Consider the following 142,555-nt stretch of genomic DNA (forward strand, 5'->3'; position numbering starts at 1 on the left):
AAAGTCACATAGAAGAATAGGCAGCAGCAAAATTATAAACCAATTGATGTGGAAATGTCAACATCATCTTATAAACATACAACTAAAGTTCACAGCTGTTGCAAAAAAAAGAAGGCAGTATTGTCTGTTAGCAAAGGCAGTGAGCAGGGACTGCAGGTTTTATTCTTAACTCTCCCACGGATTTCAAGCTCGGCTGTGGGCAGATCACCAAATATCTCAGCTGATCATCTACAAAATAAGGATAGTAATATTTTCCTATCCCAGCAGGATGTTTTCAGGAAAGTACTTGGGAGGCACTCAAATAATGCAATGAAGGGGGCCATGAAAGTATCTGTACAGAACAAAGACAACACCTGCTCAACTAGCTTAATTGAAAAAAGATGACTGAGACTGTTATAAGGAATTTCTACCATTAAAGAACAGGACAAGCTACAATTGTCTTAACTTACAGTTCAAATTAAAAAAAAAAAATCAGCATCAGTAAACCATTTTTTATACAATTACTGTGGAAAAATTCTAAGTATAGGACTAGATATGAAAATCAGTGCAAATAAACTACATAAATGGCTGGAACTTTAAGTCAGAGAAGACATTTACATTTTCCCTTATAGGAGGTAACATGGGTAATTCATGACAAAACATTATTTTGCTACCTTGGGCAAACAAGTGCATGTATGACGGAGGTAACTGTACATCACAGTTTTTCCTCCAGAATTGCAACAGTCTTAGTTAACTAAGACACTTAAAAAACACACATACTTATTATGCCTTGTGACTCCATTTTATACACAGTCTTGAAGTTCTTCTCATATTCTTTATGGGAGATAATGATAAGTGGCTCCTCCAGTAGTTTGCTGTACACATTACTATGTACTTAGTATTTGAAAAATGCCATCTCAGCCTTGAGGATTTTTCCTGAACATTTTCTCTCACTTTAAGCTGGGAAAATAGTAGCTCTACAAATATAGAAAAAGATTTAAGTACAGAATGAAATATGAAGTTTATGATTAAGGAAGTCTGAGGATCTGGTGTTTATTCCCGAATTAGCAACAGATTTCCCACGACCTTAACTTCTTCATTTAGATACTCCATGATCTATTTCTATCTTTAAAAAAAGTTACAGTCTCCCTGGAGGATGCAGAAAAGTCCAGTTCACAGTTCTGAAACACATTAGCCCACATTTCTACAAACTGACTAATGACGCTCAGCATGCTTAAGTCTCCGGACCACCTCCTTTTCTCCCCGTTGGAGTCTAAGTGCTCAATTCTCATTGAAAGGCTTCAGATCCTAAGCTGCCTTGGATCTAGTGAAACATCAGACCAATTTTAGTTAACATAATTCCCAACAATACAGCATTACCTTTTGTAAGATCTTCTAGCTGCTTCTAGGAATTACATAGCATTGGTCTCCTAGTAGTAACTTTTGAATTCATTCACCAAACCAAGTTTGATAGAAGAGCTGAAGTGTCAAAGGTATAAGTGTCAGGCATTTTGTGACAACTGGTAGCAAGTAGAGCAGAGTGCCCAAGTGTTCTCACCAAGGGAAAGATCAAGTTATCTGATCTGCTCGGCTTGCCGGTGAGCAAACACAAACTGGGAGAAGGGCAGCACGTTCCTTCTCTTGCCCCAAAAGGTAAGGGATGTAGAAATGAGATTAAAGGGAACCCAGCAGAGAACTGCATGGAGAACTATGGGGAGATAGTGCAGGGACCAGGGGATGCTGGACGAGTATTAGCGACAGAGCACGTACAACTAAATCTCATCTTCCTGTTTATAATGGGAAGCTGAAGGAGCATATTTTTTTTGCTATCCCTACTTGTAAAATACTTGCACGCTGTAAACATTTGTAAGCCATTAGCTAGAACCAACAACACATGCTGTAACAACAAAAGCTACGTTTGTTACAGCCATGGGAATTCTTTCCACTGAAACTACAGAGAGGTGGGCGGGACAGGATCTCAGGGACCAGCTGAGGCATCACCAAGCAGCGGCAGGTTCACAAACATCCAGACAAAGCTGTAGCAGGTGACTGTCAAACCCTTCCTAAAATGGCACTCGGGCAACAGGGAGTCTGTGACCTCCCAGAGTACAGTGCTCGGAGTTAGGAAGCATCCCTCATATCTAGCAATCCTTTTTGCTGAAATCCAAACTACAACTTGTCCTACAATCGGCACACAGAGATTACACATCATCAACAGTTGGCTCCTCTCAACCATTTACATACTTGAATATTGTTTAAAAAAAATATTTGCCTGTCTCTTGTTTACTTGAACAAATTATTTCCTTCAAAGTTCTTCCCAGCTCACACCTTCCAAATTTCTTTACACCTCTATTACTGTCCTACAACAAATACCTCCCCCCACCTGTTTATTTTAACATGCAGGGCCCAAAACAGGAACAGTGGGGCCTAAAGGGAAGTAGTATTACAAATTACAGGAAAGCTATTTTCTTTTGATCTCTTTCAGATGCCATTAGCTCATTCAACTTGTAGTACACTATCAGCCCTATAATATTTGTCGTCTAATACCACTTACTCCCTGCTATGTACTTCTACATTTTGTGCTTCTAAAGTGTAACAGTCTGTATTTCTCTCTTAAATTTTACTTTGATAATTTTGACAATTTCCTCTAGTTTATCAAGGTCATTTTGAAACACTGTGCTATATAGTGAAGTGCTTAGAGTTGGAATAGAAACCAAATCTTATTCCTCCACCCCCCACCCCCAAATTACTTCTACCCAGAGTTCACATAACAAATGGCTCTGAATATTTATAAAGACTGCAGATTAAGCCAAAACCATTTGATTTCTGGAGAACTCCCATCAGCTGAATGGGCTTTTAATGTGACAAAAATCTAGTGAAAGAAAAAAAACCGTCAACACTTACATAAAAAAAGCAGGCAAACACCTATTTTTATTTTGTTTTCAGTAAAAACCCAAGACAGATGTAGTACTGAAATGACTTCATCTGACTAAAGCACGAAGTTAAACAACAGCAGAAGCGATGGAAACACTATGTACTGATCATAATATACCAGCAGGTGAAAAGATAAGCCATCTAACAAGATAAGAAATACCTTTACCTCATATTTCAGAGATAACTAATCCATACCCTGCATCAGTTTCCTACAGGCCCCATTTTTTTCTTATTGCTTTGTATGTCCCTATATCTTTGTGCACATTAAAAAGTGTTGGAGGGATGAAAAAGCAATGTTCCCTAAAACGTGTATGAGATGTACAATATCACCGCAACAAAGAGAGGCCAAGAAAGCACACCTCATGCACTTTATTCACATAAACCCTTGACACCCAAGACAGTATTTCTTCCTTTGTCTGTAATTTCTACAGTTACTAGGTTATTCTAGCTGGCCAATTTGCAGCTCTGACCAATATAAGCTTTTTAAGTTTCTTCATAGTTAACTGCGCTTGTGAGGTTTATCACTGTATTTCTGTATTTCTACTGAAAGAATCAAGAACATTTCAATTGCATCCATCTTCTCCCTCCACTTCTAAATCTTTAAGTAATACAAATTCATAGCAAATCAGTAAGGAAAAAAAATATCTGAGGAATCTCAAATTAGCCACCAGTCTGGTGATTAAGGCCCTCCTTCAGAAGCTAGAAAAATCTGAGCCTGATTTAATAATGCAAGATGAGCTTTTATTTGCTTTGGCTTTCACATGCTTCACCTAAGTATCCACAACAGCCATTGTCAGACATCAGCAAACTTAAGCCTTTAGCTTGACCCAGAATTGATTTTGTTCTGTTCTTAAAAAAAAAAAAAATCTTCTAAACCAGAACCTGTTTCAAAAGAATGCCATGGACTCCACTAAATTATGTACAAAAGCTGTCCCTGTTGAAATGCTATGAGAATGCTTATTCCACTGATCTTTTCAGGAAAAAAAATGAGATTAAAAAATACCTAGTTTGCAGATGCAAAGACTGAAACACAAATGGAAATCAAGCTGCTCGACACCCTCAACACTCAGTTCCAACGAAGTTTGACCTTAAAAATTAAGCATATCAAGTACCTACAGATGATGTTATGCGCCTCTAGAACTGGAGAATAATAGAGCAGCATACTTTAGGTCCTGCATTTTGAAACCAGGCAGTTATGTCCACTTGCATGTAACCTCTTCCATGGGCACAGTCTTCAACTAGTAAAGACAATGGGAGCATAGATGCTGAGCACAACAGATATCAGTAGCAGGGGGAAGAGCAAAAACAAACCACAAGAATCATTTCAACACCCCCGTTAATTTTCATATTTTAAGAAGGAACTTTTTTAATAACGCAAACCTTAAATTTTACCCAGTTACATACATTCATTTTCATGATACATACAATTATTGCATCAGACTTGTGGTCGTTTACATCTTCCAGTACAAGTGACATTAGGTACCACAATTTTGTATTAAATTCTAGTTACACTTTCAGTCAGTTACACAAATGTGAAACAAGAACAAGACTAAGACTATTCCCTTCAGAAAGCCTTCTTCACATTTGTCCAGATGCAAAGATTGCATAATGGAGACATTTGTGATGTTTATGACAATCTCACACCAATTTGTGTTGCTTTGGTAGATTCTAGTGGAATGTAATGGCAAAAAAAAAAAAAAAAATCAAAAAAACCCCACTGAACAAAAACCCAAACAATCTTAAGAGACAAAAAAAAAAATAATTTAAATTTGCAGGCTGATAATAACCGGCCACTTCCATTTTGGCAAGGCAAAGCCACTTCAAGTATTCAGAAAAGTGGAAAACAAAAAAATTTTTTTTTTTTCAGTAAAAAAGTCAAATAGATTATTTAACCTCTGTTACTAAGTGCCAATAGATTGATGGCTGTGATTACATCATCCTAGAAGGAGCAGAAATCATCCTGACATAAAGCCATCCTGAAAAAAAAAACCTCAGATCTAGAAAAACTGTGTGCCGATGCCTTTATCTATTTGCCACAATGTGTATTCTAAGTGCATGACTGAAAATAAGCATGGTAATGCCACTGAAACCAGTGCAAATGAGTTAGTGGGTTACTGGGTGGATTATTCTGCGACAGAGACAAGAGACTGAACACAGACAAGAGCATGGCTTAACAGGCAAGATTACAAAAGTAAAGAAAGATTGCAGGAGTAGCTCAGAGCTCAGTTCAGATTTGTTCTACACATATGCAAGCTACAACACATATTTTGTTCCACAGCACAAGGAAAATATAAGCAGAAGACAAAGAAACAGACAAGAATCACTCCACAACTTCTAAACAGTTAGACAACAAGGCAGAAATATGCTTTTGAGCTCAAATGCACCATCATCCCAGATATTTTCTTCTCCCTTATGCAGGAAAGAAAGAAAAGACAAATGACAAAAAAAGAGGAAGAAAAGCATACAGGATGACTGCTTGGCACTTCTGAAAAAATGTTTTGTTATCTAAAAAAAGATCAAATAACTTATAAATAGTAGCAGTGTTTTATGGCCAGTTACCTTCTCCAAGCCTTTATCAATGCAGAGATGATCACAATAACATCTATTTTGGTGCCAAGGGGCTCAATGACAAGGCAGCACCCCAAAGGGTAGTTTCAGTTTTACATATAAAAACAGTAGTTGGGATTGATTCTATTCTTCATAGTGATTTACTAGTTATGTGACAAAGATTCAAACAAAACCACCTTTTTTAGAGGAATACTAAGGGATAACAAAAAGCACGTGGACGTGGCTTCCTGTTAATTCTCCACTTTAGATCTGTTGACAAAGTTATTTACCCAAAAAGTATTACCCAGGTGAAAGTTAGTGGTATACAGCATGTGGTCATTAAGCCATAAAAGAATGTGATCTTGCATGAAAATTTGAACTGCTAAGCACTTTGATTATCCCATTCAACCTTTATTTCTCCCCCACCCCTTAAGTGGGAGACTTGAAGTGATCACGGTGCTACCTTCGGCCAAAGTTCACTCCCCTCAGCTTTTTCATGGAATATGATATAGTGTAGAACAGGACTTGGAAGAAAAGTAAAAGGAAGCGGTTCACTAAAAAGCAACACGAGAATGTTTACTCTAAAGGAGAGCTCAATTTTACCACACTGAAAACCACAAGTGCAATTGCTCCATTCATAGTTAAAACTACTCTCAAAGTTACCAGTATGATGCAACCAGCACGAACCATAGCTCAAAAACAAAGAAAAAGAGAGGATGTGCGAAGCAGGCAGTTGCTGTTACTAAGTTGAAACTGATTGTGTTCTGACATGATTAACTCCTGAAAATTTGGTAAGATATGCTGGTATCACATTTCAATAAAAACACTGTTTCAACTCTCAGTACAAAAAGATTAAGGATTTTGTTCTGGTCCTGCCTAATCCATTCACAAATTGCAGGGCACAGCCCTCGCCACACTTGCCTACCAGGAAAGGCAGTTCCATTTTCTTGTGCTGAAAAAAGTAGCAGGCTTAGTGGTTACAAAGTTCACGTTTTAAAGTGCACTGTCATTTTAAACACACTTTCCCTTCTTAAAAAAAGAAAATAAAACATTCAGATATCAACAGTTTATAAAAATAACAGCTGCAATATTTCTTTAAAATTGAAACTTAAAATCAAGTTAGCAAGATTCAAATCTTCAAAAAAAAAAAAAAAGATATGAACCAAAAATAAAAAACCTCTTTCGGCAGAGAATTGCCAAGCAAAACTTCTCATACTGTCCTAGAAGCCTCTCTCCCAACAGCACCTCACAGAAATCCATTCAGTTTCTTCCAGCTGACAACCTCAAGAAAACAGAGGTCTAAATAAATCAGTCCTTCCCACCAGTCACCTACATAGCTGCAGGTGTGGATGCTGGTGCAGCTTTTCCATCAACTCTTCCTCTGTAGGTTCTTCCAAAACATCTCTACAAAGAAAAAGCATGAGTTGTTAGGGGCAGCAAAGGGAACTTCTCAGCATTTGTTTTTGCAATGCACATACTGAGATGTAACGTGTGCTTGTTTCAAGAATGAAACAAGGAACTGAAGTTACAATGAAGTTGATGCTCCCTAAAGATGCATCTACTTGCAAGTGATCCATCCTTTACAGATGTGTCATGGAAACCAGCAGCTGTTTTCCCATAAGAAGCAGGGAAGCAATTTCCTGCACACAGTACAATACAACTGAAGGTCAGTAGATTTGTTTTCCTGAAAAAAACTCCCAAATGAGAACATGTTCCCAACGCTACTATTGAATATCCAATGTGCACCAGAAGTTCCACTTGTGCACGATCATCAAGTATCAACTCACCACCCACAATTTCATAATAAGCCAAGAACATGCATCCTTTTCCTCATCTTCTCTTTTCTTCTCTGTGTTGTTGTCCACCCCCCCGCCCCCAAGCATGCTATGGGTAGAAAGCATATAAAGTTTATGCTACCAAGTCAGCTTAAAGCAGGCCTAACTAAAGCACTTAACTGAATTTTTCCAAACTAACAGATGACACAGTTTGCTTCAGAGGGAGGAAATAGAAGGCAAGTCTTTCACCCTCTTGCAGCCAGCACACTTTCTTTAAAACAGATTAACATAAAAAAAACTAGATCGATTATCAAGCCCAGTGCAACTCACCTGAACATTAGTTCAACTGTCCTCTGGTACTCAATATCTGAAAGATGCTCACGATGACAGCGACGGTCCCACTTGTGAATGAAGTTCTGAAATGTAAAAGGAACAGGAAAAAAACCTAAAGGCTACTTCTGTTGACATCAGAAAAGTGATTACATCAAGTCAATATCTTTGTGGGTAAGGTTTGGGAGGGGGTGAGGTTTGTTTTTAACAGAGTGTCAGAGCAGTGATTTATTCAGGCATCAGCATATTTATTGGCTGCAGGTCACTACTTCATTCAAGCCTGTTGTTCAGGAATGAAATAAACTTTCCTCATCACACACTGAAAGAACAGTAGAGCAGAAGACAGCTCTGCTGCCTTCTACTCCTAGCAAGGACTGCCTCCCCGAGATAACTGTGTGAACTACCCACAAGAGTTCACCTGCTTTGAATTTTTTCCTCTTTAAAAACCCAATAATATATAAACATACTCCTAGTCCAGGCATCACAGCTTAAACTTGGCTTCTGGTTTTTTCATGTTCCCTTACCCTTTTTGAATTACTCCAACAAATCAATACCTAAGGAGCAGACAGACAGCTCAGGGAAAAAAAAAAAAAAAAGGGGGGGGAAGGGGGCGGGGGGGGGAGAAACACTGACATCCTGCTCTCCTGCTACAGAATGCTACACCCTGGCTCTTACAGCAAAATTTGGCCACAGCCCTGCGGAAGTAAGCAGGTAGAAGACTTCATAGGATTAGCCTCCAGCTAGAACAGAAAGTCTTTTCAGAAACGCTCATGGGCAAGACTGATGCTCACCATGAGACTCATACCTAAATTTCTGTCTAAAAGTTTGGCGTTCTGCCTAAAGTAGTAAATTTTAGTTCTCAATGCAGTCAACAACAACAACAAGAGCATCTCCAAAATAAGTTTTCATAGGTTTCAAGATAGGGGGAAGTGCCCTCTACAGATACTCAATTTCTTTCATTACTTATAGGAGAAGCCTAAGATGATTAAGCTGGTGTAGATGGCTGTGGTTAATGTTCCCTTCACCATCAAAAAATTCAAAAGGTATTGGGATTCACAGAGAAGTACACATACACAAGAAACCAGCAGAACTACAAGTTCTTCATGGCATTGCTTAGGTACTCACATTTCCACAGCTTCTTTAAAAAACTCTAGAGGATGATCTCTTCAAAATAAGTAATCAGTTCCTCTCTTCTAGTGCGGAACTGAGTAAGGGTAGTAAATCAAATTGGGGTGGGAAGAAACACAGGACAACCAAATAAAATAAAAATGTAAAATTGAAAGCACTAACTTCATTTGCTGACAAATCAAAATGCAAAAAGCCTGCAGCTTGAATAACTAATGCTGAAGTTAAATGCTAATGTACAAGAGACAAACAGTTTTATAATACTCAAAATATTTTTCATCTTTACAGAGAGTGAGCTGTAATGATAAATGTACACACCCAATGAAATGCAATCAGATTTGTAACAAAGTTGCAGATAAAATATACAATTGTCTAGGAAAAAGAAAATGCTTCCTCAATCTCGGGGGAAAGGCAGCAAGGAGAAAGATTAAGTAAGCACACACAAAAAAACAACATACTTTTCCCAAAAAGTTGTCTGGGTTCTTTTCTTTTCCCACACAAATTAGAACCTGCCTTCAGGATCTAATACCAAATAAACACACTTCCTTACCTCTAGAAGTAAAGCTACGAAGAGATTAACCCAGATGACAGAGGAGATCAACCACCAGGCTACAAAATAGATCTTTGCCCACCTGCAGATCAGATTAATACACAATAAGTAAATTAGGAAGTAAATAACCTCAGCCTGCAAGTGACGAAAGAGAGCCATGAGATCACATTTTTCCTTGAAATATAATACTACTACTTTCTTAATGTAAAAGGAGGTCTGGAACAAAAAAAATAAAAATAAAAAATTTTAGCCTTTCATTAAGTTAGCCAAACAGACTCACTCCCACCACTTAACATACCTAATTGAACTCTGAAGGGACAGTAAAGCAGCCCAGTAGAAGTTGTACTGGATCACAGCAAAAGATCCATCTAGGCTAGTATCCTCCGAGAGTGGTCAAAAGCAGAAGCACAGGAAAGAGTGCAAAAACATGGCAAAATACTTGTGATGCTACCCCCCTAAGTGCTTTCCCAATCTCCAACCATTTGCAGTTTAGAGATTTCTTGAGCTAGAGGTAACTTCCAATCATTGCAGATCCCAATGGATTTGTCTTCCACGACCTGTCCAGTCTTCACCAGACCATGTTAAACGCTTATCACACACAACAGCCTATAGAAGAGCATTCCACAACTTAACTACGTGCTAGGTTAACCAGCCAAGGATCACTGCAACAGCTCAACCCAGATGCGATCCAGTTCATTCAAACATTCCCAGGAAGTAATTAAATACAAATGAAAGACATGTCCAAGGTTTTAAGTCTACAAAAAATTGTTCGCCCACAGGGAAAATACAGAAGCAGCCCAAAATGAATTACAGCGATTCGCTAATATCTTACTTCTGTGAGACTGGTTCTACAGCAAAAGCCACCCACCCCAATACATGTTGCAAGCCTGTTTATAGTCCACTTAAGTCATTCACTCTTTTTTGGTACAAGATGACTACCAAGCCAGTTTCCAATCCCTTCTAAATGTGACCACAGATTTCGTGGCATCCACCAACTACTAGATCAACCATCAAGTTACACAAGTTAAAGAACAGCCATGAAGTATTACGTGTATTTCCTATATACCTAAATTGATCCAAAAGAAAGGTAAGCAGTACATCCCTCTTCCCAGATGGCAGGCACTGTGCTATATGTACAATCCCTACTCAGTTACCTTGTAAGATAGATTTATATGGGACTTTTTCATTATTATTATTGCTACTTACGGACTTGAATATCTTGAAAACGCTTCCAAAAAGACTTGCCAGTTGTTCACCACCATCACATCCCAGAGGGTCACCACTGCTGCCTAAAGACCATGAGTAAAACAGAAGTTGAGTGGCTATATCACACGCTTAAGCCCCAGAAAATGAGGGGAAGAGACAAGCAGAGAGAGAAAGAGGGACGAATTCCATCAATGATCAGACTCACAGCAAAATCATCAAAGTTGTTCGGCCAATATTCCAGCTGTTCGTAGGTCCCACACTGCAGCGTGCCATTACCATACGTTGTATTGGCAGCACTGTAACAGAATTACAGGCTGACGTGAGCATAGCTTTCTACTTACTATACCTTAAAAACAAGATTCTTCTGAGTGCCTCGTATAAAGTTAAGTATCTCATATGGGCAGAAAACAAAGGAAATAGTTTAAAAAGTATTTAAACTACAGCAAGGGAAAATTTCAAGCTACAGATAAGCATTCTTGCAATTTCAATACAGCAAGAAGAAACAGAAGGAGTTACAGATGAAAAAAGTCTATGTGATTTAACATTAAAAGAAGGGTGGCTCAAAGAATAAGGGGGGGGGGGGGGGGGGGAAACACACCAACCACAAACAATTCAGAGGTATTGAGCTGCAGATGCTTTTGAAAAACAGATTCTTTCTGAGTAGTGATGTTTAGAATGTTACCTGATATTTCCCAAGGGAACAACAGCACCTTTAAACAGCATTACACCAGTTAAAGCAAATGTATAGAAAACTACCTGGAAGGAATATAAGCAAGTATTAGTTTTGAATATTTCTGTCACTAAATAAGTAAACAATGCAATTAACACGGAATTCATACTAATACCGCAGTTAAAGGAATTCAGGCAAGAACGATGCCTGAAGCCATTAAAGTGAAAATACTTCTCAATGTCTGTATTATTTGTTTGCTCTTACTTTTTAATATTCTATTTAACTTTCAGTTGTTAAAATGCATTAAATCTTACTTACTTACTAAATTTTACTTTAAGATCCGTTTTACTTTTCTGTGTCTCAGAATGCCGATATTTAACTATTAACACTGCAGAATAGTGACTTAAAAAACAAAACCAAAAAACAATACCTGTATTTACAAGGAATAATCTACATATCTGGGGAGCTTCCTGCTAAGTTCATTGAAAATAAGCTTTTACTAAACCTAACTGAAGGACAAAACCAAGTCACTATTTTACATTACATCAGCAACTTTAAAAATGTTATATTAGTCTAAAAATAAAGCTTTCAATAACACAAAGGATTTTGGAACTTCTGTCTTTTACTTGTTAGAAATGCAAACCTCTTTTTAAAGAGATACCTTTCATAGTCTTCAGCAGTTGTCTAGGTGATTTTATGATTTTTATCCCTAAAAATAACTAGGTTCTAGAAATAACCTACAGCTTCACTCCTCTGCGTGAAGAGCCACTTGTCTTAGGATGGCTTGAAACAAGCTGAATCTTCAAATGAAAATGTCATTAGTCATATCTGTGTATTTTGCTACAAAACAGACCCAAAAGGGAAGTTTGGGAGGAGTAGAAGAGAGACTGCTCTGACCTATGAACCACAGCACTTTGAACACTACTAGAATAAGCTGAAGCTGATATTCCACAGCCTGCCAGAAGATGGGGCATCTGGCTTGGCAATGATTTTATTCTTTGAAAAAGATATGCCCAAAACATGCACTGCCTGATAAACTAGCTAATTAGTCACATTACATTATCAGCATGTGTTCCAGGCTAACATTAGGAAAGATGTTTTGCACCAGCTGGTAATGGAGTCGGACTTCACTACAGCAGAAGCTCGGTGACAGCTTCTACATAGCCTCAAGTAAAAGCAAATTAAACAAATGGAAGTAGCAAACACCATGGCAGACTTGCCTCACAATTGGTGCAAAACCACAATTCACACTCCCAGCACTAAGGACAATCAGCAGCAGACACTTAAACCACTTCAGGAGTGTTGTGTCTTACATATATGGGTAGGGACACCACAGTGAAACACTAACGCACAATTCCTAAAAATAAAATCAAGCATATTACTACAAGCTCCTGCCATCTTAGCTATGTCTTTCCAGAATGAAAAGAGCTTCCAGCAGAATGCTACAGCCCAGGTACAGCCATCCCAGCAGCAACACAGCTTTGGGGTCCTAGTGTAAAGCACGAAACCCCTCATCCCATAATTGCTCTCTCCCAGGGCTCTGACGTATGGGCTCTGTCAGATGGGCTCTGTCAGATGCAGCAGCAGCAATGTCAATCACTGCCTCCCTCACCTATCCACAACACAACCCTACCAGGCTCTGACAGGGGTGACAAGCAAACGTGTGCTCCTTTAGCGTGGTGTACGTACTTAACCACAAACCGGCAAAATTAGAAAAACTGCAGTCAGCCTTTAGACAGCTTATTACATTGAGTAACAAATTGAGTAATGAAAAGTTTTTCATTATACTAAAGCTGTTCCTATCATATGCAAGATTGGCATTTAGGCTCCTGAGATGTACGTTCACCTGCAAAGGCTAACTTCCCAGTTTGTGCACTCCCAAGGTATTTCCAAGTTTCAAGAGTAGCTTCCAGTGGCAAGTGTGACTTGTACAGCACAACAAAGTTGTTACCAACTTAGTTTTGCCCAAACCGGTATCTTTATTTCAAATTGCAACATAAACCTTTCCAGACTGCAACTTAAGGCCCCTCCCCTACAGATAAGAGCAGAGATTAGTAATGACAAAAACAGATATTCTGGCTAAATCGCATGCTAAGTATATAGACTAGAACAACTTTTTAGACAATACCTAATACACAGCAAATCCTTTATCTCTAACCATTACCTCAAATTAAGGTATCCTAAAAAAAAACAAAAAAAACCCAAAAAACCAAAAACAACCACCACCCCCACCACCCCCAAAAAAAACCCACCCCACCCAAACCCACAACCATCAACAAAAAAAGCCACCCAGGCACTCATTTGCTGTACCAGGAAGACATCGCTGCAAAGCCAGAAACTCAAGAGTTGGGCAATGGAGAATTTATGTACTGGATCGCATTGTGATCCATCCTTTAATCACATGTTTACAGACTACATGCTCTACACAGACACACCTAAAACAGGACAGGAGAAGCTTTTAAAAATCATGTCCAAACATGCCATCTCAAGACCTTCTCAACTGGAAACAATTTTAAAGTTGTTTTGCTATTTACTTTAACATAAGCAAGCCAGGGTAAGGAAAACTAGGCTACTTTTAGCATCAGATGAATTTTTGTTTGAAACTAGAGTATCCAGCCTGAGGCAAGCACTCTGAGGAAGTTTTAAGTAATCTTTTAAAGGCACTTGTAAAGGAATCCGATAAATGACACACTATCACTGTGTGCAGCCCATAACAAAACAGTAGTTTGTTGCAGCTTTGCAAGATATGCCCTGGAGAAGAACTGGCTGATTAAGGTGAAGTGTTATTGTTAATGGTGATTGTCATTCAAAGAATCCGGTTTACTTTGTTGAAGACATACCCTTATTACACTGCTAACGATAAGAAAGGAAATTACAATCTTGCATCATGACTTACCACAAGGATTCCTGCAAAGGCTCTCAAGTTTTTTACCAGATCCAGCAATGTAGTAACAACCAAAGCCATGAACTAAAACAAAGAAGAATTTTATATGTGTGGCATTCATCACACTTCCAATCTGTATCAAATTATTTTTACGAAAAGGATAAAGAAATACCAACCAGGAAAGTGAGCTATATCTAAATGCAGGTCATCTTTTATACAGTGATAGTTCAATGAGGTACTTAAGATGAATGAACAATGCTGTAGTCCTTTCCATACGCAGACATTATGATACATTTTAAATATACACAGGCACTGCGACTTAAAGGGCTATATACATAATAAGACCAGAACAGGAAAAACAGAAAAAAACCAAAAACAAACTAAAGAACACCACAAGTGCCCCACAACTCCAGACTGACTGCTTCATATTTGATCCACACCACTTCTAGTTTTCACTTTCCACTGACATTATGACCTCTGATTACACCAGGCAGATATTAATGGTTTATTAAACTAGGATACAAGTCCTGCACCTGACATTAATTTGGGCTTAGCTTTCAAGCAAGTCTGAATGCAGGATTATAACAAACAATCAAACAACTCAAAGTTATTTCAGATTCAAGTACAGGTATTCTGGTGGAAATACCCCTACTTGGAAACTGGAAAGAGGGATTTATTCCAAGTAATCCTTTGTATGACCAAAATGTCTGGCAGTATCTAGTGAAAGCAAGTCTATCACCTCCTGAGTACCAAGTTCTTCAAGGATATCATATCCACTCATCTCATTAAGACTGAAGCGCTGCACAAGTGCTTCTGGATGCATTTACCTACTTTAGAATACCTGCATCAATTGCAGTGACATCAAGAGAACTTCTCTGCCACCCCAACGGAGAAAACCATCTAAAGAGACAGTGAGTTTGTGAGGCGCTGTGCAATAGTCTGGATAGTCAGAGCTGAGTTATAATCCCACTCAGGTGTAAGAGAACTGCCATCCACTACATGTTATTCTAAAAGGCTTTAACAAATTTATAATTTGACCAACAAAGAAGTCAGAAGCGTGCAGGGATAAACACACACCTTCATATTAGGAATAATCCGCAGGAACCTGAACACAATTAACATGTTCACCAATCGCACCATATCCCACAGGGATAACAAGCCCGTGAACTCGGGTCTCCTAGGAAAGATGGAAGAAAATAACAAATCAGAGAGAAAGCCCACGACAGAGAGACACAGTTAAATCTACTGGGCTGCAGGTAACTAAGTTCCCCACAACTTTGGTTAAGATCCATGGCATATTAAAAAATCGGGGGGGGGGGGGGAAGAGTTTTATTTCCTCTTGTAATTACTCTTTACAACCTACAACTGACTAGAACACTGCATCCACTTTTGGAATCCCCAATACAAGAAAGGGACAAACTGCAGCAAGATCAGCAGAGTGCCAACAAGACGGTCAGGGACCTGCCTGATGCATCTGCCCTACAAACAGAAGTTGCAGGACGTGGGCTTGTTCACCCTGGAGAACCCTACTTCAGGAGAATCTGGCAACAGCCTTCTAATATTTACAAAGTAGTCCTCAAGAAGACAGAAGCAAGGCTGTTTGGTGGTGCATAGTAGGAGGGCAAGGGACAGTAGGTGTAAGCTGAAACAGTGGAGGCTCACACTAGATATAAGGAAGAACTGAAGAACTTGTCAACCACGACGACAGTAAGACAGAGGCACAGGTTACCAAGAGAGGTTGTGCAAGTCTCCTTCAGAGGTTTTCAAGTCCCAACTGGACAAAGCTTTGAGTAACTTGGTCCAGCCTTGCTTTGAGCAGGAAGCTGGACTAGAGACCTCCTGAGGTCCCTTCCAGCCTGAATTATCCTATATAAAAATCTATAAACTGTAAAAGGAAGTACAGTAATTTACTCAGCAGGAATCTCAGCTACAGTAAACTCTAATAACTGATGAAGGAAGTGATCCATTTAGCCTGGGCTCTTAAACATGCATACAGTGCTCTTTAAAGTGCATGTTTTTACTAAAATAACCAGGTAAGTGGCCTTCCTTCTGCTGGGGGGGAGGCACCAAAGTGGGTCCTTTCAGAAAACAAAGCAAAACAAAAATACTGCTATAGCAAGATACTTCAGGAACTTGAACAAAGACGTGCATTAATCCTTCAGGGTGTGCTTGGCTGAAGTTAGGCTTCAAAGAAAGCACTACGCTAACAGACTGTCTTGCCAACGTTCTTCCTTAGATGCGTATTCCACGGGTGATACGCATACACTTCAAATCTCAGCCTGAGTTTTAGCTGACTTTTACATCAGCATGCTGGATGCTTCTTGTCTGGAAAGGTGAGCAGGTGCTGGGGGACAAAAGATGTTAATGAAAAAACTCCTTGGTAACACAAATGCTAAATCATTATTTGAATCACCAATATGTTCAACCCTAATAGTAAAATAAATGATTCTTACTGTATAGAACGCATATTCTAGAACAATAGTCACATCTTAGTCCTGTCCTGAAGATGTTACATCTACAGACCAAGCAGTTACCAACAGCACATGCCATAAGCAGCATCAGGACTCAGAATGACTCATCTGGGTTACAATCTGTTTGCAGCAACTGACACAAAGATCTAACAGGTATTACTGCTGCTTCAAGATACTATTGTAATGCAAACAATCGTCTACATTCAAGAATCAAGGGGCAAAAATCAAACCCAAATATAATCAATTATAAGTTAGATCATTAGTTAATGCCATTAGATTGTTAGCAATTAATATCCTTATGGCAACCATCACTTTTGAGTGACAGGAGTGCAAGAAGTGTTAAAAAATAAAACCCATTTCTAGCTGTAACATCTATCAGGTCTCTTTACAGATACAGTGTAAATTAAGACAACTTCTTGATTGCAACATAACAAATACCCTGAAAAATTAGGGAGAGGCAATGTCTTAAGAATGAGCTTGTACAAAGAAACAAAGTATCAGAATGTGTTACAAATCACCCCTGAAAGTAAAATTCAGGAAATCCTCCAGAAGTCCTTTGCTTTCCTCTTTCGTCGTGATGGCAGTTTTCAGATTTTAAGAGATGAAACAACGATTTTTATCCTCTTGATAATGACAAAAAGATCCAGATAGTTATCCAAGAACTGCTTGAACTTAAAATCAAAATACAACTGCTTGCTATTCCAGTATGGATAAATAGTTTAAGTCCACGGGAATTCTTCTACTAAATTTTACAGCACAAAACAAAACTCAGACTTCAATCTACATACAGGGTTGAAGGGGCTTTGCCAGCTGTTCAGGAATTCATATAATTGGACTTATGGACAATCTGATAGTGAAACTTACTAGGTTAGTAGCTGGTTGTGTATGTTGTACCAAATTCCTTCCTGCACCTTTAGTAAGCGTAGGTCTGCTAAGATACTATTTTACATCAGATTACAAGTAATAAAAATGCATCCTTCTCAGAATAACTAAACAGAACTCTAAATTTTATGAAAAAAATAGTAATTTTATTTCACTTATCCATATTGCATGGCCTCTAGTGACTACAAGGGTGAGAAATTCTACTAGGTCTGGTAAACTATGGACTGGGCTGACAATCATAGTGTAATGACATAAGTGTGTAAGAACATGTGTGTATATTCCCCTGACCCAGCCCAAACACTGAGCAAAGTGCAAACAGTTCACAGAGATTACATACCAACCGGGATGAGGAAATCCGTACACAGCAAAAGTTGCAATCTCCAAAACCTTTAGTTAAGGAAGGAAAAAAAAAAGTCAAAACCTTACTTGGTAATTCTGAGTTTCAAAAATTACATAAGTTTCTTGACATGAAACATTTTCAAGAGCTTTAAGCCTCTAATTTAACTCCCTTTAAAGCTCTGAAATTGTCATATTTGACTAGTTATTCCCCAAATTAATTCAATGTACACACATAGTCCAATGGTGACACATATAAGGATATACAATGAATTACATTAACTGTGAATTTGGCCTCATCTGCCATATGGGTTTCACGCTTTTACCAAATAATGATAATAATCTTCTGCTATTTTTTTTTTTTAATTCAAAAAGCAAAGTGATTATTAGCTTTGTAACAGAATTCCTTATGTAATTACTCCAAGAGCTGAATGTTTCCAAATAACATTAAAAAGGCTACTTATAAGAAAGCTCACCTTTTCCATCAATTTAAAAAAGCTTACCTCCAAAAAGGAGACCCCAAGAGAACCATTTGCCACAAAAACGTTCAAGCCACTGAAAACCACAGCACTGGCTCATGCTATTTAACTCAGTATATTAGTGTTGAATAAAAAGCAATTCCACTAGCTCTTGCATTTCCTAATCATCCTAGTCAACAAATCCAGGAATACAGAAGTTAACAAAAAGCTTACCAGCAAAATTACAGTCAGAAGTCCATCAAATGTATTGCTTGGGTATGACAAATACCTTTTCAAGCCCATTGCTAAGATTTTCAGCAACATTTCCAGCACATAGTACAGGATGAAGACGAAGTTGATAGCCTTCACCCCGAAAAATAAAAATAATTCTTAGAATTATTGAAACCTCAGGGAACAGCAATAACTGTAGGAATACTGTTGCATCTTACCCCCAGGAAGAAGTCATCTCTTTCAGATGGCTGCTTATCTGCATCCATCACCAAAACCACCTTAAACAACAAGAAATATTTTATGAATCCACTGCTTTACCGCTGCATAAAACAGTTAAGCAGAAAAACAAAACACAGTCTTTTAACGCTTTGCACAGACCTTTTCAAGCAGCTCACAATATATTTTTTAACTGCAGGTATTCTCTCCTAAGACTTTGCATGACTAAAGCATGCCAAACACAGACATCTGCTACAAAAGTGGTTATCAGAACAGAGACTAAAGAACAACAACAGAACTGAAGTTGGGGTGGGGGGCGGGGGCGGCAGGGGGACAGGACCAAAAAAAAAAGCTTTTACTTACACAGATAGAAACTATGTTTGCAAGGGCTACAACATTCCCCAAGTAGCCAAAGTAGGGATGGCCAAAGGCAATCTGCATTTTCTGCATAAAATGGGATTGGTACTCTGGACTGGGAGGGTGCTGAAAAGAACACAAAGGATTTGCTGAGACACAAAGCATATGCATTTTAATAATGATGCAGAAAAAAACCCCACACTCCATCTCAGATTTAAGAAACAGACATTTCCAAAGCAAAACTTCAAGGCCGCATGCTAATTTTGACATTTCAGTAGGAAGGTGTTTCCAAGCTCTGGCTACTAGCAGCAAGAGATCATTTCTGATTAGCAAATGTGTTGACAATTAGGGCACAACACAAGCTAATGGCAAAGAAGGGAGATAATCCAACCTCTCTCCAATGCCCCAGGCAGGTAAACTAAACACCAAGCTACTAATTGTACACATTCCTTCCCCATTTCCTAGCATTTAATCTCCCTTAAAAGTTTCAGAAGTCTTAGTTACATGCAAACATAGAAAAGAACATTTCCTAATCCTTGAAAAGTTTTATTTTTTTCTTTCTTTCTCCAAGTGGAGAAGACTGCATTCTCCCCATCATCATCTGAACACTTAAAGCATCCACATTGCATTCTTCATTCAGGGACTGGAGAAAAGGCTTTGCTTGAGTGTATTTAAGTGTTACCCTGCAAAGACTAATATATAGCGGAGATACGTTGCTTTAATATAGGACTGTCAGGACAAGACAAATCCCTCGCATTTCATCAAAAACAATTTACTACAGAGGTACTCATTTCTGCACAGCACTTTTCAGGAAGTCTATGCTATAAGTCTAACTCCTATTCCTTGTTTCCTTCTAATGAATCTTCCTATTAAACAAAATACACACACGGAGCCCTCATCTATTTCGTCTGGCCAAGTCACTTAGAAATGCTGACAGAATAAACCACCATGCATTGTGTACATTTAACACTACCTGGCAATCCCAAACTAATGCTGTAAAAGCCCCCAAAGCAATGCCATTTGTGACTATAAGAAGCAATCCACGAACAACGTAAAAATCATTGACACTTCATCACATCCCACGTTCAACAAGTTGTGAAGTACGTTTATCAGCTTTACAGCAGAATACTATCACTTATTTTTGTGCAAGACCACACTCAACTTATGACACTTTATAAATGATTGTCAGATACGTACTTGCTTAATGGCATCTTTGTCTAGTTCTTCAAAGAGCTTCTGAAACTGGGCAGCTGACAGCTGGTCACAGGAGCACGTTCTGAGTGACTTCACATGAAAGAGAAACATTCAGATCAACACCTGCAATAGGTGCATCTTCAAACAGTGCCAACACCCTCAGACTATCTTAAAAGTCTAGGAACAGAGATGTAATACAACCTACACCAAGGTACTGGAGTGAGCTTGAATATTGCTTTAACACAAAACTGCCACATGACTGTGGGAGTCGCCTTGTCTTTTCTATTTTCCCTCTCTGGGATCACATGCTGCTTAAGATGGAGCATGCTCGTTTGATAGACTTCAATTTTTAGCCTCACCTAATATTGCCATTATTATGTTATGATCTAAGGAATGAAGAGACTATGTCAGTTATCACTGTTCTGCAGAAGTTACAATTTGTAAAATAATTCCATCCTTCCAGGTAGTAACATGATGAAACACTTACATAGCATGCTAAACACTAACTGCAACTGTAGCACACATAGCAACGAAAGAAATGGAAAAAAACCACCAGCAACAAGAAGAAAAACTAAAACTTGGTTTGCATACCTAACTAACAATGCAATGGACAGCTCAGCATAATTACAGAGCAGGGTGGTTTTTTTCAGGCAACTCTGCTTACACAACCCCTATCCCAGACAAAAACGGGAAGTAATACATGTATGCGTCTTCATTCCACTTCCAACCTTCACATTGGAGCCAGCCAACTGCTGATGCTATAGCCATCAGCTCTGAATTGTCACTTCCTTTTGGCAGAAGATCTTACAATATGAACTTCCAAATCCTGCTGCAATGTTGTTCTTAAAAAGCAACATTACTTTTAGATAATTTTTCTGAAACCACACCAATAATCTCCACATCTCCTATTAGAGCTGAATAATTTCTCTAATCTCTGAAAATCATGGCATGAATGGCAATGTTAATTAAGTCTTTAGTTAGGCAAAACCACTCTCCCTGTAGCATGATACAAGTATTAATATCTAGGGGGAGCAGCACAGCTAAAATAAAATAAAAAAAAAACAAAAACCAAAAAACATTAACGTTTTCAAATAGTAGAGGGAAGCTGCTATAGGCAACAGCTCTAGACCACAGTGAAAAATGCTTTACTTCCAGAGAGAAAGTAAAGTAAATGAAAAAGTAGCTCTGCAAAACAAGAGTTTTCGTTACTCTACGCGTCTCTACAGGTGAATGCACTCTTCATCACACCAACCAAAGAAATAGCAACTTTAAGGTGAAATCATTGCCTAGAGACTGTTCTTGTTCTGAAGACCAAAACATAAACACTGAGCTGGGCCTCTGTTCACACTCTTAAAGAAAGCAGCATAAAGAAAGCTGAGTTGAAAGCTACTACTCCTGGATCAATGAAGTGATTAAGGCAATTTCAGCCCTCTGTCCCATCAGCAGGTTTGATTGTCACCAACAAAGACGACAAAAATATAGTTCTTACTCTCACAATGACCTGCTTGCAGCAAGAATCCATTTCAACTTTCTGCAGCACTCGTAGTAAGGCCCCAACGCTGACATACGACCTATTTAAAAGAAAACAGGATGGGCCCTGAAACAGATAACTGTCTTGATGGCAAAAATAGCTGTTCCAAACGCATTCCTACCTCTTTCTTTTTTTGAAAAGCAGATAAAATTAGAAGTAGAAATAAAAAGGACACAGACCCCATAAGACTCCCAAACAGTGTATTATAAACATCCAGTTAAAGAAAAAGTAAAATAAAGGAGATGAGGATTTAAAGGACTGCCATTTTTCAAGAAGGGATCCTCAGTAAATATACTAAACAAAACAAGGCGATCAAAAATCTGCTCTTTTCTCCTAGATAATCTACTGTTTCAACATTCTTCACTTACTGTTGTGTATTAGCAGGAGTCTCTTTTGTGGAGGAAAGTACTTCAAATGCAGCCCGGATTCCCAGTCGCCTCCTGAAGAGAGAGGACTGAACCGATTTCTGGACAGTAAAAACACCACAGAGGAGACAATTTACTTACACTTGTTTAAAGGAAATCCAACTAGATGATACAAATAAGACCCGTAAATTATTTGCCCAGCCCTTCGACAGAACCTACGGCAAGCGTCAAAAAGGGCCTTATCTGTTCAACTAAACTAATTTTTCAGGAAGGCAAGATACTGTTTTCTTTCTCCCACCAAAGTCCCCATCGTTAGCCACTAACCTAGTTGTCCAGATACTGGGTCCAACTAGACAGAGACCCAGTTTAAAAGGGTCTCCACAGTTTAAAAGGAATACCACAAAGAGTCATAGGCTTAAATCAGTGAAGCCCATTCCTACCAAACGGACTCGGGGAAGATAAGGGCTACCCAGCTCCTCAAGCGGAACTATGTCCTATGGTCAGATAATATCCTGATCTTCTGGCAAACACCCCAGATTTGTGATTACAGATCAGAATAGGAGACTTCCCTAGGCCTCGCTCCCTTCAAGAACTCCATGTACGAGAAAGAAGGAAGCAAGCAAACAAGTCTCTGGAGTTCAAGTAAACATCCAGGTCATGGTTTATTTTTAATTCTGGATTGCACAAGCACATGCCTGTTCTGGAGACAATGGCAACAGCAAAGCTCGAGTATTCACAGAAATTCATACTACTGTGCAAAGAGAAGAGTTAGACAGGTTTGTCCAACTCCAGCTTCTTGCCAAAAAGAAGAAAGCCAGAGCCACAGTTTTTTGTGCTTCATTTTTTCATAATAATCACTTGCAAACTCAGCTGGGAGTTGAGCAAACTCACTCCTTTATTGGGAGTCAGACTATGGCATGCTATCACACGGGAAAGAGGAAAATGGAGAAAGAAGGGAAGAAACAGAGAAAAGGATTACAAAAATTCCTCTTTGTACATATTACCTTTTAACACCCCTCTCCCAGAAGAGGGTGGGGGCCATTCCTTCTGTGTAATATTGCCTAAGGATTACTATCCAACAAACTTTACCTTCTCTCTGGAGCTCTACTAGAGCAGCTATTATTTCACTTTTCACCCAAGCCCTCAACTCCACTCCTCCTTGGGAAGGCTGAATGAACTATGAGACTATGTAAGGGGAAGGAACTATAAGATTATATGCAAGGGGAGATCACACCCAAAGTCAAAATCACCGAGTTTCCCCTGCCACCAAACCTGAAGGAAACTATGGGCATGAGAAAAGACCAGCTGGAATGTACACAATCAGGAACCGTTGTTCATTCCAAGCTACAGAGGCCATCACCGTACTGGCACAAAGGGAAAAAAGCTTAACCTACAGCCCAGAGGTTTAGCTGTCAGACTCCAGTGCTTTTGCATAGCACTACCCTGACTCAGCTTTACCAAAAACATTGCTGTTGGGCTGTGAGATTTTATAAAATATGCAAGAGGAAAGTAAAAAAACCACAGGTGGGAGTGAAACTGTTGAAGAACTAACTCAAGACTCGAGAGAAAAATTTCATCATGAAAGTTACAAAGCTCAAAGAAAAAAAAAAATAAAATCTCAGTTTGATGGCACCTCAGCAAGATCAAGACTGAGCCTGTTCTGAGGAGCAAGAGACTGACAGTTCCCCTTTTGACTGATGACTATCTGACCAAAGATTCAGTTGTGTGCTATCAGTGTGATAATCATTAATACTAAGCCTAGCACTGTGTTATTTCTACTAATCTACTCTGTGTGTTAACTGCTAAGTAACTGTGCTGCACCTTGGATGTTCTGCATTCATTGCTGGTGATGAAGCCAGTTCTGGAGATCTCCAGCTGCACCCACGCAGTCTCTTCCTTCTACCACCTATCCACTCAGTTGCTTCTTTTTGGAATAGCAATAGGAAAGTCACAAATTTAACCTCTTGGATGAAGTACATCTTATTGGCAGTAACCAAGATGCTCTTTCATTTGACTTGTGTTGTCCCTGCTTTCCAAAACACTTTTGCTTCAGCTTATTACAATTCCTCCCAGATAGTGCAGCTGAACAATCTCATACAGAAAACAAAAGCACTTACATTCTTCCCTGCTAAGGGAATCCTGACTACACTCCCAGTTGGAGATTAAACAACCGGTATATGTAACGCAACAAAGCGCATTGCACAGCTTGTTAATAAAGGAGAAAGAACTTCTAGTGACGAGTTTCATCATCACCACAGATTACACACTCCTTTAACAACATGCAAAAGTACGCTTGCTTTGTCAGCTTTTACTTCTCTAATACAGGCACCCGAGACAAAAGAGGTCATTACACTACACATCTGATTCACATTCCACAAAATGGAGAGAATCACATACGATCAGGCATTTTCCAGAAGCACACTAAAGCATTACACAGATGACTGGCATTGCATGGAGAGTAAGCAACAGGTTCCTTCTGAGACTGAATACTACCAAGAATAACTACTATACCTACTGGCAACTGCTTCTGGTACAAGTCAATCACAAGGCTCAAGCCCATCTTTTAGAAGCACAGGACTGCCCTAATCATTCTAACATCACACACGCCCACCATGGTAAGGATGAAGCAAAAAATACCAAACATTGAGATGTTTTAGTCAGCGATTCTGATTTACTGAAGGCTTCTAATGCTGTGCTACTCAGAAATTAAGTGCTCGGATTTGCAACCATAGTTATTTAAATAGTACAGCAGGTTTTCTTCACAGAGACCAAGTTTAAGTTACTTGTTCATTTGTCCTTGTTCAGTTTTATAATAGTATGATTTCCCCCCCCCCCCCCCATAATAGTCAAAGTTGCAGATCCACAGCATACATGGAAGTATACAAGCAGGTAATTTTGTCATGGAACAGGATCAAGCTACAACAGCATGCAAGCGGAAAAATATCTACATCAAAGAACCTTTAGCATTTTAAAACCGTATCTACAACAAGGATGGGCATACTGCTTCAATACACAGTTGAAACTTTTAATACTCAGGGGCTTCACAATTTTACAATTATGGCAGAACATAGAAATTAGGAACGCTTTACTCACCAGAAGGTATCCTCGAAACTGGTTGTATATTATTGCTGTAAGTAAGTTCATCAGAAACAAGTTGCCTATTGGAGAAAACAAAAGGCAGTGAGAATTACTGAAATATATTTCTGTTTCTCAAAGAAGTTTCAATGTATATAGTAAGTCAGATGTAAAATTCTAAAAGGATTAGTTTTCTTGTCTGTGATTTCCAAAATGTTTTTAATGTTTGAATATACTGTAATGTATCCATTCCCCTGTGATGTGTTACTGAAAAAAACCTAACCATTCATAAGTGCCTTCCATGAAAATTATCTTGCAAGATACTACACAGTAACTGGAATAAACACAAAAAAGGAGAAATTTATCATTAACCTTTCCTAGAAAAATAAAACACTCTGTAGCTGGTATGCACAAGTGTCAAAGTTAAAGTGCATTTAAATTACGGAAGACAAGAGGTAACTTACCTAATACAGTGAAGAGTATGAAGAAGATTGAATATGCTCGATTCTTAGAATATGCAGGAATCATCACTGTGTCAGTTTTAACAGAAAAGGAAATAAGAATTTAATGCTTAAGATGAAAATTGGAGACCTCTATCAATTTCTGGCAATTGGTAACTGCTCTTACATAGCTCCACTTCAGAGATGCATATATAACTACACCAAAGGAAAGGTAAAAATCAAGTTACTGAAGACATGAAAAATCTTTACATAACCTTCCTCTGGCTAGACTAAGAACTATCCACTGAAAAAATGGTTATAGTCTGAAGATAATCTTACTCTCTTATATTTTTGAAAAGAGAGACAAGAGTTCTTTCTGAAAGATTGCTCACCATCAGGATTATTTGCAGTAGTTAGCAGGACCAGCAGTGATGTCAGTGAATCTGGCAAATTCCGGAAATACCCCACCCACTCCTTATCCTGCTGGCCATCCTAGTCAAAGATATGTTCATTGTTAGAGAAACACTGAAGAATCACTAAGAAGAAGAATCACACTGAAGAATCACTGTCGGGGGGTGGGGGGGGGTGGGGGAGGGGGGAGGAACAGTCGATAATCAATTTCTTACACACACAATGAAAACTACCCCATGAAAAAAGCACAAGACAAGCCTAAAAAACTGTAAAAAACATAAGGAAGAACAGCAAGTTAAGACAGACATAGGAGGCTTAATATAGAAGTTATACCTAGCTAACACCTCAGACCCAGGAAGAACAATAATGTCACAAACAGACAATATAAGAATTTGAAGCCACCCTTGATTGATATAAAAAGCATCACCTCTTAGCCTGCAAGAGATATTAGTGTATTGGAGCTAAAAGGACTCCCTAAACACGATTTTATTAAAAAAAAAAAAAAAGGAAGAAAAAAAAAAAATCACAGACTAATACTATCTTCAGTCTCAACTTGCATTATAAAAATTAGTATAGAATAGAAGCTACTTGCTTTGTTGCTACAGCATGCTGTACCTCAGCATAGATGGAAACCTAATCACCCCGAATTGTATACTCTAGGACTACACTCCAGGACCTGTCCAAAAGTATAATACAATTTGAGGACAACTTTAAAATAGATCTTGTATATACACTGAAAAACAGAAACAAAACAAGGATGGCAACTCCTGGCTGACCCCGCAGCCTCCTCAATAACGAAGAGCTGCCTCAATAACTACCATGTTACAGAAGATCCTTGCCTATAGATTATGAGCCTCCTCTCAAACGCCCACAGCTTTCCTGGCATACTCACTGAGCATGAAACATCTCTCACTTCCCCTTTGACTTCCAAATAGAAAACTTAATATCCTCTGAATTAGTTATTTGCACAAAAGTTACTACCACTACTTGGAACAGAAGTTTTCCCCTTTCTCCAGTTATCCCCTTATATACTCAGAGGCTTCTGTTTAATTACAGTCAGATCTACATAGAACACAGCCAGACAAGTTTTAGGTCTCTTTTCAATAACATACATGAAGATGTGCTTAAACTATGAGTGCAAGGATAGTCCTCACCTTATTTTAGAGGAAATAAATACACAAATAAGGGCACACAATATAAAGCAATATGCTATAACCAGCATTAGTGCACATTACGGAAGTTGTTGGGCAGGTGGAAAGCCTGCAACTGTGCTATTTTGAAAAGACGAAGATTCAAAATGCTACGTACAGTATCAGTGAAAACATCACATAGAGCTTAAACATCTCGGGGCGGGGGGGAGACATCAGTGCTGCAGCACCCAAAAAATATTTGCAAATACTTTGGCGACTAAGGTCATCCAAATTATTTTGTGACTCAGAGGAAATATCAGATGATCTGCTAAAGCTCTGATGGTATCAGATTGTTCAGCAAAAACACACTGGGAGGCTGATCTTGGATCATCCACATATTTATTTTTTTCCCCAATTTCAAGTAGAGACAGCTAAAAAAGATGCAGAGTACAAACAATACAACCATGAATCATGCAGTACAGAACACACAGCCCTTGAATCTGCTGCAAAGACTGGAAAAAAGGTACCTCTAGAGGACATACACAAGACAATGCAAAAATCTAGAGGCACGTATTTCATTACTAAACATATTTTTAGACCTTGCTTTCAGTATTTTGCCTTGTTAGATACAATTACTTTGCATGGGTATTAGACTAGCAAATCAAAAAAGGAAAGACAGACTGCTCTCTAATTTGTTATTTTTCATCTAAACCTATACAAAATTGACTGGTTCAGGTATACAAGTTATATTCCCATCTGCTGGGAAAGCTCATAACTGAAATTAGACGTGACACACAGAGACAATACAAAAATACACCATGCAACTAAACAAAGGGGACAAAAAGAGCTCTGCTTCTAAGTCCAGAAATTCTGTAACATGGGAATTCAAGGAATTTGCCAATCATAAGGAAGACTAGAGGCAGGCTGAAGCGCAAATTGCAGTAGGAATGAAGGTGCAAAACTGAGATTAAGGAGAAGTCTAAAATTACTGGGAGAAGTACGCAACAAATCTTTGTGCTCATAGGAACACATTTATGGAAGGCCTTAAAAAGTAAGGACTAAAAAAAAAATCTGAGTATGTTACATTAAGATACAGGAAGTTTAGGAGAGAGGGAACATACCAAGAGCACTGGAACACAAAAGGGATTTTAACCACAAAATTTCAAGTTTGCTTTTCGGAAGCAGGAAGAGAAAAAACAGAGAGATCAGAAACCAAAACAATGGAAAAATACAAGCAAAAACAGGCAAAAACCTACCAAGGCATGGCCAGGGATGCCAGTATTGGAAGATAAGAAAACACAGAAGAAACTAAACTTAGCAAAAAGCTAGATAAGGAAAAGAGAAAAGAAATGAGTGATAACATAAACAAAAAAGTGATGAGATTAAGAGCTTTGGACACAGAACAGCATAGAAGGTTTCACCAAAAGCAGAGAAAGTAACTCAAAGGATTAAATTGGAGAAATGTATAAGGAAGCCTCTTGTATAAACAGACTTTAAATTTCTCACCTGTGATAATGACATCAATACCAGTAACATGAAGGACCATAAATAAAGGTGTCGACCACATTTCAGAATGGAACCATCTAACTTCGCTCTGAGCAGCGGAGCTAGACTAATGACATAATATGCCACAGCTTACAGCAAGAGTAAAAGATTTCAGTTGTGGAGTAGGAAGGAGTGTTATCACTTAAGAAACAAAGAGCAGTCTGGAAAAAGAATCTTCACTAAAGGATGAAGAGATTTAACACTATTCTGAGGGGCCCTCTAACACACTACTTACATAAACAGCACTACGCATAGATACTACGCACACGTTAAATCTCTCTAAATGGACTTTAAACTCATCCCAGTAAGTTTGACAAGGTAACATGACCTTTTCGGGGAAACAAGTTTCACCAGTTTGATTATAAAACTAGACGTGCAGCAGCTAATGTGAGTAAAGTAAAAAAAAAAACCACCGAGATCTACCAAAACATAAATATAATTCGTTACCTTTGTTCGAGCAAACAGCAGCATGGCAAACATGGTAAAGAGAGACAGATGAACAGCTAGCAGCAGAAGAACACTGTCGGAAAGAAAATAGATCATAGGCATTAATATCAACTTTATCTTATTCTTAATATCCTTTGCTAAAAATGCAAAAGGATGCCACAAAGAAAACCAGGGGTATTTTTAAGAAGCTATGAGGAGGTAACAGAAGATGATGTAAGTTTTGGTTCAGAGTAAGAGCCACACTTGTTCAGGACTCCTCAGCATAAGCGTAGAGAGTTGTGAGGTCAATGAGATTCTAACACTTGTTTTTCTAAAGTTAGGACCATATTTATACCCTCCAATCAAAATACAGTATCTTGGCTTGCATATACCTTTGATTCTCCTGGGACTTGTTCGTTAAAAGAGTAACAGGCAAAGACAGCGAGTTCTGCAAGCTGTACACATACACGACCCATGTCACAGGAAGAGATCTCTTTCAAAAAGCATCATGCTGTCTGGTTACAATTTCACCAGTGGGGTTTCCAGTTCAACATTTCTAATGACAGTAAAATTTAATACATATATTGCTAAAACCATTTAGAAGTGAAAAAGCTGAAGTAAAGCACTCTGAAGATGTAAAGAAAGAGGTATCTTGTTGTGTGGTAGTCACGACTGCAAGACAAGTACATGTGTGTCTACCCGTACCTCTGAGGGGCTACCTTGGATAAACACAGCATAGACCTTCGCCCAGATGATGCCTCAGTTCTTCCCTTACAAAAGGGCTGTATGTAACATATACAGAATTAAAAAATCCCACTCAGCTAGTGTCAAAAACCTTATCTGTCACACAGAGAGTCACATCACATGCATTCCACAGAAATTTTACACACTAAAGGAATCAAAAAGTTAACACAACACTCCATCCATTACTACCTGATCTCACCAACCACTTAGCTAGACCATCAAGAAGGAAGCCACTCACATGTCATACTCAGAATACTAAGGGCAACTACACACTTGCTGTGAAAGGATGTTTTCTATGCTATTACCTACCTTGCCATTTCAGGCAATGTGCTGTTGATACTTTTTAATGTTTTCTTCATCATTGAAGAATTCTGAAGGAGAAAGAAAGGACGAAGAATTCTTCTTATTCTCACAGCCTGCAAAAAACAACAGATCAGATACTGAGTTCCCATAAGACTAGCGCCACAAATATTTTAAATACAAGTTTGTCAAAAACCACTGATACACGTCAGCAAAGTCAACAGTGTAACGTAAAAAGGCTGTGCTCTGAAGGTAAATCTGTCCCACTGAAGTCACAAACATGCAAAAGATACTATAATATGGGTGCCTCGTTAAAAGAATGAGAGATTGCTTTAAAAATGCACATGGACATTTCAATAGCCTCATGAGGCCACTAATTATAAACAATCTAACCTTACTGCTGGGTAGACATAACAAGCAGGTGAAGAGATGGCATTTTTGTATTTTCTGCCAAGGTCCACTTCAAGAAGGGAATTAATAGCGAGCTACTTCCAATAAAAACAGATACACATTTTGAAAATAAGTGCTTGATTTCAATTTTCAGCTTTTTTTTTTCTTTTTATAATTAAAGGGCCTGCTTATTACTCAGCAATTTCTGCCTCTGACAAGACTCAAACACGTGATTGCCTTTCTTTTCCTTAACATACACTAAAACAATTAAGCTGTTTGATTCTTGCATTCAAGACACTTGCCAGCCTTCAAGTTATTTCTGTGGCTTACCAGCTATTTCAAGTATTTCAGTATCCTGCATTTTAGAATCAGTCTTCTCAGGGCCACACATAACAGCAAAAAAAAAAAAAAAAAAAAAAAAAAAAAAATTCACTTTCTTCCTCACTATTCCCTTGTTCATGCATCCCAGCAGTTAAACTGCTCCTTCTGCCACTGCTTTGTATGGGCGGCTCCTGTTCAAACTACTTGTCCGCTATCACACCTAAAGATTTTACAATCACTGCTTTCCAAGACACATTCTGCATGTTGTAAGCACAATCTTCACCCTAGATAATTAACTTCTTTCAGACACATTATATTTATTCGGCTTGAATATGAAAAGGACATACGCATTTTTCTTAAGCTTATAAGCATCTAACTGTAACCAACATGTTCTTTCAACATTTTAAAATCATCTCTTTGATACTACATCACATCCTGGTCAACAGTGACCAGCGGTCAACTATGACCACTGAAGCATGAACACCTAAACAGTGGGTTACTACTAGCAGCAACTGCATCCAACCTAATGCTGACTAATACAGACACTAATTTGTAATAGGTTTGAAAGTTATCTGAAGGCAACAGATAATGGCTTTGACACAAGAACTTACACCAGAAGCAAAATTCAAGATCTCTGCCTCATTCCCTTCCCAGCATTTTTACCATATTAGTATTTTCTTAATGATGATTGTAAGTGAACAACAACTAATTTCATGCAGATTTATGTCACGGCAGAAAAACCCAATTGGGAGATTGCAGTATTACATAAAGGCGTTTCACAAAACTGACATTCCTCTTGGGACACAATTGTTTTGAACGCAACACAGTTTCATCTTCGAAAGCAGTTGTTAAACTAGACAATTACCTTCTACTTAAACTAGACAATTACCTTCTACTTAAACATCACTACATAGACTCTGACATTGAATCAAGTTAAGAACATAATTCTCCAACTGTATGACAAAATTAGTGCTATGCAACCAGAGTTTTCTCTATACTTTTTGAACGTTGACAGACTATAAACAACAAACTTTATTTAATTTTACCGACGAACTCGCATCTTACATTAAGAATCAAACAGAATCCCTTAAGAAGCTATATAACAAACACCTTCTGTGTTTCAGTGTATTATCCACCTATCGAAGAACAAAAATGAACCATCCTATCCTCCCCCCTTAATTCTCCAATATATCACATAGGCCCTGCTGACTATCCCTTTGCAGGTTCTTTTCCTCTGCCACTCTCCACAACTAAGTTACTGATTTTTTCTGCAGAAAGCAGTTCTTACCTCTGTGCAGAAAAAACTCAGCGATACAATCCAATCAGTAAGGGAAACAATTAATGTCAGTATATAAGCCACCAGCCATTTATTTTTCCAGAATTCTTCCCATCCAATTAAGTAACTCTGGGGAGGAAAAAAACCCAAACAACCAACTTATTTTACTAATAAATTCCCATACCCTAACAAGTCAGCATCAACTGTTTTCCAAGTATTTGTAGTTTTACATCAGTGTTCATAAAGAGCTCCCTGAAATCCAAACAAAAATACATCAATCAGATAATTTTTCTACAAGAACTAAATAAAGGTCAGTAGAAGCGAGAGGTGCACACAGGCTATGTGGGAGGAATCCTTTGAATGCAAGAAAAATGTCCATTTAATAACCATAAAAAGAGATTTTTCCAGAAACAAACATCCAAAGAAAAGTTCAGTTTCAAATCATTTTTATTTTGCTTTGTTTAAATGAACTGGCATATATTTGATTATTATATACCCCAATTTTTATAGCTTAATACAAGCAGCTAAGCTAAAATCATTGTATTTATAGCAAAATTTATTTCACTTATTCCACAAAATTTATTCCACTTATTCCATACAAACAGGAGTTTAGATTTCTTACGTTAAAAAAAAAGCAATAATTTATTTAATTCAGAAAATACGCACTTTCTAATTTCTCCTGAAAGTAAGGCTTTAATATAGCAAAGTAATCTCATCATGTGCATCCAAGATTTAAATAACAGTTCTAAGACATTTCTCCCAAAATACAAAATGGAGAAAAGCCACACTGTCTATACCTACTGACCTGCCCAACACACCTAGTATTTAATTCAATACCAGATGAACGTGATGCTCACCTTCACGGATACATCAACCATGAACACAAGAAAGCAAAGCAGCTCAATGCTTTCTGTTAGGCCACACGGAGGATTCCACGCAGTAAGGCGGTATCGTACATCTGACGTGATAGTGAGCGAAGAAGGCTTTTCAATGAAAACCAAAGCCAGGATTATAGTAATGGTTAAACTCAAAACCCTGTTTGGATAGAGATGAAATTTAAAAAAAAACAACAAACCACCAAACAAAACCACACAGGGAAAAAAAAAACCAAACCGCACACATACCCCACAGAACACAAAACAAAAAAACCCAAAACCCAAAAAACACCAAACCCACAAAATGAGTCAAAAGAATAACAAAATACTTACAGTAAAGCAATTTTCTCAGAAGTAAACCAAGCTTTATAATATCATATTTAACACAAATGGGTTAGATCACAACGCAGCGCTTGATTACCATGCTGTTGCCTGCATTAGAATAATGTAACTGCTGACCACCAAATAACCTGAGGTGGTGTTCTTTTGAAACTAACATCAGCAAATAATCTTGCTACTATTTAATATGTTTAGAAATAGACACTTGGAAAACTCTAACACACAGTGCTTTAAATCATGCCAATAGTCCATTCATGCAACAGTCCTATGGCTGTTCCAAACAGCCATCTACATGATCACACTTTCATATAGCTTTTTGCTTTCCACTTCTATCATGTTCACAGGTAGTCAATCCACTTGCTTCCTACAGTAAGTTCTTATAAGGATAAAAGCACAATTATCTAATTATTTAACAAAAAAGAGAGATTAAGAATAAAGACTTACTCCTAAATGAAAAAGCAAAAAGAAAACCAAGTTCTTACCACTGGCAAGTTCTTGAATAGTACCATCGATAAAGCCACAGGGATTTGGAGTCCACACGGTGATTTATAGATCGATACTGAAGGCAGAAAGCAAAGAGGATAATTCAAACACTATGTTCAGCCTGTCTCAAAGACAAAGATCAAGTTACCAAAATAAACCAAGTTCTAATCAACAAAGTTCAAGTCTTGAGACAATTCCAGTTTCACAATACGATAAAGAAATTATTGTACAAGTTATTAATTATTAAAGTGTCAGTCACTAACTACCACAGCTGTAGCCTACGTGCGTGCAATGGGAAAGATTTTAATGACGTTTTCCTGATCTAAAGGCCACGCAGTCACTCAGATAATCAAACTGTGCGGCAGTCATCTAAAGCAAGCATTATCATCATTACAAGTAACAGAATCTGTAATAATTCAGTGCCTATTCTATCTACGCACCAAAACAGTCCACCCATTTAGTTTACCTTTCCAGCATTCATTCCGTTCATGGATCATCTTTTGTGTTTCTCTTCCCAAAAGCCATAAGATGCAAACAATTTAATTCTGAATATAAGAGACCTCAACCTAGGTCTTTAAACAAAACACGCTTTAAGTTCAAGGAAGTACCCGTGATCCTTCAGAATGGGCCTGCTTTTGCTGAAATCTGCCCAGCCTCTCCTCAGCAGCTGCTCCTGGGCTGCTGTTACTCTGCCTCCACTGAGAAGTATCCACTTCCAGAAAGGTGTGCACACCTTAAATATATCTGATCCCCAGAAATGTCCCAACCAAAAGCTATCTGAATGCAGCAAGAGAGCTCAAGAACTACCGTCCAGCATTCCCACTGCCTGCAACTAATAACTGGGAGATAACAGGATCTGGGAATCTGCAGTAACAGCCAGTAAAGGAGAAACAAAGAGAGAACGAAAACGTCTAAAGACACCGAGTTCAGCTGAAGCAAAAGAGTTCCAGCTTCTTGCTTGAAGCTAGCCTGAAACTCTACCAGCTCTTAAGCTATGCAAGTAATCAGATTTAGAGGCAAATTACAGGGTTTGATCAGATAGTTTATCTTAGCAGTAAGGCTAGTCACTCTCAAAAAAAAACCAAAAAAAACCCAAAAAAACCCCACAACCCACCAAAACCAAAAAACCACCCCACAAACCAGCATCTCTTTTGACAACCTTGAGGAGAAGACACTATCTATTTCATTTTGTGGAAAAACATGTTTCTCCTAGGTGGAAGTTCACTGAAACTTGCATACCACAGGAATTTGGAATTCCAGTTTTGCTTTGTAAATCAAGATGATGTTATGTGGAAGTATAAAAGCTAGCAGAATGTGTGACAAATATTCAGCATGGGAAGCATAATAACTAACAAACAAGTTATATTTACCTGTATTGCGTCTTCAATAAACACTATGGCTTGATTTATATAAAGGTCATTATCAGCTCCAGTAGCTATGAAGTTAAAAAGAAATAAGAATCACTTGCTGTATTTTGGCTAAAGAATACAGCTTGCTTATTAGTTAACAGAAGGTCTGCAACCGTGGTTCTCATGACAAAGGGCACTGTATACACACAAAAAGTAAAGAGAGAGCTCCTGCCACATTTGCTCTGTCAGCAGCACTGTGCATTAAGTTAAATAAATAATAATCTCAAACACATCATGCATCTTCCTGTATTTTGTGAAATGGTTCTCTGATGTTTAGCTTAAGTAGGTATTTAACTACTAGTGTAATCTAGCTATCACAAGACTGGAATATTTCTATACAGAGACAAGTCTTAAGTAACACACATCGTAATGGTGTTCAATCAAATTATTCTTTGACAAAGTGTACAGTCAAGTGAAGCTGGAAAAATAAGACACTAGTATTCTAGGCATTTTTACTTCTGTTTAATAAAGGTACTGAGGTTGAGACTGATCTCGTTCTCTCCAAAACCAACAGAAATCTCCAGTCAGATGAGAACAAAATTAAGTCATTTTTTAATTTATCCTGAGAGTTATTATTACCATATCAAACAGATCAGAGTTCAAGACACAGAAAGGGGTGAAAGTACACAATGTGAAATAAAATATCACCAAATTAGTTACTATGCAACATTTAAAAACCCATTACGAAGAAGTGCATATGAAGATATATACATAAAGAATAAAGGGCAATCACTTGCGTTTACTTGAATTAGGACCTTTGAGTAACTAACCTGGCAATTAAGCCAACAAAAGCGACAAAAGCAGTCAAGGCCAAAACGAGGAAGGGGAAAAAAGAAAAAGAGAGAGAGAGAAAGCCGGAGGGGGCTAGAGATACAAAAAATACATGCTAGTTTAACCTTCCCACAGAGGGGAAGAGGCCCGAGGAGCTCTTCATACCATCTCCTGCCAGGAGACGGCAATCACAGCAAGGGATACAATGAGAAAGAGTCAGTCCCAGTGCTAGCACACCATTCTCTCACCACCAAGCAACGCCAGAAACACCACTGATCCGAGACCCAGACAATTTTATGTTCCACATGATTCAGCAGCATCAATTTTCTACAAAGACTGCAAACAGTTTTTAAATGTCACCATTTATCTGAGCATAAGCAACAACACAGTTCTGTACTGATTCTGATATGAACCACGGTGTAAGAAAGACTGAACATAAACAGGAGACAAGCTAGGCTCATGCAATAAAGATCTTACCTTTTTCAAGACATGACACACCAGTGAGATGAAAATATAGTTGTTTAAAGGAACAGTATTAGTTAAAAGGATAGCAAGGATAGCAAGGACAGCAAAACTTTTAGGTTCTTGGAGCACACATCACAAGCCTAGCGTTAATCCCAACTATTTTGAAAGGGCAGAATATAAGAAACTGCTCTTAATATAAAACTAAAACAGGGAAAATACCAAGAAATGTTTACTTTAGCAATTTCAGGATTGTTTGTTTTAAAAAAACACTTTTTCCATGCATGCTACTGAGGATACCCAATTTATTCTGCAACACTTAGTCACAGCAAGTGACACTTAGTCACAAGCGATGATTAAATTCCTGCTCATTTTGGCGTACAGGACGTATGTCAGACCGCACTGCGCTTTTGACGCTGAACGAACAAGCGACAAAAAGAAAAGGTTCACTGAAGTGATGTGATACCCTGAAAATAGAGAACCTGAGGTCTCCAAAGGAGCCTTTCCTGGGGGAATTGAGAAATCAGACCTCCAACATGTACTGAGCTCGAGAAAAAAAACTTGTCAGCACCTTAAAAAAAAATAATTAAAAAACAACAACAACAAAAACTCAAGTCTCAGGCTGAAGCAGCACAAGGTTTGCACGTCAGGTCTGTGACAGCGGCTCAGGGTGTTCAGCCAGCCAGCGCGGCCGCAGCTGGTCCCGCAGAGCCGTCCCAGGCGGAGCTACTGGGAGCAGCCGCCGCCGAAAGGCCGGCGAGGCGGCAAACCCCCGCCGAGCACCGACCTCTCGGCAGCCCGAGGGGTTTCCTCCTCCCGTCCCCGGCCCGCCCGACCCGCTCCCCACGCCCGGGAGAAGGCAAGCTTTGAGGGAAAGGCGACAGCGCCGCCGCTCGCCTCGCCGCCTCAGCCACCAGCTCCCTCAGCGCCGCCCGCCAAGCCCGCGGCGCCGGGCCCGGGGCACGCCACCGCCCGCCCCGCAGCACTGACCGTCCTCAGCGGCGGAGCGGGCACCGCCACCGGCCCGCCAGAGCCCCCGTCCCGTTCGCCAGCTCTGCGGGGGCAACAACGGCTCCGTCTCAGCGCCGCCTCCCCCCTCCATCAGGAGCGACGGCCGCGCTCCCTCCGTGCCGCCGCCGGGATGGGACGGGGCCGGGGGGCGGGGCGGGAGGGCTGCGCCCGCCCTGGGCGGCCCCGCCCGCTGCACGTGACCGGCTGCCGGGGGAGGGCGGGAGCGAGGCTCCTCCCGCCGCTTCCCGCCCCGTCCCCCCGGCCGGGTTTGCTGCCGGGAACCGGCCTCGGTCGCAGCGCCGCCGCCTGACAGACTTCTTCCTCTGGCAGCGAGCAGGGCGCCGTCTCCCGCCCCGGCAACGCCCGCCGCCTCAGGAACTAGTATTTGTAAGCAGTCGGGGGTTGATGACCGACGCGACAGTAAGTCTCTAGTAAAAAGTGTTGTTCTTCACCTGGGCTTAGAGAACAGCGCCCAGACGTCGTTTACGCTTTTTAAAAAAATATCCCTCGTGAGGATTTGCGGCTTTTTTACCTCACGGAAGCTGTAAACTCGGTATCCTCGGCTGAGCGTGCCTCTAAGCTAGTCACTGCCTCAGGAGAAGCTGCGGAACACCACTGCGGCCCTGCGGGGCTTGGGTTTAGGGTTTACGGAGAAAATAATAGAGAAGTTATAAATTATTGCTTCCCGCTTGTATTCACATTCTTAAATAATCGTTTACAGCCTTAGCGGAACATATTTAATTTGTATTTAGTCACCTAGGCATCCCAGAAGCAACTTCAAACTGGGCTTATGCTACTTTGACTGTTAAAAGATGCTTCACTTTTGCTACTCTCCCCCTTTCCTCGTGGTCCCCTTCATACACACTTTCACTGTTCAATTTCATAAAGCTGCAATTTCAAAGGGTGTCAGGATAATCTGACAACTATACACTATTTTCTGCCACATACTGGGAGCTATGGCAGCATAACAATAAGCAGGGAAGTGTATCAATCCACCTCCTTGGAATTCCAGGTTGAGGAGTATAAGTAGGTCTGTCCTAGACTGTTTAATTAGCAATGGGGTAGTTTTTGCCTTGAGCTGCATGACTGATGGGTCAAAAAAAAAAAAAAAAAATCACTGTTTCACACCAACTTCTAAATAAGTCAAGGTCAGATCCAGCCTTTTTGCTGAACTTAAGATATAAAGGAAAACTCCATGACATTACCTTTACCATAATAGTCATCACTAGTAAAAGTGAATGTCAGCAGCTACACGTTACAGTTATTTCCCATTCTCAATAGACTGCCAAGCACTGGTAAAATCGGAATTATTGTTGATAACAGTTGAACTAGAGGCATCAGATGGAACCGGTACAGTGAAAATTTCAGGACAGTAAAAGGAAAGTAGGGGTGGGCTGGTACAATCTGTATTCAGCACTAGCAGGTAAGAAATAAAATGCAGTTTGCACACATGTAAATGCCATTGCTAAGAAACAAGAGTATCCTTTCGCCACGTGTCTGAAATACTCAGGGTAGTTTCCTCTTCTGTGATTGTCAGGAAAGAGAATCAATAACTTCAGCAAGAAAAAAAAGAAATAAGAAGCCTTCAAATATACAACGGATTCCTGAACTTCTGTTCAAAATTCATCCACTCCCTCTGGCTGGAACAGGAAGTGGAAGTGCCCAACTGATGGTGAAGGAAGGCGAATTTCAGCTGGGGTTTTCCATCAGACAAACAGAAACATCCTTAGTACCAGTAACATCTGCTAAGGTAAGTTAGCTATGTATTTAAACGAATACCGTATAATAAACCCACCAAGAACAATGCAGCATCTTTAACTCCAAGTGAATCAACTCCGTCTTTCTGGATTGTGGAAAACAAATGCGGACAACATGCCCTTTAGCAGACATTTTCCATTAGCACAATGTACAACCATTTCAACAAAAGTCTCGCTTGGTCTAAGCTCCCCTGCTGTCACGGTTATAGCATTTTTTGCCCAGAACCTCAGAAATGCATTTCTAGTTTCCCCTATTAAAAGCACACCTTAAATCAAATTTAAAAAAAGCAATGGAAATGGCCAAACATTAAATGAATTACCAGAGAAGGGACTCAAGTGAAGGAACAAGCCTATCCTTGTACCTTTATTATTGTGCCACAGCACTGGACACATTTAAAAGATCAGTGAAGTCGTGAAGTTAAAATAACTTTTTGCAAACAGTAGGTGGAAGGTGGATAATGCACTAATTGAGCTCAAAGGAAGCTGACTTTATACTTCGTTCTGCAATATTCACTCCACTTCCAGATGTTTTACAGCCAGCGAGCTTGATTCCAACAGTAAATGTATTATGCGGGCAAGTCCAACCACTCACTTATGGCATGGTCAGTGATAACAGATCACAGCTCCTGGACAGGCAGCACGAGAGCATGTAGGAATAACAACAGTGGCATGGATACCAAACTTGCATCCTCTCTATTCAAGATACCATGCCCCAGAAGACATTTCTTATTTCAGGTACCCCAAGTTACCCTTACGCATCAAAAATGCCAGAAGGGAAAAGACACCATGCCAACTTTATTCAAAATCCTTAAAATACAGCTGAGGATCTTGGAGAGCAGTAACAATTAAACAATCCCTGAACATCCTGACGAGGCAGGTATTACTCTGAGAAAATTAAGTCAGAGATTTTAAAGTTAATTGTCACAAGCTACACAGCAAGTAGATGCAAAGCAAGAAGCTGAACTCTAATTTGGATCCTCCTAACAAGGAGACTACCCATCTGCTTCAAGTTAGACATGTTTCCAATACCTTGCTGAATTAGATCTTATCTGGCCATTCAAAACACTGGACCCGTCTACATAGCCAATGCTAGATAAATAAAAAACACGTAAAATAAGAACAGAGTCAATTAGCGTTATAAAATTGTAAGTTTATTGCAAAGTAAAATGAGTTTTTCCCCTCAACAGCACATGCCAGAACTGTTAAAATTTTATACTTTCAGCTGAATGTGACTCAAAAATCATATTCAAATTATTAGAACCAAACTTAATATTTGTATGTGTATTCACTTTCACAAAAGACTACCCTGCATTTGTTTGATTGATGGGCTTATCCAAATATTTTCAATTAAAGGCAATTAAGTGGTAGAAGAAAATCCTTAGTAAATGATTCCTTAGCCAACCTATGGTTTAAGTATATTGAGAACAAAACAGGGAGTCAATTAAAAAAAAAAAAAAAAAAGAGGACTTGGTTACAAATACCATTTACAATGGTCATCTCAACAATTGTTTGGGTCATCTCTGCTCATCATCACAGTATACTCCAGTTTTGAACATTCTGCTTAGCAAATTAATTACCACAGTTAAACAAGACAGCAAATCAGTCCACGTCTTCAACTAGAGAAATTCCTTCCTTTTTTTCTAGCTTGGATACCTGCAAGTTAAAAGGAAACTGATTCAATAGTAAAAATAAGTTTGTTTATCAGGAACTGACAGCGGGATATGCTCTAGGGGACAACTGAGCTGAACAAGATGTTAGTTGCAGTCAAAAGAGAAGCTCAAACTTTCTTCCCACCCACACCCTTAACCTCCCCCCAGCTGTATGCTCCCATCAGGCCCTAGTTTTTTGTCAGTTTGGTTACTTCATTTGGCTGACCAAGGAGCGAGACAAGCACCAAAGCCATCTCAGAAGCCAGGAGAGACAGGGAGGCAGGCAAGGCTGCCCCTTTCAGTGACAGCTGTCAGATCAGATCAGGCCATAACCTGGAACCCTGCCCTTAACAGAGAGCCTAGAATAATTAAAACAAACACAGGAAATGCTTTTCATGCACACACACACACAATTTTATAAAACTGACCTTCACTGTTCTTAAAACTTAAGAAAAGGAATTACCTTATATTAAGCTAAGCTGTTAAGACTAACAATATAAATAGTTTCAGAAAGGATTCTACAAATCATGGAGGATAGACCAAGAGCATGAACTAAACACAATGTTCTGCAAGTTATCTCTAACTCTGGAAAACTCCATCTTATGTTCCCCAAATCTATGGGGATATATAGGGAGGGTCATACTATAAATTCCATGTTTTTATGTTCTTCCTTCAACATCTGCTACTGGTCGTGAAAGAGACGCACAAAGATACTCAGGTTGATAAATCTTTTGGTTTGACCAAACACAGCTCATCTTGTGGTATGACCAGTAAGCACTGGAAAAAGCAGAAGACAGACTGCAGATACCAAATCCTTGAGGGTAGGTGTGCCAGCTTTCTTCTGAGCCATGTCACAGTTCCTTCAAAGTATGCCAGCTATTAAAATACCAATTAACATTTTGGCACCTAGAAATTGTTAAAGTGTGTGCTCTGACCACACATCCTTTACCTCAGGCGTAACTCAAAGGCAGAAGCTACAGACAGTGCTTCTGCAGTTTCTAGGGTTGCTCTAAACCACTAGAAATTTCATCACCCATGTGGAACCTTTCAGCTAAGTAGAGCTGAACGACATTAAGACTCCAAGGGCAAATCTGGCAATTCCCAGCAAACGCTATGATCTCAACCTCCTCTTTTCTCTGTTCCTTCTGCAGCAAATACAGAGGGAATTCTGCACTTAAAAGTAACTAAATTGCCTTGACTACACTACAAACATCCAAAGTAGAAAAGTACTTTCCACAAATCCAACAGATTTCTCTATCATTAGCACTCAAAACCGTTTCCCGTCACAAACGAGCTCAAGCTGTAACATGACTCTTCTACAGGAAAACCTGGCATTACCTAACTAAAGGTGTTTTCTGGCAAGACTATATCATTTAGAGTTTATGCCATATTTTCACAGTCCTGTTACTATGCCAGAAAAGCCTTCAGTGCAGATTAAGTCCCGGGAGCATAATTATGAGTGAGTGAGACATTGTCCTAGAGAGTGATTCTCTTCAGAATTACAATTGTGCTGAATATGCACAAAAAGTGGAAACTGTTACAGTGTTCCCTTTCTTGTATAGGGCAGATTTGACTCACATTATTGCAAGTCATTATTTTCCAGTCTTGCAAAAAGCTATCCATAACAACGAGTTATCAGTTCAGGTTACTGAACTTTATCAGTTCAGGTTACTGTTGCCTACATAGCAGATTCTTCCCCAAACTTGACTCCCAGTTTTCAGGAATAAGTTGCAATGGCTAATACCCTTGTATAGCACAACTGCTATTACATACAAATCTAGTTAGAGTGTTACAATATCCTAGATCATTAAAAGATCTTAATCACATTTACTGTAAGCATGAAATAATTACATTTTGGTCCAGACCCTACAAAAATATTTTACCCAATTCCCACTGAGACCAAAAGAACTTTTCTCCTGGACTCCAGTGGGAAAAAGTCAGAAACAATGGGAAAAAAAACCCCACCATACAAAAAAGTGCTGCATGTGGTAGCTTTTATCCTAGGTTTCAAGGTAATAAAACACTATTACAGCATGTCTGGCATTTTGCAGACGAGGGAATTAATATTTTATTACATATATAAACATATTCTTAAAAGCAACTGAGCTGCAAAATCTCTGGCAGAAAAAATTTCAAGGTGCTAAAAATTCTTCAGCCCAGCACTTTTGCCATAAAAAATGCATTAAAATAACGTCGAAGGTGTGACTAAAAACCGCAAAAAGTTAAGCACGGTTCCGATAGTTGCTTGAGCCCCTCCACACTTCACAGTGCTCAAACTAAGCACTGGACCATTACTGTTGCTGTATTTGAGCAAACACGTATTTGTGAGTCAACTGACTGGAGGTTCAAAAAAGGTATTGTTGTAGAAACAGGTGTGAGAAGCATTCACAATGAGTTGCTGCCTCTTATGGGCTTTTCCCACACAGATGCAGGTCAAGTCTTAATTCCACAATTAAACAGATCCCTTCAGACAGGTCCTGAACTGAAACCGAAACACATAAGCTGGTTCTCCATATTAGCACAAGACTTCATGAGTATGGGTACACCAGCTAGTTTCTGGCCTCAGTACCTATATTCTTTTTTTTTTTTTCCTTCTTCTTGCTTTCCTAGCAATATGACAAGCTGTACTTAATGGAAAGAAAAAAAAAAAAAAAAATTCAGCCTACACTGAAACCAGAGAATTCTTAGCCTTGCAGTTATCTGAAAAGAACAATCACAGTTATTTCTGTATTAAGCTATTATCCTAAATGCTAGCTGTCTTTTGCTGGATATTCACTGGAACTGGGTTTGTCCCATTGCAAGGGCTTTAAATATAAAACCATAGAAGAACTAGAGGGTATTTACCTGTTTATCTATACACCTAAATTGCCAGGACCATGTGGTGTTATAAAGGAAAGGCCTCAGGTCAAATCGGTTGTCATCTGGACTGTAGTTTTCAGCATGGTAGGAAGGAGTGAGGGTGGTCATTTTATGTCTGTTAATGGAATACATCCTGAAGAAATGCTTAACCTTTGATGCCACCTGGTGTACAAACAATAAAGCTTTTAATCAGATGAAGATTCTTAGTATTTAAAAATTCAGCTGAGAATGCGTTCTAGCTTTACACATCCATTTTCTGTGATTATCGTTTACGTAAATTATCTACCACTACTAGTATGAATCACTGTGGATAACTCTACCTACAAGAGGCATTTAAGACCATTTTCACACACCACCTCTGTCTCTGCATCTAACATTTACCAGTAAGGAAGTGCCTTGTAAGAAATCTAACAGTAAGCACTACCCTCTGCAACTCAGGTGATAATCTTTTTTGCACAAGAAAGGAAGAACTGTGTAACAGCAAAGCAGATGCCTCTTCAGTGTAAATAGTCCTTCAAAGCAAGAACCATCTTCTGTCTCAGAATACGTAACCAAAGGCTTCAAGAGTAGTTAGCCAGTATATTTCAGAGAAGAATTTTCCCCTGAAGGTAGTTCTGAAGTAATTGTTTTCAAATTACCCAATTACTGTTGTAACTATTTGCAACACAGACAACAAGCTCCATTCATTTAAGAGATACATACCAGATTTTTTAGCATATTCTGCTACAGGTGTAGAATAATCTCTAAACGCAGTATAATTAAACTATTCCTTTCAGTTAAAAGGAACTCTACTTGACCTTTCTCCAAACATACTCTATTTTGGCAAAGATGTTATATGATTTGTTCAGGGTTTTGGGTTTTTTTATATTACCTCTCTTGGAGTACAAATTTCCTTCCACATATTAATCAGCTTACAGAACATACTGTATGGTCCAGCCTTTGCGATTTTTCTTAATTTGCCATAGATTGAGAGCTCTGCATATGTCATCCCCATATCTGCCTGAAATCACACACACAGAAAGTCACTGAAAATCTCAACTATGCAAATTATAATTAATAGTTTTATGGAGTAATTACGATAACCCAGTTTAATCAAAGAAACACCAAAATGAAATTGCCAGTGATCAAAAAGACAAAGAGATAGTAATACTATGAGCATAAGAAAAAAAAAACCTGGAATCTCTCTGAAGTGGGAGATTTTATATTCTTCCATGAATATATTTGATTTGGCCGGTGAAAACATTTCTTTCCTGAGAAAGATTTGTTCATTTTCCCTTCTAGGTAGCTAAAATGTAGTATATATCAGTAAAGTCCAATTAAGAAAACCACTAATTCTAATTCAGTAACCCTTTGCTTTATCATAAGGAGTTTTACAATATCCTACAGTTAAATATCCAACAGCCCCTAGAGGTAGTTGTTAGGCTTACCAGTCCTCTCTCATCCAAGTGGATAGCAAAGAGAAGGCCAGGGGGAGAAGAGGAAGGGCTTTGCCACCAGGCATTTTAATAGCAGTAAGGCCCTGAGTGACTCTCTTTTGATATTAAGAAGCTTTAAAACAAACTGAATTTCAGAACACCCATCCTTCTAAGTGCCCAAAATATAAAATCATTCCAAAAAAGTTAATTTGTTGTTTTGGAAACTATTGTCAACATAGACAAGGCTGGTGTGGGATCCCAATGCCTTGTCAGTGGCTTTAAGATTGTTTACAACATGCTTGTCAATAAGCATGGATACATACAAAAGCAAACAATAGTTATGGGACAAAAAACAAATTTGGGGATAAGGCTTACAACAGCATTTTAAAGTCACTGCCCATTACCTCATCAGTTTGAGCCACTTCTCCATCCACCAGGGGCTCTAACTCTGCAGTGGGTGGAGCTGACATGATACTGCAAGAAAAAGGTAAGAAGAAAAACATGAATTCTACCCAGTCTCATGAGTACTAGTTAACAAACAGTTGGGTTTGTTAAAAATCAAATGCTTTACTCAAAACTTTTTCAGGGCATAAGCTGCTAAGTGACTAGGTAACTCTAAAGAAGTGGTACTTGCAAGCTGTTCCAGGTTTAAAAAGCAATGCTTTATACCAAAAACATAAAGCATCTGGTTCAAACAGTTCCTTCAGTGGAATTAAGACCACAAATGCTTGCATACAGTAAGTCCTAAGACTGGCGGCATTTTCAGCACCCAGCAACTTACGTTGTGTAAGCACATGCAAGCATTTAAAAACAGAGGGATGTGCAGAATACTTTTCTTTATTAGCATTTGCAGTATTAACTGCAGCTTAGCTCTGTTAGTAGAGAAAAACCAAACCATGAGTCCACGATACACTGCATACAAATACAGTTACCAAATATCACTGCTTCACTACTCACCTTCTGAGGGCTGTGAGCTGAAAATTTTCAATGCAATATTGTATGAAGTTCTTCAAATCAGTCTTGCTGATTCCACCAATGGGATTGATGTCAGCACTTGAGCAATCGTACTTCGTCAAGTAACCTCGGAGACTGGGCAAGAGAGGAAGTTTTATATAGTAATAGTAAAGAATAATGTAACTTTAGTTTATAGTTTTATAATATAATAGTTTATACTCTATAGAATATATATGTCATATAAAGACAGGGCGAAACAGACTGCGTATCGTTAACGTATTTATACGTAAGGGGCAAAGAGGTGTTCAGCTGCAAAAGGGTTGTCCTAAAGCCATGAAATTGCCAGGAGGAAGATGATATTTTAAACACTTACGAAGCACTGCAAAACCGCCCATGCTACGGTAATCTATTTGATGCAAAACAATTAAAATACTGTCCTGACCAATTAAAAAAAAATATAAACCCCAAAACACCCATAGAATCGGCACACACTACTCTCCCAGCTTTTCAGGTTATCAATCTCACAGTCTTATGGCAATTGCTTTAATCTTCAAATAGTCAACCCTAATAACAGTACTCCAGATTTTTAAAATCTATTTTTTGACTCAAGGTTCACAACTTAATTCCTAATACAGTAATTAAAAATACAACAAATAACAGATTGGAAAGTTAACCTGGTAACTGCACAGGCAAGCTCTACTGAAAACAGCTAAGGAAGGAACAGCGTTTTATGGGAAAACTATGACAATACTTAGGCTAAACTTCTGAAAAATACAGTTTTCCATTCAGGCCAATTCAACTATTTTCATTAATTTCACTGCTATCAGTGTATTCCTAGCTTATTACCTCTTCTGAGTAATAATCTACACTGGGCTTTGGTAGAGCTGCAAGAAAATGCAGTGACCTGTTCCCAGTTCACCTGGGTTTAGATTTCTAACTTTCACCAACCTTTCATCCACATTGGCTGATCCTAGCACCAGAAGTCCCCCTGGCATCCCACGAGTCCAAAGTGTCAGCTGAGCAAACAGATAGGCAAGGACCATTCTTATTCTAGCCTGCAAAGCAAAACGAAAAATAAAGCAAATTTACAAAGCAGAATGATTTCTCCCTAATCATTTTTATTAATCAGTTCCCTAAACAAACCCACAGAGAACAACATGAGATAGGGGTAAATGTTAATGTAAGAAGGACGGTCTTGTGGAGAAGATGCCAAACACACATAGAAAAGCCAGGTTCAGTACCCGCTACTGCCATAGACTTACATGACTGGGCAACTTTATTCTACTCTGAATTGTAGAATGGGGAGTAATTGCCATTTTCTACCTCCTACAAGCACAAATAAGGATCCATGAAGGATGAATTACGCAGATAAACCATCTGTCTAACACACCCTTTTATAGAGTATTAGACTAAAGGGATTTACTTACATAAAATTTGTAAAACGTTCTCTTTGCTTTTGTCCCCATTCCTAAACTCTACTTTTTCTAAGGATAGTAATAATACCAAATAGACCTGAGATTCAACCTCCAGCTCTAGCCAGACTTATGTGTGATGTTAAGCAAATCACCACACTCCTCTGTGACTAAAGCCTATCCCATTGCCAAAAAGCTGATGAAGGATTCAATGTTTGCTTACAGAGGAGACAGCTGGAATTCTCCAGTAATAGCAGGGGAAGAAAGATCAAATCCTTGGCAAACAAAAACTATCAAACACCATAATCAACATTTAGCCAGAATTAAAAGAGAGTTGCTGGTTAGGCTGGAAGCTTTTAAGAATAGGCCAAAAAGAAAGCTATCAAGACAACGAAAGGTACAACTGGAGCCAGGGACTAGAAGTCACTAGGCAGCTATGTTTTCTGTGATTCCATAGGATACGTATACCAGCACTACCCAGGCACAGCACCAATCTGTTCCGACACAATGAAAATGTGTAACTGGAAATGTGCATTTGAGCTGTATTTTATAAGCCTATTGAAGATTTAATGCATTCTGATGTAAAAAAAAATATATATCTTTTCTACCTTCTAAAACTGAGGACATCTAGGAATTGGAATAAGTAAGCTTGACATCTCACAGAGAGCCTCTGAAAGGCTGCTAGCATTCACCAGAGGAAAGTCTAGTATACATCGGCAATATTTTTGAGCCTTGAGCTGCCACAATCCTATTTGGACTCAGACCTGTCTATTAGAATACTTTGCTGCTCATTTTCCTGACCTGGCAACTTTCTGTTGGCATGGTTTTCTAAACACCAATGCTATTGATGACATACAGGCATGTAGTATTTCCTCCTGACCAGGTTTTAAAGGTCACAAGCAGTAATTCTCTTCGTCTTCTCCTGAGTTATGTGGGATTGTAGATTGCTGCTGCAGACAAGCATTTACTGGAAGCCCAGGAATCTTCAGGGACACACCACAACAAGTTCAGGTTTTCACAGCAACACAAATGAAGGGGCCCCTTGCTACTTAACCATTTTGTACTCTTTCGGGGAAAAAAAAAAAAAAAAAAAAAAAGTCTGACCCAATTCAGCCCACATGAAACACACCTGCACATTCTGGAGTGCCAGGTTTTCTCTGTTGCTCCCTCCATAGACAGAAAAACGGGGAGTTCGACCTGTCACCATGCTGAAAATTCCCACAATAGCTTTCACAGCCGCATCTATGTTCAGATTGATGTGATAGCTGAGAAGAATTCAAGCAGAAGTAACTCAACTTGCACAATCTGACTATATAAAAATAGCATTAAAAAAAGGCAAAAACCCTACCCATAAAATCACGTTTTAAGGCTACTACCATCTCAGATCTGGTACGAAGAATAACACTTTACAGAGTCTGTTTCCAAACTTCCATGTCCTTCACCAAATGCTGGTAAGTTTGCCTCACATTTACACACTTAAATAATGTCTCTAATGCTCCTACTTAACACACCTACTATCCCTCTCCCATTTTTTCCTATTTTAGCATTTGAAAGATTTAAATGAAAGTCTTTGCTAGAATATGATTTTTTTCCAGCACTTCTCAATTTGTACCTGCCTATTTGCTCAGCCAGAAGTTTAGCCCTGTTGCAAGTATCCTGGGAGGAGTTCTCACTAGCCATATAGCAAGTGGTAAATATACGCCTGCAAAATTCTCGAGGATCCTCAGGGACATACGTCTCATCATTCACGATCTTGCGCACATCAGCCAGCACATCTGCATCTAAGGACAAAGCAAAAGAAACAGAACAAGACTGGAAGTTGTTGCGCTCCTGCTATTCAGGATATGCAAGTATCTTGTATGTTTCTTGTATTCAAATTAAGCTTTACACTGCCCCTCACAAATAAGATCGCTCCATCATCTAACTCCCCAAACATATTTTCATATCTCAAATGTAAGAATTACTGATTTTGCTCCTAGTTTTGAACACGGAAATATTAAATCCTTTTGTTCTGCGCCTTCAAGAAACTTCATAGAAAATATAATCCAACATGTACAAAGGCTTAGCTAAATGCATATGATCTACTTAAAGCCAGTTCAAGAGTTTGAACCATGCCTAACCATGTTTCATAGTGCTGAACTGAATAGGAGAAAATTCTCACGATAAACTGAAATCCCAAAACTACATCAGCCAACATTCTGAATAACACGGTAGACAGAAACTAGCCTGAGATTCACATCCAGTTCTTAAATCCAAAATGAAAACTATTAAGCCAATTCAAAAGAACCTGAAATCTGGGCGTACATTTTTGCTGGAATTTCTGAAGAGATACAAAAGGATTCCATTAGAACAACTGGGCAAGTATCTACCATTAATGACCTCTTGCATCTATTGCACCCAGCTAATATTAACTTGTCCGTAACCATTAGTAAGCATGGCTAGCCAGATGTGCATATCTACTTACTTCCATTCTTGACTGCCAGGCAAACCTGGTGACACATAGAGTATACTATGCAAGCTGTAGCAGAGCTGTCAATTCCACCACTAAGAGGTAGGAGAAATCCTGCCTTGAAAATAGAGTGAGGAAGACGTTCCAAATAGCAAAATTAGAAAAATATATATTGTACCATTCAGAAACATACTCTTGTAAAAGAATTATACATGCATTGTTCAAGTCTGCTTATATTCTACTGGGGAAAAGCAAACACACAAACCAGACCTAGCAAACCCTCAAAGTCTCGTCGACTGGATAATCAAACAAGTAGTCAGTGTAAGCCCTCTGTCTAGAAAAACTTCCAGTATGTCTTTACCCTCTAGTAAGACAAAAGAGCTAATAAAAAAGATTAATAGTGAAATATATATGAAAAAATTAAACTGTATTACTAGTTCATGTCACTCTGCTTATTTTAAACATCTCCATTATGCCATTAAAATATTTTCCTTACTGAAAAAAGAGTATTTCAAAGAAAAAGAAATCCCCTTTATTAGGTAAGCTTGACTGTTGCTTTCAAAGAAAGCATGATTCCTAAGGAAAAGGTCTGAAGAGCATACTGAAGTCACACTTTGCACATGGGTTTTAAGTCTGAACGAGCTACCAGTGAAAAACTCAAACCTTGCACCTTGGACTAACATCACTTTGCATTAACAGCAGCACAGGATAGCAATGTGTACTGTCCCTATAGCACAGAAGATGTGTATGCCAAGGCAAAGAACAAAGCCAGTTGTTCTTACCTGTTTACTGCGCCTTAAATAGTCCCAAAGCCAACATGCAGGACCAAGGCTGAAATGACAGAATATGCTCATTCCAAGAGGGTTATGGAATAATACTTAAGCAAGTCCACATATTTACTGTGCTCTTCCAATGAGATACTTTCTTAAATATAAATAAAATCTTATGTTTATCTCTCTCTCTTTTTTTTTTTTTTTAATTAAAATAATTTTCAAGCAACAGATTCAGTATGTGCTTACCTGATCTCCTCTTCAGGACTATGATGTCTCCACTGGATTGGCATACATGTAGGTACAGCTACATCATCAGAACATGACAGAGCAAAATTCACTTTTACCCTGGGATAAGGATTCACTTTACTTGCCTAAGCAATAGGACAGAAGAATTGGAAAGACATTAATTTTAACGAAGCAGATACCTATATACAGAATACTGTGACAATCAAGAGATGCAAATACTTTTTAAATTCAATAACTACTCAAACTTGGCAGAGTTTACAAACATAACCTCTGTAAAGAATTCTTACCGCTAAGTTACGAGATGAAATCTCTGCTCTGTAACTTCGAACATCTTCCAGGTCCAGAGTGGCAACCAGCACCTCCTATAGAAAGGCTTTCAACATTAGATTGATTCTACACGAACAGATAAAAAACGTTTGACAGGCCTGGACTACAAAAATGGTGGGGAAGAAGAATACATGCAACTTTTTTCGATACAGATTTTTATGCTCACTTCACAAGTCATTTCTGACTTGGTAGAATTACTTACGTTACAAAGCGAGCACAACTGACTCGCTTCACTGAATACACTAGGACGCTCATAAACCACAACAAATTTATAGCGCTTGTCAGATGGCTGAACAATAGGTTCACCATCAGTTGTGGCAAAGGACAAGAGGAAGAGGCAAGAAGCATACTGGGGAAGGAGATGAATTTGGCACATAATGTGAGAAAACCTACAGCTTTGATGACAAAACTACTGAGAAAGGGCTTTTTGAAGTAAAGCTCAACCTATGAAACCTTTTGTCTACCAAACCGGGTCATAACGAGAACACTGCAATCTTTGTCCTTCTTTTCTTAGATAAGGGAATATAAATTAACAGGGTCTCTCCTAAACACGGTGATTGCATACACAAACATTTTCATGAAGTTCCTCCACTGTGACAGCTCTTCCTCATATGCAAAAGCAGGAGAGCTACTGTAGATCAGGTCTGGGCAATTTAACTAGGAAAAACCTTGGGTCTAGTTGAATAGCATAGTAAAAATAGATCTTTTTAGTCTAGAGACATGGGCCTAGTATCTGCAATGTCTGGAACATGTTGAGCATAAATGAAGCCGTACTAATTTCAGCTGTAACTAGCAGCTATAGGTTGAATATATTACCACATCATCGAGTGAAAACTGGGATCCTTGTGCAACTGTTTCTCCATTCATTGAAATCATGGCACAGCCATCATAATATAGACGATCACCATCACAGCCTTTCTGGTTAGCTAAAATATATATTCCACCATTCTGGGAGGAAAACAAACATGCAGACAAAAAAATGCTTTTCAGAATATAGCACCTGACAGAATGTTAGCAGACAAAATGTTATTTCTCTGTTCCTGTCCTTCTTATAATCTTCCTCTGTCTTTACATTGTGAATGATTTATGGCTGGGACTCTCTCTTGTCATTTGAAAAAGTACTTTGCATGTGCTATACACGACAGAAACGAGTAATTACATAAGTAAACGTAGTAAATGAGCTCTATCCCTTTCACACCATTGGAAGACAGGAGTCTTCTGTTATTAGCAAGTCATTCCCTTAGCCCAAATAGAGAGGGCTGCACTTCTAAATTGAAATTCTAAGTTCAAACAGAGATTGAGAAAAGCCAGAAGATGATGACAGAAGCTGTGTTTGGATATCTAAGGACAAAGCAGATACTGTTAAATTTAACCAAAGTGTGTTAAATTACAATGACAAAGCAGTTGGACAAATTAAACATTTTTCACAGTGTAATGTACATTCATTACTTTGTATTTGTTCCCATCACTGTTAGACAGGATTACAGGCTAATAACTAAATGTCTTCTCTTCTTTAAAATAAGCAGAGCTTTCAAAGTAGAAAAATATATTTTAAATATGAAGATGACAGGGGAAAATATAAAATCTGAGTTTAAACACTGATTTCTATTTCCCCTTCCCGATATCGTTACCGATATTTCTCCAACTCAATGTTGCTATGTGAACGAAAATTGGGAAAGAAACTGTAATTTTAAGGAAATGAAAGAGACTTTTGGATGGTCTTATATGCTCCAGGAAAATAACCCCCTCTGTTGACCGAATTACAAGCTGGCAATGAGCTGACAATTCAGTACATAATGCATATGGAGGGAGATTGCTTAGCCACAGATAACTACAGGGAACAACCACATCCACTGGTTGTTTGCCCTTTATGCAGCCTGTACATTCAACTATACCCTTTCAAGCTGTTGTTCTCTGTATGCAGTGGATTCAACGTTTCATACTTCCAATTACTGAAAGTCAGTTATTCTGAATAACTATTTCTTATCCATTATACAAGTGCAATATTTTTTTTCTTCAACGTTTAATGGAATTAAGATTGAGGACATCAAATACGTTTTTGGAGCATAAATCTCCAGAGCTGGGAGTTATCAAACTGTTTTAAGGTATTCTGGCTCTTCTTTATAGATGTGCATGAAAGACAGATTATATAGTTGGCATGCCAGTGCAGAACTACATGCTCCCATGCAAAGTTTCTTCTGGGAGCTCCCCCCGCACACACACAGGTAGGTCTGTATCTCCCCTGTTCCCATGCAAATACCAAATGGCCTCTCTTCCTAGTCTGCCGCTCCACAGACCACACAGAGCTGACCTGCAATCAAACAGCCTCTGGCATTTGGGGTCACAGAGCTGGAAACAAGTTACAGTGCTTCACATTAGAGCATGATATATAGCAGGGTGTCCCAGAGAAGTACAGTCCCCCAGCGAGGCAGCTCTTCCCCTATAGCTGATTCAATCAGGGAAGGTAATTACAGGTAAGAAAACAAGAAACTAACACAAGGACTGTTAAGGCCCCCACGCTCTTGCTATGTCTTGTCACAGGAGAGGAGACTGTTCTGAAAAAAAAAACCCACAAAAACAAAAGAGGTGCATAACTAAAAAATTAATATTTTTTTTTTAAGCGTATACCTTTGCTGTGGCAAAATTCACCAAATCCACCCGGGTGTGAGCCTTCCGCAGCACATGGTGACTCCCTGAAGAGTTAGTGAAAATTTCCACACCATCAAGTCCCATTTCAACATGAGGGCTGTCAAAGCAAAAGGCAGAAAAAAATTCAGCTCGCAATACTATGCTGTCAATACTGCAGGTATCATCTCAAACCACTGACAAATAAAAACATCTGTGTCATTGCCAGTTTTCTGCATGTCTTAGCTCAAACAAGGATAGGACTCTCAAAAACATCTGTTTTTCTTGCATTGCCTGACTCTTCTGTCAAAGACCAGTAGCGGTTGCAGAGGGAAGAAGGGCTTTTGCTCATTCTGTTCTACACGAAATGCCTTCTACTTTACTCTATAGAAGCCTGCGTCTCAAAGAGAGAATAAGACAATCTTGGTCTGAAAGTGCAACACTGAGATACTCTTGCAATGTCAGTTGTCCCATTTTCCTTCTCTCTTACTAAATCCAAAAGCATAAGCAAACAGAACTACAAGAAGGTGACTTTCACTGCTTTTTTCATTTTCCAATGTCCAAAGAAATACTTAAAAAAAAATCACATCTTTGCCTGTAACATACCACACCTTCTGCAGTTACAAGGAAATAAATGTCTGTAACCGGGAGATTTGGAAAAACACCAGGAACTTTTTGTTTATCTTGTGTTAACTGCATGCAACCATATCTCCACCCCCACCTCACGTCAGACCTTTGTGAATGGGATCTTCTCTGCGGTTGGGAAGAACTTTAAATTGTAACAGGAACTAAAATAAACGGGAACATTACTTAAGGGCACTAGGAGTTGCTTTCCCTTAGTGACCTTTTGTTGTTTCCTTCTGCATTGTCTTTATGCATTGTCTAATGCCGGTTAAAAAATAAAGCAGAAGGATTAAACTAACAGCTAAATAGAGAAAAATAAGTGATGCGTCTCAAAGTGATGTTGCCGAGAAGCCTATGCTCTAGCTTGTCAAATGTAAGAGAGCTCAATTTCTCTGTTAAGTGGAATGCTTTAGAGGAGTTGGTCAAAGCCGAAGATTAAAAGAATAAAGTAAGTACATTAAAAAGACCTACTAGTACTCTTAAATTTTTGAGACCAGGCATACTAAGTGGGAATAGTATGGAATGACAATTACTAGACAAAATCAATGCTACAAATCGGTACAAAATAACTGTCACTTTGACCCTAGATCAAGTTACAGAGATGGATCCAGAGAGGACATTTCAATGTCAGGTTGAATAAAAAGCTGAACAATATCTGAAGTGGGAGCACTATAGTTATCTGTCATGTGATTCCACAGGTCACCTTTTTCATTCCACTTCTTTTCTGTATTTCTCTCCTACTTTCTGTTTCAAATTAATTTAGCTTAACCACCTAAAACTTTCTTTGCCATCCTGCATCTAGCCTAGTGAAATCCTTCCCATGATGTATTTATGGCTCCTAATTATATTTTAGCTTATTGTCACTTTCTGAAAGATATACTGCATAGAAGAATAATAAGCAGATTTTTTCAAACATTTAGTTCAGGCAGATCCAGGGTATGTCTTAATTTACTTTTAATTTCTTCTTCTCCTTTACCTGTTTGGTGCCCAGAGTTCTTCACATATTTCTGCCCCTAGGCAGGTATCTTTGGTTGCTAGCACTGCATCCCCAAAAGGAACAGTTTCCTGAGAAAAACCAAGAACATCCCTACACACATGTAATGGAAGAATCTATTCAATTCAAAAAGTTAACTACAAATCTAAAAAAAAAAAAAAAATAGAACATTGAATACTCACTTATGTGAAATGAGTGACACAGTATCAATCACATTACACCTTCCTTCATTTTATACCAAGTTTAAGTAAAAAAAAAAAGCTCTGAACTGCAAATGTCTGGATTGTCCTGAAATTTTGTGTTGAAATTTCAGTAGTATTCAGATCCAGTGCTTTGCTTCAGGACAGAACAACTGCTTTTGAATTAAACAATCTACAAACCAGAGACTGTCTTTTGCTAGGAATCATGCTCATGCTTTAGCAGGAAATAACCTAAGTTTTAGACCTTTCTGAATCAAGAAGGTTACTTTTTTTTTTTTTTACCTCAAAACACATACTCATTTCTAGTCTCAAGCACAGTTAAACTCAGTACCAGAACTGTGCAAAAGAAGACAATCTTCAAGGTCCTGTATATATAAATAACTGAGGCAAATTTAAGATTTACTTGTTTTGCTGCCAAATGCCAACATAAACAAGGTTAAATTATGCTCTCATTTAATGTAACTGAGAACTATCACTGAAACCTATGACTTTGCAACATGGCTGACAGCAGAATTTGGTGTACTACAGTTTTATGCCACGAATTCTATTCATTTACATTGCTGAGTCTGGAAGATGCTAAAGGTAAAAGGAAAAGAAAAAAATCCTTTACAAACTTACCTGTCCGGTCACTTCCTGAATTATCCTGGGTAGAAAATATTCCTCCACATGCCTAAAGCAGGTTTAGAGGTTGTGAATACATCGTTACATAAATCACAGCATAAAAACTAATTATAATCTCCACATTCTGTCACCTTCTAACACTCATTAAAGAAATTGCACTTCAGTTGTACAGGGCTATGTATGTTTAAAAAAAAAAAAAAAAGACCTTCATACTTTCTGTGAAATTAATCAGAAATGTTAAGATTATAAGCTAGCAACATCCCACTTTGCTTCAGAAATGCATGGTAAACAATGCTCCATCCTAGCTATAAACTGGACCTAATGAAGAACACACCATGCAAGTCAAATACCAAATAAAAGTTTCTCTTTTTGCAGTGTCACTACTTCAGAACTCATCTGGAATTCACTGGGGTTAAGAGGACCGATGCTCAGGGGCTCTCTCAGTACTTCACTGAGACCATCAAGTTAGAACCATCCTCTGACTACAGGATGAGCGCACTGCACCAGAGATGAGCATTGAGTGTGTTTTGCAGTATCGTAAGGTATGTAGCTTTCATCCTCTGCAGTCGTTAAGCTTCTGACAGAACTCATCCATCCCACATTGTTTTCCAGTTTAATATTGAACAGGATGCAGCAATCGAGGAGATAAACACAGGCTCTTCCAGTCCTGAACTGCATATAGTTAGAAAGTAGACACAAGGAAAATGACACTACTACACTGGCTGCAGGATCATTCAGCCACACTTTTTTTTCCAGCTCAGCAATTCAGAGTTTGATTGTACTTACTAAGCTTTCTAACTGAGCTTCAGTTACGTAGCTTAGCCGACTGTGTCTTGCTGCTCACCCTGTAGCAGCATTGATGGATTGGACTGCTATAGAGATTTCAATCCTTCTGCTGTGGCTGCAAGCAGCAAGCTGTGTTTTTAAACACAATTTTAATGGTAGCCAGCCTACCTTACTTTGCTCCATGGGGTAAACCATCTAAGTTCCCTGTAGTTTCCTGCATTTGCCAATGATATTTTCGGTCTGATCAGAAGAATTTTTCTTAAAACATAAAACAAAACAGAAAGGGCGAGTTAAGACCTAATGTCCAGCCAAACAAGACTAAATAAGAACACTGATTAATGCCAACTCTTTTTCTCTATTACGATGTACATTAAACAACTACTACATACAATAATTTTTAAAGTTTCTGTTTGCAGACTTAAGGGGTTTTTTTCTGGAGTCTTTCAGAAAGCAGTGGAAATTTAGCTTTAGAAATTCAGAAAGGAAAAAGAGATCATGGAAAACAGTAGTTGTCTCTCTAAAGTTTAGTAGATAGGAAGACAACTCTATCGCTCTACATAGCACTGAAGAACCTTTCTTGAAGGCCAAACAGGTCTCTGACAGGATACACTAATGTATTGCCTCACAAAACGCATAAAGAACTACGTACTTATTTAGAAAGATCACTCGACAATTGTAGCGAACGTTTCTGTGCAGAACAGGCCTGTGAAAATAAGCAGCAGTTACCAGTAGCTAAGCTCACTAGATCAAATAAAAAAAGCTACAGAATCTACGTCACTACACAAAAACTATTTTTAAGACAACACTTCTGCACTGTATCACTAAAGGGAATTAAACAAAACAATCTATCAAGTTTTAGCTTCTAATTTTTTAATCCCAATAGTTGTTTGCACAAATCGGAGTTACTGACCATTCTGTCAGTCTCAGATATATCAGCTGCTGCCAGATGACTGGCATGCCTGAGAAACACAAGCAGACCAGAAGAATCCCCCTGGCTGGGCTAACTTATTTAATCAAACCCAAACCCTGGTGATACTACCAGGCTAGTTCAAAATAAAGCTAGCTTTACATGCTTATACCAATACTGAAACAAGCAGATGTACTTATGTTAATTTTACAGTTATCATTTATCACTGTCAGCATGTGACTTACAACGGTTTCAGTGATTTTGACATACATATATGTTGCTTATAAGGATGTCTGCCAGTCAAAGCAAGTCACATTGGCCCTGACATTCCTCAAAGAGAGTCAATTTATAAAGCCCCTAGTGTTACATATAATACAAAGCCTTACCCAAAAGCTTACCCACGGCAATAGGGCACAGCCATTAAGGTTCCCAATCAATAACTGTAATTATCCTATTTCTCTCTTGAAGAGCTCAACCACCAGAAATCTTTGATAGGATTATCTTTCAGAAAGTGTTTTGCCTGTTGCAGTCCTAGTCATGGTAATTAAAAGGGAAAGTAGTGCAGTTCCTAAGATCTGTTTAAAAGTTTGGTGCAGAGCCCTTGCTGTCCAGAAATACAACAGAGGCAGTGTTCCTAACGACCTACCCCTGTTATCTTATTTACACAAAAAACCTTACATTCCCACATCACAGATAATGTCTTGAGTAGCTGGAGACTCCAAAAGCTTCGCCAGAACTTGAAACGAATGCAAGAGTGTGTCAGACTCATAATAGTGATCCGAGCAGCCATAACCACTGCGTATAAAAACAGAAGAAATAAAAAATTCAGCCAACATCAGCACCAGAGCCAAGGGACCAGAACCACTTCAGACAGGGAACACCTCATCCACACAGGCAATTTACACAGAACACGCAGAAGCAGTGCTGTCAACATCATCCCTACTGACAGCACTTAAAACTCCGTGGCATTGCTGGGATAGTCCTTTCAAGCACAGCAGCCTGGGCCTAGGCAGAATTCAAAGCGCTACAGTTTCTGTGAAGGAAGACTCGCCAAAATAGGTCAAAAATTATTGGTACCAGTCACGTTTCCAAGATGACAGAGCAAATCTTGTGCTTGCAACTACAATTTCTTTTCTTTGTGCTGAGAGCCGCATGCTTTAAGCGATGCTTTGGCCATCGGAGTGCTACAGGGCTGATACCTGGGAACGCTCCAAACCCAGAACCAACACAGCGCTCTTACCAGATTTCCAGCTCTGGACCAACCCGGTACCGGGCTCCTCGCCTCTTTGCGATGTCAATACCTGGAAAAGGGTTGGATCAAACACCGGCCCGACGCCCAGGCCCGGCCCGGCCCGCCCTGCACAGACACCCCCGGCCGCGGGGCCCCGCACCACCGCCCGCGGCTCCGGGAAGCGGACTCGACAAAGCAGGCACGGCCTCCGCTGCCGCCCCACTCACTTCTGAAAATCCTCTCCAGGTTGCCCTCAAAATCCAGAGCCCACTGGTTGAGGGCGCAGGTAGCCACGCTCACCGCCCTGCCCATGGCCGCCCTGCCACCTCCCCCGCCGCTTCCGGGGCGGCGCCGGGCCGTGCCTCCCGCCGCCCGCCAGTGGCTGGCCGCGCAGCCGCCGGGGGTGAGGGCCTCCCCCTGCTCGGTGGGGCCGAGTAACTCCCGCCCCGCGAGCGCAGCCAATGCCGGCTCCGTTGAGAACTGCCGCCGAGGCTCCTCCGGTGGGGTTTTCTGCTGCATCCCCTTACCCGGTTCCTGTAAATTTGTATCCCTAGAGCCCGGAATAACGGGAATGCAGTCTTAGCCCTTTTTTTAGCCCTTCAGCTTCGAAAAGGTGAGCCTCAAAACAAGTTCAGAATTGAGTATCGGCGGTGACGGGCGCAGGATCCCGTTTTGCGCGTTATTCACCTTTCAGCATCATCACAGCAGCTTTCCGGGTGCACACCCCGAAGTGCCGGGCGCTTCGGAGTCCAGCCTCCCGTCCCTCACGTATTTGGCTGCCGAGAGCCCCCTTATGTATGGCATTCGACGCTTATTCCCTACTAAATGGTCTCTTTGGACGTCAGTTCCCTTTCTTTCAAAACCTTTGCTCTTTTTAGCCATCTTTCCTGCGCAGTGCCTGAATCGAGCCTTCCGCGGCACCACTGCCCGCAGCGTGCCTGCTGTACTGGATGTTCTCAGAGGAACGACCGTGAACTACATCTTCCCATTGCAGTGACGATCACTGTCTGCAAAACAACCGTGACTGTTACTTCACAGCCTCACGCTGACCTGCCTTAACTACCGGTGCTGGCGGTCGTCCCGCGGGGACGCGACAACACGCGAGGCCTCTGCTCCCGCCCCGCTCGCACCGGGGAGGCTGCGGACGCTCCGCGCCCGCCGCCGCCACGCCCACTCCGCCTCCTCAGCCCATGGGTTGAGCGCGCTCCACCAATGCGGTGGCGCGGAGGGGGGCGGAGCGCGGCGGGGATTGGTCAGAGCGGCCGGGCGGGGGCGGGGCGGAGAGGCGTCGCTCTGAGGAGAGCGGGGTTGCCGCCGGTACCGGCTGAGGCGCGTCGTGGGGTCGTGTCTCCGCGAGTGGAGCACCGCTGTGGGAAGAGCGGCACTGGGCCGGCGGTATTGGTGAGCTGCCCCTGGTAAGATGCCCCTGCGCTGGCTCCGGGTAGCGGGCGGTGTCCGCCGGACTGGCGAGCCCGCCCGTGGGCGGGGGGCTCGGGCTCGTGGGTGCGTACCTCGTTGAGAGCCATGTTGGGCCTGGCGAGGAGCGGGGTGGCGGAGGGGCGAAGCGGGGCTGGAAGGGAGGGTTTGCGGCGCCATCGGCTCGGTAAGTGCCCCCTGACGCCGGAGGTCGCTTTTAATTTGCGGGCCCCCCGCTCCCGATGATGCTCCCCGAGGTACCCGTGTCTCGCATGAGGGGCCTGGCGTGCGGGAAGGTGCTGCCCTCCCTGCCTACCTGAGTCTGCTGATCCCCTCCTGGGCAGCTCGCTGCTCTGTTCCTCTTCTGTGCAAAACACGGGGCTCTGTGGAATATTGCATGTTAGCTAGGGATTTTCCTTTAAAATATGGATTCATGAACAAGGGTCTGCCTTTTTTTGTAGCATGAAATCTAAAAGTGTTTTTTTGACACACTTCTACTTGATTGAGATTCTCTTCAGTAAGTCCAGAGCATGCTGGTGAAAAGCATCAAACACATGTATTATTATCGCTTGAAAGGACTTTATGTGAACTTTACTCTGTGAACTGTACGTTAGATCTGTGGCTTAGGCACCAAATGGGGAGAGCTTCCAAGTGAATTGTGTGGTTGGCATGATTATTCCTTTAACACAGTGTGAGCAGTAATGCAGTAATTCATCGTTAAGCCCTAGAGTTTGGACTCAGAGGAAGAGTGCATCTCTGGAGTTCTCTGTGCAGGTGGTATTTGAATTGCGAATTTTGCTTTGGGCTCTTGTTAAGAAGCTGACTAAGGGTTTAGGAAAGCAAGATTTGGGGCGCGTTTAGTAGGGTAACAGAAAGCTTGCGTTTATAGAAATAGTATGAGACATTTAATTAATATTAATCAAATATTAATGATGTAGTTACTAATAGGAGTATGATTTCAATGAGAGTCTTGATCCAGAAATGTTAGCATGTGTTAAGTGACGTGGGAATAGCTCTGAACATGAGAGGTTGTTACTGCCAGCATAGCTGTCTGTCGGACTGGGGTGTATCTGTTTAGGGGAATAGTCCTAAGTAGGGACTTGTTGTTTAAATTGTTCTGTAGAAGGGCAAAACTTGGTGGCAATTGTTGGCTTTTAAACAGGGGGGAAGCATGGATGCCATATGCAACCTATTGAATGCCAGCCTTTCTCATCTAGCTGGTTCCCAGTTTTAGTAATTGGATGATTATCCAGTTTCTGCACTGTCTGGTAGGATTAATGATAAACTGGGTGTGTGTGTGGGTCTTGCACAAAACCCCAGGTGCTGCCAGCTGCAGGCAGGCTTTTTACGAGCGCTCAGCAGACTGAGCAGAGTTTTCCAATCTAGGATGCTGAGCACTGCAAAGTAGCTGGGTTGTTTGGCTACTTAAGAGCCTAAAACAAAACTAAACACCGTGAAAATTCTCAACCTAGGATTTCTTTTCTGGGTCTTCTAGAAAAGAGGCATGCTTTCCCAGTAGGACTGACAAATCATGTGGAATCCTTGGGAATATTAAAAATTTAACTGAGCAAGGCTCTGACCAACCTGTTCTAAGTTGTCCTTGCTCTCAGCAGGGGCAAGTGGGGTTGGACTAAATGACGTCAAAGGTTTCATCTGACCTAAGTATTTCCAATTCTGATGATTCCTGAATAAGAGCCTTTTTATCTTGGCAAAATTCTTACTAGTATTGTAACTGTTCTTTGTAAGAATTTGCACTACTGTTGTAAAGGGAAACCAATGCAAATAACTGGAGTAAGCTCCCATGCTCTAATCTCGATACAGTGAATCTCCTGTCCTGCCTCTTTGTCCTTGTAAGTGATCAATAACCTCCTCTTGAGGTTGCTTCATTACTTGCTTTAGAAACCTTTCATGAAAGTATTGATACGTGGAAAGATGTAGACTTCTGGCTCAAATCTGAGCTCAAATTTGGCTCAAAGCTAAGCTAGAAGTCTGACCGTATTTTAAAATGTGTCTGCTGAAAGATAGGGTGGTAGTCAGCACTTATGAGAATTGAAATAGTAAATAACATAAGCTTCCTGCCCCTGTGTATCTTCTTGCATTCTTTGCTTAGGATTTCTGCCTAACCAGGTTGGCAAAGGGGAGTGATTAGACTTCTTTTCAGATTACTTCTGAAAATAAACACTTTTATTGAAATGTATTGTGTGGAGGAGATTTCTACAGAGTAACATACTACGTCCTTTGAATCTGAGGGTGGCATGCTATCCCTGCGGCTGGGCCTATCTTGTTTGAGATGTCCTTACTTTGGCACCTAGGCACCTTCCTTTTTCTTAATGTGTTGGGGAGCAGTGAGAGCATGCTGCTCCCTAAGGGGCCAGGAGCTGGGAGCTCAGGGGGGATAGCACGCCTGCAGGCAGGGGCTTGCCTGTCAGTCCCATAGTACCTCTGTGAAGTGAGCAGGGCGGACGCAGAGATTACGGCCAGATTCAACCGAGAGTCCAGATAATCAGGCAGGTTCATGGTGATCAAGCAGGTCAAGCCGGGAAGTCAATCCATAGGTCAGGGTCAGGTCCCCTGATTGCCAGGCAGGCCTGTGGTGATAGGGCCGGGCCAAGGCCAGGCAGGGGGCCATCAGCCCGGGTGTGGGGGTCAGGGTCAGGCCTGGTGAGGGGAAGCAGAGTCAGACACAGACCCAGGATGACCAGGCGGGGCCATGGGGATGAGGCTGGGCTAGGACGTCAGCCTGCGGGTCAGGCCTGGGTCAGCAGGACTCGTGGCCAGGCAGGGCGCTGGTGGAGCTGGAGACCAGCGCTCCTACGGCATCACTGGGGCAGGGATTGACGGGCTGAAGTGGGTGTCCTGGCCCATGGGCAAGGTCGGGGGAGGCCCTAGGCCAGGCCGGGCAGGGACAGTACAGCCTGTTAGTGTCCTCAGGGCCCCGACAGTGTGTTGTATTATCATTTCTGTTTCAGTGGAAATAACTGCTTGTGCTGGTTTGAGTTAAAACATCAAAGCCTGAAAAGGAACAAAACTAACAACTGTTAGCAAATTCCCCCCTGAATAGCAAACTACCACACACCGTGTGTTTTAGAGTCTATATCTTCCCATGAGACAAAATTCTGGAAAAATACCTTTGGTGGGGGGAGGGAGGGATTACCAAATGTTCAGATTATGGGATGATAATCTTTAACAAAAGAAGTATTTGGGCAAAGCAAAAGAAAGCTATAATGCATGTTTCACAGAGAGAATTAGGTGTTGCCTAGTAAGTCGTTCTCTGTTCACACTGATTTCTGATTTAGATGGGATTATAAACTGTCGTCTTGTTTTCTTTGATGTAGCTAACGTATATGGAGCAAGGGGTATGGGGAAAAGTACATAATTTGCCAAGGTCCAGTACAGGTAATGTTACAACAGTAGCAATTTCTCTACTTAAGAAAGGCAATTAGTTACAGGCCTTTCTTTTCAGAGGCTTATGAGAATGTGGCAAAACAGTTTTTTCCCTTTGCGTCTCACATGTAAGTAATAAGCCATATATTATACAATATATCTTAAAAGAACTTTCCAGTTAGCAAGAAGTTTAATGGATTACTTTGACATCAGTGTTTTGCTGAATATAAGATCATAAGGAATTGGGAAGGAATTTTTCCTTCATACCCTCCTCCCTCAAATTTCTTGTAATCAGAAGGCTATATAACAGTTTTTAGTAACCTTTATTTGTGTTTCTTTTCTTTGGAGCCGTAAGAATTACTGAGAACCAGCTGAGTAATACCATGAATATTTTCTTTCATACAGGACATCATGGCAGCCCATCAGGAGAAAAAACCTTCTGAAGAAAGAAAACACAAAAGCACCCAAAATGGTACTCGAACATCTCAAGTCCAGTGGGGAAGAGCATGGTGAGAGAAGCTGATGACCCTAATTAGTCACTGTATTTCAAATTGGTTCATACTTACTCTTACAGATGCTACATTCCTTTTAAACTTCACTCTATTAATAACAGATTGTTGCATTGCCCTTCTCTTGAAAGCTCATGGATAATGAGCTGTAGTAACAGATGTTGAAGTAGAGTTCTTCAAGATTTTTAAGATGGAGAGCTTGCCAGATGGTTTGGGTTAAAACACAGTCCTCCCTGGAAAACAGGAAAGCAAATCATAAAAATCAGGACAATTTTTAGTTCCTTCAAGGGCTGAACAAAATATTTCCTGAGATTTGGGAAACAGGCATCCATCTGTGTTATTGCCAGCTGACATCTCCTGCTGTAGTGAGATTTATGAGTCGTATCCCTGATCTCAGAGAGTTGTGCAAGTATTAGTAGAGTATTGTATTGGAGCTGGAAACAGCCGTGGGTATTTATATGGCTTGCTACTACAGACAGCGTGTGGTAGAGCGAGTTCAGCTAATGGCTGTGCAAGGTCTGTCTTTTCTGTGTTTCCAAGCTTTGCATAATATTCTTGTGATTCTGTTACCACTTCCAACTGAATACTCTACCAGTTATACCCATGATTGCCATCAAAAACATGAAGGCTGTAATAATAATCTGCTTTTTGGAGGGGAGATATTATCTATTCTGTTGCTCTGATCACCTAGCATGGTTTTGTAACCGTTTGTGGTAAAGTATGTAACATGCTAAGTTTTTTATAGCTATTTGATCCAAATAAATGTATGTGCCCTGAAAACATTTTCAGTTTTCATCCAGTTAGTCTAGAAGGTCCACTGAAAAAATTGCCTGACTTAATCAAAGCACTGTTCTATCTGAAAGCTGGAAAAAAAAACCTGCTCTGTTTTGGATTACAGGGAGGTGGACTGGTTTTCCTTGGCAAGCATCCTTTTCCTGCTCATGTTTGCACCACTTATTGTCTATTACTTTATAATGTCCTGTGACCAGTACCAGTGCTCTCTGATTGATCCGCTCATTGACTTGCTCACGGGGAATAAACATCTGTTTGACATCTGGAACAAGACTCCTACACTGACCTATAGGGCTGCTGGCATCTATACCCTTTGGGTCACTTTCCAGGTATATTATTGAGTTATGATCTAGATGTAGTGGCTGGTTTTTCAAACAGCTGTTTGATTAATCCTTTTACATGAAGGACAACGGAATGTCGCACTGGCATTTACTCTTTGGTGTTTCTCACTTTCCATGGCTTTTTGGAATCCAAATGAAAAATAAATATGTAGGGAATATACACAAATATTCCTTGTGTGACATATTCCTTGACGTGGTTTTTGAGAAAAAAGCAACTATATAACAACAATACCTTATACCTAAGGTTATACCTTATACCTAAGTTACCTAAGCAACTACGTAACAATACCAACAAGGCATTTTTAGCAAGGCCTGTTGTGACAGGACAAGGAGCAATGGTTTTAAACTAAGGGAGGGCAGATTTAGACTGGATTTAAGAAAGAAATTTTTTACAATGAGGGTGGTGAGGCACTGGCACAGGTTGCCCAGAGAGGTGGAAGATGCCTCATCCCTGGAAACATTCAAGGTCAGGTTGGATGGGGCTCTGAGCAACCTGATCGAGTTGAAGATGTCCCTGGTCTCGCAAGGAGGTTGGATGAGATGACCTGTAAAGGTCCCTTCCAATCCAAAGCATTCTATGATTCTATGAATACCCATTTGTTTTAAATTAATACTCAATAAATATATCATAAACTAACATTGCAGAAGGGGTGATATTTTCTATAGACAGACAGCAAAAGAACATTGACGTATGAAATATAACTTACATTTGTAAAATATCTTCAAACTTACCAAACTACACCATATTTTTCCAAATTGGAAAACAACTTACATATAACTTCAAAATAAAAGATAAGGACCTGAATCTAGTTACCAACTGTCCTGCCTCCCCACCAAAAAAGGATGACAACCATACATGAAGTACATCTTTACAACTGTTTAATAGGTTGGACATATTACTAGTCTAAAAACCCAACAGCTAACTCTTGCTATATTTGCTTATCCAATACCTAATTGAAACTGCTGTGTGCTATATTTGCTATGTGTATGAAAGAGATAGTGGTTTTGGGGGTTTTGTCTTGTCTGGTTTTGCTGTTAATACACCCTCTCTCTTCTAGGTGTTTTTGTATGTGTTCGTTCCTGACTTCTGCCATAAACTTCTTCCTGGATATGTAGGAGGTGTACAAGAAGGTGCTGTCACCCCTGCTGGTAAGTTCTTCCTTAGAATATATGCACACCATACAACCTTTTAAAATTATAGTATTTCTGTGCTCAGAATCTTTAATAACCCATATGTATCTGGAGGAAATGTGGACATAAATGCTTTCACTTTCCTGATAAGTTTACTTCAAAGAAAAAGAAAAGCACTCTACATCATCTTTTAGAATAAATGATAGAATTTCTACCTCTTAGTGTCAGTGAAACTATTGATATGGCAGGCACCACACCAGCAATGGAAAAATACAGATTGATGATTTTGGCACTTAAAACCAGCCGTGGACTATTGCTAGTATTTGTCAATGCAGTTGCACCTGCTGAAGCTAAGTTAACCCATGAGACTTGAACAAAATGCGTGAAGTGAACTAAGTGTGACAAAGGTTAATTTGTTACCTTAGTCAGTTTTAGGAGAGACTCCAAATTCACTGTTTTGTGAAGCAAGAGTGAAGAGAAAAACTCAGCCTAACAAAGCCTGATGGTTACAGCAGAGTCTAATGCAACTTTCAGAAAAGTGCCACAAGATATTTAATTGGGAGGGTGAGGAGAGTGAGGTCACTTCATGAGCACTTGATTGAGCTTCTATACATTGTATGCATATCCATATTAATAAAAAGCTGTACTAATGCAATGTCAGTAACATTCAATTTTTTCTTCATATTTTAGGTGTAGTGAATAAATATGAAATCAATGGACTTCAGGCTTGGATCATTACTCATGTGCTTTGGTTTGCAAATGCCTATTACTTCCACTGGTTCTCACCCACCATCATTTTTGACAACTGGATTCCTCTCCTGTGGTGTGCCAACATCCTGGGATACGCAGTTTCCACGTTTGCAATGATTAAAAGCTACTTTTTCCCTACCAATGCCAAAGACTGGTATGTGGTTTTTAATAATGAGAGAATACTAGATAATCGGACATATAAATTGAATGCTGCACAGAAGAAAAATGACAGAATATATTTCACTGGCACAGGTAGATAGGCCAATGTATGACTGTGGTTCTTTGCTTCATTAGCACCATCCTCTGTTTCATGTTACACGTCATGTGTCTGGCAGCCTCAGTGTTACAGATACTTCTCTGTCACAAATAGGATGGCTGTAAGGTTATAGTTAGACTGTTCAAAAGCGTTACCAAGAATGAACTAGGATACCTCTGAAGCTAAAATTTACTTCTACTAATGTAATGCTTTGGTTGGATCAATTTGTGTTATCTTGCACAACATTATATGGTTTCATGATTTTTATTACTGTTACATCAAGTGAATCTGAAATGTGTAGTCAAAATAGTAATTACCTGTATTTTGTGTATAACTGTGTACATTTCTAATTTTTTTATGCTTTCTAGCAAATTCACTGGCAACTTCTTTTATGACTACATGATGGGGATTGAATTTAACCCTCGAATAGGAAAGTGGTTTGATTTCAAGCTATTCTTCAATGGGCGCCCTGGTATTGTAGCCTGGACTCTAATTAATCTTTCCTATGCTGCTAAACAACAGGAGCTGTATGGTCAAGTAACCAACTCCATGATCCTTGTCAATGTCCTTCAGGTAAATTCGGAGGAGGAAAATAAGAAAGCAATTTGGAAATAAACTAGTATTAAATTAGAAAAAACTCCTTGCATTGAAATGAACTTAGACAATTTTTCCTGGCCTGAACAACCTAATTCAGTGATGATGCACTGGGTCTTGCTTCTTTGGACACTTGTATTCCTTTCTTTGGACACTTGTATTCATTCAGAGTGCCACTGTGAATACTCTGCTGTGTTCATTCAGAGTGCCACCAGTGGCACAGTCATGTCTGCACCAGCAGATTTCAGTGTAAACTTAAATTAAGAGATACTTTTCTGAGCCCATGTTCTGGAAACAGGCATAGCCTGATCTTAAATCCAAAGAGAACAATGACAAATTCCATGGCTTTAGTTGGAGCAAGAATGGGCAGGTTTTTTTCTGAGGGCAGCACTGCACCTAACTCTTTGTGTGTGTGCGAGACATGCAGAACTACAGATGTCTCCACACCTAAAAACAGGTGCTGTGCTTTCTACTGAAGAGGCTCCAAAGTAATAAGTACAGATAATAGTTTGGATTTATTTATTGATATGTGTAAATGGGAGCCTGCTCGATAGAAGCTGTATTTCCCCCTTTCTATAAGCATAAGACTCTTTAAGCTGAAAAGAGGTAGGGGTGGTCAAACGCGAGTACGCTTCCTAAGTGTATGTCCTTACAGTAGCACACTTGCCTAAGTTATCTTGGTTGATACTGCTTTGCATTACTTATTATTGCTTTATCTATATAGATGCAGTATATTGGTGTGACATGTTCCTCTTAATACCCTAATTTTGAGGTGTTAAAATAAAAACACAAGTCAGTTTTGAGATCTTATCACAAGACAGCACAGAAAGATGAGGCTGATGCTGTTAAACAGGATAACTGGTGACAGTGCTCTGTTATTAATGTGAAACTATTCTGTTTCAGGGTATTTATGTTTTGGACTTCTTCTGGAATGAAGCCTGGTATTTGAAAACCATTGATATCTGCCATGATCATTTTGGATGGTATTTGGGCTGGGGAGACTGTGTTTGGTTGCCTTACCTCTATACTTTGCAGGTAAAAATGTGGTACAATATGTGTTTAGGCTAAAAGGAAAGAAACTTTCCAGAAACATTCTGCCCAGCAGTTTGATTTGTATCCCAAATTGTTTCTAGACAGTTTGAATACTGAGTAACCATTACAATATCCTTTGTAACAATTCACTTGTAGGAAGGCTTACTGTCCGTGCATGGAATTGACATCTTTTCCTCTCCTCCTGTACTTTTGTGTCCTTCTCTGTCACTGTCTATTGTGTCTGTGTATTTTTGTGCATCCTTTCAGTGCCTTTTGGTACTCCTACATGTTGAGGGTTTTCAGTGGGTGGTGGTTTGGTTGTTTTTGTTGTTGTTGTGTTTCTTCCTTCTGTCCTGGTTTGTCTGCATCCTTGCAACTTCTCTCTTCTTGTTCCACCTAAGAAATGCCATTTTGGAGAGAGAGAGAAAGAAAATGCAGGATGCGGAGTTTTCTGAAAACTTTCCGTAGTTTTACTGGTAGGGTGGATTTTCCTATTCTGTCTACTCATCTGTTCTGGGTCACTGTAGGTCAAGGAATTAGGCTGGCATCCTGAGCATATATTTCAAGTAAATCACTGATTGTCTCTCTTTTTTCTGCTCCCCAGGGTTTGTATTTGGTTTACCACCCTGTCCAGCTGTGCACAGCTAATGCTGTAGGGATCTTGATGTTGGGCTTGATCGGCTATTACGTCTTCAGAATGACCAACCACCAGAAGGACCTCTTCCGTCGTACAAATGGCAACTGCAAGATATGGGGGAAGAAACCAGAGTACATTGAGTGCTCCTACATGTCTGTGGATGGGACCAAGTACTACAGCAAACTGATGACCTCAGGGTTCTGGGGGTGGGCACGCCATTTTAACTACACAGGAGATTTGATGGGCTCCCTGGCCTATTGCCTCACTTGTGGGTTTGAACACATCTTGCCTTACTTCTACATTGTTTATATGACTATTCTGCTAACCCACCGCTGCATTAGGGATGAACACCGTTGTTTCAGCAAGTATGGGAAGGACTGGAAGCGCTACACTGCTGCAGTACCTTACCGGCTGATACCAGGAATATTTTAAGGCTAACACAGAATCCAGGGGAAAGAGAAAAGAAACTTTTTTTGGAGGTGAAGAGAGTTTATCCACATAGTTAAACTAACAAAAACACTTTGTGAAGGACACTCATATGGTTCTGAAGGAGAAAAGGTGGCTGGACAATAATCCTTGCTGTACTGAAGAAACATTCAGGCAGACTGTATTTAAAGTAAATGAAATGAGGCACTGAAATGGCCTGGGTTTTTTAGAAAACTCTCTTACCTGGAACTTCCCCCCCCCCCATTTAACTTGGAATTGAAGGAAAGTTGCATGTATTAAGACTCCTGAAATCTTCCAAAGATGGGAGGAAGCCTTACCCTTCAGAATAGCAGGGTTCTGGAACCCCTTTCCACTGACTTAGGAGAGGAGGAAAATAATTGTGTCATCTCTTTATGAAAGAAAGTGTATGACGTGGTTGCTTGTGACAGTCATAACCTACAGTCAGTAACTCCCCAAAGGAGGTTTTATTGTTTTCTGCTTTTGAAGAGGTTAACTGGGGAAATACTGAATTGGGGAACCTGAAACTAAACTGGTGTGTGGGAAGATTTTTATAATCTAATACAAGTATTTGTGAAAGGTGGTATAAATTGGTATAGCTCACAAGTTACATCGGTTGACAGCACCTGAGAATATGGTGCATGACCAACTGGGTATTAATTTGATACTGAAACTAAACTTGCTTTGTGAAGATACCGAGCATACGTTGATTTCTTTAGTGTGGATAGAAAACTTTGTTCTGAATCATTTGTATAAAATCTTATTTGTAAAAATTTAAGAAATAAATGTTTGGTTCCAAGACAAGTAAAAAATACTGCTAATTTTCTGTCCAGCTATTTCTTTTCTTGTTACATAGTTATCTTTCAAAGTTACTGGATTCAAAAGTTGCTCTTCAAAGAGTGTAATTCCAAGAGCTGGTTCAAGAATGCATAAAAGAGAAACAAATAAAAAGAAAGACGGATCATAGTGTTAACCATGCATCTTGTAACAAGCTTGGTAGTTATGTTCAAGCTAAAAGACTCAGTATTTTTTAATTTTTACACCTAAATATCCAGTTCGTTTTTGCAGTAAGTAGATAACTGTGTAAATTGGTTTCTTGTAGGGCCTGCCAAATGCACTGATCTTCATGGCAGATTTGAATGGGGTGTGTTGGTGAGTATGTGTTTTGGCTTTGTTGCTGTACTTCCTAAAAGGATGGTTTTGGCAGGAGAAAAAGGCTCTCTCCAAACCTAGAAAACAAATGTATCTTGTAGTTTGGCTTTGTTTCAAAGCTGGATGTACAAGCACATCTACAGATGCCTTCTTAGAGAGAGTTCTTTGAAACCTAATTGTTGCACCAGCACTATCTGGAGATCTTGTAACTCTTTTATCACCATTTTGCAGATAACAATTTCAGTACATTACAGTGTTGTTAATAACAGTGTTTTCATGGGGCTGGAAGTAGCCATATCTGACAATTTCCACTCTCAAATCCCAAAGTATTCCCATGGAATAAAAAGCTCTCTGGTGGCACATCTGGTAACCAAATGGCTGGTTACAAACTTCATAATGTCTTTATATTGCCAGATACTGCTTAAAATCTGTATATTTAAGCACACTGAATTGATGATGCAATTGGCAGTACTAAACTTCATAGAAGTATTCATAATTTGTTATACTGAAGGTCACAGTTCAGTCTTTCTGTCTGCGTGACACAGTTCTGCACTGATCTTGATCATGTAGGTAGGTGTCCTAAGGCTTGTGAGTTGCTTTAAGGATTGTTAGCATTTTGGATAATGAATACAGTGGAATAAGAGTTCGTATAAATCCTGGACATCAAAGGTCATTGTAGCTCACCTTCCTACAGCTCCTGATTTCATTTGAACTTCCAGTTTGGAGGGGGCAACACCATTTTCTTGTCCGTTCTGTGTAGTCTGAATCCCTTCTGTGTAGCACCCAGTACAAAATGCTGCAGCTATGTGTTTGGAAACAACTGTTCATAGGGAGTGGGCTGTCTCAACTACACTTTTAAACTTGTTTGTATCTGTAACCTTGTTTAGATGAAGAAGCCAATTCAAAATGGTGCCTTGGGAGGAGGCATGATGGCCATAATGATGGCACGCTCACTGTCAATAGATGTATTGCTGTGGTAGAACATTTGAACTTTGCACTCCTATGAATGAAGACGACTTTTAATACAAATACTGGAAGGTGGAGGGGGGGGGGGAGAATCGATGCTGATTGCCTTTACTGAAAATATATAGTCCAAAACCTTAACAGTTCACCAAGGGGCAATGCTTATAAAATGGTTGATTTGAGAGAACTCAGTTCAGAGAAAGGCAAAACTGAGGTGAGGGCTTTTAGGACTGTTGGACTCCCATCAGTTGCTGGCAGTGCATTGCTTTAGGCTGCCCTTGACTTTGCGGGAGTAATTGGCTAGTTTCTTTTCTCAGCTTCCCTAAGGCTCCATACTTGCATCCTTTTCTTATGTAGCCTTGGAAATTGCACTGACAGCTTGCTGTTAATGCCAAGGCTATTTAAATATTGCAAGATAATCTGGACTCTAAATCACAGTAGCCTTGCATGGCACAGTATGCTCCCTTCTTTTCACTGATAAATCCTGGATGATTAGTGGAAGAAATTGCCCATTTAAGACCAATAAAAATATCAGCACTTTAAAAATAAAATTGGGGAAATTTGAAGCGAAAGGGCAGTATTGTGAGTAACAAGAGCATTATGCATTCAAATGCTTCTTTTAGCCAATTTCTGTTACCTCTAATATTACTCAAAGGATTTTCTGTACTGTCTGACATTGGAGCATGGAAGGACTTTTATCTGTTTCTTTGATGCAGACTGCTACTCCTGCTGAGAACACTTTACCCTGCAGATAGCCTAGCTGCCGCAAGTGAGAACTCCTCGTCGGCCAGATTGTTAAACTCATGGTAGGAAGCAATTAGTCACAAGGTTTTCCAAGCAAGAGGCCATCACTGGGCTAAACTCGCATCCTATTTGTCACAAGGATGACAGATTCTGCTTCTTCAGGCTTGCCTGCTGTCCATACAGATCTTCATTTTTGTTCCCTCTGTGTGGTGTACAGACTAAGTATAGACTGTATGTATACAGGGGTCTGCATCTGGTTGGAAAAGAAAGTGCTAATTCCGTTCAGGTTTGTATTTCTTATAAATAAATGATTTTTGGGGAAGCATGAAAAATATTTTTATCTATTCTGTAAGCTTCATCCTAACATAAGCAATGTGTAAGCAGTACTCTAAGCAGTGTCCAACTAATGTCACCCTTTAAAACTGAATAATTTAAAAGGCTATCAACTTGCTCATCTTCAGATAGGGTGATGCCTGGGTCACATTTTGTGTTGCATGCATGGCAGTGCTGTTTAAATTTATTTCTTCCAGAACGCAAGAAAAGAAGATCAATATATATTTTGCTTTGAAGGTTTTGTGGGTGTGGGTACTAGATTAACTTTTGCCCTGATATTTCACATTTATTGATACTATACTGTTAATATTGCCTATCAAGTTTCAAGAGTGTATGTCTCTGTAGTATGTTGGGAATTTCAAATATAGAAATGCCAATATTTGTAAAATGGTACTTATTTAACTTGGGTTATAACTAATGGGAAAATATGGCAAAAGCTTCTGGTAATTAATTGGAGCAGTAATGAAGTCGTTTGGTTGGATTATTGTAGGAAGAAAAGTAACAAATGCCTGTTTGAGCAGGGCACAACAGGCTGAGCAAGTTCCAGATTGCCATAGATCTACCTAAGGAAAAAAAAACAAAAAACGCAGTCTTCTAGTGTATAACCGTTACAGATAGTCTGTATTCAACCTACAGATGGAGGGGAGTGGGCAGAGGGGAACTTGCAGTATCTATAGGGAGGGAGGATGCCTTCCCACATTTAAAACCCCTGTCACTAGATGGCATGGCGATACGATAGCATTTCTGAGATCAGGGCTCCACCTTTCAGCATAAGGACAGTTAACCATTTACACCTCTTGATGCAAAGCTACAGTTCAGTTTTATTCCCACCCAGCCTGCAAGAATGCTGACACAATTCAATGGTGGGCCATAACATACATAATGCATGTAGGCTTTAAACATGTTCATAAATATGTAAACTTCCTTTTTAAAATCTGTACCTCTGAGCAACTCAGTGGCTAGTCCAAAGAGCTGTGCTTAGGATCTAATGAAATGTGATTGCTCAGTTCCAGTTTTATTTGGACAATATGAATGACAACAGAAGTACATGATGTTGCCTCATGGTGGCAGCCACAAAATATTTTGTGCTCTAAATTATCAGTCTAAGCTCTGATCATGTGCTAACCTTGACCTAGAGCTGCACTGCGTTCTCTGATTATTTTAAATAATGCACGATCTTCATTGAAGGTTAAAAGTGATGTGCAGTTGAAAATAAAACTGCAATAGCATATTTTTCTGCTTCAGTTCACAAAAGAAAAAAAAGCCTAAACGCGTGTGTCAAATCAAAAGGGAAAAAAAGCTCTCTTTTCATTTTTAGATTACAGATATGGATCTACTTGATGGCAACAGGACAGGTAATGAAAGTACTATTTTTTTAATTATGCTATTCAAACCTTTTTTTTAATATTTTCCCTTAATTATGCAACAAATTTGCAATTCAAGGTAATTTTAAACATATACTTCATGATCTTAACATAGTATAGATCAAAAACAAAACAAATCTAATAAGTATATGTTGCAACAGCTACGTCTCTATAAAGTCTTGTAGAAGGATCAGAGAATGATTACAAGAATAAACCATTGCAAAGCTCTTCTGAGTAGAGGAAGTGGAAACTGTAAAGAGATTAGTTTAGAAGGGAAAAATAGAAAGGGGAAAAAATCCACCATGCTTTTGCAAATATCAAAACTAACAAATGAAATATCTTTTGTGTGATTACAGCATGGAGCTTGTAGCTACTGGAAACTAAGAATTTTATTTTTTAATTGTAAGTATTTATCTGGACAGTCCAGATAAATATGGTTTATAATCCAGATTATGAACTAATAACAAAAGAGTTGCAAGATACTAAGCTTAGTCAAGTTAAACGTTTTGACAAAGAGTTTAAACAAATTTTTTTGTCAGTTCAAAAGAGTTGTGGAAGAGTTGATTAATTCATAGTTGGCTACTGAATTCAATTTCTGAAGCCTTTTTTGTTTAAGCAGGATATTGAACTAAGTAGACAGTATTCAGTTTGGTAATTCCTAGATTAAAAAAAAATAAATACAACGTTGTGCAAAACTTAAGTCAAGCTACAATTATAAATCTTATATGTATTAATGGAAAAATTAATTGGCTGAGGCCAATTCTATGAGGTTCGACAAGGCCAAGTGCAAGGTCCTGCACTTGGGCCACAGCAACCCCATGCAACGCTACAGGCTTGGGAAAGAGTGGCTGGAAAGCTGCCCGGCAGAAAAGGACCTGGGGGTGTTGGTTGACAGCCAGCTCAGTATGAGCCAGCAGTGTGCCCAGGTGGCCAAGAAAGCCAATGGCATCCTGGCTTGTATCAGAAATTTGTGGCCAGCAGGACTAGGGCAGTGATCGTCCCCCTGTACTCACCACTGGTGAGGCCGCACCTCGAATACTGTGTTCAGTTTTGGGCCCCTCGCTCCAAGAGAGACATTGAGGGGCTGGAGCGTGGCCAGAGAAGGGCAACGAAGCTGGGGAAGGGTCTGGAGCACAAGGCTGATGGGGAGCGGCTGAGGGAACTGGGGTTGTTTAGCCTGGAGAAAAGGAGGCTGAGGGGAGACCTTGTCGCTCTCTACAGCTACCTGAAAGGAGGGTGTAGCGAGGTGGGGGTCGGTCTCTTCTCCCAGGTAACAAGTGATAGGACGAGAGGAAATGGCCTCAAGTTGCGCCAGGGGAGGTTTAGATTGGATATGAGGAAAAATTTCTTCACTGAAAGGGTTATCAAGCACTGGAACAGGCTGCCCAGGGAAGGGGTTGAGTCACCATCCCTGGAAGTATTTAAAAGACGTTTGGATGAGGTGCTTAGGGACATGGTGTAGTGGTGGACTTGGTAGTGTTAGGTTTACGGTTGGACGTGATGATCTTAAAGGTCTTTTCCAACCTATACGATTCTGTGATTCTGTGAAAATTGAACAGTCATTTTAATCCCTGCCCTGCCTTTCTTTTTAATGTCTTACAGATATATGTCTCTTGAAATATGAAAGGCTTTAATTAGCAGCTGAACAAAATTTGTCAATTGTGACTACAGAAATGTTTAGTGCCCCCCCTTTTTTCTTTTTTTTTTTTAATTGGGAGTCAGGAGTGCTTGAAGAAATGTTTAAGGCCGGCGCAGGGGCTAGGGAGAAGAGAGTGGTTCTGGTTTTTCTGCTTCTGTTACAGTAGAGTGAGATAACTCTCAGTTGGTTGTCCTGAAAGCAGTTTTCCTTACGCTAGCACTCTTAAACTTGCCTTTTGCATTATCAGCCATCAACTATCGAGTCTCTGTGGCGCAATCAGTTAGCGCGTTCGGCTGTTAACTGTAAAGGTTTGTGGTTAAGCCCACCCAGGGGACGGGTTCTCCCCTTTCCTCTGCCCATGGCAGGGGGGTTGGAACTAGATGATCTTTAAGGTCCCTTCCAACCCAAACCATTCTATGATTCTATAAATTCAAAGAGACTGACTACATGAAATGAATTTGTGCTACTGTGATTACAATTAATGTAAAACTCTAGGATATAGTTTTGACATTGATACGAACTAAAATTTATGACTGCTGAATTTAATCTTACGCCGTATGGTAACATTATTAATTTCTCTAGTATGAAAATGGCTTCAATTCTTTGACTATTGAAATACTGAAAGAATCGAATCAAAATCAGACGAGTCATGGAAGAATAAATTAAGCTTTGTACTTAGATTAGCTTTTTTTTCTGTTAATAATCTCCCTTAGGAAGGTGATGTTTTAAGGACTATAAGTCCAAAATATTTACAGCCTGGTTATGTGTATGAACTTGTATAATAAGTACATTTATTAAGCTTGAGTCTGTCCTTCTTTGACCTACAGGCAAACTTAGTATGCCAGGAAGCAGGACAGAAACAATCCAAGAAGACAATGAAATATTTTTGCACGCTACGTAAGTACTGGAATAGAGAACTGATTCATATGACATGGTGATGATTTTCTTGGTGTGATACGCTTCACACTTCAGCAGCACTTGCCCCAATTCAGTAGTGCCTACAACCATGTATCCATGTTCATCTCTCTTCATTGAAAAAGGAATCTCACTATCAATTTCAGTGTACTTAGAATCAGGCGCTTAAAGAGGTGACCCAAGTACATATTAAGCAGTTTGTTAATTCAAGTCAGAGGTTATCACTTTATTATGCATGTAAAATTAACCGCTCTTCTGAGAAGAAACCTCTCTGCTGACAGAAAAAATGTGCTGGTGGAGGGGAACACAGTTAGCTGTTCACTGTCTACAGTGGGTGGTGCTACAAGAATGATCACTTGTGAGGAAAAATGGGATAGCGTTGCAGAATTTTACTCGTGCTGAAAAATGAATATATCCAGCAAATGGCTATCATAAACTCCCAAAATATCTGGAAATGTGCCCATTCTTTTTTCTTAAGGTGGAAATAAGTAGCCATCTCCATGTCTGGAAATAAGTAACCATCTCCGTGTATGTTTTACTGTAATGTTTGGCTTTCCAGCCGGCATGTTGTAGTTACTATTGAGGATCGGGTAGTGATGGGTTTTCCCTATAATGCTGCAGGTCAAATATCAAAGAGCCCTTCCTCTTTGTAAGTCCAATATAAGCAAGGCTTTGAAGCAGTCATTGAGTGTACCAGGCAGTCCTGAGCCCAGGTGTGGGAGGCAGCCGTGGTGACTAAGGAGAAGTGGTTCGCAACTGTGGTGTAATTAGGTGGAGATGGAGAGAAAGAGAAACGAAATGGATGCTCTAGCATTGAGGACAATTATCAGATGTTAAAATGTCACTTCCTTCTGACACATTAAATTTCCTAATGTTTTCTTTATAAAATTACGTTATTGGAGTGATGCCTCCTCTTGTGATTTCCTGAAGTATACTTACGTTTGCTTATGAAAGAGTTTTTGAAGCATTTCTCTGTAGGTTAGCCTGAAGGTTTTGTAGGTTTTAGTGTGTAAAATCCCAGCTGACAAAAAAGACACATTGGGGGTAGGAAGACACCAAAATAGAGAAGGTAAACTTGAGTAACTCTTGCACGGTTGTAGCTGACAGTTTCGTACTACCACAAACTTACTGGTGAAAATCTCAGCTCCTGCCTGTGAAGAGGGATGTTTATTCTCTGCCCTTTTTTCCTCCAGCCAAAACAAGTATCAGCTTTTGAATATATAACACATGCTTGCTGCTACCTCCTCTGGAAGAGAAGAAAGCAACAAAATGAATATGTGGAATGTACCTAAAAAGAAGGTGGCTCATGGCAGTTCAGAAAAATCAACCGTGAGCATGGGATAAATTAATTTTGATGATGTTAACGTGCAAAATATTGCAGCTGAAATACACAGTTTAATAAAAATTACCAGGAGCAGTACATCGACGTTCTGCAATTCCTGGTTAAAGCTCTACCTTCCAGGTTGTATCATACATGTCATGAAGATGATACTTGGCTTGCTGTTTTATTGCACTGATTTCGCTTATATTTTAGGATAAGACCAGTAAATACTACTTCCCCCCCTCCGCCCCCCCCCTCCCAGACAGAGTTGCTTCTGTTTAGCATAGCTCTCTTCTTTTAGTTGTTTACCTGTGTCAGTGCTTCTAGCAGAGCTGGGTAGCCTAAGAGTTTGGCACTTCAAAACATATATGTATTTCTAGCCCTTAAAGTTAAATTGATGTGACAGAATAAATTACGTCCTCAGTTATACTACGCAGTTCCTTATTTTGGATTAGCAAAGTTTCTCTGACCAACAACAACGAACTACGTGTCTTCTACGGGTTTAATATAATCTGTTGTGTAACTTCAGTGGAATTGCACGAGGCTGAACTGACTGATTGCTCCTATACTGGTTTTACGCTTTTTATAGCTAGTGAGGTAAATGAAGTGGTTCACTGTGGTGATGTGATGAAGTGCTACAGTTTGAACATAAGCCACAGCTATAGGAAATGCAGACTATGCACACACTCTAAACATTTGTCCTTTTTTTGTTTGTTTGTTTTAAGATCAAGTATGGGCCAGCTACAGGGAAGTGAGACTGCTCTGAAGTAAAACTTTTGCATTCTCAGATTGCTGGCATGAGGACAGAACAGTTGGTTTGTGTGTGAAAATAAAAAAAATAAAAAATAAAAAAATCAAGTACCTAAAAGATCATGTTTCTAATGCAACTTACAGTCTTGAGAATCTAAAAGTGAAGAGGAAGAAAGAAGTGTATTGCAACATCTGTTCCAGTTGTGTCGTTTGGCATCAGCCTGATGGTTCTGGGATGATCTGAGTCTCTTTAGGCAACGTTGTCTCTATTTGTTATCTGAGGAGAACATAGGACAGAAATTGCTTTGTCCCACTGAGTTCTCTTGCTTTCTAGCTGAAGACACTCGGGACTTTTCTAACCATAAAAATATCAGTTCTCCTAAATGATGTTTTTAATTAGTTAAAACTCAGCGCTATGACTGTCTGATATGTGCTTAGCTTTGTTCATGAAACGCCGGGAAAGCTGTAGGCACAAGTCAGTAGTCAACACAAGTCTGTTTTCTTGAGTGCTATTACTATTGTGTGTCTTCCTTGTTGAGAGCCACTGTTCCTGGGGTTTTTTAACTGCCTTATTGACAACAGCTTAGTCAAAATTAATTTTTTTTTATGGTGTTCTTGTTTACATTAGATGAAAAGAGAGTTGCATACCAAACATTTTGAGAATAAAATAATAGTATTTCAACTGCATACATGAGCATCTCCAAACTGTACATTTCTTGGAGGTATGGCATTCTGGTTTTTGTCCAAGTTTAGAAATCTTCCCTGAAAAGAAATCTGGCTCGGAATCATATGCACAGGCAATCCGTACGTTCCCACGCAGCTGGTAGTTCAGTTTGAGTGTCAATGCAGAACCCGTGGCCAATGTTCATGGACTGCTTTTTCCTCTGAGAACTTGCAACCTGGAGTACAACAGTTGTTTCATACCTCAGTGCCTCTATACCACCTCTGGCTGTGAGTGGCTATGCACAAATAATAAGAAAAGGAATCGGAATCATTCTGAGGATACATACAATCCATTTCATTCAAATATCGCAGACACAGTTGATGGCTTTATTTTAGGGGTGTAGATGGAGGTAGAATTACAATGATCCTTCTGTTGGCAGGACATGCGGCTCCCTGAAAACTCCTTGTACAGCAGAATTGGAGAAAGATTTTTTTTTTCCTTTTTTTAGGAGAGATACAATAAGGAAATAGCTTCTAGAAATAAACTGAATTCTATCTGTACCCTCTAATTTTTTCTTCAGAAAAGACACACTTATGTGCAAAATCTTATTACTTATAGTGCTTCGTAAAACAGCATCAAAAGCAATACGGGAAAATGTAAAATACGTAATATGATGTTTTGCCATAATAAAAAACCATTATACTATTCAAATTGCAATTTTGATATAACTTGATCTGATGTAATGGCATTTTTTTATACTTGCTTCTCTGTCATTGATCCAGTGAAGTGAATGCAAAAATGCTATCTGAAAGCTGCTAAACACCGAAGTATCTCTTTACCGTTAATCTAATCAAAATGACACCAATCACGGGCATAGTCACTTGAAAAAGGCCGTTTGGGAGGAGAATGATTGTTTCGGGACTTCTGAAGACAATGCACTTAATCCAAGTCTTTTAGTCTCTTCAGGATTGTGAAGGAGTAGAAGTTTTTCTTACTCATGCAAACACTTAAGTACTTTGAGCAAATGTACTCAAGTATAAATCAATGAGATGTGTTAACAGTGCAGCATTAATAGCAAAATACAGAAAAAACTTACAAAACTGTTCAGTTCTGCCTCAATTTACTGTCCACGAATAGTTCAGCAAAGCCCTTATCTAAGCTTCGTTTGTCACTGTATGCTGTGAGATAGTAGTGGCTGACTAATAAAAAAAAAATAAATAAATTGGTAACCACTCTATGGCCCACAACCCACAAATGCAATAAAGACCGTATGTAGTTTGAAATGGAAATTTGCTCATCTGTTCTTTGAGGACCAAATCTTGCCTTCCCCTAGGAGCTTTGCTCTAGGTTTCAGCAATAGCAAATATGGCTTCTTTTGTGAAGCCAGCTGTAGATGTAGTAGAAGGAAAGCCTTAATTTTTCCTACTTTTGGAACGGTTGGGGTTTTTTTTTTTAATATAAAAAAAAAAAGATGCTAGAGGTGAGATCTACAGGTAACAAAGATGAAAAGAGACCAAGTTGAAAATTGCCTGCATACTACTGTAATTACTGGTACCAACTGTCATACTGTCATACAATATCATATAACCAAGTGATTGAAGTTTTGTGAATAGTCTTAGGTAATGCAGAAAGTGTCTATCAAACTAACTTCTTTTAACAAATCCTAACTTCTCGCACGCCAAACTCTCAAACTGGAAAACGCGAACTCTTTATCTTCCTCAGTTTTATTTTTGCGTTTCTGCATTTTTTGGGGTCTGTTACATACCCAAGCAGCAAAATGCCTATCAACTCTTTTTGTGGTGTCTTAGAATTAACATGAGAGTGTTTCTTCCTAAGCTTCCCCAATATGATTTCTGTATTCAAATCATATAAAACATTTTGTGATATTGAACCAAATGAAAGCTTTCAATATTTTGTCAACTGGAGTTGCTTTAATATCTATTTATGTCGCAGTTCTGCGTACGGAAGGAAAATCTGTATTGACCTGTCAACTGGAACTTGATTTTGCATTCATTCTGCGGCCTGTTGACTGCTCGCCAAACTTACAGACTCTCAGTAACCACATTTGTTCTTCCACAATAATGCTGTGAAAGCAAGTGGTAGTTTATTTGGAATAAAGCAATTTTTCCTAATGTACCGTGAGCAGCCTCCAGCAGCCACATTCAGAATTATTTTTTTTCTGGACTCATTCCAAGTATTCTTGTGAAGGAAACCTTTTGTATTTGTTTGCATCAGGTTTCTATTATTCATCCACTTTTTGGTTACCATGGAGGACAGCAGATGCCCACAGTATTTGTAACTGCTTCCTTAAGGTACTGGCTTTCAGTGAAAAAATTGCAACACTTACAGTTTCAGCTGATTTAAACAACAACAAATAACAATTGTTATTTCTTTGGTGATTTGAACATGTTCCATGGCAGATAATTTTTGAAATCCTTTTTTTCCACACCCTAAAATTTACAATAATTTAGAAATAAAAAGACTTAAAAATCATCTAGCCAACTTTTCTGTGGTAGTGGAAAAAACACTTATTTTTGTTCCTTCAGTCAACTTGAGGGCCTAAATGATGCGGTTTGGGATATTCCAGCACGAAATGCGCAGCATGAATAGGAGGTGCTCAGCTTGCACCTTTGCAGTGTCGTGGAAGGAGACTCAGGACAGTGCAGGCATGAGTGCACGGCCCATGACAGCGAGCACAGCACAGGCTGGAGAAATAACCTTGCAATACTCGATAAAAGGAGCTTGATGGGGAATAGCTTACCGTGTTCATTTAGTGTGCTCATGAACATCAGGATTCCTGGAACATGGTTTTCTGAGTTCTTTTCAGCAGTTATTGCGGACCCCAATGTAGCTGTCTGTTTCCTTCCAGACAATAAATGAAGATGGGAGGGGGATTGGAACTGGGGAAAAAAAAAAAAAGAGGGTAGAAGGACAAAGCCTGAGAGACAGGAAGCTCAGACAGTAAAAGGACCAGGACAAGCAAATAAAAACCAAGTTTATAAGAGGAGTGCTCTGAGCAATGTTTATTTAAAACGATTGGAAATCTCAGCTGAAGTTTATATCAAGTACAAGGTGCTATCAGCAGTCATAAAAAACCAAAGCAGCACAACTGTAAAGCACTTTGGTAGCCCCTCTATCTGTAAGGTTCCAGCTCTCATCACTTTACAGCATTCTGGCGACTTTGTGAATCCCTGCTAGCGTTACTGTTCTCAGCGTGAGGTCTGATGAGCCTAAGGGCTGCAGGATGGTGAAGAGTTTATTTTTATTTCCTGCAACCAATCAACCAAAAAAAAGCATTTGAGGTTTTTTGCTGAAATTTTCCATCTTCTCATTCAGACTTGCATGCCTTGGAGGAACTTTGGTAGCTGGCAAACTTACTAACAGGATATGAACTTCTTGAAGAACTTGATGAAGAACCATCCCTTCTCCCAGGCAGCAGTCCTGAGCTGAAAATACACGTGATGTGCCAGGCCAGGCTTCCTCTGCCCAGATCAGAAATCCCTGTGCACAGCCCCCCAAACCTATTCAGGTCTCCATCGGTGGACACTGCATTGAGCAGGAAATTTTCCATGCATCGAGGAGGGAGAGGAGCAAGGAAGGAGCAAGGGCATCTTCCAGCTGACACCAGCTCACCATGTTAACCGACAAGCACTTCCAATTCTCTCAAGGTAGCCGGTAACAGCTTATTTTGGCCATTTGCTGTGTACCGGGTTTTTTGTTTGACTGAAATGGTAGATACTGTTCTAATGATAAATTAGAGAGCCTTGCTATGACTGTACAAAAGAGACAATACTTTTTTTCCTCCTTAAAAATAGTTGCAGGAAACTACATGCAAAGACATGCCAAATTAATGTTATTAAGGTTGCAACGTCAAACCCTTGAGCGTTAGAGGATGGATTTACGATTGCCTTAGTAACTTTTATTCTGCCCCGGCTGTACACACTTTATGACACAGCCTGCTCGCTCCTCCTCTCCCACCCTGCTTTCACCACTGCATGGTGAAATATATGAGGCATTGCTTTTTTTTTTTGACGTGTGCTCAGCATTAGGATAATTCTTTGCTAGCCTTCATATTGTCACGTTTGCTTATAACATTATCAGGCGTCAAAATGTTTACAAGTTTTACAAGGCCTGGAAACTCCTTCTCATGTTTTAATATCAACTCGTCAGCCTTTGAGCTCTGCGCTGGTTCCAAGGGTCCTCTCGGCTTCTCCTGTTGCACAAGGCGGCGTGGGTGGGACAGATTATAACCCTGGTAAATACTTTGTAGGCCAGGCGTGGGGCTCCCATCACTTTCAGCTGAACCGGTTTGCTGCCACCGAGGCGCAGCCCCAAAGGTTACGCCAGCAGAAACGGGGTTAGTGCTCGCCTGCGGCTCGGGAGGGGGGGTCCCTACGCGGATCGCGAAGCACGCACTGAATGAGGTTTTCTATGTAACCGCCTACGGACAGGGGAGGGAGCAGTTCGAGATGGGACTGAAGGAAACTGGAAGCTGCTGTTGCGGGCTGAAGAGGCTCGGTAGCAGGCGGGAGAGGGTAGGGAGGGCTTTCCTCGGCTCTCCCCCGCAGCACGCTGCCGGCCCTTGCGGCCGCGGCACCCCGGGGCCCTGCGGCCGCTCCTGGTAACGCTGCGGGGCCGCGCAGCGGCCGCCCGGGCCCTGTGTGCCCGGCCCCGGCCCCGCCCCGGGGCGGTGCTGCTGCTCCCCGGCGCCGGTAACCAGGAAGCGGGAGCAGGAAGCTGCGGCGGGCGCCGAGTTTCGGGCAGGGAGGATGGCAGGCGGCGGCGGCCTGGCGGTGAGGGGAGGCTCGGCGGCGGCTGCCGGGGAGGGAGGGGCGTTGAGGGGCCGCTGAGGGGGCAGCTCTGCCGTCGGTCCGCGGGGACGGGCCCGGGAGCGCCCTGCCTGACCGGTGGGGCCCCGTGAGACGGTGGTGCGGAGGTCGGCCGGCCGGCGGCCTCGGGCTCCCGGGGCAGGCTGGCGGCGGCTGGGAAGGCGGTTAGAGCTGGGGAGGGAGGGGGGCTGCGGGAAGGGCTCCGGGTGCGCACCCCTCGCTGCCGGCCGATCCCCTCCGGCCGCCTCGGGGCGCCTGGGGGTGAGCTCGGCACTGGGCTGAAGCAGGCGGCCGGGGCGGGCTCCGCGGCGCGGAGGCGCTGGTGTCTCCCAGCGAGCGGCCCGCGGCCACCGAGCTGCCGGGAGCGGGTCCCCCCGCAGCGGCGGCTGGCTCCGGGTGCCGGCAGCCACGTTTGACCGAGGAAGGAGGCCTGTGTCCTGTCTGCCGGGTTCCCCCGCTAGTGCCTCGCAGCTGGTCGCTGGGCATGGCCGTGCGGCCCTCAAGTGCGCTTGCCTTTCAAAACCTCCTCGAGGACGTAGGCTGTCATTTCTAGTGTAGCAGCATTGCTGTGGGTGAGGGTGTTGCGGTGGGAGGCAGCTTTGCGAGGTGTTCAGTGCCTTTGTAATTTGGTCTGATGGGCCTTAACCGTATCCCTTCCGTCCTCCCGTGTCCCTGTGCCGCATAAAAGGATTAGTCTCTTGTCGGGTGGTTTTAACTGTGCTGTAAGTTACCTTCCTTGTTTGTATTAACACAACCTGACAAGTATAGTGTGTGCATCTGGTAAAGAGGGAGGTGTGGTGTACAGCATATAAATAACGTTTGTTGATAGATATTTTGTTATCAGCAGTGTAAAAACCATTGCCATGGGCCTCATCGACCTCATATGCACAGCTGTCATAGCGCCCACGGGGATGAAGATCTACCAGTGCTTCCAGGACCATATCCGATTGTTGAAGATCCCAGCACCTGTGATATCGTCAAGGCTACGCAGTAAGTGTATGTCCTGTGTGTTTGCAAAATGCTGAAGTAGATGGGAGTGTCCTCAAATGTGAGCCAGGCTGGATATTTTTACAAAGGAAAACATTATAGTTCCGTTTTCTCCCCATAGTGAAAGAAGAAAAAAATCATGTAAAGGTACTATTGTAAATGTTTTTACCATCACAATGGTATCTCAACCAGGTTTGCTCTGTTAGGTAGAAAATTATACTCATCAAGGCTCAGCCCAAGTCTTTTTGCAAGACTTCCATTGAATGCAATGTGGAATTTGCTGCAGTAGGACCTGCTCGATGATGCTTACTGGGATTTACTTTTTCTTTAGTATGTGGCTGTCTCTAAACTGGAGGATACTTATTAAATCAATTATAAGTAAATCAATGTGTTTTTTTCTCATTTAAGGTATGGATTAGTAGAGCGATGCAAAGAACTGGTAGAAGCAGGATATGATGTTCGACAACCAGACAAAGAAAATGTGACTCTTCTTCACTGGGCGGCGATAAACAACAGACAGGAGCTGGTTAAGTAAGCTCTAGAGTCCTTGTGAAACACAAGTATCCTGCCACTGTTACTTATAATCAGTTTGTTGCTGTTATACTTCAAAACAAAGGGAACATGCTGCTTGAGAAGAAAAGCATAAAATTCAAATTTTAACCCAATTACCTTTGTGAAAATGTCACTGAAATGTGAAGTTACCATGGTTTCTTTATATGTGAAATCATGTAATACATGAAGTCATTAGATTTTCCTGGGTTTGGTTTGGTTTGTTTAACAGAGATTAAAGCTGATTTTATGGGTGCCTTGCTAGTTGTTACATTTTTCCTTAAATATTTTCTCAAAACAGCATCCTTTACTGCAAAAATACTCTTGTCCATTTGCCTCTCTAGTAAATTTTTTTAAATTATGAGCTATTTACTACTAGAGCTGTCTTATCCCTAGTATAATGTTTTAATATTTGATTATGTCTATTCTTAATCGTATTGTGTTGCCGTTATACAGATACTATATTTCCAAAGGTGCAATAGTGGATCAGCTAGGTGGAGATTTGAATTCAACTCCCCTTCACTGGGCCATTAGGTATGCTGCTTGCAACTACTAATTGTAAATCTGGTAGTGTTAACAGTTATGTTTTGTGTAGCACAGCAGTGGTCATCTTAAATCAAATTCTGTGGTATGTTTATTTTTCGAAGGTATAAGGAATTTCACTGCATGTCCGTAATAACGCTGAAATTTGTTCTCTGATTCCTGGTGACTTTGCAGGCCACAAAGTTGTGTTATATGTGTATCTGTGTTTTAGTCATTTGGACTCACATTTTGAAGCTTCCTGGGGTTGAAACAGTACTGTTCAGACTTTGCCTTACTGGGCAAAGAAGACTTGGCTGTGTTAGGTCGCTGAAGTTAGCTTTTGATGCTTATTAGGGCACAGCTTAAGTCTGAAAAAGTTGTGGTCACAGTTCCCTCAGACTTCAGCCTGTCTAGCTAGTATGCTTTCAGTCGTTTTAGCTTCTGCACTAGATTCCCTTGGCGTGCTCTCGTAAGACTTGGTGCTGCCAGTCCTGAACTTTAAAGCACAAGCATGTAGCAGTAGGACCAGTGTAAGACATTTTGTTGCTCAGAGGCACATAGAGAGCTGTTTGATCTTCTTCCCCCAGTGGCGTTAGCTTTTCTTCTTGGGTTTCTTATAGCTGCCACAACAAACGTGCAGTGTCTCTTCCTGGGCAACAGTAGCTATTGGTGCTTGCGTATGTTTAATGCCTCTTTGGTCTGCTCTTTCTACATCTACATCTCTTCAACCTGATGCAGTTTAAAATCATACAACTTTGGCTTCTAAGACGGGACTTGAGTAAGATGATCGAAAGAACAAAGCACTGCTTGTCTGGGAAAAATATAACCTTAAATAATTACTCTGGCATAACTTCTCTGAGTGCAGATTCTCACATTGGAAGATCGATGCTTTTTTTTCTAGGCTATCCTAGTCTTCTGCCAAACAAAGTTAGATACTTCTTCTGAGAGACTGCTCACAGGAGAAACTGCTGTAGAATAATCATTGTAATCTAAATGGACAGTTTGCCTTAGGCTAACTTACTACGGTATATATTTAATATAATTTTCTGAGATAAACTTTTAATTTTTAAAAAGTAATTTCCTGAATAAAACCACAAGAATCTGAAAGGAAACTTTTTTGCGGGGTGTCTATGAGAATTATTAAGGCAATGCTTTCATTAAAATTACCATCTTTTTTGTCATCTCTATGGTTTCATTTTGCGTATCACTACAGACAAGGACACCTACCCATGGTCATGTTATTGTTGAAATGCGGAGCGGATCCCAGTCTTATTGATGGGGAAGGATTCAGTAGCATTCACTTAGCAGTGCTGTTTCAACACATGCCCATTGTAGCTTACCTCATATCAAAAGGCCAGGTATGTTGTTGATGTCCCAAGTATTGTTTTCTACTTATGAGTAGCTGCCTGCGTGTACGATACATTTCAGGATTAACTGTTTTGTTTTCTAGATGATAAGCAGGTATTTGACAACTATTTCCCTGTGCCATAAGTTCAGAGAAACTTAGATATTTATATTTTTATATATATATATATATATATATACATATATATATATATGGGGTTTTTTAATACTCTCCCCTGCTCTTGTTATCCCCACACATAAACATTCACATACAACTCAGAGTGTTTAAGGAGAGTTGTTAAGGCTATGCAGATTTGTCATGCTGTATAAATAACAACTGGCTTTCAAACCTGAGAACAAAAAGCAGTATATGAAGTATATATATCATGAAGTATGTACTATTTTGTTATGAATTTGTAACTAATAATCTGTGCAATTGTCCATCAATTGAAGCATGCAGAATAGATCATCAGACTTGTTCTGAATTTTTTATTAGAAACTCCTATATTTTCTGTAATTTTACGTTGTATCCACTCTAGTTGATGTCTGCTTAGCTTACATCTGAAGTAAGCAGAATTAATGACAAGTGTAACAATTTGCTAATAAAAATGAGAGTTCTTATATGATCTAGACTGTTTCCTTGAAACACTGAGCATTAAGATTTAAAGATTTGGTAAGTTTATTTTCTTTCTCTCTTTAGTAAAGTAACTAACTTTGGGAATGTAGGTATAGATGGTATATATCACAAACTTAAAGTTTTTAGGCCACCTATCTTCTACTAAAAAATCCAAGTGATTAAATATTTTTAAGTAAATCTGCTATAATGTAATGATGGGCGGAGGCGGGGAAGAAGGAAACCTTTATTGTGAAGAAGAAGGAAGAAAATTAGGTAAAGCAGCTTAGAAGTTTAAATAATTATGTCTTGAGATACATAAATCAGTCCTTTATTGTTGTTTTAATAAACCGGTTTTACGTACTTGGACATTCTGTTATGTACCTCTGTTTACACAAGGAAGATGGTTAACATTGCTTTACAAGGTACATTTTATTTATAGTATTTTTGCACAAAAGAGGACAAGAAATATACTTAACATGGTTCTATTAAAAATATCCTTAGTGGAGACTCAGCATATTATGAAAGGAATGACATGCAAGACTCGGGGGGGGGGGGGGAGGTGTTTAAATGACCGTTGGCTTCTTGGCTGGTATAATTTGGTTTCTTTCACTACTGCAGTGAAGCTAAGCCAGTTGCATAGCTCTGAATCTGACCATAAAACTCTGTTTCCTGAAATCACTGGTAATCACTTGCTTTTTCTTTTTCTGGTAATCTTTTTCTTATGCTTAGAACATAGACACAACAGATTTCAATGGACAAACACCTTTAATGTTATCAGCACAAAAAGTGACTGGGTAAGTAGCGAATAACTTTGGAAGAATCTATTTTATTGTACCCAAGAAGCGGCGAGGTGAATGTTTTCTTATGAAATTTTTTGTTAAACTGGCATTCTTTTCCCTTCTAGTTGTACTAAAATATGCAATATTTCAGAGATCAGAAGTTATGAAGTAGCTAATTGGGTATAGCGAAGAAAGTAAAAAGAATTTCTGAAACAAGTTTAGGTTTGTGGCTGGACCATCTGCAGTGTTACTGTGCTTTCCCAGAAATGAAAATAAGTGGAGGTGGATGCAGTAAAATGCATTTAGAATAAATAAAATGCGGAGATGTAAGCTTATACACACTGTTGTAGAAAGGTATAGTCTGTGTATATACCTCACATTTGTTAAAATAAGATAACATAGTCTGGAGAAGAACTCTCAGGGCAGATCCTGAATTATAAACTTGGATCTACCGTTGATGAACTTTTTCTGTCTCAGAACAAGTTCTGTCTCAGAACTTGTTCTGAGACAAGGCATTGTGTATCTGCTGTTATTTCACAGATAGGAACAGTGATTTTTATTAGGCGTTCAAAAGTTTCATCTCCAGTGTAGATTATCTTCTGTTTGTTAACGTCTTACTTTATTTTCATCTAGACCAGAACCCACGAGGTTTCTCTTAAAGTTTAACCCCTCTCTCAATGCTGTAGACAATGTTCAAAAGAATAGTGCACTGCATTGGGCAATAACATCAGGAAATACTAGTGCAGTGGATCTGTTGCTGGAAGCTGGTGCTAGCCTGGACATAAAAAATGTCAAGGTACAATTTCTTTCATGATGTTTCATTCCATGTGGCATGAATGTGTAAAATGAATGTAAAGAAAAATCTGAGTCCTCTCTGCTTCATATATCCTTTGCAACAGGGGTTGACTAAGAGCAAGCGTTCTTAGTCTTTCCCAAAAAGAATTAGCACCTTTCTTGTGGTGTGGCTCAAAGTATGAATGCAGAGATTCTTTGCAACGTTCATTTAATGAACAGCCAAGCTTTTCGGTCACTGAATATAGTTGTGTCCTTTGCAGATTCTGCCCCCCTCCCTTTTTTCTTTTTTTCTTTTAAGTTGGCTCTTTTCTACTTCAAAACATGGTCATGAGGAGTAATGACTTTGGCCAGATTTTTAAAAATAGTGTCTTGGTGTCCAGTGAGACTCTTTAAAAAGATGTGTGTGTCATCCTGTGAAAACCAGCGTTTGACAATGCCTGTTTGTACGTTCAAAAGGGCTAGTCACATATGAAAGTCTTTGTCCTAATATTTGTAAAAACTGATAGCGAGAAGTATAGGTGTTGAACGTATCGATTCCTATGACTATATAGATAGGTTTGTACGGTGTAGTTAGTCAGGGTTCGTGTGTTAAGCTGTGCAGCTTTTCCATCTGCAGCTTTTTTTATTCGTATGTGTGACTTAAGGTATTGCTGTTTGCTTTTAAAAAGTTAACATAAACAAGAAACCTTCCCTTTCAGGAAGCATGTAATATTCTAGCAGGCAGTTTAGCGTTTCAGGTTATTGGAGACAGTTCAACAGATAACTCAACTGGATGCAATCTAGTTGCAAGTATCAGTTTTTAGAACTACATAGCACTGGATTAAGCATGTTAAAACTCTGAATTTAACTTACCCTTGCCTTAAAAAAAAAAAAAAAGGTGGGGGGAACTGGGAAGTAACTGCCCAATTATTCTTGTTTTATGTTTATTTCTTGCTTCAGTTAAAAAGGAAAGCATTTATGTGTTAAGTGCATAAATAACTAAGCATTTCTATTGTTAAAGGGAGAGACACCGCTTGACCTTGCTTATCAAAGTCTGAATCGCTTCATGGCTTATATGGTAAAAGAAGAAGAAAGAATGAGAAGCAGAAGAAATAACAGGTTACTGAAAATATTAGAGAAATATGAGGTAACTTTCCGAGTAATAACTAATGGAAATAAAGCTACAGCATTCCATGTTTAGAGTAATATGCAACTTAATTCTTTTCTAACAAGAGGATCTTCTAAGGTTTCTGAAATGGGGTGCGCAAAAATAAAATTCTTTAAAAGTGCATAGCAGTGGTTTGGGTGGGGTTTTTTGTGTCATTCCTCCCTGCCTTGATATATTGATGTGTCACCTCGCCTTATCTACCTTGAGTCTTTCAGCAATTGTTATTACATTAACTGAATACTTGTGAAGTAAGTCCTGCTTGAATACTTTGTCATATTTTAACAATAATCATTTTAATAGCTCTTCCTGCTGTTGGCAACTTCCTTGACGTTGATGTGGGCCGTAGGATACGTAATGAACTTAAGTTCTGATTCTTGGCTTTTGAAAGGAGGTCTGCTTCTCTTCCTGCTATTTGGGATGGCTCTGTTTGTGAGGTTTGTGGCTTTTTCTCTCTATATGTGTTAATTCTTATAGACGCCGTATAAGGTATCTAATGCAGTATTCTTTTCAGAGTTTAGTTTCACTTAGCATGAAAGATATCTCCTGAGAAATGGTTGCAGCGTATGTGAAGGATTTAAATATATGTACTTTTTAGAATGAGCATAGAAATTGAATGACTTCAGGTGTGCAAAATAATAGTTTTTCATCACTGAAAGATTTGAAAAAACCCCACTAAAGTGTTTAAGCAGTCGTAGCTAATTTTATTGATAAAAAGAGTGTTATTGAAGGTCTGCATCTGGTAGACACTGAGATACCCTTTCACAATGCTCAGAAATGTGCTTTATCTCAACTTTTCCTTCTGTATTTGTGACACGGAATGAGTTTTAATTAACCCTTCCCTCCCCTTCTGCTCCCCATACCTCCCAGTGTTATCCGAAGCTGTTTTGCAGGTTTCCTGCTTTCTTCAGCAGTTCCTGCAACAGTCGGTATTCATTGATATGGCAATGCTATCAGTGTGCAAATAGACAGAGACCGCACTTTTCCGCCAGTGCTACAGCACTTCTGATATATAATATTAGGCTGGAACAGAGCACTCTTCAGTTCTATTTTTGCATTGTGAGCCCCCTACACCTCTGGCTACAGAATGCTTTTGAGTGACAATTCTTGATTGCTTTGAGAGACTTGAAGTATACTTCGTGTGTGAAGTTTTTAAAATAACAAAACAGATTGATTATGCTCTATGGAGTTACGTTTTAAATATATTTTGAAAAAGTGATTTTTTTCTTTTAATATTCTTTCAGGCAGTTTGTGGGGCTCAAGAATCTAAGGTATCTTCCCACAGCATTTCTCTTAAGTTCAGTTTTTTGGATGTCCATGACCTGGTTTTTCTGGTTCCTGCCTGATATCCTTTATACTCAAGAAATGCAACAGAACCCTCCTTGCAGTTCCTAATAAATCTAAGCCTGGTCATGCAAATAATAATGAGCAATCCCAGATAATTCCACGTGACTGTTAATGTCTGGTAAGATTAGTTTACTTCCATTGGGCAGGGGTGAAATAACCTTGAGTTTAAATTTGTTATATATGGACAAAAAAATCTGTATATTCTTTTATCTTTAGCAGATATTTGTGTACAATTCTGAACCATTTATTACGTTACTGGAATATCAAAATGAAAACGCCTTTGTTATAAACTGTCTCTGTTAGCATCTCCATGTGACTCTTTAATCTTCCTCATTGAGACTGTCATACAATAATGTATTTTGGCGTGTGGTTTAACCAGATAACACATGCATTAATAATAATTTTCAAAGCATCTCTTCTTTCTAAAATGACAAGGATTTGACAGTTAGTGGTATTCATGCTTCTGCTTTTAAAAACAACACCCTTCCCCCAAAAAAACAAGGAACGAATTTCTTCATGTTCCTCCAAAATAGATCTTCCAGTCTCCTACCTATCTTTATTCACAGGTTATGCTGCATCCTTAGTGTACAGTGGATTAATTTCTACCTTTCATTTACTTTCTTTGAAGAGCTTTGCACTGATGAGTACAAAAAATGTTTTAGTAGTTTGCACTTGCTTTTCAGAGCCCTGCTCTTTTATTACACAGGGGGCATCTATTTATTTATTGATTAAGTTTTGTGGAAAGGCCTTTAGGGAGATACTTAGAACTGTAAATAATTTTGTACTAAATCAGCTATAATATATTGCTACACAACTTTAATTAATTTTTAATTACTTAATCCTTTAAGTGGCATTTTCTTTTGTACTGTTCCCAATTAAGATGGCCTTAATAGAATTATCAGGATTAACTTCGATGAACTGATCAAGTATATTCCCGCTGGGGATACATGCATATGCTTGTCTAAATGAAAATCACGTTATTCAGTGTTCCATTTTGAAGTTTTAAGGTTTTCTTGGTGTAATCTAAATTAAAAGGAAAAAAATTCCAACAATAGGGGTTTGAGTCAGATGCTTTGCTGTAGATAGTAGGCATAGCAATATTCTTGAAGGTCTAACCATAGTTTGGCGAGATGGGCAAGTGGATTGTTTTCTGTTTCACTATCCAACCCTTTTTCTCATGACTGTGTTTTTCCTTCTGGAGCTGGTCACAGATCTGAGTGTTATGTAATTGTTCGGTATTTTAGTTACCGTTATTTATGTCGGTCAAACTCTTCCTCTGGACTGAATGAAAATCTAGCCGTTCTAATTAAGGACTTCTCCCAGCTCCAAAAAACCAACAGAAGTGCAAAAAGACCAGCAGGATCCATAAGAAATGCACCATCATTTTGACTTCTTTAAGCGCACCCTGCAATTGCGTTGTAACAAACACAGCTATAGGTCTGGTAATATACAGTGCCAGTATATCATAATTTATCATCTTGATTTTAATGAGAGCTATGTGCAGTGTTGTTAGTTCATAAGACAAAACAACCTTGAGGTTGCAGTACTTGATTTTTTTAAGAGTTATTCACACTGTGCAGCTTATATAGTGGCTGAGTGGTCACTGGAGATGTAATCCAGGCTTGGGCTCGCTGACTGCTCCTTGGTGGCATCATGGACTGTTCTGGAGCAGTCTGAGCTCTCAGGTTCGAGGCTTGAATTTAATTGGTATGAAACTTGTCCCACTCCACATTCCTCTGTTGCTGTATAGAGACAGTTAATCTTGACATGTGTTTCTCCCTCTTTCACCTGACGTTTTTAGTCTGTAGTGTAAAAAATATATTCCTAATGACCATATAACCTCCTTCATGTACAGTAATAATTTGTCCGCTAGAGAAGTTGTGGCAAGTAACTATATATAAAAAGTACTGAATTGAAGTCTGCTTCTCTGGAGTTCATGAGAGATTAACTTGCTCCATATACTGTAATTAAAACAGTCAGCCACTGGGTAAAAGCCAACGGTATGCAAGAAGCAAAATGTCCAATTAGACCAGAAATTTATCACCTCATCATCATGGATTTTCTAGTATATTTGTGAGGGAAGAAGGGTTCCCAGGAGCTGTCCCATTACCTTCAGAAGTGATTCCCAGTGTGTGCTTGTTTTTTTTGAGTGACAAAGATAGTTCCAGGGTGACTTTCAGTTGCAGTTTTCTGTCTGAATCTATTCAGTTGTTTTACGTCAAACAAACAAGAGCGGGCAAGACTTAGAAAACAGTCTGAGTAAGAGCCTGTTCAATGACGTAGGGGTGTGTGCAGCAGTCAAACAAATCTCACAGCTGCTGGAAGCTTAATAACTATGCATGTCTGATTGGTATTGTTTAAATAAAATAGAAAAACTTCAGAGGGGAAAAAAGAAATGGAATTCATTTTATATCTGTTAAATATTCAAAGGTAAAAGTCTGCCCTCTGCTAGTGAGGATGACAGGGAGCTATATTGTGATGCAGGTTTATACAGTTGTAGAAGTCTTTTTCAGCACTTAAACTGGACAGAATATTCAACTTCTCTGATGATGGCCTCTGAAGGACAGAGAGGATCCTACTCTAAAATTGAAAGTCATTCTTTTCCTTTTGGTGTGTTGCTTGTAAAGTAACACAAACTAATTTTAGAATATTTTCTTTGTTTGACAAATAGCAGTGATAAGTGATAAAAGAATATATTCCTTAACCTGAATATTACATGTAACAGATAGAATTCTTGAAGTCACTGTCATTGTCAGCGTGGTGGGTCTTCTTTATTATTTCTATAAGACTTGGAGAACTGATCCTGGCTATATTAAGACTTCAGAAAAAGAAAGAAAAGAGGTAGGTGATTTTGTAAAAATAAATGGACGGGCTAACCTGGTGCAACGCTTAGGTACTTTTGGTTGATTTGTTTGTCATCGTGTGCAGCTTTGTTAAACTTGAAAGCAGTAAAATACTCTTTGTTCTTTTAAGAGTTTTTAGCTCTGTCATTGAAGGACATAGGTAGTAGATAATTTTTCCTACTGCTGCTTGTTTCCTTATCTTCATAATCATGCCATAATTTCCTTGCCTCCATCATCTCATGGAAATGTGAGCTTTGGCCAAACATCATACAGACCCATACCACTGATGTTATCTGTGATATAAATTCATGTAGAACTTCACTTAATAAACAGAAATCTTCTATGGTTTCCACTCCAGTTGTCTAAGGTTAGAAGGAGATATTCACAGTGCTTTCCTACAATTCTCCATGCTCATAAGACATACCAAAGGCTAGAAATGGCTTGAATTCTGTCAGATGCTTTGAAGATGCATACAAAAATGGTTTGATTTTTGTGCTTAAGCATTGTGTAAATAGCATGCTATTTCCGAGCTCTGTTTTAGAATGGCAAAAAGAAATCATGGCCAACCAATCAGTAGGGAATTTAGTATTTTGGTCTCCCCAAAAATCCCCTGTAGATTAAGGAGAACATTTTGTTTGTGATCTCTTTAGTCTCCGCGAGGTTGTATTTCTTTAGATTGCCAGGGAGAATAAACTGCAATTTTAACTTGTTGCCGCAGGACTAGCAAACGCTGTCTATCTAGTACTCATAAAGGAACAGTAAAGATAGCAGCTCTCCTCATCTCTCTGAAGTCTGGCTGACTATATGAGAGGTACCTTCTGTCTTAATACCATCTCATTTTAAAGAGTATTTCATTCACATTATTTATTAATTTTGGCAACATAGAGATACTTTTCTGAATAATCCTGCATGGGTGAAGTTGCATTAGTCTCTGCTGTTTTGTGTTTCTCATGGACCGTTTTAAATAGCAAGTACTTATATAGTACTTATACAAGTACTTATATAGTACTTAATAGCAAGTGCTGGGCATTCAAAATGCTTATGAACTGCAAAAGGCCTAATGTAAAAATCTTTATAGATCCCTCTGAAAATGTGATCCAAATGCAAGCGCAAACTACTTTGTCTTTCAGAACATTGTAGCTCTGGCAGAAGCAGGTTGCTTGGACTTCAGGACGTTTTGCACATCGTGTCTTGTAAGTGAGGCCTTGGTATTTGTTTTCTTTTTGAACCTGGCTTTTACTCAATACTGCTATAAAAAACTTTTTCCTCATTGCTTGTCATGTAAGTGTTACGTGCACGGTTTGTTCTGTATTACTTGGATTTCTTTTTTTCTTTTACGGCGGCAAAAGAGATGCTTTGAGATCCTTGGACTCTAATCTTAATAAAATAATAATTATTGCATCTCTTCTCTTGTAAAATTAAGATGTATAGTTCTCATGTTCTGTGTTGTGCCGTCTGTTATACAGTACTTGTACAAAATATGATGGTGCCCATGAGATGATGTTCTAAATTTTGAGCAAAACAGATGCTTTTCCTATGACTGTATTCTTTTCCTTCATCCTCAACTAGGTAAGGAAGCCTTTGAGATCTAAGCATTGCCTTGCTTGTGATTCATGTGTAGCCAGATACGATCAGCATTCTCTGTGGACTGGACAGTGCATAGGTGAGAGTGCTTGTTTTATCAAATTTGAAAGTAGTAGGTATTTAAAAAGTTGCAGAAATAAGATTTATCTCCTTAAAGAGAGAGCACACCTGGTACAACAATAGACAGCTGATACTGAAGGACTTACTGATGGGTGCCAGAGGGAAATTAGTTAGATGGCAGAGAGAAAGGCAACTAAAATTATTAAAGTGGTCACCCTAAGAGTAGAGACCAAAAAGTCTGGGACTATTTCTTTTGAGAGAAGAAGGAACAGGGGATATGATAGAGACTTTAAAAAAAAAAAAAGGCAATGAAGATGGTGGCTGAAGTGACTGCAGAACTGTTATTTGCCAAGCACATCATGCTAGAACTAGGGGAGGCTCAGTGAGAGTAGCAATTATATTTAAAATTGGTAAAGAAAAAATGTCTTTACATGACAGGTAGTGAAATTTTGGAGCTTGCTGCTATAAGGGTTTGCAGATACAGGCAGTATCAGAAGGTTCAGAAAGGGATTAGACAAATTTGTGGACAATGTGTCCAAAAGTAGATACTAAAAGAACTAGACAAGTATGCACACTCTGACATTTTAATGCAGTAGCTGTGGATGAGGAGAATCAACTGTAGAAAGTGGCCAGGCTCCTGTCCTCCTGAACTAATGTTGCCTGTTGTCGCTGTTAGACACAGTAAAGTGGAGCAGCTGGACCACTGAGATAACCCTGTAGGGCACTTGTTATGTTCTTGTGCTCTTTAAGAAACTCCCTCCTTCTTCCTTTCTGTCTCATTACTGGTGATACTCAAGATAGAAAGGTTAGAGTTTTACATCTGTAGCACTATATTTTTAGCATATTCTTTTGCCAACAGCTTTTTTGTAATGTTAAATACTTGAAATGTTTTCACAGTGTTTGCTCTTTACAAGGTGGTGAGATCCTTCTGAGGCATTGTTTCAGAGCTTTGAGCAATACTGATTGTAACTTAAAGAAAAATACTTGTATATCTTCATGTAACAGTTTCTCTGACAGAAGCCTGGGTGGTTTTATGTGTATGTTTGCAATTCTGAAGCACACAAAGGTCAAACAATTAAATTGAATAGCTTAGATTTTTCAGTCATGTGAGACAATTGTACTGTGCATGGAGAGAGTTGTGGTTGCATAATTAGTCCTCACCTAGCTAAAACAGCTGAAGGCATGCTCTGAAGTACAGACAAATCCTGGTTGACTTTATTAGAACTGAGTCTATTATATAAATTGGGATGGAGAAAGTTAAGAAAGAGATCGGCCTTGTCAAACTCTCTTGAGGGTAGCTGAGGTAATAATAATAAGTGGTTTTGATTCTTTTTATTCCTATTAACTTAAGGGGCAATGCAAGTACTGCTGAATTTTAAGATGTCAAACTTTGTTTTTCCTTGCCTCAAATTCAGGCATTGGGAACCATCGTTACTACCTATTTTTCCTGTCTTTCCTAACTATGACCGGTGTCTGCCTGCTTTATGGAACTCTTCTGTGTATGTATCCATGAATTTATTTTAATTCAGCTTTCGAGAACGTGTGTGTATGGTCTTTATTTTTCAGCATTGCGTTTCCAGCAATTATATAATTGCTGGAATTATACCTTCCAGTAACTATACCTGCACAAGTGATACCCTATTTCAGCAGTGATGTTATCTTGTAATTCTGTCTTTAAATGAAATTACGTAATATGAGTCTTTGGTCAAATATCTGATTATGTTTGTGTTGAGTAAGAACTAAGATACAGCTCTAGTGGGATTTCCATTGGAAAATACAATATCAGAAAGCATTTTTGTTACAGCTTAAATAGGGAAGCCATGTGGAGGAAGGTCAGGGTACAGGTTCTAGTCTGGATGCCCTTCACTGTAATAGAAAATAAGTTTGTAAATCCATTATTGCAAAGGCTTTATTGATTTTGTTATTTGGAAATATCTATATTGAACACTTGCCAAAGTTTCTGTTTGTTTTTAAGGTAGTGATAACTTTGAAAAGAGGAGAACTGTATATCTCATTAATAAATCCAAACTGTTACTTTGGGAAATTAAGAAATTTTTTGGAGGAGAGAGAAGAGCCCTTATAATGTAGTTCCTGAGGATGAATTAGCATAGCACTGACCTTTTAAATAAAAAGTAGAGGGAGTTCATTTTATTTTATGTTACTTCACATCATATTGAGATGAGTCAATATTCAACATGAAGTGAACCAGCTATGGCAGTGGAGGACACAGGGCGTGAACACGAGTTGCTTTCCTGCATTTCAGTGGTGGTCTTACATATGCAAAAAGCATGTTATTTTCTCAATTTCCTGAAGGAACATGGGAGGAAAACCTCTTTATTGTTCTACTGACATAGAGGAAAAAAAAAAGCTGCTCTGCTTTTAGGTTTGGGGTGGTTTTGGTTTTTTAATAGGTTAAATACATATGTGGTAGGCTTTAAGTATCTCTTAAGGAATTTACGGAAGTTTGACATTCCAGTTTATGTCTATTTAATAGTGGTAGAATACTGCTTTCTTGGCATTGTCACCATCGTGTCTTCTTTTGTTGATGATGGTGTTTAAGATAAATGATAAATTATTGTCCTAAAACTACAAATAAGCATGAAGCAAAATCTCAGAAGTCTTGACAATGAGAGATGATGACTTATTTCAAGATCATATAAAAAGTATGTAGCCAGTGCCTTGAATGTTCCTTTTGTGGATTATGAACACATAATGTAAAGATTATGCAGCCAGACTAGCAAGCAGTCACATATCTGAGTGCTTTTAAGTGGGAACGTGATACATTAAACATGGTATTTCTAGAGCGTATTGCTATGTAATATTCATTCCATACAAATAATCTTTGTTCAGTTCTTAAGTGGCCTAAAACATAACTAACTGATTATTCGTCTTGTCAGATTGGTCAAACCATTGCGCAGTAAGTTATCATCAAGATGGAGCATGGACATACTTCACACAGATAGTACTTTGTTCTCCGTGGGTTTCCTACATCTTCTCAGTCGCCTGTTTTCATACTGTATGGGCTTCATTGTGGCTAACTGTTCAGCTTTATCAGGTATTATTTTGCTTCAGTTTCTGCTCCTCTCTTAGAGTCATCATACTACAACTTTTCCCTAGATGACTTGCTCCCATAAAAACTTTGTGCCTGTTTCCCTTGACTAATTAATGTCACGTCTAGGTGCTTTTCTTAAATCTCAGGGCAGTCCTTTAAGTTTCATGGGTACCTGTGCACTCAGCATTCCCATGTTAAAAGTAGGATCACAGTTTGCAAATCATTCCTATAACTGAGTTCTGGGTTTCCTACTTATCAACAATTCCAAACCTATAAAAGATGTATTTAAAGGCAAGAAACTTATTTGACTAGTAGAACTGGTATTAATGCCCCAAAAATGACACAAAAGCTCAATAGCACAATTAGTCCTGAATTGAAAACTCTATGTCAGAGCTCAGTAGTGCGTCATTAGACCGTATGAAATCCCATTGCTACAATGAAAAATATGACCTGGATTTTATCCTCATGAGGACTGTCAAATTTCTTGTTTATGTTATTCTCGGAGAGCTTGGCTATGCAACCAAGATTGAGAAGAGCTGTCTTAAAACATCTAGGAAACGGCTTGTTCAGCAGCTTTTAGGAAAGATATGTTGTTTGAATATGTGTTAAGCATACTGAGCTAAAGACTTGTTTTACATCTTGTTTAAAAAAAAAAAAAATCCACAACTTTAAATGTGTACTGCTAGAGTTCTGTAATGCCCAAGACACTGAGATATCATCCTGGGGAAAAAAATGATCTAGGTAGGATATTTACAGTTAACTACTGTGTTTTGAACATAGTCATTTGTAAATGTACCACTTTATATTTAGGGTGTCATTCAGTGAAGCAACCTTGCCACAGTTTATAATGGCTTATAAGATTTATGTTGGTTAAAAAAAAAAAAAGAAAATGGAAAAAGGAATAGGTAAGCAAAAATGTGACCCCACCCTCCCCATAAATCTCATTGTGAAACTCGGTGAAAGAAGACATGAAATCAAGAAAATGAAAAAGTTATTGTTGAGTCTCTGACATCTACTTCATCTTTTTTGCTAAGCTACTTTGTCTTTTTCGGGGGATCTTTGTCTACCAATTTGTGTGGTGGAAAATAGACAAAATCTGAGGAGATATGTGCTAAACTGCTATACATCTTATACTTCTACAGACACCTGGAAAAGTACAGTCTTTACAGTCATCCCAGTTATGCCTGCCTTCTCAGTGGAAGCATTAATGTTACAGCTTGCTGGGTTCTGTTTTAGTCCAAGTGACATTTAAAAACATACTTTTCGAGCATTAATTATGGCAGTAGTTACTTTATTTGTTAGATATGGCCAACCTCCTTCCCCTCCCTCCCTTCTCAATAGTATCTTTTGGTATCACCAGAATTTTAACTCGTGATATTTAAGTTTTACTCATTACTTAAATTTTCCTTTCTCTAAGATTGCATTTTTGGGATTGACCTCACATGAGAGAATGAACCTTGTGATACAGAGAAAATCATCTAAGCATCCTGTTTCGCTCAGGAGAACTCCATACAAGTGAGTATTAATGAATAGTGTGTTTTAAGCACATATCTTTTCAGTACGGATTTGCTTCACTACTTCATAAATGTAAAAAAAAGGTGATCTATGGATGTGCTAGTTGTGCCTGTTATGAGTTGTGCTAAGAGAAGGAAATGGACCTAGTTTTCCTTGCTGAGAACTTCCTTTGCCCTAGGAAATAAACAGCCAGCATAAGAGCTACTGGGGTTCTTTCTGCGTGGCTGTGTATATAGGAAAAAGATGTGCCAAAACCAGTCCATGGCCCTAATCAATAGATGCTGTTTTGGGGGTGAGGGGGTGTTGTCCTTTAATTTGTTCATCAATCTCTGTGTCTGTTCTGTAGGTTCAGAAAGAGAATTAAGGTATGCATTGGCCCCTTTCTGACTTCTCTTACAGTGTTTAGCTCAATAGAGAAGTTAGTACCAAGGTTTTCCTGTTACACTGGAAGTCCGTGTTTCCTCGTGTATGTTAGCAGAGGAGATCTTACTAGGTACTGACCTTGAAATATTTGAGTTGAACTTAATCTGCTCTCACTCTTAAATGTAATACGGGTTGCAAAAGTTTAGGAAAGGAATAATGCTCGATAGAGAAGTGTTCTTATGTTTCTTCTCCCAGAGCTGTCTTCGTTGACAGCTTCATATCTTAAGTACTGTCTCATGGTGAGTGTGTATTTTTGATGCCTGCAGTCTTGTTCTGTTGGGTTTATTAATGGATATTTATCTCTTTTTCAGTCTTGGATGCTTCCAGAATCTTGCGGACTTTTTTCAGTGCAGTTGCTTTGGTATGTTCAAACCCAATGTAGTTGACTGGACCAAGCACTACACCCTTTTTCATCTGGCAAAGGAGAAAAACGTTCATTCTGTATGAGGCTTTGCTTAATTTCTAAAACTGTTGAGCTGAAAGCTAAATAAAACTGGATATTTTGTTAATTTTTACAAATTCTTCTGGAGTTGCTGGTTTTTATTTTTATTATTGTTTTAAATATTAAACCTATGTTGCATAAGCTACAGCAGGTTTGTACATGGAACAATCACCGTGTGTATATATAGTTAGGGCTGAGATTATTTGAAATCTTCTGTGATGAGATGACACTAAGAGTATATTTTTTAAAGGTAAGTTTAGGACAGAATTTCAAAACCAAACCCATGTTGGTACCTTTTGCTTTATTTAGCAGATAATAAAAGAAAATTACATTTGAATATGAAGGGAAATGTTCATATTTAAAAACTTAATATTACAGTTACCCTGTAATTTTATTGCTTATGTTGTGAAAACCTCTATTAAGTCTTTGTATTTGGAGGGTTTACATGTAATAAAATAGAGCTTTCATGCTTCTAAGTGTATTTTTACAGACTGAAATAGGTTGAAGGGATATGTGACCAGTGAGGTATTTAAGAACGGGTAAGCACAAAACCATAAGAAAAAGCCCGACTCTTTGCCTTGTATTTTGCATGTACATATGCCCTGTTAGTGTATGAAAAAGGGTAAGTTGATGATGGAAAATAGCAATGTAGATAAAAAGAGGGGAATTATTCACAGCTGCACGCATAGTTCTGTAATAGCTAGATGTCAGCCATGTTCCCAAGAAAAGCCTACAATGTCAAACTGGAGCGGCCGGCTGGTTTTGAATGTAAGTCAAAGTAGGTAATAATGAAAATCATCAGGGAAACAGATCAAGATCAGAAAATTAAAGTTAAATACCATCTAGAACTGACAACATAAGAGTAATGTAATGAGACAGAATACTTGTAGTTAAGAAACGGGGGATTTCATCTCGGTGAAATGCATTTATCGACAACATTATGGAACATAAAGCACAAACAAATTCAAGTAAAAATAATGTGAAGCAATACCAGTACTTTATTGTAGCTTGAAAACATACAATAACAAAACTTACAACACTGTATTCTATGGAAATGTTGGTTTTCTTCAGAAATACCTCCTTTGAGAGAAAGAATTTCAAATCCTTTTTAATTGTCTCAAAGTGAATAACATCTACTTTGCCATAACACAAAATGTCAAAACGTTCAAAACTCCATTAGGAGATTGGTAGAAATATGGACGGCATAACATTCTGAACGAAGGAAAATACGGCCGAAGTCGAAACACTCTGACCCTTGAGCTCCATAGGGTATCTCTATGTTAATGGGACAGTATGTGGCGTCTTTAAAATTCCAGTCTAAAGTGTGGTAAATACTAGTTTAAGAAGCAATAATGTTCCATGAGGTTTTTTGTCTTTATTTACTGTAAAACAAACATGAATCTAGTTTTATCACTGTACCTTTTTAAGCTAGTCTAACAATTTCTTAAGATACAAGCTCGCAAGTTTTTCCTGCAAGGTGGGAAATATTAAACAAATGCCCTAGGTTCTTAGCAATATGTGATGTTTAACGTTTTACTTGACAACTATCACTTGGTGGTATCAACAGCAGTTTGAGTCTGTTGCATCCGTTTCTTCTCATTCGCACTCTTTCTTTTCCACTTGAGTGAGGCCACCGAACCCAATTCCTTTGGGACCAAAATTTTTTGCATAGCAAACTGCAGAAGAAGGAGGGAGGTAAATGGTATTCTGAATGTTTTCATACAGAGGTAAGTGACTTTGGTTTGGTTTTAGTACTACTATGCTTTTGGTTTCAGTATTACTTCCAAACTTAATAAAAGGAAGGAAGTCTGAAATAGCATCGTTGTCAGAAGTGTTGACAGGTTCTAATAATGAAACTGGGGTCACATATGTGAATTAAAGAAAAGTCGCATCTGATCTTCTCCAAAACAAAATTTAAGAAATTAAAAAATAAGAAACTGTATGTATTTAGGATCTAAGTAACATTTTCATTAAAACTACTTTCCTGTCTGAAAGTACTTGGTGAAACTTGGTCTATATGAGTAATACAGAGTGAGTAATAAGTTGGAGACTTTCAGAGGAGGTTAAAAGAACTAGAGCTTAGTCCAGAAACTATTGATGGTAGTTTAAACCATTCCATTTTAACTCTGTATTGCTAAGTGTGTGCGTAGTTATTTATCACAGCTCTGCTAAGGAAGTTGTAATGGTCAGGATATTTCTCAAAATCTGCTAATTTGATCACTTGCAGTGGCCCGACTGCACCCAAGGTCACAGGACTTAAGTATTTTTCTTTAGGATTCCTGTAAAGTTTAGCCTAGGATATAAAAACTTTGCATGTTTTTCCCTTTAAGCTATTTCTAAGAGTCAAGTCTGTGAATCATCTCGATCTGAGGAGAACATCTGGATGTATAATTTAGCCTGGACGCGTTATCTTCTGTGCTACCAATATAGTGGAAGTATCTTTTAACTCTTGCTGGGAAGAAGTCCAGTTAGGACCATGACCTTTGAAGATCTGTATCTTTGTGGTTTGGTTTTTTTGTTGTTCTGTGCTGGGTTTTTTTGAGTGAGAGAGATTATGCCAGGTACAAGAGTCTGCCCGGTACCTATGGCCAGTGTTCCTGTTAGAAGGTCCGAGGACAGATCTGAGAGGATGTCATATTTGTAGAAAAATTACAACTTTAAATGTCAATAGTAGAAGATGCAACTGCAGTGTTACCATAGCTCTCTGCTTTGCTTTCAGAAAGTTGTTAAAAAAGATGAAATGAAATTTCATGAAGTTGTTAAGCATGCAACAAGGTAAATCATGATGGCAATACCAGCTCTAAAAAGAGTAATTTTAGATTGACTCAATAACCCAGTTCAGCTCATGACAATTCTTACCTTTACAGTAGAGCTCTCCATCTTTGTCTGTAACATTCGTAGATTCTAAACTCTTTCCACAAATAGCACAGCGGAAGCATGTCTTATGCCAAGGCTGAGGAAATTAAGACAATTCATTGTATATTACAGAAAGTGTGCAGCTAGCAGGTACAAGAAGCAAAAAACTGTTGCTTTTTATGGTGTGAAAAGGTTAAAATTGTCTTGTTGGTCTTATGACTTCCATTTTTAGTCATTCTAGAAGTGTCATCTTTTCAGTTACTTTATTATCCCATACCAAGATCTTACCTAATGACTTTGTTATTAATGGAGGTCTAGTAAAAAGCAGAGAGCTATAGACGTTACTCTCGTTTTGGCCATTTCTTTCATGTGCGGAGATGATATTCTAGTGAGAGTTCCTAGAGCAGAGAGCTGGCATGTCATGCGAGGCAGGCTTTTGTTTTTCTAGTCACAGAATTTCTTCAATTTATCTGCAATTGCCACTACAATAAATGTTTAAATTATAAATATCTCCAGAGATGTTAGTAGAATGACAGCGGTAGAAGAGCCAGCCTGTCCCGTAGCCAGGAGTTGTTCCTCACACATCAACGAGATGCAAAAAGTTGAAGAAGGCTTACAAAAAGCACATGGTTTTAAAGCTAAAAGTCAGTACATCACACTCTAGCAATTTGCTAATTCATCCTCACGTTTTCTTCATTGAGACTATGAGTAAAATCTTAGAAGATCAAGGACCTACTAGCTACAGTTCATCACCGTTGTAAGAGCGTGTTTTGTTTCTAGTGCTGTAGGAACTACTTACTTTTCCTCCTCCCATGATCTTCTCTGCAGCATACACTGATTTGCCACAGCGGGGACACTTATCCACATCTACCATCTTTTTGGCAAACTTTGAAGGATTAGTTGGTGTCGAAGGGCGAGCAGACTTTGGTGACCCCCTAAAATGGAAGTTTTCAGTGTTTTAAAATACTGCTTAAAATGTTATCTTCGTTCTAGAAATATGCTTCCGTGATTTTTTGGTAAGGGTAAAAATTACCAAATTACTGGTCTTTGACATGCAAAGGGGGGGGGGGGGGGAGAAAATGAAAGTGTTTACTGAATTCTGTGTTGTGTGGTTGAAATGCTGATACTGTAACCACTGGTGTTACCTGTTTCAGGCGGAGTGGACGGAGCTGAGAGTAGCCACGCGCAGAAAAGATTATGTTTAATGAAAAGTCAAAGTAAAAAAAATTTATTTTATTGAGAGGCAAGAGGGAAAATACAAGCAAAAGACCTCTCTCTTCTTTGTGACTGGCTATCTGCTGGCACTCAGTAGTGAGCAGGGAAAAAAACCTTAGATTTTGCATGCAGTAGTTTCATTAGTCACTGTAACACTTGGACAGGGAGCTGGGGTTCTTCGCTGGCCTAAGGTCAAAAGCACATCAGAAAAGTAGCTTTGCTTTGTATTTCTGGATTTTGTGCTTTATGTGGTTGTGCTAGCCTAAAGCCTTTGACAGAGTGGCTTTTGAATTACCGGATTGTTGGACTGCAACAGGTCCTTAATTCTACAGGACGTGACAGTTTCTGAGACAGAACTCTGCCTGTAATGGATTCATATCTTATAAGGAGCTACAGTTAAGTACATTATTTAAGCTTTTATTTCCTGCACAGCATATTGGTTAATTGGTTTCCTTATAGTAATACCAGAAGAAAGCATTGTTGATTTAGAAATGTGCAGCTTTGAGAATCGTAGAAAAATACTATAAAAATGTACTGTCAGAGGTAATTATGTGCAGCTGAGGCTTTTGGAAGATGGTATCCCATTAGAATTCCATTGTTCAAACATATTCTCAGTGTGTTTGTGAGTGTTATTTGAGCCACAGGGAGGATTTAGAAACATTATTTCCCTCATTGAGAGGCGAGTTAACAGTGTGTGGTAGTGTGATTATTTCTCTAACAGTATAACCTAGCTATATTTTAGCCTCTGATAGGGGGAAAAAAACCCAACATTCTCATGTTCTATGGTGAATGTGACTTTACCACTGTGCTACTAATGGCAAATTATGATTTCAGTGAATATTTACATCTGTGGTGGCATATAAAGGCTGCTTCTGCAGAATAATTGCCCATTGAAGGAGGAGATAATTTATGAAGAAGGCTTAAAGAGGCTGAACATCATTAAAAACTGGTAAATGACTGTGTCCACTGAAGGAAAGGTGTAGCAAAGTCTGCTCTGCTACTTATGCTAGATGATGATGTGGAAACAGAATAAAATATCTAAAATACCCCGCTAAGTGACAAGTAGTACCAGAAAAAGGTGCTGTCAGTGGGATTTAACTCACTGTTGCAGATTCAAGCCTAGATGGTCACCAGTGTCAGTGCTGAGACATCCTGCCCCTTGCCCAAAGCCAATACCTTTGGGACCATATTTTCTCCCGTAACAAGTCTTGCAGTAGATTTCAGATTCGTGAGCTGCTACTGTGGTACTGTCCAGAGCTTTTCTGCAAGCCACTGAAAACACGGAGAGAGAGGCACATATAAACATTTGCGTTTTCAAATTTGAATTTATGTGATTCAGAATAATTACAATTCATGTTTATATTTGTTTATCTTTAAAAATACAGGACAAGGAGGGTGTTAGCCTGGAGTCAGTATAAAACTTCACTGGGCTGTTGCTAACATAGCCGTGCATGCACACAACGTGCTCTTTTGCCACTCTAAAGTTATACCCTAACCCTAGGAAAATCATGAGCTTGTCAAGACAATTTGTCTAGATTTATGAAGCCTAAGATGGATTTCAGATCATCATCCTAACCTACCAAACCTTTAAAAAAAAAAAAAAAAAAGAGGTTGCAGGGGTATTGATTCTACTGTGCATCTGCACCTTTCAAAATAGTCACTCTGAGTCTGCGGTGGCTTTCTCACCTCAGCCCACGCTATTTTAATGTGGCATGTTTCTAAAATGGGCTATAATGTACATACCACGTCCAGACAGAGTCAAGCAGAGTATGGTTTTTTATTTATCTAGTCACATTTGTTTGAGCTGTAGTGCAAGGCAAAGCAATGATCCCAAATAGTCTCAGCTCTGTTAGACTTCCTCCAGGATGGCAAGAGTATGCCTACAGCCGTTCCAAAAACACAGACCTCCTCCTCGTCATGGTCGTCATAGAGAAATACTGCTTGGCTTAGCTGACTAGGAAAGGTCAGGGAGACTTTTGGGCAGAAGGTGCCATAGGCATGCTTAACATGCAGAAGGGAATACGAGTTATATCCTCTACAGCACTGCTTTAAACCAAGCCCCAACTTGGAAGGACCGAAAGTTAATGAGTGCTAACAGCTGCTTATGTGGGGATCTCGGTAAGCAAGTATCCATGTTTTGAGAAACACAAGCCACACCTAGAGCTAAAGAACACTGCTGAGGCCGGTCTCACGCGGGGTTATTCTCATCGAGTGGCCATAGAAGCTGGATTACTCTCTCTCCAGTTCTTTGCTCATCTGAAACCTGGTCAGCGTTTAGAGGCTGAATTCTGTTACCGGTCCAGTGGATCTCCTTGCTGCTTATGCATGGAAATTGGGCAATAATGAATGGAAAAAAAAAATAGTAGCTACACTCCTCATCTGCTTGGTGACTGCGTATGCTGCACTCTTTTGGGAACTCGGCATGGGACAGCCCCCACCCCATCGAGAGAGGATGAAGGTTTCAGTTTGGAGTGCCTATAGAAAAAAAAATCAGGGTTTTTTAGTATGCTTAAAATCTAAAATTTCAACACTTGTTACAAATTGCTCGCTGTGTCAATAGTGGTTGATGGCGGGGGGGCCGGGGAAATAGGGAAAAACTTTTTCTACAGCTTCCCTTGAACAAGTGCGTGCCCTGCAGAGGGCATTCCAGTCGTGCATGGGCTGTTGATAGCTTGGAAAATAAAGTTGCTTAGCTGATGTAAGCAACAGAAACCTGTGAAATACACAAGTATTGAAAGTGGTTGGAAGTTCAAGCTCTAGAAGAGCTAGCTGAGTGTTTGATTAGTTGCTTTTCCCTCCGTGTTCATTTTAGCTGTCCTGCTGTGAGTCTAAAATTCATCCACATCAGAGAATTTAAGCTGATGCTGGAACCTCTGCAGCTTTAATCCTGTCACTGTACTGCGTAGAGGGGAAAGTAATTTGCAAGGACCTTTATAGTTAATAGAAGTAAAACGAGGGGCTCCTGTAAATGTGTGAACCTGATCTCATTGGGCTACAATCTCTTCTGCTTTAAAATGATAATTATGTTTGCGAAGGGAGTTAAGGGATGATGGAAACTCTAGCAGGAGATAAAGTTTCTATTTCTGGCACCTTGGGGATAGAGTATCAATTCACCACAACAGATGGAGCAAAAGCCCTTGAAGTGCTATTGTTGAAATAACTTTGAGACCTGTCATCTGCCACCAGATACTGTTCACGAGCAGGCACGAAGAAGTTTCAGGTTGATGGCGTGAGATCCTGCCAAATATCCGTCACGGCTGCCGTTTAAGTAAAAGCTGACGGGGAAACAAGGTAGGTAGACAGCAATCTGCATGGGAAGGAGGGTTTGTTGGGAAGAAGTTTCTCTCTCGTAACACTTGTAGGGAAAAACTATGGAGTGGAGAGAGTGATTTATGGTTTAGCTTGTCTGATTCTTACGGTGTTAACAGGTCGGTTTGACTTCTTTCTAATTTTGCCCAAATTGAACTTTTTGGTGGAAAAATACTGGTGTGTTTTGTGTGTCTGGTCAAATATAATGTAAAGTATATTTTAAATAGATTTAATATAATTATAAGTATACTTATATAAATATAAGTAAGTATAATTATAAGCTGAGTAAGAGCTCAGCTAAATAGGCTAACTCTTTCTGTACCTGAGACTAGGTCGGGGAGGATTGTTTTTCTTCTATTGAGAAATGAAAATCCTATAATTGGTTCATTGAAAAGCTCATGAACATGATACATGATACTGAGGCGTCCAGAGCTGCTGCTGACTGTGTGTGAATCATGGGAAAAGGAAAGCCAGTTAACATACCTCTCCTGTGCCACCTGGCTTAGATGCATCTTTAGTTTTTGACCTTAAACATGCTTCTGCTGGGAATGCTTTTTTTAGTATCTAACCTGTTCATAATTTAGTTCAGACTTATGACTACAACGGGCAAGCCAAATAAAATAAAATTAAAAAAAAAACCCCAACCAAGCAACCAAAACAAAACAAAAAACCCCCGACAAACCAAAAAAGCAGTTGGCAGAGCTAATGGATGTGTTGTTTATCATGAATCACTTAAAAAAAAAAAAAAAAAAGAGTTATGCTAAGAATGAAGCTTAAACTTGTTCCGGTATTAGGTGGGAGAGAAATATGATTAACTATGCCCTATTAGGACAGGTGTTTATTTTTGTTAGACCCTGGAGAGTCTACTCATTTGTCGTCATCTGCCATATCATTTTCCAGCATTTGATAAAGCACAAGCGTCAGTCAGAGCTTTTCTCATAATTACCACATTCGTGTCCCTCTCCCTATAGTTTTTCTGATATCTAGTATTAATTGTTACAGGCAGCACAGGGAAGCAATAAGAAGTTTCTAGTTTTCACAAAACTGAGATTTTTAGTATTCTGTAAGAATTGGCTGAAGGTTGTCAATTAACTGAAAACTTTTTGAGGGAATTCTTTCTTACTGAGTCTTTTAGGCATCACTTGCAGGGCTCTTGGAGAAAAGCAAAGACGACTCAAGTGTGTCCTTTGGACTGGTTCTGCATGGTACTGTACCGTGTCATCTAAGCATGTAATATCTATCTCATGCCTCCAAACGAGAATCCCCTATCCATCCAGGAAAGGAGGGCAAAAAATTGGCTTCAATCGCTTCTAAGCTGCCATGCTGAAATTCATACTGCAAAGGTACTAAATCTCAAGCGTTGGCTGCAAAATAAACTGTGTAGCTATCTTTAGTCCTTATCAAATCGTTTCCTCTCTCCACAAAGGGCCAACAGAGCGGAATTGATACCTCCTCTCTAATTTTTCAAGTGCTAGCTCATCGGCAGAGAAAGCAAAATTCCTGGAAGCTATCTGCCAAACATCAGAGGTGCGTGGAGTAGAAGAGGAAGGAAATGGGATATGGGAGATCTGGGGAAGGAGGAGACTGAGGCACTTGGAGGGTGTTGGTGGGAGATTTTGATGACACCAGGGTAGTGTCTTTCAGCTTTCCTATGTGAAATGAATTAATGTTAGGATTCACCATAAAAGTAACTGTCTCCTATAATATCCTAATAAGACATACTTCAGTCTCACGAGCACTGTTTGTTTAGTTCTTCTAGACTTTTTAACTTGAAACAAACCCGTAGTATGCTACGTTTTGGGACAGACGGTAGAGTTTCTTGGAGATGGACCTAGATTCTGCAGCACTCCAGCGTCCCTAACAAAAATCATCTAATGCATGTTTGCGAGGCAGATTGCTGGGCGTAAAGGGCTAGAGAACTGGGCTTGCTTATTAAGAGCTGCTATGGAGTGGCAAACTGGCATTTCAGAGAAGTGGCTCCTGCTTTCAAAACAGAGACAATCATTTTCCATCCTTCCGTTACTAAAAGGAGGGGAAACAGGTTTCATCTTTAGGTCTCTAGCGAGTGCTGGACCAGAATCAGTCTCGCTGTGCCGTACCTGATTAAGACGTGACTGCCCTCTACTTCGAACTTTCCAGAAGTAAGATGAGAAAGTTTTTTACATAACTTTCCCTGTGTGAAATTCAGCCTGATGCTGGTTGCTTCTACCGTCCTGTACGTTGCTTAGGGTGTTTAAAAGCCTGCTGTAGGTGTCCCCTGGGCAAACGTGTTGAATTGGGGAAACTATGAAGCTTCTTTATTGCACGCAAAGTAATACAAAAATAAATTTACTGGCTTTAATGGAAGATTTATACAGAGCTATGGGAATACTGTGAAGTTAAAACAGTGTAGCCCAGCTTACTGCAGAGGAAGCACGTCTTGTGAAAACTCCTTCCATTGCACTGGATTTCCTCAGCGTGGTACACTGTCTTTTCACAGGCACCGCATTTGGCTCCACCTCCCCAGTTCGGCATCCTTATCTCTGAAGGGTAGCCTAGAAAATCAAATTACAGAAAGAAATACAACAGCAAGAGTAAATTCTTTTTAACAGAACAGCTTGATTTTTTTTTTTTTTTTTTTAGTTTTTCCCCCTCTCTCCAGTCAACTGCTATTGCAGGGTGGCCCCAAGCCAATATCTGCTCGTGTGAAGTACACCGCAGTCCTTGTAGGTTATCTGGTAGCTGAGAGTCCACCCAGCTGCTACAGCCCTACGGAGGAGGGGAGACCTGGGGAGACCTTCCTTGCTGTTGGGAACTGTGGCTGGTGGAACGCGTTTTTGAGGCAGGCTGGTAGCCGGCGTACGCTACGTACCTGTGCGGCAGCAGGGATGTGTCCTGCCCAGGGGCAAGGGTGCCAGGCTGCTGCTTCGGGGACGGGGGCAATCTAAATCCTCTGTCCTCTGCGACCCTCTTTTGTAAATAAGGATACTCCTGAGCTCAGTATGTTGTGATGGTAAATAGGTGAAATGATTGTGAGGTGTTTCAGTAAAAAGGTGCCAGGATCACTCAAACCTCTTCTGGAGAAGTGGCTCTAGCATTTATTTTCCAACAAATACTCATTTTCTTTCAATCCTGCCCTCCCCTGTATCCCAGCGTAGCCTTTTCCCCTCAGTTTTTGCTTTGTGTTTGTTGATCTGGTTTTGCAAGGCATTAAAATGAAGGCTAACAAACACTTTGAAGCTTTACTGGAGTTTAAGCAAAAGTGTGGACAGTATTTGGCATTACATTTTCTACAGAACAGTATCCTACCTAGACTCTCTGTTAAGAGACAGCATATAGTACTACTTATACCTTTCCAAAGCAAGTGCTAGTTCATCCAGTGCCACACGAGCTTCCTGGGTGACATGTATAAAGGCAATTTTCTGTGTCAGTACGATATCATTTTATACAATTCACACCTGGGTAGTTCCCCCTTGAAGTTTAACAAATGCACGATGTTATTTCAGAGGATGCTTTAATAGAAACCAGTTGGTTGTTGTTGTTCTCAATTCCTCATAAAACAGCTGCAAGATGGCTGTGCAGCACAGCCGTTATAAAGTAATAACAGATAGGTTCGTAAGGTGATTAAGGCGTGTTTTTCTTTGTCAATTGTTTTTAAAAAGTATAACATCTGAGGGGGAAAAAAGGGAGTAGCGCTTACTGTTCCAGTTCTTCCTATGCCAGTTACTGTTGAAGTGACTTGCCCAAGGTCACGCAGGAGGGCAGTGCTGGAGCCAGGAGCCCAGCTGAGGTTGCCTGTCGGCAGGCTCGGTAAGTGCCCTTCCTGATGATTGTGCTATCGCACATCTGAAACAACCCCAACCTACGGTTTGCCCTTCTGCTTTCTTGTTTGAGTCATCGTTTCTGGAAAGACTGGGACGTCATCTTGTCATCTGCACGTGATATTATCGGGTTGTTCCAAGCTCCTGGCGCAGACCTTCCTTCTCCTTCTTGGAAAACCAGTCACCTTCTTATTATAGTTCTGTTGAAGCCTGCTTGTGCTATTTGTATTTGATTAAATTCCCCATGAGATATTCTTAACTAAGAAAAGGATTTTAAACGCTGAATCGGGCCTGCTACCTGAGAATTTTCTTCTGAAGTCAAGTGAGGGAGCGAGGGGAATTTATCACAGCAGCGATGTAACATAGCTGGTATTTTAAATGGCTTGCATTTTAGACTAACACTTTACTATTGGACACTGGACACTAATGTCCCATGTTTATCATCATTTTAGTGACTTTTGTACTGTCTCTTCTGAATTTCAGAATGAAATGAACAATTTCTACGTGCCAGCTCTGCAAGCTGAAGGCAATTCTTTCTGGCTACTAACACTAGAAACCGTGCAATGGTATAAAAGACATGTCTGTCCAGCAAAAGGCAGATAGCGTAGGAGTGTGCCCACGCGCTGAATCAATAGCGCCGAAGACATAGCGATGTGGGCACGTTTTAACAATCGGTGTTTGCTAACAGTGCAGATACCAGCATATCCAAACATCTCCGCTTTAGTACTGCGGTTATTAATATATCCTTAACCCTGTATAACTACATATTCGCTGTTGTGACTGTTACCTGCAGTGAGAGAGCGTACCTGTCATCCTTATGCAAGATCCAATCTCTCCTTCTCTTTGGGAGGCTGATGGATGCTCAGCTGCACAACCTCCCCGGCTCCGTCAGCCTAGTCCTCCGCTGTCAGACAGCAGCGGCATCGCTAAGCTCTTTCAGACCCTATCGCTTCTCTCGGGAGGCTGTTCCTCAGCCGACCTGCTCTGACACTTAGAAAACAGTAACGATGCAAGAAGGAAAAGAAGAAAACCCAGCTTGCCTCTTAACTCTGTTTATCTGTAATGTAACGAGTAAGAAGCAAAAATCGGATGTAGCTGAAATAAGATACCAAAATAACTGCACGCAAGGAACAGGCTATGAATTTTGTCCCTTCTTACTCAGTTGAAGGCTTTACCAAATAGCACTGCTAAAATCTTTTTTCCATTTCTTTCAAATGGGAGATAAAGGAACACAGAGAAATCTTTCACGTAGGTAAAATCTTATTGTCTCATTCTGCCATTCTGTATTTGCTCCTATTCTTAAAGTACTTTGGTATCGATGCCATTTTTTTCTGTTATAAAAAGAGTTCAAGCAATGCTTCAAACATTTAAGAGAAGGAAGAGCAACGTGAGATAAAAATCAGGTGTGTGACACTTTCTTGAAAACTAAAATGAAATTTTTGTGTTCACAATGTTCCCTTTCAAATCAAGTTTCTGGTCGAATGCCTTCCCAGCTGGAGCAGCACCGATAGCTGCCTGGGAGGAGAGCGGCTTGTACCTCCAGTCTCTGTAAAACTGCTGCTGCCTCAAAGGCACACCAAGCATCTCAATCTGTGGCAATGGGATACTTGTTGGAAAGCAGCTCTAATTATGTAAGTAGCTGAAGGGAAAAAAATAATCTCTGAAAAGGTCTGATAATGCGTGATAGTGAACCTTGTGCTGTTAGGGGCTGTGGTTAGAGCTCTTAAAAGAACCATTGCTCCCGAGGCTAATTATAGTACCATGACTGGGCATGCATACACATTTTCCATGTTTTTTTGGCATCACCTGATGGGAAGCCGTAGGAGAAAGAAGTCACAGTAAAAACGTTCCGGTAAGGATACCGGCGTAAGAATGGCAGCGTATGCCGTGATGCCTGCGCTGGTAGCGGTTAACAGCTGGGTGAGGTACCAGGGCAAGCCCATGCTCGTCGTGTCCTTGCTTTGCTCGTCTCTCCGAACGCTGAACTGCAGTGGCCATCCCTGCGGGTGCTGCCTGTGCAGCAGCGTTACCATGAACAAGTAAATTCCACAGGGTATATGGCATTCATAGTTTTCTACTCATCTAAATTATAACAGTGGATTAAATCTCCATCCTTACGACATGCAAATAGAACTCAGTCTCCTATTTGCTGTAGGAAAAAATTATACCCAAAGTCTTAATTTCACTTAATTTCATTGGGCGTCAGTATCTAAATCCCCTTGAAATTCCCTGAACTTTGTTGTCTAAATCTGGTTAACTTGCAGTGACTGCTAACCGCATGGTACGACTTGTATTTTGGTGATCCAGTGGGAAGTGGAGTGGGCCCAATCTAGATGTATGACACATGTGACAGAGAAACTTTTGAGTATTAATATTGCGGCATGTTGGCAGGCACTCACGGTACTGTTAAGCTGGAGGAGTGTTCTTGGTCTTGCTCTAATAGTATTCAGCAGCTCGTATCGTTCCTTTTCAAAATGAAGCTACTATATGGAGTAGAACTTATACACATCAGATGTGCAGCCAAGGATACATGCTTCTCATTATTTAGAGCTTGTAACACTACTATCTAGGCTAGCCTCAGAGCAAGGAAGCCTTTGAAGTGTTTCTGTGCTCTGCACAGGCATGAAAAAACGTGAGCCATCTTCTGCTGGGCTGTTCGTCATACCGTACAAATCTGGATGTCACAACTGTCACAGAGCGTGTCTCGCTCTAATCAGAGTGCTATTGATAAGAAGATAATCCAAAAATATATTGAGATCCATTGATCTAAATGGGAAGTGGATGCAGGATTGGCCCGATGAAGTTGTGCCGAGGAGTAAAGGGCAGCGCTAGTGCTAGACGGTGCGGTGCAGGTGAAAAAGATGTTGAAAGTAATTCTGGTGTTTCCTTGCTAAACACGAGGTTTTCCCTTCTCAATGCTTACACATTTGATAGTCTAGAGCTCAAGTCATATCTGAACGGACTGCAGAAGTCACTTATTTTGCGGCTGGGAGGATTATCTCAGGGTGCCACAGGTGCTACAGGATGGCTTTGAAGTGGATGAACGGAATGGGAAATGTTGGTCTTTGTGACTGCTGGTAGAAATGGTGGTAGAAATGCTGAACCAGGACCGATGGATAGGATGTGCCTTGTATCTCTCTTTATTTTAGTCCCAGCTAGCTGCTCGGTCTAGACTCAGTTAAAAGTATAAGAATACTAATTCCTTACCTAATAAACAGTAATATTATCAAATTAAACCCTTGTCTATGCTGAAATGCAAGTATCAAGGCTACATTTGAAATTCTTTTCCCAGCTGAAGCCTGTGGGAAATGCCAATGCAGCTGGGACCTCATTGCGGTATCTAATCACAGCTCCGCTGCTGACCTGTCCTGTGACCACCAGTGACTCATTCCACCGTCCTTAGTGGTCCTTGCCTTGCCAGCACCACGGCGGTAACGATATATAGCTTCCTTTATAAAAGTAGCAATCAAAAGCTGCTATAGTTATTCTCTTTCTCTCCGACTAACGCTCGCTATGTTATATCTTGATGTGTCTGCAGTGTAAAGCACGGTTCCTGCCGCTGCATCTCAAAGCCTGAAGGTGTTTTTGTCAAAATCCAGTCCGTTGCAGAAAGCGTTCTCTCTCAGCAGAAGACATTCACAACAGAGAAAATGTTTGCATTTGAAGAGTGAGCTCATTTAAGGAAAGGTGCGATATCGTTATGTATGTATAAGCATATTTCTTATATTCCGATGCATTTAATGGGCTATGCGTACGGGTAAATCTCAAGTTTAGTAGCTAGTGTCATACTAGCATTAGTTAGTCTCTACCACAGGCTCATGATGACTAGCATTTTTCATTTATTTCTGCAGTAAACCAACACATGGAGATCAAGGGATAGGAATTTCCACACTGACACAGGAATGTTAATATGATTTTTCATCGACAGTGATCACACTAAGTTACACAAGCCCTTTTGAAACAAAAGATTTTAAGTGACTTGATATGAAGCACGTGATGTGCAAAGCTGATAAAGAGAGTCCTGTGTCTGAGTTCTTCGCTTTCATCTCTGTCCCTCCAATTATCAATTTTTTTAGCACAGTAATGCCACGTTTCTTTTAAAGCTTCCTTTGTGCACGCTGTTGTAGAAATTTAAGATTGTACCTCCAAAAAATAAGATACCCTGACACTAGAACAAGGTACTCAGTTCTGACTTAAAGAACACCCCCCCCCCCCCCCCCCCATACACCGCACGTACATGCACAGAATTCAGTTTGATCCATGTGGCTGTGGGAAATTGCATCCTGCTGTACAAATGACCTGTTCCTTTTCCCAGACCTAATCCTGGGCTATCAACTTTCACTTCTCCTTCCCCAAGATCCTTCTCTAAATCCTTATCTGTGCACTAAGTCTGAATTTAAATGCCAAGCAAAACTGTTACGGACTGTGAAACGTTGCCATGATGGTTGAGGTCAGACACAATTATTTTATCTACATACAAGGCTTTATTCTTTGAAATAATTTTACATTTAGGTAGAAAACTTTTCAAAGTAAATAACTTTTTTTTCTTTTTTTAAAACTATTGGGGCTTTTCTGAAGACTTGACCAACCGTGCTGTCTTTTAATGCTTGAGTGATGGACGTGTGAATTCTTTCATCCTGCATTCTTATCTAGCCATTTTCTGTCAAGTCTGCATAGAAGTTTTCTTCTCATTTGACATAAAACACATTGGTCACTGACACTAAATATTTTGAGGATTTTTGGTTGCGTGTTTTTTTCTTTTTCCCTTCTAGAATACTTTTATCAGAGAAATGATGAAAGCACCTAAATTTGTATGCTTTAAAAAGTGTATGTTACGAAGGCAAACTATTTGTGGAAAACAGAATTCTGTAGCTCTGTAACAACATTTTTAAAGCTTGTGAAACTTCTGTTATCGGGTCTTGCATGTAGTGAAAACGTGTATCTCATTAACGAGAATCCCCACAGCCCCGTTCTTGTAACACTAGTAGCTACTGAACAAGCCGAGAAGCCCAGAAGAATCTCTTTTATCAGTTGGCTCCTCCAAACCTAAAGTACCGCTGCCAGCTCCGTAGGACTCGCATTTCTGTACTATACCTACACATTTTTCATTGTCGAGCAATAAGCTGTTCCTACCGCCTGTTGGGGGAAAAAAAAAAATACCCAAACCCTTATATCCGACAGTCTTGGCAGAACGCGATATACTATACTTACCGGCGTCGCTTGCTGTTTCTCCTGGTTTTCTTAGGTCTCGAAGGGTTTGAACGCAAGGGATTCCTGCACTCTTTAAATGCAGTGGCCGCTGCCGTCGGCCCTATAAGCTGGGAGGGGAGGGGAATGAGAGAGAGAGTTTCAGGGATCTGAGCAATGCCATTGCTATCACCAAGCTGAAAATAACCCCTGACAAAAGTCTGGCATTTTGTTCCCTTACGTCCACTTGTGAGTAGGTGGACAACAATGCAGCCCCTCAGATTACACCTAGAGGGCATTCCTAAACGCAGTCTAATAGATCAGAAATAAAGATTTGAGTTTTATAGCTGCTACCGCGTTGCTTAAATGTGAATCATAAAGTAACGGTTCCTGAAATGAGGACTTGGTCATAAATAGCCGAAAGTAATTTACCAAAATAATTAAAAAAAAAAAAACCAAAAACAAACAACCAAACCAAAACCTGTTTGTAGGAACCTCTGGAACTCAGCAATTTTAAACCAAATAGAATTTCCTTCAGCAGTTCATGATTTGGACGATACAACTGGCTTGTCTTTTAGGGTACAGAGAATTACACTTTTCTTTCTAATCTTTAAATCCTTACTGTTTTTAGGGGTTAAGATGACTAATAATTAGACATTAGCATGTCTAATAATTGCAGTTATACTTGCTATGCCTCACTGAGCTCCTTGGAAATGGACGATGCTGCTGATGTATTGAAGATGCGGAGACTAAAGTAGGAGGCACTTGAAATTCACTTTTTACAGGGTTTTTGTTTTAAGTCCTTTAAAGATTTAGAAGCTAATTCTCATTTTCTAAAGGGATGTCTGAGTTCAGAAGCTTTGTTCAGTACTGTGGACTTTGCTGTGTGCGAAAGGGCCAAGCCCGTACAACCTAGGGGTTAAACACCACGCGTCTGAAGCTGAGAGTCTCCACTCTGGGACTTTCATGGGGCCGTAAGGACATTAGATGCCAAATCCATGTCAGACTTTAGGATTTTAGGGGTCTGTTCGCTGAGGCTACTTTGAAAGCTCATAGGGGCGTATAGATTCATCGACTGCTGAGTTCAGCAAAGATTTTATAATACAGAGACAGGTCCTTGATGTTAAGTCGGAGGACTGTTTTTTCCTGAGCAGGAGAGCTGGACTCCATCTCTTGGTCATTCTCCCTGGATAGTTAATGGAACTCTTCTGCCTATGTCGGTGCAAGGTACGTGGTATGAACGTTTCTTGTAAGACGGCAGCGAGGAGGAGTTGAGGCAGGACGGAGCTCCCTGTTGGAGTACAGGGAAAGCACTAAGGAGCTTGTAACCGCTTAGTGTTTGCGCCCTTGGTGACCGATAAATTAGGAACCTTGCCATTTGAGGGAACTGAATCTTCATTAATCTTCACTCATGTCATGTAGATCGTGTATTTGGATGGATTTGCACCATAACCAACTGCAGGGAAATCTGTGGAGAAAGATTTTGCCCCCAAATGTCAGAAAGTATTTTCCCTTTGAGTTTGTCAGAGAATTTAAGGGGAGAAGGCAGGGAACAACCTTTAGTTTCCTGGTACTGGGTGTTGCTTCATTTCTGTACTTCTGTGCTACCCCGGATACTGTGTGCCCCTGTAAGGACGCAGGTCTTGTTGAGAGGCTCTTTACAGCTCAAAGGAGCAGTCGGACCCGTATGGGTTAGTTGGCATTTTATATAATCCCTGGTCCGCTGTGGTTATCAGGACCTGAGACTGGAAGAACAGACTTGAAATACACAACTGGAACATACGCATACATGAATTTTTATATTCCTGGTGGAGCGAGAATGGAGTGTTTTCTATAAATCAAAGGTAAGGATTAAAAAAAAAACTGCTCGGAGAACTGGAACGCAGCATATCAAAAGCGAAGCGAGCCTGAGGATCAGAGGGACTTTCCTAGAGCTTGGCAACAGAGCCCATCGGGTACTCGGGTCACGTTCGAGGGTAGGCGAGGCGGTGGAAAGAGCGGCGGGCTCGGCTAGTCCGAGCGAAACGCGGGTCTTCTGGGGAATAGGATACTTAGAGCAGAGCAGCAGTAGCTTTTCAGCCTGCAAAATAAACAAGAAGAAAGTAAAGTGCTAGGTGTTATAAAGCCTGCATGAAAAAGCAAGCAACTGTATTTTGACAAGAGCCAAGGGACCCTAGGCAGCAAGTCAGAATAGATGTTCAGCTTTTTGGAATAGAGCATAATTTGTGAGAAGACTGTTTCTCCAAGCCTCGTTACTGTAGTTTCTTATTCTTTCATTTTTCAACACCGCAGTTGACAGATTTGCAGTTTGTTTCCTTTGTGTAATGCAAGCTTCTATAAACCTTTGCCTTTGTACTTCTAGAATGAAACTGATAGCAAGTGTAAGGGAGATCAATCAATTACCACTTTGGAGAAGAAAAAAAAAATCTACTTACTGCTTGCAGTGAGAATTCCTCCATTTTCCAGCTTTTATTCTTCTCTCCCCCTCATGTAGGAGTATTTCAATAGTGCTGCTATTGTCAGGTATATTTTGTATTCTAAAATAATATTGCATTCTTGAAGAGCGAGCCTGTTTGTTTTAGTGTGGTGGCTGTTTTAACTATGTTTTTTACCCAGCCCAACCCTGAATCTTGGGCTTTGCTAGCGTTTCTCCTGTCCTAATTTGGACAGGCATGTTTCACCTGGGAAGGCAGATACCCTGCATTTTGCCATTTGCAGGAACTGCCTGTGTGACTTCTGCCACCAGCTGTTTTAGATGGTTACAGAACCTTAGGTCAAATGGTATGAAAACTTTCTCTTAGGCTTGAAGCCTCTCTGGTGTCAAGACAACCTATAGAGTGTGTATAGCATAGCATGCACCTGGCTCAAACTGAGTTTAATAGGAGAAGAGGCAAGGTAATGAGTGTACATCTTCAAAACTTACTAAGACTGTTTAGCTTGAGGCCCCAACCATGTAACTTCTCAGTTCTGTGACAGCACTTTCCAGAATACTCTAAGCTGATAAGGATACTCTGAATTCCAAACTTCATAACTATATTTTCCTCCACGTCTTGTAATTAGGAGATCTGAACTCTATCACTAGAGATTACAAGTCAGATTGAGTTACTTAAATCCCTTTCTGATGAAATACCATTTTCCCTTTCTTCAGAAGACAGACACACCCCTGTCTGACAACAAAAGAATGACGAGATCCCAGTGAATACACAACCTATTATTTAACTCAAGTAATTTAATTTCATCAAAGAAAAAAAAGTCAAAATTTGAGTTTGATGTAAGTTTAATCTGAACAAATTGATTTAAAAATACAGTATAAATAGTTCTTAACTTATATAAAACTTGATTAAGAATTCATTTTTTGTTGGTTTTTTTTACTAGCTTTACAAAAGAGCATTATTGAACATAGGAGCAAGACATTTTAACTATTGGTTTTTTGTTAAGACATAAAATATGTACACACTCACAGTACTTTTCTTTGTGCAAAATATGTACTAACTGATAGACTGTACCTTTCTGTACAAAGACAATTTCAGCTTACTTTGCATAGCAGAAAAGCAACACAAAAACCACTAGATACATAACTTTGTTGCTATAATACTTCAGGTAAGTCTTTTGGAAAAATTATTAGACATTAACTTTCTCATTAAGAGCCAGTTTTAATTCTAAAGCATTAATTAAGGCTATTCCAGTACTGAGGTCTTGCCAATACATATCCAAACACACATCGTCCATCGTACAATCCAAGATGTGTGCAGTGTGTTACCAGTAATTATGCCTGCTAACACATTCAGCAATTCGATATCCCAAAATTAGTCTTCTGACACTTCAAGTTTTCGTTGAGGAATATACAGAGATCCTTGAGAGATTCTGTTGGTACCATCTGAATTTGCAGATAGTGAAGATACTGTGTTTGGCCCTCCTGGTGTGCGGAAAAAATTTTCTGTCGCTGCCTGGGGCTCTTGGGGTTCCTTTGGAACACAAGGCTAAAGAGAAGAGAGAAAATTACTTTCATTTAAGGGGAAGGGAAAAAAAGCGAGTTCTAGTTTTAGGTTTCTGCAGGATGTTAGCAAACTGATTTTTTTCCCTGAAATTTAAAAACTCTTCACTGAGAATAATACACCTGTATTCCTTGATATATCTATAAATATATATATAAAAATAAAATCAATTAAATAAAAATCTGGTTTCTCTAATCTCCTCCTATCTCCTTTTTTAATACAAACAGATCTTAGGCAATACAGTATTACACAATATACAGACAAACTTCCTGTGGAAAAAAAATATTCTTTTAAAATCCTCTGCAATCCCGTCCTATAAAAAAAAGCTAACATTAAATGCAAGAACTTGAAAGTAGATTGGGAGAGTAATGAGAAGGAAAGACAAAGTAACAAATGGACAATTTGTTAGTAAGTGCCATCTCGGATCTATGCAAAATCCTCCCCCTGAAACAGTTGTCTCTTCACGTCTTGTCATCTTCCAGCTGGCTCCACTTCCACAACAAATAAGATACTTGTTCTTCCTTTCTAACCTTTCAATTACATTGTACTTATGCTAGCCTTCACTGCCTGCTCTTTGTGGGCAGTGCTGATTTATGAAGATAAAAAAAAAGTTTGTTTAAAAATTTTACTTGTTGTAAAGAAATTACTGCACTATACTTCCCACTCAACCCACCACAGTCAAGAAGTTGCAATATATTTTTTACTTGCCTTCTCCTCTTGCAGGTTCATGTTTTCTGAGCTATGGCTACCACTTTCTGGTTGAGAAGAGACTGGCACACGCTGAACAACAGTATTTGCAGGAACTTGCACACCAGCAGGTATTAGTCCTACGTGTTGCAGTGTAAAGTTCAGAACTGAAGAACTTGGATTTTGGGCAGAACTGGTATTGCTTGAATTGAGACAGGCGTTGCTCAGTACAGGTGCAGCAGCTATCGATGTTGGTGACAGCATTATATTCAAGGGTGTTATATGAAAAGCAGGAATGTTAACTGCTTTCAGTTCAGGTGCTGTCACTGGAATGACACCTGAAACAGAAAAATCAAGTGTTGAAGGGGATTAAAAATTGACACGCAAGCCATTGCGTTGTGATTCTGTTACCTCAGTAGAATGAATCTGTCCCACGATCCTTTAAGCCAGACAACTGCCTGCCTATTTTATTTAATACTCACCAGCAATGGGTGAGCTGTAGGTAGTGTGCTGTAATGAACATATCCCAGCTTTCTCTTTATCAGAAAAGCCTGCCTTGTTGCCATGGGTGCACTGAGTAAGAGGAATAAGATAGCCAGATGGAAAAAAAGTCTGGAAAAGAAAAAGACAATACACTTTTACCCCAAACATGTAATAAACAAAAAATGAAGTCTTTCTCCACAGTTGCATCCCCCTTGCCTTGTTCTTACTCTATCCTCCATATCCATGGGGTCCTATATTCCCCACCTGTACTACCTTCTGTCTGAAATTAGACACACCCAAGGACACGCTCTTTAAAGTAAGACTGCCGTACTGTGCAGAAGTCAGCTGGCTCCATTTCCAGCTGATATCCTCAGTGAGGAACTGGAAATCCATCTGGGATTAACACAGTACAATTAGACTAGACAAAAGAGAAATCCTGATACTGGGTACTTTTTTTTTCCAGAAGAAACATCTGGACCCAGTAACAATCATGTCGCCTCATTCTTGGATTGTGTTTTTCATAAGACAAATATTGGAAGACAATCCTTTTGCTTTTACAAGTTCTGTTTTTGTCAAGAGAACTGTTCTTTATTCAGGTTCTTTACCGTAATAAGTCTTAACTGCAGAATACCAAATGTTACTGATGAAGAGAGTTTCACATGGTTCTGTTGTAAATCAAAGTATTTGAGACTAAACATACATAAACAAAGGACTGGGGATGTATAGGGATCTCAACATTGCCTTCATCTACTTAGTCTTAGTTGTGATCTGCATCCCAGTCAAAGCCTGAAAATCATTTCATGTCCTCTTATTTGTGTACTTAATGCAGAAATAGAAGTCTTACATTCTTACAGAAGAAGGTTTTAAGTGCACGCTAAAAATAATCCAGCCAAAGACAATCTATATATGTGTAGTTCATGATAGTTTTGTTTCTTTTGCAAAGACTCCTAGTGGTGTTTTCCCAGGTAATGGCAAAGTGTGCTGTGGTGTCTGAGAGAGCTTACCTCATGAGCAGGAATGGCAAATGCTACAGGTATGTCTTGTTTAGTTTTGATTTTGTCCTCATCTTCTGGAATATCTTCTCTCTTACATCGGTCATAGCAACTTGCCATGTTTTGATCTAATGTTTCGGTTTTGTTCTCTCTCTCTTCCTGGAAATTGTCCATTTCATGATTCATTTGTGAGCTATTGGAAGGTGCTCTTTCATTTTTAATGGATTCTCCCTTTAAAAAAAGTACATACAAAAACAAAGGCAGACATTGTAAGACTTAACATTCTCAACTACAGGTCTACAATGATATTTATACATTTTAAAAATTAGGAAAGCAAGCTTTCTCCTTTCTCCTGATTCCCAAGTTTGTGCTATAAAAATTTCTAGTCAATACGACAACCATGTTATCCTCTCTTGCTCCTTCACAACTAGCGGATGTTTGACACCACATGTTGTCACAACACGCTGATAAGATTTCACGACTGTTTTGGCAAGCACAATTTAAAGCAGCCTAATAATTTACAGAGACACTAAAACATTCAGCAATCGAGGAGCAGAAAGCAATCCAGACCCAGTTTGTCCATAGGCATCAAGTGTATCTGAACCTCTTACTCTTTTCATGCACTGCATTATTATGCCTACAACAATCCGACATTAACAGTGTACAACATCGGACAGACGTATTTAGAAGGTGCCAGGATTTTGGGACATTCCCTGTCTAGCGACTTTTGTGTGTCCACTTTCCCTCCTAACACCTCTAAAGCCAAGAATGAATGCCAGCAAGATGAGCAACCTGAACTACTCCAGAATAATTGTATAAATAGGTAAGTCTTGACATAATGTTTTGGGAGTTGTTTTATTTTGACTAACATCTGTACACTTTGACATGTCTTCTTGGAAATAAATCCTTGGAGGGGAAAGAGAGGGGAACAAGGAGAAAAATACAGCCTGATCCTAGGTTGGCCTTTCAAAGATTTGTGTTATATTGCATACTATACATTCTGCCTGATGCTTTGCAAATACCAGCAAGATTATGTGGTATTTGAGATGTGTGTGGGTGTGTAAACAAACAAAAACCAGCCCCCCAAACGTCAGCAAGCACAACAAATGAACACCATCCCTTCAAGTGTAATGTTATTTAAAATGCCTACGCATGCTGGTAGGCTCCTCAATCACTTTGAGTAGATGGCAACATCATTAAACTATAAAATGGCATTTAAAAAAAAATGTAACTTACCAGAGAAGTATCAAGGCTTTCCTCGTCACTTCTATACCTTTTAATGACATTATTCTCTTGTAATGCTTGTGGTCTTTTAAGGCACCGCTGTGATGAAGTTTCTGATTTTATAGTCGGTCTTTCTGTAGCTGTCAAAGACTTTGCTGGATCATCTGTAGCTATCTGATTGTCCCCTTCCTCAGTGGTTATTTTGTTTAATACTTTTGAATTAATGCTCTTAATTCCAGTTACGTTAGCACACGGTAGAGGCTGCAACATGAAACTTGGGCTGTATGTTGTCACAGTGTGGGCTTGGGAAGGATGCAGATATATGGCATATGAAACACCAGAATGAGTATGAGGTAGTATTACTGGTGGGACTGAACTGTGGCTTGGAGGACAGACACCGAGTGGCTGTGTGAGAGCTGACTGCTGAGAGGGTGCTGCAGTGAGAGGAGGTTCGGGCCTGGGGACTACCTCAGGTGAGGACAGATTACATTCCAAAGCAGATCTTGACAATTTCATTTTCATCTCTTTTGCTTTCCTTAAACAAAAAAAAACAAACAACAAAAAGCCCAAACATATTAAAATACCTTTGTGCAGAAATTAATGCCCTGACAAATTATTTCCTGCAATACAAAGACTTAACATGAGTTTGTACTTCTCAATCCACTAAACAGGAAATAATAAGTGAAAAAAATAGCCTGCAGTATCAGGGATTACCAGTTTTTGCAGACTATTGCCCAACTCAAACTGAGCATAGTGTTAACTTAATGGCAGGTGACAAAATAAAGCTTCTCACCTTAACATTTGTGCAAACTTACTTTGATTGTCCTTCCAGCTGATGTTTAGCCATTGCTGGAACCTGAGCCATTTTACTTGGGAAAGCTGATAAATTTTGATCAGTACCTGGTTGGAGGGGGAAGACAAACCAAAACTGTTAGTACATCAAACGTAGAAGTTAAATTTTGTCTTGAGGAGACTGTGTTATTTAACGTGGCGTACACATTTCATGAGAAGACACTAAGACTCCATGTTATCCTCAAACTGCAGCCCAGACTTGATTTGATCAATTGGATGGTAGCTTACGTCAAACAACTTTTAAAGCCTCAGCTCCATCTTTTTTTCCCTCTGAAGAGGATGCCTAACACGAACATGAACATTGATAGGTAATTTTCTGGCAATTTTACGGAATACAGAACTGCTTAGATAGTAAGCACAGTTTCCCTAACAAACCAGGGTTAGAGCAGTTCATAGAGAAAGATACAATATTCAGAGAATCAGCTATACTACACAAACAGAAGTTTGTAGCCAGTAAGACATAACACAAAGTCAAGATAGCAATATATAAAAAGGGATTTAATATTCTTCTTAAACCCAAAATAGTAATACGCCACTCCTTGTGTATTTGGTGTGAAAGAGGAGGCTAGAGTTCCGGGCAGTGTGCTGAATTTGGTCCAGATCTCAGTGAACATATTTACTCTGCTGCAGCTGCGCAAGCTGTGACTGGATTTGGTCCACCAAACTGGAAAGAGCTTCTACTAATTGCAGAGCTTATGCACTGAACACGGATCATTTTAGCTTTGCTTTCGCTATCAATCTTGCAAAGCCTCAGATTTACAGGCAACATGTATTTTCCCCATCTTGTCTATTTTTGACAGTTCTTAAGACCTGTTTGTTGTAAGCAGGCATACCCACACATCTGCATCTCCTATGAGAAGATAGCAAGCCTGAATATTTAACGCAAGACTACACCCGAGGTAAAAACAAACTTAGAAAAAGATACGTACTTGCACTTATTTTAACTGGACTGGTTGGGGCAGACTGGATCTTTCTTCTGTCGTTTTCTATAGTTTTAACTAACTTCATTAGAGAAGGATGCCGAGTGAAGTTTTGCTTTCCTCTTGAAGGAAAAAGGTTTTTTGAACACTGCTCTTTGGAAGTGATGGATTCTGAAATAGGTGGGGTCATAGAAGTTGTTTCAAGTTTTGTATCTAAAAAGCAGAAAAAACCCCAAAGAGTAAGTACATATCGTATGCAGATTCAGTAATTAAAAGCAGTTATTGAGCCTGGTTTACAATTATTGAAGTACTAGCAGCAGCAAAAATGGAAATGCAAGAGTCTCAGTATGAGTACCTCTGCTGTGTGGAAATACATACTAGTGTGCTATGCTGTCAAAGACCAAGGACAGTGATATAACTAGGAAAGACTTTCTGCTTAGTTTACCCTGTTCTTTTGGTCAAAAAATTTCTAGCAGAGAAAACAAAGAAACAATCAAAATCATCAGCAGAACAAAAGGAAATGACACATACACCTACCCTGAATACTTGGCAAGACCTCAGGTCCTGTCCATTTGAATGCTGGTTTTCTACCTCTCTCCTCTGTAACATGAACTTTCTTGATAAGCTCAAGGCTACTGAGAACATTTGCTATGTCATAAAGTCTCCTGATTTTGGCTGAAATAAAATAAACAAATGTAAAGTATGGCAATTCTGATTAACAAGTTAATACATATCAGATTAAAAATGTTGTAACGCCCTTTTAGGAGCTAAAAGGAAAAACCTTTACAACCTCTTTATAAGAACAATTTTGTGGAACAGGTATTTATACTATGAAATAACATATCTTATCACAATATAAAATTTATATGTAAAATAGAATGACATAAATACAGATCTAGAAAAGAAAATACTGCTAAGTATATTATGCTAAATAAAGAAAAAAACATTTTCAAAACAAGTTAGGTTCAGTGCAATGGCCAAACCTGTACCACTACTGTAGTGAAAATAAGTAGCTTAAAAGGCAGGTACACACATGCAACGGTGAATATGGGAACTAGGGGCTAGAGACACACTCAAATCCAACAGGGTAATCATCCTGCACATTCATAACTGTTTTCAGGTTGAGTTATTAGGGAAAAGTTTGAGGCAGCAGTCAAATTACAAGTGACTTCTGGACTGCAAAGTGAATGTGCTTAGGTGAAAGCTGCTGCTACTGAAAATTTCAAGTCTAGCAAGTCATGGAACTTGGGACTATGTTTCTTAACCAAGAACATGGTAAAACACGTGATACCTGAAATACAGACACATGGATGGAATGCCCTGAAAATGCTTTTACTGTGAGACAGGCGTTATGGAGGAAGAAGAAAGAATGAAAACAAACAACCCCCCCCTATTGACTACCCACCCACCCCCTCTATGTTGCCATGATGCAGTGGAAAGGAAATTATGAACTGAAACCAGCAAGGATCAGTTTTCTTTTTGCATAGATACAATTCCACAAAAAAAGCAATGGAGTCTGCCTGAGAATCAAGGCAGGGTGCCATTTTCAATGAAACCCACAATTAATTCTTGATCTCTCAACAGCAGGAACATTTTTGATTATGACGGATATACAGGCCTAGACCTAGAAGTACCTTTTCATTCGAATGGAGAGAAAGAGGAGGAAGTGTGGAGGGAACTGAGAGCAGGGTAAAAGAATGAAGAAATAATTGGCAGTTACAGCATTGGGTTTCACTTCCTCTCACGTGTAACTTATTAACAGGACTTTTACAGAATTTCTTTAGATTTCCAACAAATAAGTTATATGACCAGAACAGAGATTTGCATGATTCTGGGGTGTCTTTGATGAAATGATGCTGAAATCTTTGACAGACTGCTTGAGGAAAGAGAAAGAGAAATTGTTACCAATAAGCAGCCTTCTGACATTATTTTAATGGATTTAATGGACTTTTTCTCTTACATGGTCATTATGACATTACGTATCAATGACTATGCACAAGCGGGTCCCTGTTAAAAACTGCACAAGGTGTTCAGTGAGTTTTTGGAGGCTCAAATATATTTAGAAAAAGATGATGGTATTTTACACTATATAAACTAGTACTAGAATAGCTTGCATTCAGCTTACGCTTGATATTTTACTTACTTTTAAACTTGCTTTTATCTAAGTCTTCTAACTGGTCTTCTCCAATCAAGATTTTAGCAGCAACTTCAAGGCTTACTATTTGAGGAGTCGATACAAGAAACAGCATCACAAATTTCTGACTCATCACTCGTAAAGACTTGTCTTTCCTGCTATTTACTGATGCTGCAGCAGACAGGAGAAAGGATTAAAGTATTAAGTGACGCGCCAGCTACAACCTTTTTTAAAAAACGGAAGAAATTTGTCAGTAACAATTATTATAAGAACAAACAACACATCAACTAGGCAGGGCCGACGTGGACTCCGGAATCATGTCTCTACATGGCAAGAATCGGATAATTAGGTGGATACTAAGTCTAACTACGAAGAGAGAGTGCGATGTTTCCCCCTGTATACGTTTCCTATTGTCTGACAACTTGTACTCTTAAAGATGCTTCACTGCAGCTTACACAATGTATTTACTGATCTTTGATTAACATTTCTTCCATGAATCAAACCTAAATTAAAAAATAAATTGACTGATTTATACTTTTGGCTTCTATAACATTCAATGGTAACAAATCCTGCAAACTGGATTATATTCTGGGTATGCTTGATAGTTTCACCTGATGCCCCCTTGTTCTCGCACTGTAAAAACAAAATATGTGTGCAAGAATTGAATGAATAAGAGACCTGAAGGAGCACACAGCACTTTTTCTCACCACAAACGGTTGTGGTGCCTTTCAGGCAATAGCGTTTCAGAAAAAAACATCCAATAAATGTTTTTTTCCAAGTTCATAGATATTTATCATTACAAGCACATATTATTATTGGCATTATAGAGAATTATTACCAGCACGAAATTCCATTCCCGGGAGCTCGACAAAAGACATTTCTGAATGCTCATTTGAGCCAAAAGATCTTGCTGTTTCTTCATTTCTTTCACCATCGAAATCAAATTCATGCTCATATTCTCTTTTCTTGATCATCTGAATTTGTTGTGTATATTTGTTCTCTTCTCCAACTTTTTTCAAAGCCTGCAGGGTTTTGGAGAGATTATGTCGCCCATGCCAAGTGTATCGGTTTTTGGCAAGGCGGCTCACCATATGTAGGCTCTCTAGCACGTTCACGATATCATATATGCGTCTACGTTCAACATCTGGAAAAAAAAAAAAAGGAAGATGAACATGACATCTCCACTACATAAAATGTTTCATCGTACGTTTACCTGAAACACAGTTTGCACAGAGAAGGGATCAGTTTCCTATACTCCCCCCTCCTCTTAATATACTTCTAAGCCACTTTTGCCAATTCCTTGTTACAAAGCTTTCTGAAAATAGCCCTCATAGATCTTGCCAGCAAGGAAAAGAAAACGATTCTTGCTTTAGATATGGAAGGAATTGCTTTTCCACAGTTATACTTGGTTTACAGCATTCCTTAAGAAATAAAACTTACTGTTGCCAGAAGAGCCATTACATGGGTTTCAATACAGCTTAAAAAAAACAACCCAAGCATTTTTCATTATTCATTGCATCGATTTTAGATCGTCTCATTAAATATCCTTGGAAACTCATGGTAGACAACTGTTTGGTAACTTGTTTTTATATGTTATTCTACTAACATGCTGTCCTTTTCTCTTTTGTGTGTTAAATTCTTGATTTTGACTAGGCATTTTCTAAAAGAGATGTTATTTTGTACAAAGTATAAATAGAATAGACGTTTTGTTTAATTTGCAGTTCATCCCTCTTGTGTGTCCTCCAACATATTCTGAAGATACAATGACACCAAAGAATTTTTAGCCATATGATTATCAGTATAATAATCTGTAGAATACCATAATTTAATAGGTCCTTGATAAAAAAAAGCTTCAGCTTAATGATAGCAACTTAGACTCTTGGTAGATCATTGGTGTGATATAAAAATAATGACATAAAATGAGAAATTTAAATTATCATAGAGAGCAGAAAGTTGTTTCTTGCTTTGATGTCATGATTGGACAGGAAGTTGTGGGTTCAGCTTGAGAAATGCTAGTTCCTGCCACAAAAATCCAACCACTAATCTTAGCCATCATCTCTAGATCCCAAAAACTGCAACTGGTTATTTGTGGTATCGGCAATAATTTAGATGTTTAATATTAAACATAATTCAGAGTTTCTCAATTCAGTTTGCTGCAGAAACTTTAGCTTTTTAAAAGAATTGCTCTAAGAATGAAGAGTTTAAAGCTGAGTTTAAATAAGTTTGAGAGTACACAGTAAGCACGCAAAACTTTACAGAGCAAAAATGCACTAACCCAAGTGGTAGGTTACTGGCACATTTGTATGAAGAAAAATATAATAGCCTATACACCAACTTACTAAGCTCTTCGGCTACTTCATCGAGGCAAATGTAATTATTCTCTGCAGTGCTGGGGTAATCAGGATATCGAGCTAGGAACTTATGACACAGTAATCCTAGACTTTTCTCTTTGCGACTTGGTTGAGATTTTTCATATTCATCTCCCGATAAGTGCTCCTACACGGAAATAAGAAAAAGAGGATTGAAAATTTTTTTACAATAAATATGTAAACACAGATATTTAACAGCTTCATTGTGAGCACCGTCAAAGGTCCAGTGTTCTCCCTTTGTCCTCAACAGTTGTGAAATAAACCCAGCAAAACGTTACCCTTTGTATGTTACTAGGCAATATCCTTACCTATATTGGGTAAATACTCCAAAATCAAAACTTTAAAAATGTTGTAGTATGTTAATGTATAACTTTTTATACTGAATAAACAGCCTTCAGCTAACTTTAAATAAAAAGTAAATAAAGACGACACCTTTACAACATACCTGCAAACAGTGTTTTGCCTGTAGGACCTCACTTGTGGTGTTTGACAGTTCCCTTCTCTGTTCTCTGCTCCTAATCTCAGGACTAGCTGCACTAATCAGCATTTTAAGGTTCGAAGTAGGCGTCCATGGATCTGCTGGAAGGATTTCTTTAGGTTTTGGGGGTGTGGTTAGAGGCTGACAGTCAGGCCGTATCTCTGTCAATACTGAATGTGAGGTAGCTGCTTGTTTCAAAGGGGTTTTCAATACGCCTCTGTATGGCTCAGAAGAATGATTTTCCTACGCACCAAGAGACAGAAAAACTGGATGTTAAAGACCAGAAGCACTATTAACATTTGTTGATAACAAAGTGGGACAGAGATCAATTGCATTTTTTGGGTAGCTCAAAGGCAAAGGCTGCAGTCTCACTCTGAACCAAGGAACCCTTTCCCTGAAACCATTTCTTTGACTGTGCCTTCAGCTTCAGACACGGGGCTCGTGGTATTCGTGAGGTAATTTTCCTTTTCTTTCCCTCTAGGGAAAATACAGTGAGAATGAATGTTACTCTGCAGCAGCGAGCTATAAAGAACGGCAACACCTTTTATTAAGAAAAAAAAGAAAAGGGGAGCCAGGAAGAAGTACTGCTCGTTACCAAATTGGTGGATAAAGGTCGCCAGGTAAATTTTAGGTACTTTTGTTAAGGAGAGAAATTAAGGTGAACGTAAAAGGCGCTCGATGACTGCCATCCAACGTTTTTTTACACGCGTTCGTTCAGACTACAGTGATTGCACGCCCAGAGGTGCTGCGAACGGCTGAGAACGGGCACCCCGGGGCTGTCACCGCGCCGGGGCTGTCACCGCGCCGGGCCGGGGCGGCAGGGCCCCGCCGACCCGACCCCACCGCCCCCGCGGGAGACAGCAGCCCCCGGGGCTGGCTGCTTGTCTCTTTCCCCACCGGAGCAGGCACGGAGGAGAGCGAGGCGGAACCCAGGCATTACCTTGTCGCCGGTCCCCATCTCCCCGCCCGCCTGCTGCATTCTCCCGCCGCCGCCGCGCAGCCTCAGGGAGCGACGCTCACCGGTCCCACCGCGGCGCTCCGCATCGCAGGTCCCGCCGGTTCTGCGGGGCGGGAGGAGGGAAACGTTAGCAGGGCAGCGGGCGGGGACCCCCGTGACGGGCCGGCGGGCGGGCGGGCAGGCGGCGGCGCCCACCTTGGCCGGTTCCCGCCGCCCTCGCTGCCGCCGGGGACGTCTCGTCGCCTCCCGCCTCTGGGCCCGGCCCGCGCGCGCCCGGCGGCCCGCGCCCGCCGCTCAACGGCCCGGCCCCGCCCCACCCCGCACCGGCCGCTGACGGCGCAGCGCCGCCGATTGGCTGCCGCCGGCGGGCGGGGCCCTTCCGGGATCCGGTTTAAACATTTGGCGCCACCGCCGTGCCCAGGGAGTTGCTCTCCTCTGGTCTCGCTTCGTCGCCGCCCGCCGCCCGCCCCACGACGCGTGAGACTCGGCGCCCACCGGGAGCGGTGCTGCCGCCGCCGCCGCTGCTGCTCCGTCGAGTCCCGTCCCGTCTCGTTCCGCCGCGCGGCCGCTCCCGGTGCCGATTTGAATTCAACCCGCTGAGCCGCCGGGGGAGGGGGGGGATGTCCCAGCCAATCACCTTGCAGGCCTCCGCCCCGCGCAGCCAATCGGAGCGCGGCGCTCCCCGGCCGTTCACTCCTCCCGCCGCCGCCGGCCGGGGGAAGTCGGGTCTCGGGCCGGGCTGGGGCTTTGGCGGGTTCGCGGCGCGGGAACCGGGGCGCGCGCCGCCTCTCTCCCTCCCTCCCTGCCCAACGGCCGCTGGCGTGAGGGGGAGCGGGCGGGAGGGGATTAGCGGGACGAGGCTGGACAAGGGGCGCGAATTGGTTTAGCGGCGCTAATTATCTGCCGCCGCTTCTCCCCGTTTGTCAGAGGCCGGGCCGGTCGGTCGTCCCTCACGGCCGTCGCCTGCGGCTCTGGCGCCCGTTCGCGGGGTCCCGTGGCCTTTACGCTCTTGAAAACACCAACGTACATCGCCGTGGCCCAGCCACCCTCATCGCCGGGCCGCGCTCTGGCCCGGGGGCGGGAGGGGGGCCGCCGCCGGCCCTCCAGGCTGAGCTTCGCCGCCCGGCCCGGCAGCCCGAGGCCGAGACAGCCCGGGGAAGGCTTCTTCACCTAACGCGGGGCAGCCTGCTTCTGAAAACAGATTGCAGTAACTCGTGTGCGCTTAATTGTGAGGAAAAACACTTACCAAAAAGTAAAAAAAAAAGCTTAATAACTCACTGATTGCATGGCTTGTTGTGGGATGGGATCACCGACTATTGACTTTCTGGCAAAGGGGTATTCTTAGTGCCCCCTGAGATAAGATTCGATAGCTGTCTGGTATTAAGATGGGCTGTACTGCTTATCATGGATGTTACAACACTTCTATTTCGCAGGCAGACATTTGGGATTCAAAAGTGCTTTACTCTGGGCATTTTTTTATACTAGAGCTAGGATTGCATAAAGATAAAACCTTTTAATGTAACTGTATAATTTTCTGAAAGGAAGTCTTTGAAAGCATGTAAATTTAAACTGAAAAATTACCCAAATAACCTTTGGTATCACCAACCACGTAATGGCCAAAGTTTATTATCTTGCAGTACATGCGTGCCTCGCCTTAAAAAGTGAGGTTTAGGGTGGACATTTGCTCTTTTTCCGTGTTCGTGCTTTGATACAATTACTGTAGATTGGCTTATTTTTTTTGTAAAAGGTGCACTAGAAGGTGTAACTGTTACGTGTTCTGGTAACCCAGAATTGGAGTGTGACTCAGAGGAAGTACAATTATAAATACTAAAACATGGTGGCTTTTTTTTCCCAGGGATGATCACATGCAATACCATTTTTGCTGGAATTTGAGTTACTTAAATGAGGAGCAAATGCATTCTTGTGTTTCAGAAATCAAACTTGAAAAAAAAATCAGGTTTTTATGTTCAAGCTTTCACTTGATTACTTTTTTCATTTATGCTGAGCTTTGAAAATTACCCTTATCCCCAGTCAAGAAGCCATTATCTCTGTTCAAACACATCGTAGTATATCTTATGCCCTTTGTTCAGGGGAGATCTTTCCTAGTTCTCAAAGTTAGCCTTACAATCTGTCCATTTTGACAGTATCAGATATTTTAAAGTAAAGGTTAAAAGAATTGCTAACCTTCTTACAGTTATTGAAATAATTATTTTGTTGGTAACTTGTGGGCCTCTTTTGTGGTCTTCCTTATTATGCTACTGCCTTTGCCTTTTTGAGAGTTTGAGTTGTAGCCATCAGTTTAAATTTTGTATTTCCTTCTGCTCTTGCTCGAGTTGCTCTCTGTAGCCCTAGGTATAAGAAGCAGTGCTTATGTTCTCTGCTAGGTACCTTTAAAAGAGAAAAGCATAAGGATTAGAAGTTGTACGGCCCTGACTGGGAACCAGAGGCACCAGTACCAAGTTATGAATAGGTCTTTTAACGTATCACCTTGAAGCCTTTTGCATGATGATTCTTATTGTGGGATGTTTGCTTGTTTTGAGTAATGTGCTGAATCAAGGTACCACCTGATGCCAGAAATGAGTGTTGGAGAGTGATATGTAATTTCATCTATGCTAGTGCAACTAAAGAGTTACTTGAAGCATCATCATGTGGATTAAAGAGTATGTGTGATGTATCCTAGTGGTTTAGCCAAATCCAATGAATGATAAGCTAGGATTATATGCAAGGTGGTAAATAAGTCAAGAATATGTAAAACGAAGTGCTTCTAGTGCCTGTATTCTAGTCAAGCACGCCTCCTTATCTTGCCCATAGATATCTTCCTCTTCCAGTAACAGCATTAGCTATGCGCTGTGCTAAAGAAAGCACTAATCTGTTTTGCTTTGCATGCTCTGCTCAGAGCTGTACTTCTTGTATGAACATATGTTGTCAGTAATGGATTTGTTTTAGTGTGATCACAAAGGCAGCGAAGTTCAAAATCTTGTGCTTCTGTGTTTCATGGATGTGATGCTGTACTTCTGTCAAGGGGAATTGTAATTAATGGCTCACACAAAACCAAATGCATAAAGAATTTTACTGAAATCATTCTTATCGTGTAATTCCATGTATAAGATCACTTACAGGTTGCCCAGGTAGGTGGTGGAATCTCCATCCTTGGAGATACTCAAAAGCCAGCTGGACATGGTCCTGGGCAAGGGGCTTTAGGTGGCCCTGCTTGAGCAGGAGGTTGGAGAAGATGATCTCCAGAGGTCCCTTCCAGCCTCAGCCATTCTGTGAGACGTATAGTGATTACATCTCTGGATGTAATCTGTTGTAAAGTTAAAAAAAAAAAAAATCACTGATGGTATGCAAATTTAAAAGATTCTGTGGTTTGTACAAACTTCAGAAAACTGACTTTTCCGTAGCTTTCTGCCCCGCTGCCTGATTGTTCAGACTATTTTAGGCTGCTTTCTTCACGGAACTAGTTTGCAATTACTCTGTCTAGGACAGGAATTGTGAATTTGTAAGCAATAGTTGCCTGCGGGAGCTTTGCAGTAAAGTGCCTCAAGTTAGGCATCCGATTCTGTTGAAATACTGCTTGTGGGAATCCTTGTGAGTGCTGTTACTTCTTGCATATGACTCTTTCAATTGTCAAGTTTTCTTGTAATCTTTCTATTATTCAAGTGAATTTCAAAGGCAATAGATATCCCTCTTTCATTATACCTTAATTCTAATGTCTGATGGGTATCGAGGAGAAACTGCAGTCTTCTGCAGGCATGTACTTCTAGTCAAGAAGTTCATAATATAAGCAGACCATGAAATACCTCAGAAATCTCTCAGTAGATTAGGTTAAATATTTGATATATTTTAAGTATAGATAATGAAATTATTTTATTCAATAAAAATGAAAAGAAGGCAGAGTAGATTCAGAAGTACAACGTAGTAGTCAGAAACCACAGGTTTTCCTTTTTCAGATGCTTCTGTAATGTTAATCCCTCCAGTCACTTCAAAATTCTGTAGTAATTAGGATTATAATATTTATCCTTTTGTTGTCCTCATCTTTGCTCTGTGTTATGTTGTAACAAAAATATATCTTCATTGCATAGCTATGAATAAAGTCTTCCAGAGCGTGAAGATAACTTAAGACTCTCCCTCTCGCAGAAGTGGTGTAAGCACTTGGGTTCACTAGAGGTCAGACTTCTTTTACTCCTTTGTATCTACAAGACGAGACTGCTGTTAAGTCATGGCGATGTGCTTGCAGGCTGTATTCACGTCATATTACTTACCCAGCAAAATGACGCATGTAATTTTGTACAGTGTATAACAGTGCTAAATGGCTTTTAAATGATTTAAAAAGAAGACGTTTAAAGATTAAATATATACAGTAGGGAAATGATGGCAAATAAAGTGATAGGTGGCAGGCTAAAAAACCACAATGTCTAAAAGTGATCTCATGTGTTTTTGCCATCCGATGTCTCGGCAGACAGCGGCACGTAGCCTGCATAGCCTGGGCTGTCAGTAAGATCAGCTCTGCAGTAGACGTACGCAGCCTTAGTTGCATGCAGATACCCAAAGGAATCACTTGCAGCCACTTGCCTGCCCGGGAACTGGTGTGGTTGCAGGGAGAAATGATGGGGAAGAAATAACTGGCAGCCCCAAATCTGGGCGTGGGAGCAGTGTTCGGTGGCTGCAGCAGCAGGATGGGAGCAGCTCGGTGCAGGGCACAGCACTGGGGTCAGGAGGTGGCAGTGCCTGGTCCAGAAGGCGCTGCGGTGGGCTTTACTCGAGCCTTACCTAATGTGGTATTCATTAGTCTGCATAAAATTAAATCATATTAAGGCGTATTATTGAACAAGTTGATTCAATTTAACTTCAGTTTATTTGCTTTCAGTTGTTACATTATCTTTTAAAATTAGGCAAATTAAATCAGCTGGTCAAACCCTGAGGTGAAGGCTGGGAAGGAAACAAAAAAAACCATCATGGAAACCTGGATTCCTAAACAAACAAATGCCTTTTTCAGGCATGCTAATTTCAAGGAATGCTAATTAAAGCTTAATGCATGCACCAGAAACTACACTGCAAGAATATTAATAGCATGGTACAAAGAGAAATAGAGATGTAGTGTTTTGGTGTGTCACTTCTGTAGGTATATTATTTCTGTTAAGACGAATTATTAGGAAAAGAAGATAACAGCACAGAAATGTGTGTATATTCAAGATCAAACACATCTGAGGTTCAACAGGGCACTTTCTTAGCGCTGGTGCTGAGCATATAGAGCTAAGAGTTGAGAGTACTCGGTAAGAGAGCATGATTCTACTCTTTGTAGTCAAACATTTTACAGGTGATAGCACTTAAATTATTTTAGTGTGTTGTAAATTTTGTTCTTCCAACATTTTGGAGATGAGCTGTCTCTACTAAGAGTTGACATGCATGGCAGTTTAAGTGAATCAATTTTTTGAGAAATGAAGAGGAATTCTGCTTGCCAAAGAGAAACATACAGACAAGTCTTTCACTGAGATGTTATTTCCTGATCCAAATCTAAAGTGTAAGTTGGAGCAAAGGCCTGTTTGCTTCATGTCCTTGAACTAGAGGATTAGATTTTTTTTGTTTGTTTGTTACTTTGTGTGCTTTCCGCCCAACTCACTGAAGTCAGAAGTTCATGGGCCGGCTAAAACACAGGGTCAGCTCTGTTCCTGAAAAGAGATTATAATAAGTGACAGAACCCACATTTTATATATATATATGAAAAAAAAGTAGCATTTCTACAGAACCTGCAGATCCATTGCACGTTGCGTGCCTTGGTCTTACAGGGATCTGTACTGCAAGCTTCAGTGTCCATCAGCCCAATCTTCTTTGTGTTAGATATTCTCCCAGCACTGCCTTTTGCTGATGATTGAAAGGAAGATGAGAAGATGAATGTTCAGAGAGGATGAGACAGGAGCAATAAAGACGAGGGGCAGATAAATGTCTAAGAGATGAGAAGCGTCAATAGTGCTTGTGTATGAACCAAGCAGTTACGAGGGGCTGCGGTGGTATTCATTCTCAGTTGGGACCTATTGAAAAGAGGTGATCTTTTAGGGCTACTTTGATAGCACTAGGCAGCGTTGTTATAGATCATGTTATGAGCTCTGTTGTGATATTGCAGAGGTTACTGTTGCATATGGGTCGAGCAGACATGATAGTATTAAGCAGTATCTGATATTACTGTTCAACCAAAAACTTGGAACGACTATACAATAAAAGAAGTTAATTCCCTGCCAAAATGTTTCATATGATGGAGTAAAAAAAGGCTTGCTATTATATTGTTATTTGCAGGAGCCTTTGGAAGACCTTATTTCCCTAAGTGACTGTGCTACTGAAATGGCTGAATTTATTTTTTATTTCTTCTGTCATGTATTTATAGTGGAATGTAGCGTGGATTCTTAAAGCAGCCTATGAAACATTTTTCTTAAGACCTGATTTCATTAGGCTCTTGCCAACAAGTAGCATCTGAATTCTTATTCAAAAGGATTCCTACTGCACAGGCACATCCAAAAGTTAATGTTTGTTCAAAACGCAAATTCTTACACAAATTCTATCTCCCCTCAGTGCTTTAGCTGAGAAATGACACATGTAATGTTAAGTGGCATGTCAATAGCAGAATACTTTGTACTGTAGGATTAAAAAAACAAAATACACTGACATTGTACAGACATACTTTACTCCTCTGGTTCAACTGAATAGATTCACAATATTCTTGTGTTGAATTGTTTGGCTTAACTCATCGCATTGGAAGAATGTTGCATTCACACCAAGGAAAAAATTTTCCTCTGGAGTAAACTGACTGGTTTCAGAGGATTTACATCAGGAATGAATTTGGTTACTAGTATTTTCTATTTGAAGATCTTTCTCCATTTCAGTGAAATTCTCCTTTCCCTGAATTTTTGTACCATGTTATATTTGAAAGCTGTTTCCTGGTCTTTGCTCTTCACATGTCTTGCTTTAAACCTTCTGGTCAGCTCTGCCTTTCTAACTTGAGCCACCTTTTCATCTTAAGGTGCTTCTTGCTCTGTAGGTTCTCTTGCTGTAACTTCTGATAGCTCGTTTGGTTCACACTGTCTCTCTTTTAAGCCTGTCTTGGGTAATCCCATCTGCAAGAGGTGTGTTCTTGCAGGCCATCAGGTACCACAGCGACGGGCACATGATAGGCACCTGCACTGGGACATGAGTGTGCATTATAATTATCTCTAAGTTTGTGATGTACTGATGAACACATTGAACAGGGATTCAGCATTCCTCTTCCCTTCTTTCTGTCGTCTTTCTAGCTGAAAGCATTACTCACTGAATGACCTTCTGCAATTTGAGAAGTCTGGCTTTTTCAAAGGTTCTTGGCACCATACGCCCTGTATCCAGTCTTCCTTCTAGTAAGTACATTTGAAGTCAAACTATCAGTTTGTCTGTGTTGTGGATTCCACGTTGTGGAATGGGTAATAAAAATTCCTTACTTCTTGGAAATGTCATGCATTATAATGGCATAAAGGGAATAGGGGATTCTGAGTTTCTTCTGTGTGCAATTAAAAGCCAACTTCTGTTATGAGTTGAAAACAGACTTTCTTTCCATTAGCTAGTTTTCCTGTGTCTTTTGTGTGTAGAGGGAGTTATTCAGCACTGCACAGATAACCTTTTTCTTTTTTCCTCTAAGAGAATGCTGCTTGAGTGCAGTAAATCCACCACAAAGCCCATAATATCTGAAATAAACCTTACTTGCACCTGCCATCTTGTGTTCCAAATGCCATCTCTATTGAAACACTCCTCTATATTCTGTATATAGCATCTTAACCAAGCTGAATTATTTCATCTGCCACAAAGGGATTAAATATGTCAACAGTAATTATCTTTGC

General features: G+C 39.9%; 6 protein-coding genes and 3 long non-coding RNA genes across 20 annotated transcripts in view; 5 read left to right on the forward strand and 4 right to left on the reverse strand.

Moving 5' to 3' along the window:
• Positions 1-4,259: 4,259 nt before the first annotated feature.
• TPCN2 (two pore segment channel 2) lies at positions 4,260-37,617 on the reverse strand. 2 transcript variants are annotated; one of them, XM_072863517.1, is made up of 25 exons: positions 37,429-37,617; positions 35,167-35,231; positions 33,796-33,872; positions 32,957-33,134; positions 32,112-32,228; positions 30,122-30,228; positions 29,090-29,162; positions 25,949-26,048; positions 25,581-25,646; positions 25,135-25,199; positions 22,045-22,142; positions 21,635-21,716; positions 20,149-20,235; positions 18,958-19,077; positions 18,597-18,656; positions 18,382-18,510; positions 17,691-17,740; positions 15,078-15,177; positions 14,013-14,084; positions 11,129-11,202; positions 10,652-10,742; positions 10,447-10,529; positions 9,241-9,322; positions 7,566-7,651; positions 4,260-6,864 (listed from the first exon to the last, which is right to left on the reverse strand). In XM_072863517.1, the coding sequence occupies exons 1-25, from the start codon at positions 37,538-37,540 to the stop codon at positions 6,786-6,788; spliced, it is 2,253 nt and encodes a 750-aa protein (XP_072719618.1). In that variant the 5' UTR covers positions 37,541-37,617; the 3' UTR covers positions 4,260-6,785. The 2 variants fall into 2 exon arrangements, with proteins under 2 accessions (XP_072719618.1, XP_072719619.1); XM_072863518.1 differs by lacking the exons at positions 32,112-32,228; positions 32,957-33,134; positions 33,796-33,872; positions 35,167-35,231; positions 37,429-37,617 and adding an exon at positions 32,284-32,303.
• On the forward strand, positions 37,597-49,225 carry LOC140652588 (uncharacterized). Its single transcript, XR_012042870.1, has 3 exons — positions 37,597-37,869; positions 38,987-39,199; positions 49,091-49,225. It is a non-coding gene; the product is annotated as an uncharacterized lncRNA (long non-coding RNA).
• Positions 40,344-60,308, reverse strand: NADSYN1 (NAD synthetase 1). Of its 2 annotated transcripts, none has more exons than XM_072863520.1 (21): positions 59,966-60,308; positions 59,288-59,348; positions 58,726-58,842; positions 57,790-57,843; positions 57,309-57,398; positions 56,352-56,403; positions 55,516-55,604; positions 53,919-54,036; positions 52,107-52,238; positions 51,251-51,325; positions 50,964-51,088; positions 50,727-50,775; positions 49,960-50,062; positions 49,108-49,276; positions 48,625-48,760; positions 47,032-47,138; positions 46,087-46,218; positions 45,534-45,603; positions 44,586-44,714; positions 43,700-43,876; positions 40,344-40,859 (listed from the first exon to the last, which is right to left on the reverse strand). In XM_072863520.1, exons 1-21 carry the CDS (start codon positions 59,976-59,978, stop codon positions 40,806-40,808), a joined length of 2,052 nt encoding a protein of 683 aa, XP_072719621.1. In that variant the 5' UTR covers positions 59,979-60,308; the 3' UTR covers positions 40,344-40,805. The 2 variants fall into 2 exon arrangements, with proteins under 2 accessions (XP_072719621.1, XP_072719620.1); XM_072863519.1 differs by lacking the exon at positions 59,966-60,308 and adding an exon at positions 59,506-59,627.
• Positions 59,773-71,385, forward strand: DHCR7 (7-dehydrocholesterol reductase). Of its 2 annotated transcripts, none has more exons than XM_072863523.1 (8): positions 59,773-59,891; positions 64,484-64,587; positions 65,486-65,708; positions 66,779-66,869; positions 67,542-67,755; positions 68,226-68,430; positions 69,355-69,486; positions 70,088-71,385. In XM_072863523.1, the coding sequence occupies exons 2-8, from the start codon at positions 64,490-64,492 to the stop codon at positions 70,550-70,552; spliced, it is 1,428 nt and encodes a 475-aa protein (XP_072719624.1). In that variant the 5' UTR covers positions 59,773-59,891; positions 64,484-64,489; the 3' UTR covers positions 70,553-71,385. The 2 variants fall into 2 exon arrangements, with proteins under 2 accessions (XP_072719624.1, XP_072719623.1); XM_072863522.1 differs by lacking the exon at positions 59,773-59,891 and adding an exon at positions 60,540-60,693.
• A 3,486-nt stretch (positions 71,386-74,871) lies between these two features.
• On the forward strand, positions 74,872-79,910 carry LOC140653324 (uncharacterized). The gene is made up of 3 exons (XR_012043081.1): positions 74,872-75,111; positions 77,587-77,656; positions 78,868-79,910. It is a non-coding gene; the product is annotated as an uncharacterized lncRNA (long non-coding RNA).
• Positions 79,911-85,033: 5,123 nt separating this feature from the next.
• ZDHHC13 (zDHHC palmitoyltransferase 13) lies at positions 85,034-103,311 on the forward strand. 4 transcript variants are annotated; one of them, XM_072865370.1, is made up of 17 exons: positions 85,034-85,202; positions 86,083-86,228; positions 86,634-86,756; positions 87,231-87,308; positions 88,510-88,654; positions 89,986-90,050; positions 90,669-90,831; positions 91,831-91,956; positions 92,278-92,411; positions 93,219-93,319; positions 96,038-96,162; positions 97,295-97,357; positions 97,734-97,827; positions 99,224-99,307; positions 100,706-100,863; positions 102,278-102,375; positions 103,110-103,311. In XM_072865370.1, the coding sequence occupies exons 1-17, from the start codon at positions 85,179-85,181 to the stop codon at positions 103,243-103,245; spliced, it is 1,863 nt and encodes a 620-aa protein (XP_072721471.1). In that variant the 5' UTR covers positions 85,034-85,178; the 3' UTR covers positions 103,246-103,311. The 4 variants fall into 4 exon arrangements, with proteins under 4 accessions (XP_072721471.1, XP_072721472.1, XP_072721474.1 ...); XM_072865371.1 differs by having other exon boundaries at positions 86,086-86,228; XM_072865373.1 differs by lacking the exon at positions 85,034-85,202 and adding an exon at positions 85,381-85,402 and having other exon boundaries at positions 86,086-86,228.
• A 909-nt stretch (positions 103,312-104,220) lies between these two features.
• On the reverse strand, positions 104,221-119,748 carry CSRP3 (cysteine and glycine rich protein 3). Its single transcript, XM_072864773.1, has 6 exons — positions 119,632-119,748; positions 113,023-113,154; positions 108,415-108,583; positions 106,896-107,031; positions 106,100-106,193; positions 104,221-104,916 (listed from the first exon to the last, which is right to left on the reverse strand). The coding sequence occupies exons 2-6, from the start codon at positions 113,132-113,134 to the stop codon at positions 104,837-104,839; spliced, it is 591 nt and encodes a 196-aa protein (XP_072720874.1). The 5' UTR covers positions 113,135-113,154; positions 119,632-119,748; the 3' UTR covers positions 104,221-104,836.
• Positions 119,749-122,901: 3,153 nt separating this feature from the next.
• On the reverse strand, positions 122,902-135,300 carry E2F8 (E2F transcription factor 8). 2 transcript variants are annotated; one of them, XM_072865557.1, is made up of 14 exons: positions 135,195-135,300; positions 134,682-134,802; positions 133,709-133,984; positions 133,234-133,390; positions 131,733-132,038; positions 130,904-131,065; positions 129,298-129,435; positions 128,770-128,973; positions 127,804-127,888; positions 127,001-127,523; positions 125,777-125,995; positions 124,772-124,901; positions 124,311-124,627; positions 122,902-123,587 (listed from the first exon to the last, which is right to left on the reverse strand). In XM_072865557.1, the coding sequence occupies exons 2-14, from the start codon at positions 134,718-134,720 to the stop codon at positions 123,414-123,416; spliced, it is 2,730 nt and encodes a 909-aa protein (XP_072721658.1). In that variant the 5' UTR covers positions 134,721-134,802; positions 135,195-135,300; the 3' UTR covers positions 122,902-123,413. The 2 variants fall into 2 exon arrangements, with proteins under 2 accessions (XP_072721658.1, XP_072721657.1); XM_072865556.1 differs by lacking the exon at positions 135,195-135,300 and adding an exon at positions 134,895-134,999.
• The window catches only part of LOC140653463 (uncharacterized), a 20,852-nt gene continuing 13,425 nt past the window's right edge, over positions 135,129-142,555 (forward strand). For all 5 annotated transcript variants that reach the window (XR_012043120.1, XR_012043118.1, XR_012043119.1 and 2 more), the window contains exons 1-2: positions 135,129-135,273; positions 141,980-142,078. This is a non-coding gene — a long non-coding RNA (uncharacterized lncRNA). The remainder of the gene's footprint in view (positions 135,274-141,979; positions 142,079-142,555) is intronic.

Source organism: Ciconia boyciana, chromosome 6, assembly GCF_034638445.1.
Source record: "Ciconia boyciana chromosome 6, ASM3463844v1, whole genome shotgun sequence".
Lineage (NCBI taxonomy): Eukaryota > Metazoa > Chordata > Aves > Ciconiiformes > Ciconiidae > Ciconia > Ciconia boyciana.

Coding starts and splice junctions, on each gene's coding strand:
- TPCN2 (XM_072863517.1), bottom strand. CDS start 37,540: ATGGAGGGGGGAGGCGGCGCTGAGACGGAGCCGTTGTTGCCCCCGCAG. Junction 30,229..32,111: donor TGAGTTTTTTCTGCACAGAG/GTAAGAACTGCT, acceptor TGTTTTTTGCAG/GCTGTGAGAATAAGAAGAAT. Junction 25,647..25,948: donor TACTGCAAATAATCCTGATG/GTGAGCAATCTT, acceptor AAACTGACACAG/TGATGATTCCTGCATATTCT.
- NADSYN1 (XM_072863519.1), bottom strand. CDS start 59,590: ATGGGCAGGGCGGTGAGCGTGGCTACCTGCGCCCTCAACCAGTGGGCT. Junction 57,844..58,725: donor ATTATCTGTGATGTGGGAAT/GTAAGGTTTTTT, acceptor TTATTTTCACAG/GCCTGTTCTGCACAGAAACG. Junction 40,860..43,699: donor TTAGGTGTATAGATAAACAG/GTAAATACCCTC, acceptor TTTAACTTGCAG/GTATCCAAGCTAGAAAAAAA.
- DHCR7 (XM_072863523.1), top strand. CDS start 64,490: ATGGCAGCCCATCAGGAGAAAAAACCTTCTGAAGAAAGAAAACACAAA. Junction 65,709..66,778: donor CCCTTTGGGTCACTTTCCAG/GTATATTATTGA, acceptor TCTCTCTTCTAG/GTGTTTTTGTATGTGTTCGT. Junction 66,870..67,541: donor AGGTGCTGTCACCCCTGCTG/GTAAGTTCTTCC, acceptor TTCATATTTTAG/GTGTAGTGAATAAATATGAA.
- ZDHHC13 (XM_072865370.1), top strand. CDS start 85,179: ATGGCAGGCGGCGGCGGCCTGGCG. Junction 86,757..87,230: donor AACAGACAGGAGCTGGTTAA/GTAAGCTCTAGA, acceptor GCCGTTATACAG/ATACTATATTTCCAAAGGTG. Junction 99,308..100,705: donor GCTTTATGGAACTCTTCTGT/GTATGTATCCAT, acceptor TCGTCTTGTCAG/ATTGGTCAAACCATTGCGCA.
- CSRP3 (XM_072864773.1), bottom strand. CDS start 113,134: ATGCCGAACTGGGGAGGTGGAGCCAAATGCGGTGCCTGTGAAAAGACA. Junction 108,584..113,022: donor CAAGACGTGCTTCCTCTGCA/GTAAGCTGGGCT, acceptor CCGTGTTTTCAG/TGGCTTGCAGAAAAGCTCTG. Junction 104,917..106,099: donor TGGAGAGCTCTACTGTAAAG/GTAAGAATTGTC, acceptor CTTCTTCTGCAG/TTTGCTATGCAAAAAATTTT.
- E2F8 (XM_072865557.1), bottom strand. CDS start 134,720: ATGCAGCAGGCGGGCGGGGAGATGGGGACCGGCGACAAG. Junction 132,039..133,233: donor TGAAGTAGCCGAAGAGCTTA/GTAAGTTGGTGT, acceptor TTTTTTTTCCAG/ATGTTGAACGTAGACGCATA. Junction 127,524..127,803: donor CAGCTGGAAGGACAATCAAA/GTAAGTTTGCAC, acceptor TTTTTGTTTAAG/GAAAGCAAAAGAGATGAAAA.